Below are 144,179 nucleotides of genomic sequence, written 5' to 3'. Positions count from 1 at the left end.
CAGGGCCGGGACAGGTTGGGCTGCGGTACCCCTCCCTGGGAAACTTGATCCACAAAACACACAGGAAAGGTTGATGGATTTATTGGCAGGACGCTATACCTTTAAATTAGCAGGGATAGATACAGTCTGCCAGCCAGGGGCAACTTCACTCACATAACATAGCTGGTACTTTCTGAACTGCTGAGGGGAATCCCCCACTTATGTGGCAAGTGCTTTAGAGTCTTGAGAAGAACTCCCTTTGGCTTTCCGTGCCCTGAGAAGAGCACGCTTTGCTCTTCAGAGCCCTGACAGGGACCCCCTTTCCTCCCGCACCCTAAAAGAGCGCTTTCTGACACTGGGGGGTTCCCAATTACTTTATTATACAGAACACTGTGTGAGCTCCCAGCACCTTGCTTGTCTCTCTGCTTCTTTGTTCCCAGCAGCACCTCCTTCTCACTTCCTTCCTGTCAGCTCACACAGAGGGTGGGGGCTCCTCCTCCTTGCACAAAAGCAACACAGAGGAGACACAAGTGTACACAGCTCCCCTATACTACCATTTAGTGGAGAGTTGGAGAATTTTTTTGGGGGGGAAGAGAGGGAAGTTTCAGGCAGAGATACGTATTTGCATGTAAAGACCTGTATCTATATGATTCAGTCTCAAAAGATAAGTAAACATTAATGTCCCCCAATGTACAGCAGTAAATATTAGACCATTAGGTATAACATACAGTAGCTAACGACCTGGTTTGGCATTTCACGTTGTTTAAGTTTGAGCGGTGTGATCAGTCCTGTTCATGTTGAATTATTGATGAATGCAAACCAAGGGTGCCAAATAGCCCAGTGTTTTCTCCTTGTCGTAGGATTCTGCATGCAAGTCCTCAAATTTTTGGATATCCTAGTAGGAGCTTCTTTTAGTAACAGTTGTGAGATTAGTAGATCCCTTCCCCTATTCCCCAATCTCAGCAGCGCAGAGCATGTGCCGTGAATCAGTTGAAAAGAAGATGAGGAGCTACTGGGGCATCTTTGGGGGCAAAAGTGGTTGCCTTGGGCTGGTACATAATGTACAACATTTCTACCCTACTTCTTTAGTTAGCTAGTATTAGTCAAGCTTTCATTTCTGATTTCTGACAGATACTCCTTATCTAATATGGTACCAATAGATTAGAGAAGAGCCAATGCACTTTCTCTATTTGAATAGAGTTTTATAGAGTTTTTAGCCTTAACCTATACTCAGAAAACCTAAATGGCCCCAGTGCCGTATAATGAGAGTAGTGCTCTAGTGCTTATCTTGTAGCTGCCTGTAATAGTTCTCTTATCCAATGGCCACAGTTTGCAAAGGGTTGGGAACTTTTTCTTAAACAAAACACCATCTACCACTGAACTATTAAAAAAAGGAAACAAATGTATGTCTATTAGTATTAAAGATGGTTTTATACTAGTGTGGTCAGGCTGCCTTCATTTTTACTGAATACACTTCTCTCCAAGATGCTAGGTTGGGCAGCTGGTTTCTGGATGTTCTTTGGAAAGTTGAAGCTAAATGGCTTTGGGACAAAGAAGATTTTTCCTTTTTTACAAGAAGCACAATCACCCAAAGACCATGATCTACAGTATGTTTATATTGGCTATCAGGGCATTGAGATCTGTCAAGCTTAGCCACTGAGGTGTCTATAGTCTATATGGTGGATAATATAATCATAGATGGCAGATCTGAGACTGAAAGCCATGTTAATAAATATTTAATAAACAAAATGAAATCCACAGGAACAGGGCAAAGAGGGCAAGTAATACATGTACCATATGCAATTAATGTTGGAAAACAGATAACTCACCATACTACTCGCCATCCAAATTGACCAATTATTTACAAAGTCTTCCTGCTGTTATTTCCACTGTTAGCCATACGAGTGGCATAATGAACTGAGCATTTATTATACGGAAGTGAGAAGAACACATTTTAAGGCATGTACCTTTAATAGCAGTGCCTTTAAGTGCAACTGAAGTAAAGACATTGGACTCTTGTACAGGTATTTATTATATATACATGGTTGCCTTCTTCTGAGTAATATGGGCTAATGAAAATATCAACCAGTATTGACCTGGAGGTGGGCATAGACAGTACTGTTTCTATTTTTGCTGATGACACTAAATTGTGCAAAACTATAAGTTCCATGCAGGATGCTGCCGCTTTGCAGAGCGATTTGACAAAATTAGATAACTGGGCAGCAAACTGGAAAATGAGGTTCAATGTTGAGAAGTGCAAAGTTATGCACTTTGGTAGAAATAATATAAACGCAAACTATCTACTGAATGGTAGTGTGTTGGGGGTTTCCTTAATGGAGAAGGATCTGGGGGTTTTTGTTGATAACAAGTTGTCTAATTCCAGGCAGTGTCATTCTGTGGCTACTAAAGCAAATAAAGTGCTGTCTTGTATAAAAAAGGGCATTGACTCAAGGGATGAAAACATAATTTTGCCCCTTTATAGGTCCCTGGTAAGGCCTCACCTTGAGTATGCAGTGCAGTTTTGGGCTCCAGTCCTTAAGAAGGATATTAATGAGCTGGAGAGAGTGCAGAGACTGCAACTAAACTGGTAAAGGGAATGGAAGATTTAAACTATGAGGTGAGACTGTCGAGGTTGGGGTTGTTTTCTCTGGAAAAGAGGCGCTTGCGAGGGGACATGATTACTCTGTACAAGTACATTAGAGGGGATTATAGGCAGTTGGGGGATGTTCTTTTTTCCCATAAAAACAATCAACGCACCAGAGGCCCCCCTTTAGATTAGAGGAACGGAGCTTCCATTTGAAGCAGCGTAGGGGGTTCCTCACAGTGAGGGCAGTGAGGTTGGGGAATGCCCTTCCTAGTGATGGGGTAATGGCAGATTCTGTTAATGCCTATAAGAGGGGCCTGGATGAGTTCTTGATCAATCAGAATATCCAAGGCTATTGTGATACTAATATCTACAGTTAGTACTAGTGGTTGTGTATATATAGGGGCTGATTTACTAAGACACGATTTCGAATCCGAATTGGAAAAATTCCGATTGGAAACGAACATTTTGCGACTTTTTCGGTAATTTTGCGATTTTTTCGTATTTTTTGCGGTTTTTTTCGGCGTCTTTACGATTTTTGCGTAAAAACGCGAGTTTTTCGTAGCCATTACGAAAGTTGCGCAAAGTCGCGATTTTTTCGTAGCGTTAACACTTAAAAGGCGCAAGTTTTAACGCTACGAAAAAATCGCGACTTTGCGCAACTTTCGGAATGGCTACGAAAAACTCGTGTTTTTACGCAAAAATCGTAAAGACGCCGAAAAAATCGCAAAAGATACGAAAAAATCGCAAAATTAGCGATCATTACGAAAAAAACGCAATCGGACGCATTCGGCCCGTTCGTGGGTTAGTAAATGTGCCCCATAGTGTATGTATGTGAGTGTATAGATTGGTAGGTGTGGGTTAGGTGTGCTGGATTTACTTGGAAGGGTTGAACTTGATGGACACTGGTCTTTTTTCAACCCTATGTAACTATGTAACTATGAAGTGTCTCCCATATCTATTTTTTACATCAATAAGCATTTTACACCAAATGTCCCATTTAGTTTTTATGTATCCTGGTTTTTAAAGGATTGGACTTTTTTTTCATTTTGCTCTCTGGTTATTAGGATTTCGAACTCAAAGGAAGAATAAAATAAAAAGAGGGCCTGAATACAGAGGCAAAAATTCAAATGGATACAAATACTGAGAGAACAACAGAACAGAAGGCGTATTCAGCAGAAGCTTGCATGGAAATGTAAGCATGTGACATAGCAGAGGTATATATATATATTCATACATTATTGTAGCTGCTTTTACTATGTCACCAGACAAAGAATTCCATATTGCACAAATCTCTTTAGTCTGTAGGTGACATTGGCTGGCCCATACATATGAACATGTGTATGGGATCCCTTATCTAGAAACCTATTATCCAGAAAGTTCCGAATTACGGAAAGGTCATCTCCCATAGACTCCATTTTAAGGAAATAATTCTAATTTTTAAAAAAATATTTCCTTTTTCTCTGTAATAATAAAACCGTACCTTGTACTTTGATCCCAACTAAGATATAATTACCCCTTATTGGGGGCAGAACAGCCCTATTGGGTTTATTTAATGGTTAAATGATTCCCTTTTCTCTGTAATAATAAAACCGTACCTTGTACTTTGATCCCAACTAAGATATAATTACCCCTTATTGGGGGCAGAACAGTCCTATTGGGTTTATTTAATGGTTAAATGATTCCTTTTTCTCTGTAATAATAAAACAGTACCTGTACTTGATCCCAACTAAGATATAATTACCCCTTATTGGGGGCAGAACAGCCCTATTGGGTTTATTTAATGGTTAAATGATTCCCTTTTCTCTGTAATAATAAAACAGTACCTGTACTTGATCCCAACTAAGATATAATGACCCCTTATTGGGGGCAGAACAGCCCTATTGGGTTTATTTAATGGTTAAATGATTCCCTTTTCTCTGTAATAATAAAACAGTACCTGTACTTGATCCCAACTAAGATATAATTACCCCTTATTGGGGCAGAACAGCCCTATTGGGTTTATTTAATGGTTAAATGATTCCCTTTTCTCTGTAATAATAAAACAGTACCTGTACTTGATCCCAACTAAGATATAATTACCCCTTATTGGGGCAGAACAGCCCTATTGGGTTTATTTAATGGTTAAATGATTCCCTTTTCTCTGTAATAATAAAACAGTACCTGTACTTGATCTCAACTAAGATATAATTAATCCTTATTGGATGCAAAACAATCCCATTGGGTTTAATTAATGTTTAAATTATTTTTTAGCAGTGCTTAATTGTAATAGCGGGTGCCCACTAAGTAGTGTTTATTCGCCAACTTTTATCATGAATGCTTGATTATAATTTAAAGTCATGCTAGCTATTAGATTTTTTACTCAACTGTAACTAAGAAATTATAACTTTGGGATGCTTGGAATATAACACAGAAAGTGGTTTGTCAGGGCTATGGCATCTTAAAATGGATGTATCCTGCATGACAAGGACAGTTTAATAGAAGGGCATGCAGCATTAAGATGCACTGAAAAAGTTGGATATTATGAAATAAAAGTAAGTCAGACAGTGGAGCCACTGAACCTACTACATAAAGTTATTAATTTAATCAATCTGCCATACTAAAGATATTTTTTAATGTATTTAATCCTTAAGGTAGTTTCTAATATCTGATTATATTTGACTATATTACATTATGTCTAATGTTAACTGTTTGTTTAATCAAGATAAAGTAGCACTTAGGGATAAATATAAGGCCAAGGAGTCCTGCGCTGGAAACAAGGATGGCAAATATCTCCACCGCTGCTAAATATTTGCCTGTGGTGCTCACATAGGCCAGGATGAAGGAGATCCATACACTGCAGAACAGCAACATGCTGAAGGTTATGTATTGTGCTTCATTAAATATGTCTGGTAATTTACGGGCAAGATAAGCAACAAAGAAACTCACAAAAGCCAACAAGGCAATGTAACCAACCATTATGTAGAATGCACTAGGTGATCCCTCATTGCATTGTCTCAACAAACAGGTGACCTTTATGGGCCTTCCAATAAATAGTAAGGAACAAAGAAAGGATAGCATGAGGGAAAGAAGAAGAATGTAACTGAGCTCCTGGTTATTGGCTTTCACAATGGGGCTCTTCTTGTGTTTTAAGAAGATAAAGAGCACTGCAGCTGAGCAAAAAGACAGAACTAGAGCAGTGGTGGTTAGGGCCACACCAAGAGAATCCTTATAAGAAAGAAAGTCAATTGTTCTCATGATGCATTTATCTCTACATTCATTGGACCATTGGTCTTCACGGCATGTTATGCAATTTTCCATGTCTGAAAAACAGTAGAAAGTTAATATGACAGATCAACATAAAGATAACCATCATGAGGCCTTTACAGTTGTTATTGGTTTATCATGTCCAAAATATTCCTGTTAGCTATAGGTTAGTAAATTTTTTGCACATTATTTCCGATATCAAGATAAGAACAAATAATTTTATGTATGGTTTAATCCAGTGCTGTCCAACTGTGTGGCCCCCCACCTGTCTGGCTGCTTTGATGGCTTACCTTTGTGTAAGCTTTAAATGGTATCAGTACTGTGATTAACTGCCCCCCCTGCATGGTTCTCACCTCAGATTCAGGCTGTATTGTTTAAATATGTAATCCCCTGTGTTGTTCACACCTTTTAATCTCTGCATTGTTCTACCCCCTGCAGTGTTCACACCTCAGGCTCAGGCTGTAATCACTCCCATTGTTCACTTCTTCACACCTCAGGAGCAGTAGAAACCCACAAATAATCCCTGCACACTACAAAAAGAACATATACTGAGGTGGTACTGCAATTAAAAAGTTTTTTAATATATAGTTATTGTGCAGACTGTAGGAGCAGTGCCAGCATTGTGTCACTGTAGGCTGCCTGTGTGTGAGCATAGGGCAAGCAGAGTATGGCACACACAGGCAGGGTAGGGAAGGCAGAGTATGGCACACACAGGCAGAGTAGGGCAGGCAGAGTATGGCACACACAGGCAGAGTAGGGCAAGCAGAGTATGGCACACACAGGCAGGGTAGGGAAGGCAGAGTATGGCACACACAGGCAGAGTAGGGCAGGCAGAGTATGGCACACACAGGCCAAGTTTGGCACAAACCAGCCAAGAATGGCACACACAGTGAAATGGCACACGCAGGCAGGGTAGGGAAGGCAGAGTATGGCACACACAAAGGCAGGGTAGGGCAGGCAGAGTATGGCACACAGGCAGGGTAGGGCAGGCAGAGTATGGCAGGTTTTTGCTGTACTACAACCATTAATATGGGTATGGTCATGTGATAACATGGGTGTGGTTTCAAGTGGGTGCGGTTTCAAAAAGGGGAGTGGTCAAAACTGGCTTCCATTATCGGCCCTCCACCACGTAGGTCGGAAAAATTCCGGCCCTCGGTACAACAGAAGTTGGACAGCACTGGTTTAATCAATTGATTTTATCTGCATAAAAGCAACTTTTATAAATCATGAACATTTGTAACTCCAGATGAAGATTGTTGTTTAGAACTTTTTGTCGTATCAAGTGCATATACAGTAAGGGGCCCAGTTACTAAATAATTTTGAGATAGTTCTATATTTTTTATATTATAGAACATTTCGAAATGTATGAGAAAAGTTTGTTAAAATTCTACGAGTTTTTCATGGTTTTCGTTAAATTTCCACTGAAAAATCGTACTTTGCGCAAAGAATACGAACATTTTGGAATTAGTTAACACTTTAGTTACACTTTCCTTGGGACTATCTTTTCGCCAGGTTTGATCTGTCGAGTACCATTGAGTCCTATGGGAGGCTTCCAAAGCCAGAAAGGTTTTCGTGGCTTAACTAACTTTTCGGCATGAAAATATTGTGACTTTTGGAGCTCAATTGCAATATCTTCATACGAACGATAAAAGCATATTTGTGAAAATTTAGAACTTCAGAAATTATCGTGGTTACTCCAAATTTATACCAAATTGTTTTATAAGTCCCGAAAAAAAATAGATTTAGTAAATGTGCCCCTACGTGTTAGGAAACCAGGGGCCAATACAATCACATGGAAGTTAGTATTATTTACCTGGCAATGAGGATATTTCTCCTTCTGAGCATCGAACACATTGATAACAGCAAACTTGCTTTCCTTCCACAAATGTTTTCCTGTAACCGGGGGGACAGCTGGCACTGCACCTTGAGACTGGGATCTAAGCATTTAAATAAGAAAACGTGGTTAGATTTTATTTTCATTTTTTTTCCTGTCAAGGACATATATAAAGTCCACTCCCATTTGAACTATTACAAGAAAAATAGGTGTAAAGATTTGTTTGTGTATGTATTTCCATATCCTATGACATATTTCCATATAAAAAACAGAATCTGAAACAATTGAACCAATTAATCTATGTAAATTGTAGAAGATTTGACTGTGATAAATATTGCCTGTTTCATAAAATAACAAAGTAATACTGGAGCAGTGTCCAGTTTGCAAAATCTTTTTGATCAGTAACTCATATTAATTAAAAAAGGTTGGGTAGATCCTATATAAATGTATACAGTACCCCATTAAAATCAGACAGCCAAAGAATGGCCTCTTTGTCAATGGCGAGTCCTGGAGACTGAGAGGAATTGAAGGTCCCAACATGTCTTGTAGTCACTGTTCCATTATGGAAAATGTTCCAGTTTATTATAACAAAACGCACAAAAACTTCTCCTTTCACATTAAAGAATATTTCATCTTCAGAATGTGTCTTAAAACGGAATTTTTGCAGGTAGTTCTTTAACTAAAATACAAAGGGGGGCCTGTTAAAAATGACTGAAAAGTCTATTCATGGAATAAAGACACCTACTGAACAAGGGATTATTCTAGAAACTATGAGAAAAAAGTGCAATTTCATACATGTGCCAAAAGGGTTAATGCTAATCTTTGATGCCCTGTAGTTCCCTGCAGCATTCTGGGAATATGTCCAGTTCTTCCCTCCCAGTAAACTGCACCAGGGGAATTTTCAGAGCGCTCAGATCCCAGTTTCTATTGTTCTATTCTGAAATAACGCTGCTTTGCACCACTTTACACACTGGCTTTAGCGTCCTCTGAAATATTTTATTTTGTTTCATTCATGTAAACCTGTCCGTATTGAGCTTTATACATGTGCTGGCATCAAACCATGCATTGCTTTATTACAGCACAATAATGAACAATTTAACCCATTTTAGGAGCTTCTAAAATATTTTTATTTGTATTAAAACATTATTTCCAACGAATTTCAGTGAAATATCTATGAAAATATTCATAAGAGACTTTATACCTGTGTTGGCATCAGTGGATTTATTGTTTTATCAAAATGCAAGATGGTTCCACCACTGGTTTTATCAGTATACATGGCATGGAGTGCATGGGCCACAGCATATACAGCAATGTAAGTACTGTATGTTAATCTAAAGTTACTTGTATCATATCCATTCATCTCATATTGCCTTAGTGTATCATTGGCATTACATATATAGTAGGATCTGAATGGAGACTTAGGAAAGGCTTGTTCAGAGTGGCAACAAAACACTTCTAACCAAACTGCAGCAGTAAATGGGTCTTTAGGAAACCTTGAAGGATCAGCCTTGTAAAGAAAGTCTTTTAGACCTGGAATGTTTCCTTGACGAAAGAGTATAGCAAGGGATCCATTAAACTGAAGATATGGTCTCTCTGTTGCTGATGCCAAAGGAGATAGCATTAGCCACACCAAATTAGTAGATAAATGTGTAGATTGAAGAATAAAACTAAACATCAAAAAGTTAATTAATTTACTATATACAATGACAACACTGGCATTTGCCTGCCTTATTGCTTGCAAAGCAAAGTAAAAACTTGTACCAGGTCTTTCACCAATCTGAACAAGGAAAGCTACACAGATTCCATTCTTTTTTATCTCATTCTTCATCCCTTCACTGGCTTTCTGGTGCGTCTCATCATCAGAGGATATCATCCCTACCCAGTTCCAATTAAAAGCCTTGATGAGCTGGATGATTACTTGGTACTGGGCAGTTTCACTTGGCACTGTTCGATAGAATAATGGGAAGCGGATTCTGTCGCTGAATGCAGGATCCACAGCTCCGTAACTAACCTGGGTAAAAATGAAATGTGCAATTTATTGATAGTTTCAACACCTTCCTTACTGCCTTCTAGATGTAAATAATATTATCAGATCCAGACATACAGATGATATAAATAGGATTATTTTACAACATCCAAAAAAGATTTATAAATTAAATTAATGGAGATGGAATAGAAGGGTAAAGAGATATTATAAAACATGATGGTTCAGTGTCCTGCAGGAACAATTGATTTGGTATATAAAGTTGCAAAGCTGTACTGCATTGCAGGAAGGAAGGGATTGTCAATGCATTTTTTCAGCCAGACCCAATATCCCAGTTTGGGTGCCAGTGTGTATGTGCTGTTTGCTGGTCACCAAGATGGCTGCTGGGAACAGGTGGGGACCAATGCTGTCAAGCAGCTCTGTAGTTCTGGGCATGCTATGGGGGCACAGATAAGTTGGGGAAAATGTCAGTGAAGTGATTAAGAGGGGGCACTGCTGCTAAAACTAAATTTGCCTGGGAGGCTTTACTTTTCCTTTTATTAAAAATGTTTTCAATATATTCACACAAAATGTTATTATTGCCTCATTCATTAAGCTAAAACTAGCGTAGCAATGCAAATGTGAGGTAAAAACTTTTTATTTATAAGATATAAATTAAACTTTTTTTAATCAGTGTTTTACTTGTTTATAAAATGTTAATGAGGCTTTTTGCACCTCATTGTTCTAGGGTTAGAAAGAAACTTTGTCCCCTAACAATAGGCTGCTAATCCCCATTAATATGTTAATGATCCCCCAATGGGGCCCCTACCTTAGGCGTGAAATGGAGACTGGGTGAAACCAAACAAAACAGCAGAGCTTAGAATTGGTCTAACAGAGTTACACTGAGCTTTACTCCATTTTGAAAATGTCGGGGGAAAATGTTGTTAAAACGTCGTATAAATGTCGTTTAAACAACAAATTCACAAAAGTGTCTGTAAACTGTCTTTCTTTCACCAAAAACGGAAAAGTGGCGGTTGAGTCGGAATTTAGGCGGATTTCTGTTTGTGACTCTGGAGAAAGTGTTTTCCACCAGTTCTTCCACCACTTTTACTCCAAAAAAGGGCTCTCTCCACTTTGTGAATTCCCCCCAAGGAGTGCAGTTTTTTTGCAGAAAATGTATTCGATTCAATGGGCATTTTTTGCAATCCCCCCCCCCCCCCCCCCCAAATCTAGCAAAGATTTTCAAATATTTTCATCACTTGTGAAAGCACAAATCTAGAAGTGAATCTGTGCCAGGCAAAACAATGCACATCCCTATTTCTATATTAGGGAAATTATAGAGTTTTCTTAGGGGCCCATTTACTTACTCACGAACGGGCCGAATGCGTCCGATTGCGTTTTTTTCGTAATGATCGGTATTTTGCGATTTTTTCGGAAAATTATCGCAACTTTTTCGTTACCAATACGATTTTTGCGGAAAAACGCGAGTTTTTCATAGCCATTCCGAAAGTTGCGATTTTTTCGTAGCGTTAAAACTTGCGCAAAACGTTGCGCCTTTTAAGTTTTACCGCTACGAAAAAAGCGCAACTTTTCGCGCAAGTTTTAACACTACGAAAAAAAGCGCAACTTTCGGAATGGCTACGAAAAACTCGCGTTTTTTTGCGCAAATCGTATTGGTAACGAAAAAGTCGCGATAATTTCCGAAAAGTTGTAAAGGCGCCGAAAAAATCGCAAAAAATACGAAAAAGTCACAAAATGTTCGTTTTCCAATCGGAATTTTTCCAATTCGGATTCGAATTCGTGGGTTAGTAAATCAGCCCCTTAGAGTTTTAGTTAATGTGCCCCTTAATGTCCTATATATATTGATAATGGGTGAGTGCTGAGGATCTCTTGTTGCTGTCTATATGAATTTTCTGGTCACAGCCTCATAGACCCCCCCCCCCAATGGTTTAACCCTTTAAGTGCCAGCAGAATTTAACATTTTAGTTACGTTCAGTGACAGACTTTTTTTGAACATTTTGTGCTCTCTCATTTCGGGGGCATTTTCTGGGGGGAAAATATTTTTTAAAATATTTTATTTTATGGATTTGAACTTCAAATCTCTTGAACATGTTAATACAAGCTATGTATAGTTTTATGGAGATTTCTGACGATAGATCAAAAACTCCCAGTAGTAAATTACCAAATTTTCATAGCACTACAGCAGAATACGGCATACTTTTGATTCCAAAGGCAAAAATCCTGGAATTTACCCCCAGGAAATCATATATAAAAAAATTGTTGCGCTCGTCAATTTTTTTTTGACGGGCATAATTTTTTGACATACTGTATCTACCCAGAAGCAGAAAGTCATACGGTTATTTAGATTATTTACATTCCATACCTGGGCAAACCCATAGATGCTAGTGATCTGATACATGACATTAGATACAGAAGACAGTAGGTGCCCTATGAATGCACTGGGAATCCTGTTCTGGGTGCACTTGTAGTTAGGCACATAATCACTGCTCCCTGTCAGCATACTAAATGTACTGCTAATGGCTTTTCTCTCACTGGCCCAGGAATCATGGATATGGAATCCCAAGGTCACATTAGGCAGAATGTTCAGGTTGCTGTTGATTTCCTCAATGGCAAAAATGGCAGCCAGAAAGTGACGATAGTGCTGGAGGGAGGAACTGGAACAAGAAAAAGCAAAAATCAATAAGTATATTTGTAGATTTTATTGTTATAAAATATTTCTATTTTTCCTTATGTGTGCAGCTACTACAGCATGTTTCATGGTTGTTATTTTTTTTGGATTGCTGAGCTGTCTATTATTTTCCCTTTCCATTCAGTTCTACCTTCCTAACTTTCTCTCTCCCTCCTTGTGTCTTATTGGTAGCCAGTGTATGGGCATCAGGTCCCCCATTCTGGCACAAAAATGGTTCCATGAATAAAATAATAGTAACCGACCAAGATAAAGAGACTTTACTGTATAAAAACAATCACTGAAAATTGAGATTAGCAGAAATTGGAATTTGGGTCCCTGATCTCACTGTGAAATAATTTGTATTGATTGCTTTGGTTTTATTTGATTACTTTGTGATTGTATTGCATTATGTCTTGTTTACTTATTTTTCAAGTACAAGATACTGTTTTATTATTACAGAGAAAAGGGAATCATTTAACCATTAAATAAACCCAATAGGGCTGTTCTGCCCCAATAAGGGGTAATTATATCTCAGTTGGGATCAAGTACAGGTACTGTTTTATTATTACAGAGAAAAGGGAATCATTTAACCATGAAATAAACCCAATAGGGCTGTTCTGCCCCCAATAAGGGGTAATTATATCTTAGTTGGGATCAAGTACAGGTACTGTTTTATTATTACAGAGAAAAGGGAATCATTTAACCATTAAATAAACCCAATAGGGCTGTTCTGCCCCCAATAAGGGGTAATTATATCTTAGTTGGGATCAAGTACAGGTACTGTTTTATTATTACAGAGAAAAGGGAATCATTTAACCATGAAATAAACCCAATAGGGCTGTTCTGCCCCCAATAAGGGGTAATTATATCTTAGTTGGGATCAAGTACAGGTACTGTTTTATTATTACAGAGAAAAGGGAATCATTTAACCATTAAATAAACCCAATAGGGCTGTTCTGCCCCCAATAAGGGGTAATTATATCTTAGTTGGGATCAAGTACAAGGTACTGTTTTATTATTACAGAGAAAAAGGAATCATTTTTAAAAATGTGAATTATTTGATTAAAATGGAGTCAATGGGAGATGGCCTTCCCGTAATTCTGGATAATGGGTGGCCCGATAAGGGGTCCAATACCTGTATTATGGATATTGGGTATCAAATTGTTTACAAGGTCAATGACATTCATATTTATTATGCCATATCTATTTCCTTTAAATACATTTCTGTGATGGGAAAATTTTGAGGTAATTTTCAGAAATAAAAAATACAAATTTTAGCAATGATTTTTCATTGGATGTTTGGGGTGGAAGGATATTTGTAACCATTTTGAATCAAGGGCCATTTTACAATAATATTGGAAGGTGTACTTTCCAAAAAAAATGTGGTTTTCTGCGGTCAATATTAGTGATGAGCGAATCTGTCCCGTTTCACTTCGCTAAAAAAATTGTAAAACGGTGAAAAATCCACAAAACACATTTGTTGTGCGACTTTCTGTTGAGCGTGTCTTTTTTTTTGGTCGTCCGTGTCCTTTTTTTGTCACATGCGATTATTTTTTTGACACGCAACAAATTTTTTGCGACACATTTTTGCTGAAGTTTCGCAAAACAATTCGCCAATGCTAAAATGCGGAAATTCATTGCGAATCCATGCATGCTTAAAAAATTCACTCATCACTAGTCAAAATTCTTTTAGGGTTATTATGCCTTGCAATCTCGAGTACTGTATGCTTAGTTTTGGGGGGAATAAGACTTTGTAAATGAACTGGATTCTCACACATAATACAGGTTTCTGATATATGCCCCTATATTATGGGAAATGTAATCCTATATATTGTTCAAGAGGAAATGAAATGTTAAATTGCATATATTCATTATTAACACAAGGGTGTTGTTTGCAAATAACTTTATTGCACTAGATTGTTTCCATTTCTATTCCCTCTGTGCCTTGGGTGCTGATCTCTATTGTATTTTAATTGAAGATCCAGACTGAGAAACAGTGAATTTTAATAGTAAGAGACGCCCTTTTAGTGTGTGTCACCCACGTATTTTTACAACTGAATCCCCCATTTCTATAAGGAGGTAAAACTACTATATGATATTGTTCCATAAAATTTACAGATTTATTGATTTTTGTGGAAATATGTGGGCCGACAACTCCAATTCTACATTATATAACAATGTACCAGAAACTGGTGATACTCACACAGACATGGCAACAAATTCTCTGTTAGGTTGTTCCGTAAAGGTTTCCCGCTGTGTGTTTCCCATAGCAAATATATCTAGGAGGATCCCAAGCATGATGTCCCCCTCCTGCAGGTAGCCTTCCGCAGATTCCACATTTAGTGAGCAGGCAGGGGAGTTGGGATTCTTCATAGAACTGCAATATAATGCTGCCAGCATCCAAGTAACAGCAGGCCAAGCTATAGCTTTCATTACTGTATTCCGTATATTCATTGTACTCGTCATTGGCCACTTAATGTTTAGTAAGTGTTCATCATTCAACCTCTATAACAAGACATTTAAAAAAAATTAGGCTATGGCTATTGGGATACATACCTGAAAAAGGTTTGACGTTTGTTAATAGTGATTTCGCATTTTGCTATGCACAAATTTTTTTTTGTGCAACTGTGGCAAAAATTTGCTGCGAAAAATTTGGCATGAGAAAAAAGTCGCCAAGACAAAAATGTCGCTGAGACATAAAATGTCCATTGACTTTAATGCATTTGGAGTGAGAAAAAACACCTATTGAATTTAATGCATTTGGAGTTTAAAAAAAAACAAAAAAAACGGTGTCTTCTCATATCTTTTATTTCAGTATTTCTGTTCCCTGTTCGGTACATTTTGCTCGCTATACTACAATATTGATCAGGCAATGAATGAGTTACTGGGGACACACAGACTGGTGATTGGGCAGTGAATCGGTTACTGTAGAAGCCTGGCTCCTCTACTGCTTTCCCTTCTTTTACTGCCTGCAGCCCCATCCCTTCTCCCCTCCATCTCCCTCTGGGTTACTGAAGCCCGGCTGCAGCTGAGTGACCCAGACTCACTCGGTCTAAGTCAAGCACAGGAAGACAGAAAGTCCCTGTCAAGTGTCACGCATGTCTCCAGCACTTGCCCACGCCAATACAACACGTGTGTACAGACTCCAGTTACTGTGTGCTGACTGAGTTTAGTAGGATCTCTTGGTGTCACAGTGCAGAACCCACAGGGTTGGTTTGTGTGCATGTTGGAAACTCCAACACCTTCTCAGAACCTTCAGTGTAACCTGTTTTACTTCATTAAACTCAACTGAATAAAGTAATGGAGTGTGCAAATATTCACCAAAGACACAGTGATGCATTTGTCATCACAGCGGGTTCCATCACTTTGCTTCAGTTTTGGTGCTTTGATATAATGAGCCCCCTCTTTCAAAACTGTATGTGTCACAGACCACAGCATTGATTGTACAATGTATAAGCTGACAGGTTAAATTTAAAAAATAGTAGAAATAGAATGGAATGGTTATTTAACTTGTGACATTAGTCGTGTACGAGATTCCAAAACAGTAGGGACAAATATACTGAATAAAGAAGCAGCAGTCTGTACAACATTCAGGATGTAGGTTGAAGGCTGATTCACTGTTCTGGATACTCTGGGAATACTACAGCAGGGTTGCATGTACCAAGAACCCCAGTTTTACAAATGCCATAGTACATTTTCCCATTCTAGAAATATCTGTTCAAGCAAAACTCAAAATGAAAAAAAAATGTCAAAAGTACAGCCTAGTACTTACAGCTCAGTGAGAAACACCAATAATATTAATCAATTCAAACCATGAACTTATTTTTCATTTTTGGGTCATATCTGCCCATACAGCAGCATGTACCAGTATGTTTTAATGAAGAAAATCACTTCTTGCTAATCAGTAATTAATGATCCATGGCGCGTGTGTGATTTGAAGTCAGGTAAATGTCTTCTTAATAAAATACACAGTGTTCTCATTTATATAGTCTGGGAAAGTCTCTGAAATTCCCCAGGGAATAAGACGTGTTGGTTATGGGGATTGGGAAGTAAATATCTGTTGCTAATTCTGAAGATACTGTAGTTGTAACTATCACATGTTTTCCAGTAACTTGGAACCTGGAATAATATGGCAGATTTCTGTTCTTTATTAAGGCTCACCATTATTGTCATAATTTCCTTTTAGAAATTAATGATGAGTGAATCTGTCCCGTTTTGTTTCTGCGAAAAATTTGAGAAACTATGTTAAAATGGGTGAAATGGCTGAAAATTCCTAAAATGCGGGTGCTGCACGTCTTTTATAATGCACAACCTTTTTTTTCCCGTGACCACGCCCTTTCTTTTCAAGTGAAATTTTGAAAAATGTTTCACAAAACAATTCGCCAATGGCGAAATGTAGAAATTACTTTCCTGCTGAAATAAATGGTTGTTATTTGCACTCTGTGCACGTGATATATCCTGGCTCTTTTAAAGCAAGGGAAATACTTAGCAACTATATCAGCACTTTGTATAAGCTACATTATTTATAGCCTAATTCTATTGTTTTGCTAACGATTTATTTTCTCTATTATGTGTGAACCTATTAGTAGTTTCAACATTTACCATGACCTACCTGAAAATGGGGATATTTCTCCTTCGTAGCACTCATAACTAGTGATGAGCCAATTTGTTCCATTTTGCTTTGCCGAAAAATTAGCAAAATAGCAAAAATTCGTAAAGTGCATTGAAGTCAATTTGCGGGGTTTTTTTGTGGTGACTTTTTCTATCCTGTGTGACCTTTATTTGCACCTATTGGAGTCTATGGGCCCGATTCACTAAAGTCCGAAATAAGGAGTGCTATTTATAGCATGCGTTAAAAATCTTATCACTTCTTATTTTTCGCTCGATTCACTAAAAGGACACTTGTCATAATTAAGAAGCAATGTGCTTGGCGTTATTTATCTTGCGACGACATATTTTCAAGCAATATATTACGCAGCGCACAACATATTACGCAGTGTGCGATATTTTACACAGAGCGCAATATATTACCCACGTAACCATTACTTTCTGAAGACTACCGTTCTGAAAATTTTGCGCTCTGTGTAAAATATCGCGTGCTGCGTTGATAGGGTTTAAATTGCTAAATGCTGAATTTACACAATTTTGTTTTGTATCACGAAGGTCTGAGAAAGTATTACTTCAGTTGTTATGATTATCCTCACTATCTTGTCTGTCCAAGTTGCTCCGGCCTTGATTATCTCAGCTAATTTTCAAGGCTAAGAGATCATAATAAAGCTTCAGTAGCTACTTAAATATTTTCTGTATTTCTACTAAAAATTGCAAGGCATATGTACCCACCCATGATACGTAAGCATAATGGGATGTGTTTTTCTATCTACTATATAAGTAATAACAAAACAAAATAAATTTGAACTTGTTTGCAATACACATACTGGTTGTATAGTTTGTACAAGTTCCCTGATCAGCGCACATGCGCAGACGATATCAGATGTTTCGCCGACGCACAGATTAAATCGAACCGGTTCGTGACTGCTTAGATACAGTGCAGAGAAGCACAGACAGAGTTAAAGAGATTAACCCTTACACTGCGTAATATGTTGTGCGCTGCGTAATATATTGCTTGAAAATATGTCATCGTAAGATAAATAACGCCAAGAACATCGCTTCTTAATTATCACAAGTGTCCTTTTAGTGAATCGAGCGAAAAATAAGAAGTGATAAGATTTTTAACGCATGCTATAAATAGCACTCCTTATTTCGGACTTTAGTGAATCGGGCCCTTTGGGTGTTTTATTTAGCTGTTAAACCAAGCGAAAAATGTTTGCTCATCACTACTCATAACAGCAAATGTGTTTTCCTTCCATAACAGCTTTCCTATAGCCTGGTGAGCAGATGGCAATGCAACTTGACGTAGGGATCTAATCATTGAGACAATTAAATATTTAAAGCTCTTAAAGCTCTTGGATTTTAACATCTATCGTTGGGAACTGGTGCACATATCTGTGCCATATGTAAAGAGCAGATATAAGAGGTTTAATCTTTTTATTAACCCACTTCTCAAACAAGCTACACCATACACGGTATTACACACCATAAACATACTTTAGATATACCAAATCCAGGTCTCACTGGTAGGTTGGGAGTGGAAGACATGCCAAAGTATATGCTTTCAAATGAATCATAACTTTAACCCTCTAGTATCAGTCTTTCTAGACTTTGGGGCAGATTTGTCTGATTTTAGAGGTTTTAGAGTATTTTTGAAACCCCAAATAAACTTATATTCATGACAACCACAAATGTCTAGTCATTTATTAATTTTTTTCTTAATTATGTCTAGTGTTAACTGGTTGTTTAATCAAGATAAAGTAGCACTTAGGGATAAATATAAGGCAAAGAAAAGATCCAAATTGAAAAAGCACAAATGAATTAAAATGCAGAATTACAACGAAAAGAACCTGAAAACCACATATATATTTAGAAGGGTATTATTTTAATCAATTTGCCCATACTAAAGATATTTTTTAAAATGTCTTGAAGAAAGTTTCTATTACCTCATTATATGTTTTGACTGTAGTTAATTATGTCTAGTAATAACGGGTTGTTTAATCAAGATAATATAGCACTTAGGGATAAATATAAGGCCAAGAAGTCCTGCACTGGAAACAAGGATGGCAAATATCTCCACCGCTGCTAAATATTTGCCTGTGGTGCTCACATAGGCCAGGATGAAGGAGATCCATACACTGCAGAACAGCAACATGCTGAAGGTTATGTATTGTGCTTCATTAAATATGTCTGGTAATTTACGGGCAAGATAAGCAACAAAGAAACTCACAAAAGCCAACAAGGCAATGTAACCAACCATTATGTAGAATGCACTAGGTGATCCCTCATTGCACTGCAAAATGATCTTTCCTGTTGCAGAGTGAGTGTCATAGTCAGGGAATGGGGGGGAGATTATGAGCCAAAGTGCACAGATGAAAACCTCAGGAAGTGTACATAGTAGAAGAATGTATTTAGGGACCCGGGTACCAACATAGTTCCTGAGCCGGCTTCCAGGTCTAGTGGCAGTGAAGGCAATAATAACAGTAATGGTTTTCCCCAAGATGGAAGAAATACAAATAGCAAAGTTGATCCCAAACGAAGTTTGTCTCAACAAACAGGTGGCCTTTGTAGGCCTTCCAATAAATAGTAAGGAACAAAGAAAGGATAGCATGAGGGAAAGAAGAAGAATGTAACTGAGCTCCTGGTTATTGGCTTTCACAATGGGGCTTTTCCGGTATTTTAAGAAGATACAGAAAACTGCAGCTGAGCAAAAAGACAGAACTAGAGCAGTGGTGGTTAGGGCCACACCAAGAGAATCCTTATAAGAAAGAAAGTCAATGGTTCTCATAATGCATTTATCTCTACTCTCATTGGACCATTGGTCTTCGTGGCATTTTATGCAATTTTCCATGTCTGAAAAACAGTAGAAAGTTAATATGACAGATCAACATAAAGATAACCATCATGAGGCCTTTACAGTTGTTATTGGTTTATCGTGTCCAAAATATTCCTGTTAGCTATAGGTTAGTAAACATGTTGCGCATTATTTCCAGTGTCAAGATAAGCACAAATAAAGTTATGTATGGCTTAATCAACTCATTTTATCTGAATAAAAGCAACTTTTATAAATCATGAAGAACATTTGTAACTTTAACTGAAGATTGTTGATTAGTACTTTTTGTGGCATCTAGTGCATATACTGTAAGGGGCATATTTATTATGCTGTGTAAAAGACGGCGAGAAAATTCGCCACACATTGCCAGGCTTCGCCGTGTAAAAACGGCGTAAAACCTGCGTAAAATCAGCGTAATTTTTTTACGCGTTTACCGGAACTTATGGAAAATAACGGCGTAATATCCGGCGTAATATACAGCGTTCAGATGGCGATCTTTTCCATTTATTTTGCACAGCTTTTTACTCCGTTTTATCGGCTAATTAGTTTTACACCATAATAAATACGCCCCTAAGTGTTAGGAAACCAGGGGCCAATACGATCACACGGCAGTTAGCATTATTTACCTGGCAATGGGGATATTTCACTTTCTGAGCATCGAACGCAATGATAACAGCAAACTTGTTTTCCTTCCACAAATGTTTTCCTGAAACCAGGGAGACAGCTGGCACTGCACCTTGAGACTGGGATCTAAGCATTTAAATTAGAAATCGTGTTTAGATTTTATATTCATATATATATAGTCATATATAAAGTCCTTTCCCATTTAAACTATTACAAGAAAAATAGGTACAGGTATGGGATCCCTTATCCGGAAACCCGATATCCAGAAAGCTCCGAATTACGGAAAGCCTGTCTCCCATAGACTCCATTATAAGCAAATAATTCAAATTTTAAAAATTGATTTCCTTTTTCTTTGTAAAAATAAAACAGTGCTTTGTATTTGATCCAAACTAAGATATAATTAATCCTTACTGGATGCAAAATAATCTTATTGAGTTTAATTAATGTTTTATTGATTTTTTAATAGACTTAAGGTATGAAGATCCAAATTACGGAAAGACCCCTTATCCGGAATACCCTTGGTCCCGGGCATTCTGGATAACGGGTCCTATACCTGTATAAACATTTGTTTGTGTATGTATTTCCTATGACATATTTCCATTTAAAAAAAAACAGAATCTGAAAGAATAGAACCAATTAATCTATGTAAATTGTAGAAGATTTGACTGTGATAAATATTGCCTGTTTCATAAAATAACAAAATAAAGCTGAAGTAGTGTCCAGTTTGCAAAATCTCTATTTTTGATCAGTAACTCATATTAATTAAAAAGGTTGGGTAGCTCCCATATAAATGCATACAGTACCCCATTAAAATCAGACGGCCAAAGAATGGCCTCTTTGTCAATGGCGAGTCCTGGAGACTGAGATGAATTGAAGGTCCCAACATGTCTTGTAGTCACTGTTCCATTATGGAAAATGTTCCAGTTTATTATAACAAAATGCCCCAGAACTACTCCTTTCTCATTAAAGAAAATGTCTTCTTCAAAATGCATATCAAAATGGATTTTCTTGAGGAAGTTGTTTAACTAAAATAGAAACAATGACCAGTTAAAAATGATTCAAAAGTTGATTTATGGAACAAGGACCCCTGTCCAACAAAGGATTGTTTTAGAAGATACAGGAGAAAAGTACATTTTTGATACATGTGCCAAAAAGGTTAATGCAAATCTTTGATGCCCTGTAGTTCCCTGCAGCATTCTGGGAATATGTCCAGTTCTTCCCTCCCAGTAATCTGCACCAGGGGAATTTTCAGATCCCAGTTTCTATTGTTCTATTCTGAAATAACGCTGCTTTGCACCACTTTATACACTGGCTTTAGCGTCCTCTGAAATATTTTATTTTGATGAATTAATGTTATCCTGTCCGTATTGAGCTTTATACATGTGCTGGCATCAAACACTCCATTGCTTTATTACAGCACTTACTACAATAATAAACAATTTAACCTATTTTTAGGAGCTTCTAAAAGATTATTATTTTTATTAAAACATTATGTCCAACACATTTCAGTGAAATATATCTGAAAATGTTCATAATAGACTTTATACCTGTGTTGGCTTCAGTGGATTTATTGTTGTATCAAAATGCAAGATGGTTCCACCACTGGTTTTATCAGTATACATGGCATGGAGTGCATGGGCCACAGCATATACAGCAATGTACATAAAGTATGTTAATCTAAAGTTACTTGTATCATATCCATAATTCTCATATTGCTTTAATGTATCATTGGCATTGCATATACGGTAGGATCTGAATGGAGACTTAGGAAAGGCTTGTTCAGAGTGACAACCAAACACCTCTAACCAAACTGCAGCAGTAAATGGGTCTTTAGGAAACCTTGAAGAATCAGCCTTGTAAAGAAAGTCTTTTAGACCTGGAATGTTTCCTTGACGAAAGAGTATAGCAAGGGATCCATTAAACTCACGATATTGCCTCTCTGTTGCTGATGCCAAAGGAGATAGTATTAGCCACACCACATTAGTAGAGAAATGTGTAGATGGAAGAATCATACTTAACATCAAAAAGTTAATTAATTTACTATACACTATGACAACACTGGTATTTGACTGCTTTATGTTTTGCAAAGCAAAGTAAAAACTTCTGCCATCAGTGTCACCAATCTGTACAAGGAAAGCTACACAGATTCCATTATTAATGATCTCAGTCTTCATCCCTTCACTGGCTTTCTGGTGCGTCTCATCATCAGAGGATATCATCCCTACCCAGTTCCAATTAAAAGCCTTGATGAGCTGGATGATTACTTGGTACTGGGCAGTTTCACTTGGCACTGTTCGATAGAATAATGGGAAGCGGATTCTGTCACTGAATGCAGGATCCACAGCTCCGTAACTAACCTGGGTAACAATAAAATGTGCAATTTATTGGTAGTTTCAACACCTTCCTTACTGCCCTTCCACTTTATCAATTCTACTAAATGTAAATAATATTATCATATCCAGACATACAGATGATATAAATAGGAATGTTTTACAACATCCAAAAAAGATCTATAAATTACATTAATGGAGATGGAGTAGAAGAGACCCAGTATAACCTAATCCTTGCAGCACCTTCAAATCAATGTAGGGTAAAGTGTCAGTATTTGATAAATATTATAAAGGTAAAACTATATAAATATTATAAAGAAAATGATGGTTCTGTGTCCTCCAGGAACAACTGATTTGGTATATAAAATTGAAAAACTGTACTGCATTGCAGGACACTACTGTCTGTGCCTCACTGGATATATTATGAGCTACTGTATATCTAGGGGCTGATTTACTTACCCACGAACGGGTCGAATGGAGTCCGATTGCGTTTTTTTCGTAATGATCGGTACTTTGCGATTTTTTCGTATGTTTTGCGATTTTTTCGGATTCTTTACGAATTTTTCGGATCCAATACGATTTTTGCGTAAAAACGCGAGTTTTCCTATCCATTACGAAAGTTGCGTAAAAAGTTGCGCATTTTGCGTAGCGTTAAAACTTACGCGAAAAGTTGCGCATTTTTCGTAGCGTTAAGTTTTAACGCTATGAAAAATGCGCAACTTTTCGCGTAAGTTTTAACGCTACGAAAAATGCGCAACTTTTTACGCAACTTTCGTAATGGATACGAAAAACTCGCGTTTTTACACAAAAATCGTATTGGTAACGAAAAATTCGTACAGAATCCGAAAAAATCGCAAAACATACGAAAAAGTCGCAAAATGTTCGTTTTCAAGTCGGAACTTTTCCAATTCGGGTCGGATTCGTGGGTTAGTAAATCAGCCCCCTAGTGTGCAGTGAAGATATCACATCAAAGATAAGTGTATATCTACATATTGCTCATCTACCTGTAGCTCATGTTGAAGTTATGCAGCCCACTATTTCAGCCTTAATATCTGAATGATTTATGAAACAACCCTAATTTGCTTTCTCAAAAATTTGTCAAAATAATTTCTCACGCCAAATACATTGGAGTCAATGGTAGTTTTTTTTGCAGAAAACATATTAGATTCAATGGCATTTTTTCCCCAAATCTAGAAAAGATGATAAAAAAATGTTCAGCACTTGTGAAAGCACAAATCTAGAAGTGAATCTGTGGCAGGCAAAAAAAAAAATGCTCATCCCTATGTCTATATTAGGGAAATCAACAGCAAAAAAATCCAGTAGCACACTGAAGATGCAAATCGTGAAAAAATGTGTTTTATTTGCCCAAGTACATATAAACAAGCAAAGAGCAACGTTTCGGGACCCTTTCTCAAGCTTGAGAGCTTGCTCTTTGCTTGTTTATATGTACTTGGGCAAATAGAAGACATTTTTTTCACGATTTGCATCTTCAGTATGCTACTGGATTTTTTTGCTGTTGGATATTGACCCCCATGCAAGGTGAGGTTCTTCCAGTATTTGCACCTGATACCCGTTTGGGTAAGTTAACAGAGGGTTGAGCTCCCCAATACTGCTATTGCTATATTAGGGAAATCAGTCCTGATATATTATGAGGGTAGTTGTAGCTATTAAAAAAAGTAGCCTGAGTAGGGCATTGTTGCTTTTGAGATTGATAAAAATGGATGTTCTATATTTTATATGAATGTGACCTAAAACATTATCTGATTCATAAAAGTAAATGAAGAAATCCAATTGAAACAAATGAAACAAACATTATTATATTTGGTCATGTATTTATTTAAAAAAAAATGATCCAATAACATATCTGCGTATGGCAAAAGTAAGTGAATCCTTAGGATTATCATATAATTTGAAGATGAAATCAGAGTCTTGTATTTTCAGTCAATGGGATGACAATCAGGTGTGAAAGGCCCTGTTTTGTTTAAAAAAAATAGGGATCCAACAAAGACTGATCAACCATACAGCACATTTGTGGATATGTATCATGGCTCTAACAAAGGAGGTGTCTGAGGACCTCAGAAAAATAGTTGTTGATGCCCTTAAAGCTGGAAAAGGTACAAGACTATCTCTAAAGAGTTTGAACTCCACCAATCAACAGTCAGACAGACTGTGTACAAATGGAGGAAACTCAAGATCGTTGTTACCCTACCCAGAATTGGTTGACCATCAAGATAAATCCAACTGCAAGGCGTCTAAAAGTTCAAGAGGTTGCAAAGGAACTCAGGGTAACTTCTAAGCAACTGAAGGCCTGTCGCGACTTTTTGTGACTTTTCTTGCAGATTTTTTTGTAAATGTAAAACATTTGTGGACTTGAGTTTACTTGAATGTTAAAATTAAAAAAATGAGAAATGTTAGAGTTTTAGTAAATGTGCACCTTAATGTCCTACATATATTGATAATGGATGCATGTATTATTATCATTGTTAACATTTATTTATACAGCGCCAACGTATTCCGCAGCGCTGATGTAGAGGACCTCTTGTTGTTGTCTATCTGGATATTCTGGTCACAGCCTCATTGCCCCCTCCACCTAATAGTTTAATCCCTTAAGTGCCAGACTTTTTGTACATTTTGTGCTTTCTCATTTTGGGGGCATTTACTGTTGGGGAGTTAGTTTAGGTGGGAAAACTTTATATAGTTATTTTCAGGAGATACTAAACTTTATAAACCTGCCTGCGTTTTTTGTATTTCCACTTCTGGAACAAGATTTAGAGCTCAAATAACAAAAAAAAGAAAAATGAAAAATTGCTATTTTTGATGATATAAGGATTTCTAAAACAAAAATATTTTATTTTGTGGACAAAAATTCAACTTTTTTGGAAAGCCTTGTGTCTCTTGAATATGCCAATAGCAGATATGTATGGTTTTATGGAGATATCTGTAGACCAAAAACTCCCAGCAGTAATTTACTGAATTTTTAAAGCAAGCACTACAGCAGAATACGGCATACTTTAGATTCCAAAGGCAAAAATCGTGGAACATTAGGTTTACCCCAGGAAACCATTTTTTTTTTTTTTTGAAAGTACACATTCTGCCAAATCCAAAATGGGTAACTATGTTTTTCTACCTGAACTTTTCAAGAATACTATCTCCCACATAGCATTAGGTACCAAGACAAAACAGCCTTAATATGAAAATATGAAAAACAATGCTCTAGTTTGATGCCAATTGTGCATAGGATTTCCAAAGTATTTGGCATTTAGAGACCCAAAAATTGTATAGAAATTGTTCCAGAGATCACTTCAGCTACTGAAATTCAACACATTTGCTGCATTTTTGTGGGATAAAAGCACAAAAAAACACGTTGACCCCCCCCCCAAACTCATACATTTTTTAAAAGTACACATTCAATAAATTCAAAATGGGCACCCATGAGTCACAATGCTTTCCCAAAATTGGTGATTTTGGTTAAATGCCTATAAATCAACAAAAGATTCCAATTTCAAGCATTTTATCTCATAGCATTAGGTACCATAATATGAAAGCTAAGGGTGCTCTGAACAGTTTGATGCCAATCATGCATAGGATCACCAAAGTATCTGGCATTTAGAGACCCCAAAATAGGGGTAGCGCATTCATATTTTATGGCATATATTTCTACTACCAAAAAAAATACATTGCCTGATTTATGTGTGGGAAAAGTGGGAAATAAGTAAGTTGACCCCATATAACCTCATATTTTCAGGAAATACACATTCTGCCGAATGTAAAATGCCTAAATATGTATTTGTATGGCAAAGCACCAAACAGCAAAGCTAAGCTAAATGTAGTAAATTTTATGTAATTTCTGCAAATTTTCTCAAAGCTTGCCATTTACCCCATTCTATACCCACACATTTCATAATGTATCAACATAAAACATTCTTAATATGAACGCCAAGAGCCTACTAAATTAAATGATGTGGTGTACAGAGGCATGTATGGATTTTCACATCTGACGCATTGGCTGCTCCAACCCAGAATGGGTATTATGTGCCATAAGACCCCCTAACAGTATGGAGACCCTAGAAAACCATACATTTTCTAAAAGTACACATTCTATACATCTATCCACTCACATACAGACCCATACTGACCTATCTATCCACTCACATACAGACCCATACTGACCTATCTATCCACTCACATACAGACCCATACTGACCTATCTATCCACTCACATACAGACCCATACTGACCTATCTATCCACTCACATACCGACCCACACTGACCTATCTATCCCCTCACATACAGACCCATACTGACCTATCCACTCACATACAGACCCACACTGACCTATCTATCCACTCACATACAGACCCATACTGACCTATCCACTCACATACAGACCCATACTGACCTATCCACTCACATACAGACCCACACTGACCTATCTATCCACTCACATACAGACCCACACTGACCTATCTATCCACTCACATACAGACCCATACTGACCTATCTATCCACTCACATACAGACCCACACTGACCTATCTATCCACTCACATACAGACCCACACTGACCTATCTATCCACTCACATACAGACCCATACTGACCAATCTATACACTCACATACAGACCCACACTGACCTATCTATCCACTCACATACAGACCCATACTGACCTATCTACCCACTCACATACAGACCCATACTGACCTATCCACTCACATACAGACCCACACTGACCTATCTATCCACTCACATACAGACCCACACTGACCTATCTATCCACTCACATACAGACCCACACTGACCTATCTATCCACTCACATACAGACCCATACTGACCAATATATACACTCACATACAGACCCATACTGACCTATCTATACACTCACATACAGACCCATGTTGACCTATACTAAAACCATATATATTACTAGCTATTAAAAGTTCCTGTACACAAATGACACTTTTGATTTTCATCACAGACTCCTGCACAGACTTTTTAATCCCCTTGCTTCCTGTCCTGACATCTGCTTCCTATTCAGTAAACCATGAAGGCACCCCTTCCAGACCTGCATCTAGATCATTTTCCTTTACTTGTAACCTCCATAATATTTGGTTTCTATGGGTTGTCTCCACAACTTACTTCACAAATACTGTACATTACTTACTTCACACCCAAGTTCCCAAATGCTCTATGTTCTCCAGAAATAAAATGCCTTTCACTGCCCCACATTTATATAGTCTCCTTGTAAGTGCATCTTCAGAATCCAGTTTTAAGCAACTCTGAAACCACTACCACGATGCCTCCTTCCTGAGTTCTCTCAAAATTAATATATTGACTTTGCACAATGGTTGTTGATTATGACTAGCGTTAGTCTATTAATACCGGGGGTCCCCAACCTTTCTTACTCATGAGCCACAATCAAATGTAAAAAGACTTGGAGAGCAACACAAGCACCATAAACGTTCATGGAGGAGCCAAATAAGGGCTAAGATTGGCTATTAGGTAGCCTCTATGCACACTATCAACTTACAGGAGGCTTTATTTGGTAGTAAGTCTTGTTTTTATTCAACCAAAACTTGCCCCCAAGTCAGGAATTCAAAAATAACTCCCTGGTTTGGGGGCACTGAGAGCAACATCCAAGGGATTGGGGAGCAACATGTTGCCCCTGAGCCACTGGTTGGGGATCACTGATTAATACCATATGTTTAATGTATTCCTAACTATTTATTAACTGTAACATCAGTTGAGAAGGCCTAATATTATGTTGCATTCTTATCCTTTGCAACTTGATACATTAGTGGTTAATGACTAACGATTTTGTTGATGGTAAGACTGCTAATCTATTGTTTTAGCAATGTGCAGAACTTTATCAAGCACTCCAAACTGTAGCAGCTATGTTCATGTTAGGCGGCATAATTAACACAAACTTAATTTTAGTGTAAATTATATCTTTCCAACCTCAAACACCTATGTATACAATAGCACAATATTCTTAGGAATTCTGGGTGATAATGCTGTAGGATTTAATTTGATAAACCTAGAAATATGGGTGTTTTCAATTACTTTTTCTTTTATACTTTTACAGATTGGTATGAATTAACATACTGTATCTACCCAGAAGCAGAAAGCCATATGATTATTTACAGTCTATACCTGTGGAAAGCCATAGATGCTAGTGATCTGATACATGACATTAGATACAGAAGACAGTAGGTGCCCTATGAATGCACTGGGAATCCTGTTCTGGGTGCACTTGTAGTTAGGCACATAATCACTGCTCCCTGTCAGCATACTAAATGTACTGCTAATGGCTTTTCTCTCATTGGCCCAGGAATCATGGATATGGAATCCCAAGGTCACATTAGGCAGAATGTTCTGGTCCTGGTTGATTTCCTCAATGGCAAAAATGGCAGCCAGAAAGTGACGATAATACTGGAGGGAGGAACTGGAACAAGAAAAAGCAAATCAAGTATATTTGTAGATTTTATTATTATAAAATATTTCTATTTTTCCTTCCTTTAATATATAGAGGCAGGTTTATTAACACTTATGGGTTGGGTTTCAGTTATATCGATTTAATTTATTTTTTTTTTTTAAAGTGCATTTTTATCTCACGTTTTCTTAGGTCTGTTTGGTTTTTTTCTTCTTTTTCTTCTTGTTAAAAAATTAAAAGCTTGCCCCAATTATTGACACCAATACACCTGAACTAGACCCACAATGAATCTGGCCCTAGTATGTGATGTTTGTTATGTGTGCAGCTACAACAGCATGTTTCATGGTTGTTACTTGTTGGATTACTGAGCTGTAGTGATGGGTGAAAAAATTCGGCAGGCATGGATTCGCGGTGAATTTTCACGTTTCGCCATTGGCAGAAAAATTCGCCGCACATCAAAGATAATTATCTCTTTTTTATTTTGCATAAAAAAGAATTGTCTCTCCCGTCAAAAGAATGGTCGAGCACAACAATTTTTTTCGACGCACAACATTTTCGCTGTTTCGCAAATCTTTTGAAAGATTTGCAAATTTTTCAGCTGAAACAGGACAAATTTGCTCATCACTACTGAGCAGTCTATTATTTTCCCTTTCCATTCAGTACTTTGTAGATGTCACTTTCTCTCTCCCTCCTTGCTGTCTTATTGTGTAGCCAGTGCATGGGCATTAGGTCCCCCTGATAAAATAATAGTAACCCACCAAGATAAAAAAGACTTATATGTATGGAAACAATCACTGAAAATTGAGATTAGCGGAACTGGAATTTGGGTCACCAATCTCACTGTGAAATAATTTGTATTTATTGCTTTGGTTTTATCCGATTCATTTGTGTGTTTACTTGTTTTTCCCATTTAATATTTGAGTGAGCATTATGTTCATTTTGGGGTCTCTACATCCCATATGATTTACTAATACTATGGATATTGGGTATGAAATTGTTTACAAGATCAATGGCTTCATATTTATTATGCCGTATCTATTACCTTTAAATACATTGCTGTGAACAGCAAATTTTGAGGTCATTTTCAGAAATAAAAAATACAAATTTTAGCAATGATTTTTTATTGGATGTTTGGGGGTGGAAAGATATTTGTAACCATTTTGAATCAAGGGCCATTTACAATATATTGGAAGGTGTACTTTCCCCCAAAATATAGAGTTTTCTGTGGTCAGTATTCTTTTAGGGGCATTTTTGCCATGCAATCTAAAATATGCTTAGTTTTGGTGTAAAATGGGGCTTTCTAAATGAATTGAATTCTCACACATAATACAGGTTTCTGATATATGCCCCTATATTATGGAAAATGTAATCCTATATATTGTTCAAGAAGAAAGAAAATGTTAAATTGTCTAACACAGGAAGTTGCAAGCAATCATACAAACTGCATCAGAGTTTTGAATAACTCCATGTGGCATGTAGAGGGGAACTTGTTTAGACACTAAAGGACTCGGGTGACATTTTATACCTTACTAAATCCGCTGACCAAAGTATCATTTTTTTTTTTTTTTAAACCTTTTAATTAGTGATGGGCGAAATGTTTCGCCAGGCATGGATTAGCGGCGAATTTTCACATTTCGCCATTGGCGGATTGTTTCGCGAAATGGATGAAAAAATTTGCAGCTCGTCCAAAAATTGTCGCCAGCGTCCAAGAAGAATAGTCGTGGGCGTCAAAAGAATAGCTGGGCGATGAAATAATAGCTGTGCGGCGAAATAATAGCTGCGGGCGACAAAATAATAGCCGCAGGCGACAAAATAATAGCCACGTGACAAAATAATAGCCGCGGGCGACAACATAATAGCCGTGCGACAAAATAATAGCCGCGGGCGACAATTTTTTTTTCCACACGACATTTTCGCTGTTTTGCGAATTTTTCACCATTTCGCGGATCTTTTGAAAGATTCGCAAATTTTCCGGCGAAGCGAAACGGAACAGATTCGCTCATCACAACTTTTAATAAATAAAATGAGTTACACTATGGGTGCTTTCCCTGCTTCTTCATATGTTTACAGAGACAACGGTAAGTCTGATGAGAAACTGATATGTGGTTTTAAAAGTCTGTTTCTAGTTAGTTGCCTCACACTGGGGAAAGGGGAGTTGGCGCAGGTTATTAAAGGGAGTGACGGCACAACTACACAGATTGATAAGGCACACGTTGGGCTCTCTGGCACATACACATTCATTATTAACACAAGGGTGTTGCTTCTCACATAACTTTATTGCACTAGATTGTTTCCATTTCTATTGCCTCTGTGCCTTGGGTGCTGATCTGCATTTAATTGAAGATCCAGACTGAGAAACGGTCAAGTTTAATAGCATGGGAAGGCCTGACTTAATCCCCCATTTCTATAAAGAGGTAAAACTACTATATGATATTGTACCATCAAATTTACAGATTTACTGATTTTTATGGAAATATGTGGGCCGGCAACTCCAATTCTATTTTATATGTACCAGAAACTGGTTATACTCACATAAACAAGGTAACAAAGTCTTTCTTAGGTTGTTCCTTAAAGGTTTCCCGCTCTGTGTTTCTCATAGTAAATATATCTAGGAGGATCCCAAGCATGATGTCCCCCTCCTGCAGGTAGCCTTCCGCAGATTCCACATTTAGTGAGCAGGCAGGGAGATTGGGATTCTTCATAGAACTGCAATATAATGCTGCCAGCATCCAAGTAACAGCAGGCCAAGCTATAGCTTTCATTACTGTATTCCGTATATTCATTGTACTCATCGTTGGCCACTGAATGTTCAGTAAATGTATATCATACCTCTATAGAAAGGCATTAAAATAAATTATTAACCAAAAATTTGGCGCAACAAAAAAGTCACCGAGACAAAAATGTCACTGAGACATAAAATGTCCATTGAATTTAAAGCATTTGGAGTTGGAAAAAAAAAGATGTATGTAAAGAATTTGGCGTGCGTATAGTTTTTCACCTATTGACTTCAATGCGTTTCACAAATTTTTCAGCAGGACAGATTCGCACATCACTATTTGTTACATTTTAGGTAGTGACACAGCGTCAAATTTGATGTACAGGAGAAAATGTTATTTTCTGATTTATACCGACACTTTCGGTCAGTACCCGAGAGCCTGAGGCAGAGAAACTCTGAGCTGTACTCTGGGGAATAAAGTTTGTATTTGTGCTTAAAAATATGTCATGGTTACTGATATGAAAAGCATTATTGCTCCTTTAGTGACTGTATGATAAAGTGTAATTAAATAAATCTTATGTGTCCTTAATTTAATAAAGCAGCAGTTCTGCCTGTTACAGACTAAATTCTAGCCATCATTGTAGCATTTGCGAAATAGATGAGAAAAATTGATGAAAATAGCACTTCTGTTCCCTGTTCTGTACATTTTCCACCCTATACAGGTATGGGATCCCTTATCCGGAAACTCATTATCCAGAAAGCTCTGAATTACGGAAAGCCTGTCTCCCATAGACTCCATTTTAATCAAATAATTCAGAATTTTAAAACTGATTTCCTTTTTCTCTGTAGTAATGAAACAGTACCTTGTAATTGATCCCAACTAAGATATAATTAATCCTTATTCAATGCAAAACAATCCTATTGTGTTTAAATAATGGTTTATTAATTTTTTAGTAGACTTAAGGTATGGAGATCCAAATTACGGAAAGACCCCTTATCCGGAATACCCTTGGTCCCGAGCATTCTGGATAACGGGTCCTATACCTGTACTACAATATGGATCAGGCAACGAATGGGTCGCTGAGACTGGTGATTGGGCAGTGAATCGGTTACTGTAGAAGCCTGGCTCCACTACTGCTTTCCCTTCTTTTACTGCCTGCAGCCCCATCCCTTCTCCCCTCCATCTCCCTCTGGGTTACTGAAGCCCGGCTGCAGCTGAATGACCCAGACACCACTCGGTCAGTTATTGTGTACTGACTCCAGTTATTGTATACTGACTCCAGTTATTGTGTACTGACTCCAGTTATTGTGTACTGACTCCAGTTATTGTGTACTGACTCCAGTTATTGTGTACTGACTCCAGTTATTGTGTACTGACTCCAGTTATTGTGTACTGACTCCAGTTATTGTGTACTGACTCCAGTTATTGTGTACTGACTCCAGTTATTGTGTACAGACTCCAGTTATTGTGTACTGACTCCAGTTACTGTGTACTGACTCCAGTTATTGTGTACAGACTCCAGTTATTGTGTACTGACTCCAGTTACTGTGTACTGACTCCAGTTATTGTGTACAGACTCCAGTTATTGTGTACTGACTCCAGTTATTGTGTACTGACTCCAGTTATTGTGTACTGACTCCAGTTATTGTGTACTGACTCCAGTTATTGTGTACTGACTCCAGTTACTGTGTACTGACTCCAGTTACTGTGTACTGACTCCAGTTATTGTGTACTGACTCCAGTTATTGTGTACTGACTCCAGTTATTGTGTACTGACTCCAGTTATTGTGTACTGACTCCAGTTATTGTGTACTGACTCCAGTTATTGTGTACTGACTCCAGTTACTGTGTACTGACTCCAGTTACTGTGTACTGACTCCAGTTATTGTGTACTGACTCCAGTTATTGTGTACTGACTCCAGTTACTGTGTACTGACTCCAGTTATTGTATACTGACTCCAGTTATTGTGTACTGACTCCAGTTATTGTGTACTGACTCCAGTTATTGTATACTGACTCCAGTTATTGTATACTGACTCCAGTTACTGTGTACTGACTCCAGTTATTGTGTACTGACTCCAGTTATTGTGTACTGACTCCAGTTACTGTGTACTGACTCCAGTTATTGTGTCCTGACTCCAGTTATTGTGTACAGACTCCAGTTATTGTGTACTGACTGAGTTTAGTAGGATCTCTTGGCGTCACAGTGCAGAACCCACAGGGTTGGTTTGTGTGCATGTTGGAAACTCCAACAGCTTCTTAGAACCGTCAGTGTAACCTGTTTTACTTTATAAGTGTGGAGTGTGCAAATATTCACCAAAGACACAGTAAAGCATTTGTCATCACAGCATGTTCCATCACTTTGCTACATACCTGGTGGGTTGCCATTATTTAATTTTGATGTTTGATATAATGAGCCCCTTCTTTCATAACAGTATGTGTCACAGACCACACAGTTGATTGTACAATGTATAAGCTGACAGTTTAATTACAGATAAGAAAAATAAACTGGCACTGTTATAAAAGACTCAAACCTCTGTGTATGATTCTAGGCCCGAGATTCCAAAACAGTAGGGACAAATATACTGAATAAAGAAGCAGCAGTTTATACACCATTCAGGTTGTAGGTTGAAGGCTGAACAGTAGGGACAAATAAACTGAAAAAAAACATTTTATACAACATTCTGGATGTAGGTTGAAGGTTAGGTTGAAGGCTGATTCACTGTTCTGGATACTCTGGGAATACTACAGCAGGGTTGCATGTACCTGTAACCTTGATATGAGCATAGAGGGCTACACAAATGCGGGGGCACAAATGCAGACAGGAACCCCAGTTTTACAAATGTCACAGTACATTTTCCCATTCTGGAAATATCTGTTCAAGCAAAACTCAAAATGAAAAAAAAATGTCAAACGTACAGCCTTGTACTTACAGCTCAGTGAGAAACACCAATAATATTAATCAATTCAAAACATGAACTTATTTTTTGTTTAGTTCCATATCTGCCCATACAGCAGCATGTACCAGTATGTTTTTAATTAATAAAATCACTTCTTGCTAATCAGTAATTAATGCTCCTTCGCGCAGTGTGTGATTTCAAGTCAGAAATTAATTTTAGTTTTCTTAATAAAATACACGGTGTGCTCATTTATATAGTCTGGGAAAGTCTCTGAAATTCCCCAGGGATTAAGACGTGTTGGTTATGGGGATTGGGAAGTAAATATCTGTTGCTAATTCTGAAGATAGTTGTAACTATCACATGTTTTCCAGTAACTTGGAACCTGGAATAATATGGCAGATTTCAGTTCTTTATTGAGATAAAATAAATAATGGCCCACCATTATTATTGTCATAATTTCCTTTTAAAAATGAATGATGAGTGGATCTGTCCCATTTTGTTTCTGTGAAAATTGAGAAATTGTGAAAATTCACAAAACGCGGGTGCTGCACATATTTTATGATGCACAATCTTTTTTCCTGTGACCACGCCCTTTATTTTAAAGTGAAATTTAGCAAAACTTTCACGAAACAATTTGCCAATGGCAAAATGTAGAAATTACTTTCCTGCTGAAATAAATGGTTGCTGTTTGCACTCTGTGCACTTGATATATACTGGCTCTTTTAAAGCAAGGAAAATACTTGCCAACTATATCAGCACTTTGTATTAGCTACATTATTTAACCTAATTCTATTGTTTTGCTGCCAACTTATTTTCTCCTATGTAGAAAAAATGTACTCAATTTGTTCCTTTTTGCTTTGCCGAAAAATGTGCAAAATGGCAAACATTTGCAAAGTGCATTGAAGTCAATAGGCTTTTTTTGTGGTGACTTTTTCCATATTGTGTGACCTTTATTTGCACCTATGGGTGTTTTTTAGCTGTGAAACCCAGCAAAATTTTTTTGTTTATTACTACTCATAACAGCAAATGTGTTTTCCTTCCATAAAAGCTTTCCTATAGCCTGGTGAGCAGACGGCAATGCAACTTGAGGTAGGGATCTAATCATTGGGACAATGAAATATTTAAAGCTCTAAATTGATTTTAACCTCTATCATTGGGACTGGTGCACATATCTGTGCCATATGTAAAGAGCAGATATAAGAGGTTTCATCTTTTTAAATAACCCACTTCTCAAACAAGCTACACCATACACGGTATTACACCACATAAACATATTGTCTTCCATTGTTATCATTGTCATCTGTGTAATTACTCCCCCATTATAGATGCAAAACGTCAGTGTGTGCCAAGTGTGCCACTTTCTACTTTAGATATACCAAATCCAGGTCTCAATGCCAGGTGTCACTGGTAGGTTGGGAGTGGAAGGCATGCCAATGTCTATCCTTTCAAATGAATCATAACTTTAACCCTCAAGTACAGTGGTTCTCAACCTTCCTAATGCCGTGACCCTTTAATACAGTTCCTTATGTTGTTGTGACCCTCAACCAGAAAATTATTCCTAAGACCATTGGAAATATGTGTTTTCTGATGGTCTTAGGTGACCCCTAGTGAAAGGGTCGTTCCACCCCCAAAGGGGTCCTGACCCACAGGTTGAGAACCACTGCTCTAGTATCAGTCTTTCTAGACTTTGGGGCACATTTGTGATTTTAGAGGTTTTAGATTTTTTTTTTTTGAAACCCCAAATAAACTCATTGTTACAACAACCACAAATGTCTAGTCATTTATGAATTTATTTGTTAATTATGTCTAGTGTTAACTGGTTGTTTAATCAAGATAAAGTAGCACTTAGGGATAAATATAAGGCCAAGAAGTCCTGCACTGGAAACAAGGATGGCAAATATCTCCACCGCTGCTAAATATTTGCCTGTGGTGCTCACATAGGCCAGGATGAAGGAGATCCATACACTGCAGAACAGCAACATGCTGAAGGTTATGTATTGTGCTTCATTAAATATGTCTGGTAATTTACGGGCAAGATAAGCAACAAAGAAACTCACAAAAGCCAACAAGGCAATGTAACCAACCATTATGTAGAATGCACTAGGTGATCCCTTATTGCACTGCAAAATGATCTTTCCTGTTGCAGAGTGAGTGTCATAGTCAGGGAATGGGGGGGAGATTATGAGCCAAAGTGCACAGATGAAAACCTCAGGAAGTGTACATAGTAGAAGAATGTATTTAGGGACCCGGGTACCAACATAGTTCCTGAGCCGGCTTCCAGGTCTAGTGGCAGTGAAGGCAATAATAACAGTAATGGTTTTCCCCAAAATGGAAGAAATACAAATAGCAAAGATGATCCCAAACACAGCTTGTCTCAACAAACAGGTGGCCTTTGTAGGCCTTCCAATAAATAGTAAGGAACAAAGAAAGGATAGCATGAGGGAAAGAAGAAGAATGTAACTGAGCTCCTGGTTATTGGCTTTCACAATGGGGCTCTTCTTGTGTTTTAAAAAGAGGCGAAAAACTGCAGTTGTGCAAAAAGACAGAACTAGAGCAGTGGTGGTTAGGGCCACACCAAGAGGCTCCTTGTAAGAAAGGAACTCAACGAGTCTCATGATGCATTTATCTCTACTCTCATTGGACCATTGGTCTTCATGGCATTTTATGCAATTTTCCATGTCTGAAAAACAGTAGAAAGTTAATATGACAGATCAACATAAAGATAACCATCATGAGGCCTTTACAGCTGTTATTGGTTTATCATAAATATTTCTGTTAGCTCTAGGTTAGTCAACATGTTGCACATTATTTCCAATATCAATTAATTTTATTTGCATAAATGCAACTTTTATGAGGGACATTTGTAACTCCAACTAAAGATTGATGATTACAACTTTTTGTGGTATCTAGTGCCTATAAGTGTTAGGATACCAGGGGCCAATACTGTCACACAGAACCCTGGAACTTTTAAGAGTTTAGTGAAGACCAAGGAGGATATTGTGCTGGCACGGAAGTTCTTGACAAACTAGAATACACTTTACTGAGGCTTAGATAGGCACATACCATAGAACAAGCTATCCATTCAAGTGTGCAGGGCATGCAGGAGATGAGAATTATTTATTCATCCACATACAGATGCAGCCAGCAAGTTTTCACATTTTTTATACATTTTGACTCACCATGTTTAGACTTTTTGAGTGTTAAATCCTGATTCTAGATGTAATAGAGTGCAAAGACTTGCCATCAAAACACAATAAAAAAAGTAACATTTTGGTATTTCTTTCCCTTTGTTAACTGGATGAGACAACGCAACAACATGGTAAAGGAACTTGGCTGCATCTGTATGTAGTGAATTTTGCTTATAGACCAAACAATTTGATTATATAAGAAACAGCCAGTGTGGGAAAGCATAATTTTCTGTTTTCTTGATGAGTTCTTTTTTTTGTTTCAAGCTAAACAAAATTTGAATGTCCTTGGGATGACAAAGGGTAAAGGGTATGGAAAGTCTCAGTTATGAAGAAAGACTGGCCAAGTTGGGTCTGTTTACACTGGAGAAGAGGCGCTTAAGAGGTGACATGATAACTGTGTATAAATATATAAAGGGATCATATAATAACCTTTCTAATGTTTTATTTACCAGTAGGTCCTTCCAACGGACACGAGGGCACCCACTTCGTTTAGAAGAAGGGAGGTTCCATTTAAATATTCGGAAAGGCTTTTTTAGATATGTCTGTGTTGTGTGATAATGTTAAAGTTTTACAGTTCTACATTATACTATAACTAACAGGATAAAAGTGTGATGAAGTCCCACAACTTATGATACAGTCTCTAGGGTTGTAGGCATTTGGATTGTTGAGTTTAACCATGGTTTATATGTTTGTTTTTTTTCCAGAAGATCAGTGGGTCTTGGCAAAGTAGAGTTTGTAGTGGGTATTGGCATTCATTTCCAATATCAGTTGAGAAATAGAAGGGAATTGTGTGCCCTTGTTTATTTTAACCTCATTTCTGTGCAGCAGTCAATGTTATCTACCTGGCAATGTGGATATTTCACTTTCTGAGCATCGAACACATTGATAACAGCAAACTTGCTTTCCTTCCACAAATGTTTTCCTGTAACCAGGGAGACAGCTGGCACTGCACCTTGAGACTGGGATCTAAGCATTTAAATAAAAAAATATGTTTAGATTTTATTTTTATTTTTTTCCTGTCAAGGACATATATAAAGTCCACTCCCATTTCAAGAACTACAACAAAAATAGGTGTACAGTATATGTTTGTGTTCGTATTTCCATATCCCCATAACAAAGGGATGGTATATCTTTTAAAAAAGCAGAATCTGAAAGAATAAAACCGATTATGATCTATGAAACTTGCAGATTTGACTGTGTTAAATATTGCCTGTTTCATAAAATAACAAAGTAATACTGAAGCAGTGTCCAGTTTGCAATAATTTTGATCAGTAACTCATATTTTTAAAAAAAGGTTGGGTAGACCCTATATAAATGTATGCAGTACCCCATTAAAATGAGATGGCCAAAGAATGGCCTCTTTGTCCATGGCGAGTCCTGGAGACTGAGAGGAATTGAAGGTCCCAACATGTCTTGTAGTCACTGTTTCATTTTGGAAAATGTTCCAGTTTATTATATCAAAATGCCCCAGAACTTCTCCTTTCTCATTAAAGAAAAATTCATCATCAAAACGTGTCTTAAAATGGATTTTCTTGAGGAAGTTGTTCAACTAAAATAAAAACAGTGACCAGTTAAAAATTACTCAAAAGTCTATTCATGGAGCAAGGACACCTGTCCAACAAGGGATTATTCTAGAAAATACAGGAGAAATTAGCAATATGATGCATGTGCCAAAAGGGTTGATGCTAATTGTTGATGCCCTGTAGTTCCCTGCAGGATTCTGGGAATATGTCCAGTTCTTCCCCCCAGCAAACTGCACCAGGGGAATTTTCAGAGCGCTCAGATCCCAGTTCCTATTGTTCTATTCTGAAATAACGCTGCTTTGCACCACTTTACACACTGGCTTTATGGTTCTCTGAAATATTTTATTTTGATTCATTCATGTAAACCAGTTCATATGGAATTTAATACATGTGCTGGCATCAAACATGCATTGCTTTATTACAGCAATAAATACAACAATGAACAATTCAACTCATTTATAGGAGCTTCTAAAAGATTTTTATTTTTATTAAAACATTATTTCCCACACATTTCAGTGAACTGTCTATGAAAATGTTCATACGAGACTTGAATACCTGTGTTGGCTTCCGTGGATTTATTGTTTTATCAAAATGCAAGATGGTTCCACCACTGGCTTTATCAGTATACATGGCATGGAGAGCATGGGCCACAGCATATACAGCAATGTACATACTGTATGTTAATCTAAAGTTACTTGTATCATATCCATGTTTCTCATATTGCTTTAATGTATCATTGGCATTACATATATGGTAGGACTTGAATGGCAACTTAGGAAAGGCTTGTACAGAGTGACAACCAAACACCTGTAACCAAACTGCAGCAGTAAATGGGTCTTTAGGAAACCTTGAAGGATCAGCCTTGTAAAGGAAATCTCTTAGTCCTGGAATGTTTCCTTGATGAAAAAGTATAGCAAGGGATCAATTAAACTCAAGATAATGTCTCCCTGTAGCTGATGCCAAAGGAGATAATATTAGCCACACCACATTAGTAGATACATGGGTAGATAGAAAATAAAAATGAAAATTCAAAAGGTTAATTAATTTACTATACACTATGACAACACTGGCATTTGACTGCTTAATGTTTTGCAAAGCAAAGTAAAAACTTCTGCCATCAGTTTCACCAATCTGAACAAGGAAAGCTACACAGATTCCATTCTTAATGATCTCATCCTTCATCTCTTCACTGGCTTTCTGGTGCGTCTCATCATCAGAGGATATCATCCCTACCCAGTTCCAATTAAAAGCCTTGATGAGCTGGATGATTACTTGGTACTGGGCAGTTTCACTTGGCACTGTTCGATAGAATAACGGAAAGCGGATTCTGTCGCTGAATGCAGGATCCACAGCTCCGTAACTAACCTGGGTAGAAATGAAATATGTAAGGTAGTTTGAACATGTTCCTTACTGCGCTTCCACTTTATCAAACCTACTAAATGTAAAAATATATGTCAAAATATCATATCTTAAAATATAGAAATAGCAATGTTTTACAACATCCAAAAAAGATCTATAAATTACAATATTGGAGATGGAATAGAAGAGATCCAGCATAACCTAATCCTTGTCATTACAGCAAATACATGCATTACTGATGGAACCATTGGCTGAGTCAATTAGAAACAATCCACTCATTAAGGGTTACCCAACTGAGACCCATTTTTATAGAATTTCACTATTTTCCGTTAATGTTATTCTCTTTTTTCTTACTGATCCTGTTAGTTCTCTACCAGCCCTCTTTAATACATTATCTCAGTTCTCATTAGTTTCTTATTACAAGATGAATACTTCTTAAACTGAGGCACTTCCCATATGGATCGATAACCAGACACTGATGAAAATGAAGGCTTCCTACTTACCCAATTGGCAGCAATCTTCTATGGGTATCATCTGGGTATCAAGTTGTGTACGTCTGTTAAAAACTTATTTAAGGAGAACTTCAGCACTTGAATAATTAAATTTCATAAGCTAACGCAAGACTGGATGTATAAAAATATTTAGTGGTTGGGAAGGATTGCTGCAATCAAATGCAATTTACTTCCAAAAATGTTATATTTCTTTCAGATTATACCTATACAGATATCTAATGATTATTTCCAAAATGTGATTTCCAAATTTATATGGAAACACAGTAGACCACAGTTATCTCTAAAGACCATGACTAAGCACAAAAGCAGTGGTGGCCTTGGGATACCTCACTTAAAGCAATACTACTAGGCTACCCATTTAAAGTTCTTGCAAAGAATAAATGACATGGAAAATCAACCTCAATGAGTACAGCAAGAAAAGGACATGGCTTCTTCATTTACAGGTCCACTTTCTCATTTGTTATGGATACACCCTAGAACCCGGACGCAACAAGGTAAACTTTTTTCCATTACACAGGTTTCCCTCAAAATCCGGGATATTTACCAGTTCTCAGATCACTTAACTAAAGGTCTACACCCATTCCACCCACTGGTGCTTTTCAACAGATGATAGCTAACCTTAATCTAGCATCTTGGCTATAGACTGGCCTCATGAAATTTGCAGACTTTTTTCATGGCTCCTTGTTACTAACATTCCCCCAGCTACATTTAAAATACAGCCTCTCCAAGAACCTACAACTTTGCAGCTATCTGAAAGCCCATCAGTTAGACAAACCTAAAACCTTGCCAAAGGACCAACAAAAGCTAACTAATTTAATGAAGCAACCCTCAAGGATACCCCAATTTTACTCTGCTCTAGTGGAAACTGACTCTCGGGCCCATGTGTCCTATCTAAATCGGAGATCAGCTATTAACCTGATAGACTGGAACAATGCCTTCCTTCTTATTATATCAACAATGAAATTGGTTCGATTGCTAGAAACCAGCATTAAACTTATGTACAGGTGGTACATGGTACCTTCAAAACTTTCCAAATTTTTTCCCTCCTCAGCCTATAGTAATTGTTGGAGAAACTGAGGTCAAGTTGGGTCCTCTATGCATATTTGGTGGGACTGTACAAAGCTCTCAATATATCAAAAAAACATTTTTGACGCTCTTAAAGATTTTGAACACTTCTCTACCCTTATCACTGAGAATAGCTTTGTTAAATCTAGATCTGGACCACATCTCTTGGAATAAGAAATCTCTGATAACCCATGTTTTCGCATCCACTAGATTAATAATCGCAAGGTTCTAGAAATCAATAAACCCTCCAGATTTTAGGGAATTGCTAAATTAATAAACAATACCAATCAACTGGAATATTAATGTGCTAGAAACAATCATTTATTGCACAAATACCTGGGGAAATCCATAGATGCTACTAATCTGATACATGACATTAGATACAGAAGACAGTAGGTGCCCTATGAATACACTGGGAATCCTGTTCTGGGTGCACTTGTAGTTAGGCACATAATCACTGCTCCCTGTCAGCATACTAAATGTACTGCTAATGGCTTTTCTCTCATTGGCCCAGGAATCATGGATATGGAATCCCAAGGTCACATTAGGCAGAATGTTCTGGTCCTGGTTGATTTCCTCAATGGCAAAAATGGCAGCAAGAAAGTGACGATAATACTGGAGGGAGGAACTGGAACAAGAAAAATATTTTGGGGCAGATTTATTAATAATTATGGGTTTCAGTTTCAGTTAATTTATTTATTTAATCATGTTTGTTAAAAAATTAAAAGCTTGCCACAATTGGTAACACCAATACAAAAGGAGACAAGAAATCCTGTGTTTCTTTTGATAGAGAACTCAAGGCAGTGTTTCTGTGAGTGCTTATGGGGCTGTATAGATGAGGAGGATGAGGCCCAGCTATTGTTGCAAATGGAGGAGGCTTAAAAATTGGGTCAAGTTGTTATTATGGGGGACTTTAATTATCCGGACATTGACTGGAGTAATGGGGTGGCTAAGTCAGAAAAAGCTAGTAGGTTTGTAAATATGCTAAATTACAACTTTTTATTTCAGGCGGTTCAAGAACCTACTAGGAATGATTCTATTTTGGACCTGGTGCTATCTAATAATAATAAACTCATCTCTAACATTTGTGTGGGTGAGCATCTGGGGAACAGTGATCACAACATGGTCTCCTTTGAGATAATGCTGCAGAGACAGCTCTATAAGGGAGTAACTAAAACGCTCAATTTTAGACGTGCAGACTTTGCCAGTATAAGGGCATCTCTGCAATGTGTCAACTGGGAAAGGCTTTTCATGGGGTTAGACACAGAAGGAAAATGGAACATCTTTAAAACATTGCTTTGTAGGTATACACAACAGTATATTCCCCTTGTAAGCAAGGAGAGGCATCGCAAAGCAAAACCTTTATGGCTGAATAAAAGAGTTAGGGTCGAGGTTGGTAAGAAAAGACGTGCTTTTAGGGCATTCAAGTTAGCTGGGACAGCAGAAACTTTCATCAGGTACAAGGAAGCAAATAAAGCAGCAAAAAAGCTATCAGGCAAGCTAAAATAGAGATGGAAAGGGATATTGCAGCCAGGAGTAAAAAGAATCCAAAATTATTTTTTAATTATGTGAATAGTAAAAAAATGAAGCAAGAAGGGGTGGGAACTTTATTATCACGGGGGGTAAGTTGGTTGATGAGAACGGGGAAAAAACAGAAATTTTTAACTCTTATTTTTCATCTGTCTATACATCTGAGGAGCCAGATAATGAAGGCTTCCCTTTTAATATGCCCAGTTCTAGTAATTTAGCTACTGATGCGTGGGTCACTCGGGAGGAAATTCAAAAGAGACTTGAACATGTAAAGGTAAACAAAGGTCCAGGGCCGGATGGGATTCATCCCAGGGTATTAAATGAGCTGAGCGCTGTGATTGCCAAACCTCTTCACTTAATTTTTCAGGATTCGTTGAGGTCTGGCATGGTGCCGAGAGACTGGCGGATTGCTAATGTGGTGCCGTTATTTAAAAAGGGATCCCGTTCTCAGCCTGAAAACTATAGGCCTGTTAGTCTGACATCAGTAGTAGGAAAGCTTTTGGAAGGGGTAATAAGGGATAGGGTACTTGAATACATTGCTGTTCACAATACTATTAGTTTGTGCCAGCATGGTTTTATGCGTAACAGATCTTGCCAGACTAATTTAGTCGCCTTTTATGAGGAGGTGAGTAGGAACCTCGATGCTGGAATGGCAGTTGATGTCATCTACTTGGACTTTGCTAAAGCGTTTGATACAGTACCTCACAGAAGGTTAATGATCAAATTGAGGAATATTGGCCTGGAACATAATATTTGTAATTGGATAGAGAACTGGCTGAAGGATAGAGTACAAAGAGTGGTGGTAAATGGAACATTTTCTAATTGGACCAGTGTGGTTAGTGGAGTACCGCAGGGGTCAGTCCTTGGTCCTTTGCTTTTTAACTTGTTTATTAATGACCTGGAGGTGGGCATAGAGAGTAATGTTTCTATTTTTGCTGATGACACAAAATTGTGCAAAACTATAAGTTCCATGCAGGATGCTGCCGCTTTGCAGAGCGATTTGACAAAATTGGAAAACTGGGCAGCAAACTGGAAAATGAGGTTCAATATTGATAAGTGCAAAGTTATGCATTTTGGTAGAAATAATATAGAACTACTGAATGGTAGTGTGTTGGGGGTTTCCTTAATGGAGAAGGATCTGGGGGTTTTTGTTGATAACAAGTTGTCTAATTCCAGGCAGTGTCATTCTGTGGCTACTAAAGCAAATAAAGTGCTGTCTTGTATAAAAAAGGGCATTGACTCAAGGGATGAAAACATATTTTTGCCTCTTTATAGGTCCCTGGTAAGGTCTCACCGTGAGTATGCAGTGCAGTTTTGGGCTCCAGTCCTTAAGAAGGATATTAATGAGCTGGAGAGAGTGCAGAGACGTGCAACTAAACTGGTAAAGGGGATGGAAGATTTAAACTATGAGGTGAGACTGTCGAGGTTGGGGTTGTTTTCTCTGGAAAAGAGGCGCTTGTGAGGGGACATGATTACTCTGTACAAGTACATTAGAGGGGATTATAGGCAGATGGGGGATGTTCTTTTTTCCCATAAAAACAATCAACGCACCAGAGGGCCCCCCTTTAGATTAGAGGAACGGAGCTTCCATTTGAAGCAGCGTAGGGGGGTTTTCACGGTGAGGGCAGTGAGGTTGGGGAATGCCCTTCCTAGTGATGTGGTAATGGCAGATTCTGTTAATGCCTTTAAAAGGGGGCCTGGATGAGTTCTTGAACAAGCAGAATATCCAAGGCTATTGTGATACTAATATCTACAGTTAGTATTAGTGGTTGTATTTATAGTTTATGTATGTGAGTGTATAGATTGGTAGGTGTGGGTTAGGTGTGCTGGGTTTACTTGGATGGGTTGAACTTGATGGACACTGGTCTTTTTTGAACCCTATGTAACTATGATTCACTAAAGGCCGAAAAAACGAGTGATATTTATAGCATGCGTTAAAAATATTATCACTTCTTATATTTTGCAAATTAACGATCGATTCACTAAATGGACACTTGTCTGAATTAAGAAGCGATGTTATTGTTATTTATCTGGCAATGACATGTTTTTAAGCGATATCTTAAAGCATGCGATAGATTTATGTGTTATTTCGTAGCCCGCGATATTAGCGCACGCTATTACGCACGTAACCATTACTTTCTGAAAATGACCATTTCCCTGAAAACTGGAGGCGGCATCACTCTGGGACGATCACATACTTGAAAAAATCCGACTGCAAACTCCATCTTGTCACCACAGACAATCACCAGCTGCAATTCTGTTTAGTAACGCCTACTTCTGGGAGGCGTTAAGTTTCACAGTAATTATCGCCACATTTTATGCTTTTAACGCTTCAAATATGTCTGTGAATTATGCGTTAGTATTATTTCTATTCGATAATTACCTCAATGCAATGGAAATAATGCTTTGCGATAATTAGGATTTTTGCGCATGTGATATGAGTAATATCACATGCAAAATTACTTTGATGAATAGGTACTTAATTATCGAACACTTTTTAATGCATAAAACTATGCGATAAGCGTTAACGACCTTTAGTGAATCAGCCCCCTATGGCTGTATTTACATAGACCTTTCTGATAAAGCTTACTTAGTTTTTACCTTTCCTTCTCCTTTGAAGGGGACCTGTCACCCAGACATAAAAAGCTTTATAATAAAAGTCCTGTTCAAATTAAACATGAAATCCTAATTCCTTTTTTTATTAGCACATCCAAACCCATTATAAAGGCATTTAAAAATCCCAGCTGTCAATCATATATTGCCTGCAGGGCTCCTTGACTTAGGCATAGAGATGGGGCAGACAATTACTTTCATTTTCCATTAAGCACTTTGTAGATGTCACTGCCCTTCTTACCTTCTCCTTCCCTCCTCACTTTCTCATTGTGTAACCAGGGCATGGGCATCAGGTCCCCCATTCTGGCACATAAACAAGATTTTGGCATGGTGCAAAGCTTTCCTTACTAACAATATGGCGCCTGCCTGCTTGCTGTACTTGTGTAATTCCAAGACTGAAGGAAACAAATTTCAATAATTTATGGTGTAAGTTAAGTTTATTATGCTTGACTAACCTGATGTTATTTTTGGGCTGAAATGGGGCTTTCTAAATTAATTGAATTCTCATACATAATACAGGTTTAAATTTATCTAACACAGAAAGTTGCAACCAATCATACAAACTGCATCAGAGCTTTGAATAACTCCATGTGGCGTGTAGAAGTCGGCACTGATGGGGATTCTTGGCCTAAATACTGCATGGGGATGTGTATGGTATACCTAAACCTAACTATATGTTATGAATCCTAACCATTTCTGTTATTGGTGCTTTGGCACTGTTATTGTTAAATAGATTAATAGCCATATGATGTGGGCAGTGGATTGACACAGACGGACTGGAACACTGTGTAGGTATAGAACTGGCTGGCAGAGGCCCATGGGCTGTATTGCAGAGGCATTGCATGTTAGCAGATTGATACAAATCAAACAATAGTGGAAGCTAATGATTATATAATAACTGAATAAAGATTACCAGCAGCCTCAAAGGAAGCTGGTACAAGCGAAACACATCAGGCGGATTTCACATCCGGTCACAGAGCACAGTGAAATGCATAGGTGGAAAGCAAATGCTGGCAAAACTCCATATTCTCACATACGTGCCTAGACCCTAAAGCACTTGGGTGACATTTTAAAACTTACTATACGGGAAACGGGGAGTTGGCACAGGTTATTAAAGGGAGTGACGGCACAACTACACAAACTGATAAGGCACATGTGTGGTTCTCTGGCACATACACATTCATTATCAACACAAAGGTGTTGTTTGCAAATAACTTTATTGCACTAGATTATTTCTATTCCCTCTGTGCCTTGGGTGCTGATCTGTATTGCATTTTAATTAAAGATCCAGACTGAGAAATTGTGAATTTTAATAGTAAGAGAATATGTGTCACCCACATATTTTTTACAACTTAATCTCCCATTTCTATAATGAGGTAATACTACTATATGAAATGTACAGATTTACTGATTTTTGTGGAAATATGTGGGCCGGCAACTCCAATTCTACATTATATAAAAATGTACCAGAAACTGGTGATACTCACGCAGACATGGCAACACATTCTTTCTTAGGATGTTCTGTAAAGGATTTCCACTCATTGCCCATCAAAGAAAATATATCTAGGAGGATCCCAAGCATGATGTCCCCCTCCTGCAGGTAGCCTTCCGCAGATTCCACATTTAGTGAGCAGGCAGGGGAGTTGGGATTCTTCATAGAACTGCAATATAATGCTGCCAGCATCCAAGTAACAGCAGGCCAAGCTATAGCTTTCATTACTGTATTCCGTATATTCATTGTACTCATCATTGTCATTTGTCAATTTTCAATAGTCATTGTCATTGAATGTTCAGTAAATGTTCATCATTCTACCTCTATAGAAAGGCATTAAAATACTGTAGATTAGAATATGGCTATTAGCATATATACAGGTATGGGATCCCTTATCCGGAAACCCCTTATCCAGAAAGTTCTGAATTACGGAAAGGCCATCTCCCATGGGCTCCATTATAAGAAAATACAGTGTATACTTGAGTATAAGCCTATCCAAATATAAGCCGAGGTACCTAATTTTACCTAAGAAAACTGGAAAAACTTATTGACTCGAGTATAAGCCTAGGGTGGGAAATGTAGCAGCTACTGCTAAGTTTCAACAATCAAAATAAAAACCAGTAAATTACATAAATTGAGGCATCAGTGGGGTATATGTTTTTAAAATATTTATTTAAATGAAAAACGGTAAACTAGCTCTGTAAGCGGAGAAGAGGGTCAACAAAAACAATATGAGTACTACCCCACGCTCATTGCACATTGGCAAACTGGCAGCAGACCCGGTCCCAGAGGACATAGAGGGGGAAATAAGTATTGCTAGTGGGAGCCTAGGCCAGGGCACTGGAGGGTCTGGTTGCGGGGGGCCTAATTTGCACACAAAGGACAGAGGGTGCTAGTCTAGAGGGACCCATGGCACCCAATTTGAGTATAAGCCGAGGGTGACTTTTTCAGCACATTTTGGGGGCTGAAAAACTAGGCTTATACTTGAGTATATACAGTAGTTCTAATTTTTAAAAATTATTTCCTTTATCTCTGTAATAACAAAACAGAACCTTGTACTTGATCCCAACTAAGATATAATTACCCCTTATTGGGGGCAGAACAGCCCTATTGGGTTTATTTCATGGTTAAATGATTCCCTTTTCTCTGTAATAATAAAACAGTACCTGTACTTGATCCCAACTAAGATATAATTACCCCTTATTGGGGGCAGAACAGTCCTATTGGGTTTATTTCATGGTTAAATGATTCCCTTTTCTCTGTAATAATAAAACAGTACCTGTACTTGATCCCAACTAAGATATAATTACCCCTTATTGGGGGCAGAACAGCCCTATTGGGTTTATTTCATGGTTAAATGATTCCCTTTTCTCTGTAATAACAAAACAGAACCTTGTACTCGATCCTAACTAAGATATAATGACTCCTTATTGGAGGCAAAACAATCTTATTGGGTTTAAATGATGTTTAAATGATTTTTTAATAGACAAGGCATGGAGATCCAAATTATGGAAAGATCCCTAATCCAGAAACCCCCAGGTCCCAAGCATTCTGGATAACAGGTTCTATACATGTACTTGAAAAAGGTTTAAAACTTGTTACTAGTGATGAGCAAATTTTTTCGCCAGGCATGGATTTGCAGCAAAATTCTGCATTTCGCCATCTGCAATTTTTGTGAAACCGTAGGAAAAATTTGGCGTGAAAAATATTTGCTTCAAAATTTGTCACACATAAATTATTTTGCATGCAAAATTTCCAGCAGTTTTGCAGATTTTTCGTTGAAGCGAACCAGGACAGATTCACACATCACTATTTGTTACGTTGTAGACAGTGACACACCGTCAAATTTGATGCAACCTAGAGGTTTTACTACAGGAGCAAACGCTATTTCCTGACTTATACCGACACTTTCCTTTGTAAGAGTAGAAAATGGTCAGTACCCGCAGCACTCAGTACCCGGCGCCCAGACTTGCACTGCCCCATACCCACAGAGCAGCCATAAACACTTTGAAGAGAGCCAGAGGCAGAGAAACTCTGAGCTGTACTCTGGGGAATAAAGTTTGTATTTGTGCTTAAAAATATGTCATGGTTACTGATATGAAAAGCATTATTGCTCCTTTAGTGACTGTATGATAAAGTGTAATTAAATAATTTTTTCCTTTTATAAAGCAGCAGTTCTGCCAGTCCTGTTACAGACTAAAATCTAGCCATCATTGTAGCATTTGTTTTTTTAAAATTTGTTAGTATTTGTCACAGCTCACATATTATATGTACACTTGTCTTGATCATTCACACATACTTAGTTACATAGTTACATAGGGTTGAAAAAAGACCCATAAAAAGAGTCCATCAAATTCAAACCTTCCAAGTAAACCCAGCACACAACCTATACTTACCAATCTATACACTCACATACATAAACTATATATACAACTACAGATACTAACTGTAGATATTAGTATCACAATAGCCTTGGATATTCTGCTTGTTCAAGAACTCATCAAGGCCCCTCTTAAAGGCATTAACAGAATCTGCCATTACCACATCACTAGGAAGGGCATTCCCCAACCTCACTGCCCTCACCGTGAAAAACCCCCTACGCTGCTTCAAATGGAAGCTCCTTTCCTCTAATCTAAAGGGGTGACCTCTGGTGCGCTGATGGGAAAAAAGAACATCCCCCATCTGCCATATAGTTTTGGTGCTTTGATATAATGAGCCCCCTCTTTCAAAACTGTATGTGTCACAGACCACAGCATTGATTGTACAATGTATAAGCTGACAGTTTCTTAGGGAAGAGAAACTTGGCAGCCCAGGACTGAATTTCAACATATAAAATGTCTACTTTGAAAAATAGTAGAAATAGAATTAAATGGTTATTTAACTTGTGACATTAGTCGTGTACGCATAATAAAAATACACTGGCACTGTTATAAAAGACTTAAACCTCTGTATATGATTCTAGGCCCGAGATTCCAAAACAGTAGGGACAAATATACTGAATACAAAAGCAGCAGTCCTGCACTCCATGTACCTGTAACCTTGATATGAGCATAGAGGGCTACACAAATGCTGGGGCACAAATGCCGACAGGAACCCCAGTTTTACAAATGTCACAGTACATTTTCCCATTCTAGAAATATCTGTTCAAGCAAAACTCAAAATGAAAAAAATATGTCAAACGTACAGCCTTGTACTTACAGCTCAGTGAGAAACACCAATAATATTAATCAATTCAAAACATGAACTTATTTTTCATCTTTGTTCCATATTTGCCCATACAGCAGCATGTACCAGTATGTTTTAATGAAGAAAATCACTTCTTGCTAATCAGTAATTAATGCTCCATGGCGCAGTGTGTGATTTCAGGTCAGGTAAATGTCTTCTTAATAAAATACACAGTGTTCTCATTTATATAGTCTGGGAAAGTCTCTGAAAATAACCTCTTCTTTGAATTGTTAATTTAATATATTTTATTCTGAAATTCCCCAGGGATTAAGACATGTTGGTTATGGGGAAGCAAATATGTGTTGCTAATTCTGAAGATACTATAATTGTAACTTTGAAAAGTTTGGAGGCTTTAAAATGTAAGAGTAACTTGGAACCTGGAATAATATGGCAGATTTCGGTTCTTTATTGAGATACAAATAGGCCCACCGTTATTGTTGTAATCTCTGTTTAAAAATTAGTAATGAGTGAATCTGCTCCGTTTTGTTTCTATGAATCATTTGTGAAAATATGTAAAAATGGGTGAAACAGCGGAAAATTCACAAAACGCTGCACGTCTTTTTTTCCCACGACCGCGCCCTTTTTTTATGTGAAATTTTTCAAAAGTTTCACGAAAACAATTAGCCAGTGGCAAAATGTAGAAATTCGCTGCAAATCCATGCCTGATGAAAAGATTCACTCATCACTATTTATAACACTTTCAGACTGATTCATTAGTTTTTCCACATATTCCACAGTGCTTTCATTTCATTCATATCAGTCTCTTCCCACGTGGAGCTTTAGTCCTTATTTAAGTCCTATTTACACTGACACACACTAGGGGGCTGAGTTACTAATCCACGAATCCGAATGGGAAAAATTCGGATTGTAAAACGAACATTTTGCGACTTTTTCGTAGCCTGTACGACTTTCGTGAATTTTTCATAGCCATTATGACTTTTGTGAATTGTCGCAACTTTTTCATTGCCAGTACAAATTTCGATAATTGTCGCGACTTTTTCATAGACAGTACGACTTTCGCGAATTGTTGCAACTTTCGTATTGAGTGCTCGAAAAAGTCACAAAATACCGATCATTATGAAAAAAACGCATTTGGACGCTTTTCGGAGATTCGTGGATTAGTAAATGTGCCCCTAGGAGTGCAAAGAAATGGATGCAACTGGCCATCAGTCAATACAGCGCTGACTGCATTCATCTGGCTGTATTGGTAAGGATGTGTTTCATTATAACAAATGTTTTTTAGAATTTTTTCTTTTATCAAAATTAAAAATCAAAATGCCCCCAAATTTCCCCTTTTAATTAAAGAAAATATTATCCCCAGAGTCTGTTCTGAAATGGAGATGCTAGTTTAACTACCATATAGTCACCTTTTATGTACACACAAAACATGAACAAAGCGTAACTTCTAACATATGTTTATACAGGTATGGGATCCCTTATCCGAAAATCCATTATCCAGAAAGCTCCAAATTACGAAAAGCTTGTCTCCCATAGACTCCATTTTAATCAAATAATTCAGAATTTTAAAAATGATTTCCCTTTTCTCTGTAATAATAAAACAGTGCCTGTACTTGATCCCAACTAAGATATAATTACCCCTTATTGGGGGCAGAACAGCCCTATTGGGTTTATTTAATGGTTAAATGATTCCCTTTTCTCTGTAATAATAAAACAGTACCTGTACTTGATCCCAACTAAGATATAATTACCCCTTATTGGGGGCAGAACAGCCCTATTGGGTTTATTTAATGGTTAAATGATTCCCTTTTCTCTGTAATAATAAAACAGTACCTGTACTTGATCCCAACTAAGATATAATTACCCCTTATTGGGGGTAGAACAGCCCTATTGGGTTTATTTAATGGTTAAATGATTCCCTTTTCTCTGTAATAATAAAACAGTACCTGTACTTGATCCCAACTAAGATATAATTACCCCTTATTGGGGCAGAACAGCCCTATTGGGTTTATTTTGTGGTTAAATGATTCCCTTTTCTCTGTAATAATAAAACAGTACCTTGTAATTGATCCCAACTAAGATGTTATATTGATTTTTTAGCAGACTTAAAGTATGGAGATCCAAATTACCGAAAGACCCCTTATCCAGAATACCCTTGGTCCCGAGCATTCTGGATAACGGGTCCTATACCTGTATCGTAATATAACAGATAACAATAAACCCGTAAGTTATTCTGTATGACTGGAGTGACTTAGGTGACCGATTTGGGTACAGGAGTAAAGTATGCAATCAAATATTTGCAAAATGGCAAAAATTTGCAAAGTGCCTTGAAGTCAATAGGTGTTTTTTTCTGGTGACTTTTTCCATGTTGTGTGACCTTTGCACCTATTGGAGTCTATGGGTGTTTTTTAGCTGTGAAACCCAGCAACAATGTTTTGTTCATAACTATTTATAACAGCAAATGTATTTTACTTCCATAAAAGCTTTCCTATAGCCTGGTGAGCAGATGACAATGCAACTTAAGGTAGGGATCTAATCATTGAGATAATAAAATATTTATCCTCTATCATTGGGACTGGTGCACATATCTCTGCCATTTGTAAAGAGCATATAAGTATACAGTATGTAAAGAGGTTTCATCTTTTTAAATAACCCACTTCTCAAACAAGCGACACCATACACGGTATTACACCACATAGACATATTGCCACTGCCATTGGGAAAACAGGCTCAATTTTTATAAATGACCCCCCATAGTCTTCCATTGTTATCATTGTCATCTGTGTAATTACTCCCCCATTATAGATGCAAAACTTCAGTGTGTGCCAAGTGTGCAACTTTATACTTTGGATATACCGGGTCTCACTGGTAGGTTGGGAGTGGAAGACATGCCAAGGTCTATCCTTTAAAATGAATCATATATTAACCCTCTAGTATCAGTCTTTCTAGACTTTGGGGAAGATTCATCAGATTTTAGACATTTTTTGAAACCACAAATAAACTCATTTTCACGACAACCACAAATGTCTAGTCATTTATTAAAATATCCAAATTGAAAAGGCATGAATGAATTAATATACAGAATGAAAACGAAAAGAACCTGAAAACCACATATATACAGTATTTAGAAGGGTATTGTTTTAATCAATTTGCCCATACTAAAGATATTTTTTATAATGTCTTGAAGGAAGTTTCTATTACCTGATTATATGTTTTGACTGTAGTTAATTATGTCTAGTAATAACGGGTTGTTTAATCAAGATAAAGTAGCACTTAGGGATAAATATAAGGCCAAGAAGTCCTGCACTGGAAACAAGGATGGCAAATATCTCCACCGCTGCTAAATATTTGCCTGTGGTGCTCACATAGGCCAGGATGAAGGAGATCCATACACTGCAGAACAGCAACATGCTGAAGGTTATGTATTGTGCTTCATTAAATATGTCTGGTAATTTACGGGCAAGATAAGCAACAAAGAAACTCACAAAAGCCAACAAGGCAATGTAACCAACCATTATGTAGAATGCACTAGGTGATCCCTCATTGCACTGCAAAATGATCTTTCCTGTTGCAGAGTGAGTGTCATAGTCAGGGAATGGGGGAGAGATTATGAGCCAAAGTGCACAGATGAAAACCTCAGGAAGTGTACATAGTAGAAGAATGTATTTAGGGACCCGGGTACCAACATAGTTCCTGAGCCGGCTTCCAGGTCTAGTGGCATTGAAGGCAATAATAACAGTAATGGTTTTCCCCAAGATGGAAGAAATACAAATAGCAAAGATGATACCAAACACAACTTGTCTCAAGAAACAGGTGGCCTTTGTAGGCCTTCCAATAAATAGTAAGGAACAAAGAAAGGATAGCATGAGGGAAAGAAGAAGAATGTAACTGAGCTCCTGGTTATTGGCTTTCACAATGGGGCTCTTCTTGTGTTTTAAAAAGAGGAAAAAAACTGCAGCTGAGCAAATAGACAGAACTAGAGCAGTGGTGGTTAGAGCCACACCAAGAGGCTCCTTGTAAGAAAGGAAGTCAATGGTTCTCATGATGCATTTATCTCTCCTCTCATTGGACCATTGGTCTTCAGGACATTTTATACAATTTCCCATGTCTGAAAAACAGTAAAAAGTTAATATGACAGATCAACATAAAGATAACCATCATGAGGCCTTTACAGTTGTTATTGGTTTATCATGCCCAAAATATTCCTGTTAGCTATAGATTAGTCAACATGTTGCACATTATTTCCAATATCAAGATAAGCACAAATAATATTATGTATGGCTTAATCAACTGATTTTATCTGAATAAAAGCAACTTTTATAAATCATAAGGAACATTGGTAACACCAACTAAAGATTGATGATTAGAACGTTTTGTGGTATCTAGTGCCTATAAGTGTTAGGATACCAGGGGCCAATAAGTCACACAGAACCCTGGAACTTTTAAGGGTTTAGGGAAGACCAAGGAGGATATTGTGCTGGCAAACTAGAATACACTTTACTGAGGCTTAGATAGGCACATACCATAGAACAAGCTATCCATTCAAGTGTGCAGGGCATGCAGGAGATGAGAATTATTTATTCATCCACATACAGATGCAGCCAGCAAGTTTTCACATTTTTACATTTTGACTCACCATGTTCAGACACCCTTTTTGAGTGTTAAATCCTGATTCTAGATGGTGCTAGAGTGCAAAGACTTGCCATCAAAACACAATAAAAAATGCTATAGGCCCCACGTCACCTGGTGGTGAACTTCGGTATTTCTTCCCCTGTGTTAACTGGACTTAGCAACATGATAAAGCAACTTGGCTGCATCTGTATGTGATGACATTTGCTTATAGACCAAATGGATTAATACAACAAACAACAAATGTAGATCAGCATCATTTTCAGTTTTCTTGATTAGTTCCTTTTTTTTGTTTCAAGTTAAACAACATTTGAATTGTGAATGAAGCTACACATGACAAAATGTTCCCTAGTCGTCCATTGCAACTGCCATTGGTAATGCATTGTTCCTTGAGCCATACTTTTTAGTGTTCCAAAATGAGTCCTCTAGCTTTTATTTTACAGGCAACTGCTGGACTCCTTTAGAAACTTACCCCCACACACCCATAATCATCCATGGTGCTCCCTATAACATTTCTGGTGACAGCTTCCTATCCTATCAAATGTAAGGGTAAGAATATTTCTGCTAAAAGGTTCTAACATCTTTGGGCCAGTACAGGAAATCTATACATTTAAACAGGAGATTTGCAGTTATTTGATGTTTAATTAAGTGTTAAAACTTGAGAAAAATAATTAGGGAAAGAAGCAAAACTCACCCACTGGGATAAACCCATGTATATGTGATTTTTTTTAGGAACCTTAAGGAATTTGTTCCCAGAATCCTTTTGGTCTATTTGCATACGTATGAGGTGGTCTTCTTAACCCTTTTGGCTTGTTCGTGAATCCCCACTCCTGGAAATGCCTAAGCTGATCAGAAAACCCTGCACTACACTGATGAGCCCCAAGAAGGGCGAAACAGGTCTGTAGTTGGGAATCTGATCAGCTATTATTCTGGCTTTTGCTTCAAAAACCCAGTGGGTGAGCTTTAGCCTATAGGATAAACCCATGTAAATGGGATTTTTTTAGGAGCCTTAAGGAATTAGTTCCCAGAATCTCTTTGGAAAGAAGCAAAGAGTTGAGGAAACAAGGAGGAGATGCAAGAAGAACAGATATGTCTGTGTTGTGTGATAATGTCAAAGTTGTACAGTTCTACATTATACTATGACTAACAGGATAACCGTGTGATGAAGTCCCACAACTTATGATACAGTCTCTAGGGTTGTAGGCATTTGGTTTGTTGAGTTTCACCATGGGTTCTATGTTTGTTTTTTCCATGGGTCTTGCAAAGTAGAGTTTGTAGGGGGAATTGGTATTAATTTCCAATATTAGTTGAGAAATAGAAGGGAATTGTGTGCCCTTGTTTATTTTAACCTCATTCCTAGTCACCATTACCTACCTGGCAATGGGGATATTTCGCTTTCTGAGCATCGAACACATTGATAACAGCAAACTTGCTTTCCTTCCACAAATATTTTCCTGTAACCGGGGAGACAGCTGGCACTGCACCTTGAGACTGGGATCTAAGCATTTAAATAAGAAAACATGTTTAGATTTTATTTTCATTTTTTTCATCAAGGACGTATATAAAGTCGATTCTCTTTTAAAATACTACAACAAAATAGGACTACAGTATATGCTTGTGTATGTATTTCCATATCTTGTGACATTTCCATATCTTCATAACAAAGGGATGGTATATCTATTTATAAAAAAAAAACAATTAATATTTGTAAATTATAGAAGATTTGACTGTGATAAATATTGACTGTTTAACAAAGTACAGCTGAAGCAGTGTCCACTTTGCAAAACCTCTTATTTTAATCATTAATTCATATTTTTTTAAAAAGTAAGCTAGATCCTATATAAATGTATACAGTACCCCATTAAAATAAGTTGGCCAAAGAATGGCCTCTTTGTCAATGGTGAGTCCTGGAGACTGAGATGAATTGAAGGTCCCAACATGTCTTGTAGTCACTGTTTCATTTTGGAAAATGTTCCAGTTTATTATATCAAAATGCCCCAGAACCTCTCCTTTCTCATTAAAGAAAATGTCATCTCCATCATATGTCTTAAAATGGAGTTTTTGCAGGTAGTTCTTTAACTAAAATACAAAGGGGGGCCCATTAAAAATGACTCATAAGCCTATTCATGGAATAAAGACACCTATTGAACAAGGGATTATTCTAGAAACTATGAGAGAAGTGCAATTTCATACATGTGCCAAAAGGATTAATGCTAATCTTTGATGCCCTGTAGTTCCCTGCAGGATTCTGGGAATATGTCCAGTTCTTCCCTCCCAGTAAACTGCACCAGGGGAATTTTCAGAGCACTCAGATCCCATTTTTTATTGTTCTATTCTGAAATAACGCTGCTTTGCACCACTTTACACACTGGCTTTAGCGTCCTCTGAAATATTTTATTTTGATGAATTCAAGTAAACCTGTCCGTATTGAGCTTTATACATGTGCTGGCATCAAACCATGCATTGATTTATTACAGCACTAAACAATGAACAATGTAAACCATTTTAGGAGCCTCTAAATATTTTTATTTTAAATAAAATAACACATTTCAGTGTGTTATATATATGAAAATGTTCATAATAGACTTTATACCTGTGTTGGCTTCAGTGGATTTATTGTTTTATGAAAATGCAAGATGGTTCCACCACTGGTTTTATCAGTATACATGGCATGGAGTGCATGGGCCACAGCATATACAGCAATGTAAGTACTGTATGTTAGTCTAAAGTTACTTGTATCATATCCATTCATCTCATATTGCTTTAATGTATGATTGGCATTACATATACGGTAGGATCTGGATGATGGCTTAGGAAAGGCTTGTTCAGAGTGACAATCAAACACGTCTAACCAAACTGCAGCAGTAAATGGGTCTTTAGGAAACCTTGAAGGATCAGCCTTGTAAAGAAAGTCTTTTAGACCTGGAATGTTTCCTTTATGAAAGAGTACAGCAAGGGCTCCATTAAACTTATGACTCCCTACACCTGTAGCTGATGCCAAAGAAGATAGCATTAGCCACACCACCTTAGTATATGGAAAAACAGCACCACACATCAAGAGGGTAATTAATTTACTAATCAATATGACAACATAGACTTTTGACTTCTTTATGTTTTGCAAAGCAAAGTCAAAACTTCTGTAATTTTTTTCATCAATCTGTACAAGGAAAGCTACACAGATCCCATTCTTAATGATCTCATCCTTCATCTCTTCACTGGCTTTCTGGTGCGTCTCATCATCAGAGGATATCATCCCTACCCAGTTCCAATTAAAAGCCCTGATGAGCTGGATGATTACTTGGTACTGGGCAGTTTCACTTGGCACTGTTCGATAGAATAATGGAAAGCGGATTCTGTCACTGAATGCAGGATCCACAGCTCCGTAACTAACCTGGGTAACAATAATATATGCAATTTATTGGTAGTTTCAACACCTTCCTTACTGCCTACTAAATGTAAAAAATATTATCATATCCAGACATACAGATGATATAAATAGGAATGTTTTACAACATTCAAAAAAGATCTATAAATTACAATATTGGAGATGGAATAGAAGAGATCCAGCATAACCTAATCCTTGTCATTACAGCAAATACATGTAGGGTAAAGTGTCAGTACTTGATAAACATTATAAAACATGATGGTCCTCCAGGAACAATTGATTTGGTATAAAAAATTGCAAAGCTGTACTGCATTGCAGGAGGGAGGGGGGTTGTCAAAGCATTTTGTCAGCCAGACCCAAATTTAGTTTTACCCAAAGTTTATAAATGGTTTTGTACATATTGCTATTATTATTATTATTAACATTATAAGTGGGTTTCATACATTGGACATACAGAGTGACATATAAAGCAATCAATAAGAGGTGAAGAGAGCCCTGCCCAAAAGAGCTTACAATCTACAAATGGGTTGTAGCTTATGCAGCCCAAAATTTCAGTCTTAACATCTGAATGATGTGTGAAACTACCCCATTTTGCTTTGTTCAAAAATTTCCCAAAATATTTTATCATGCCAAATGCATTGGAGTCAATGGGAGTTTTTTCTCATATTTTTCCTTGTGCCAAATACATTGGAATCAAGCGGTGTCAAGGGGGGAGGGCCCTGCTCACAAGAGATTACATTCTAAAAGGGAGGGCTGAGACATAGGGGGAGATTTACCAAGACCCGAACGCTCAGAGCATTCACGCGAACGCTGCGAGCCGTGCGGCCATGCGAAAAATTTGGAAAGGCTCTGCCGCTGTTTACAATGGTTCGGTACGAAAATTCCATGACTTTCGGATCGCCAATACGATATTTTCGTAACTAATACAATTTTTTCCTAAGCATTTTCGTGATATTTGCGATCTTCAGAACTTTTTTTTTCCCATTCGGGATTCGAACTCGTGTTTTGATAAATCTGCCCCATAAGGTCAGGGTACTAACTGAGACTCAATTCTGTAAGGGGTTCCGACCATTAGTGTTTGGGATCAGTTAGCTTAAATGTGTTTTATTTAGTTTTATAGTGAGAACAGCAGTGGGTACTGACACCCCAGGCTCATTATATACTGTCAGATGCAGTCTGTATTTACAAAAAAGAAATATAAAAGAACAATTTGCTTTTTGAGGGGGAAAGAGTAAATAGAGGTCAAAAGGATATTACAGAAGCCAGGTTACAAAGAATTATTTCATTTCAGCTAGTGATTCAGCCTTTAGAACCTATACAGTATAGTACCTGTGGGAGTGGGGTGAAATCTGCAACAAATGTACAGAGTTAGTGAGGTTCTTAGGTAAAGTCTACAACCTGCACTCTGATCGGAGAAGCCACAAGAAGAAAGATCCAATCAGAGTGCAGCTGCTTGCAGGAATGCACAAACTTAATCAGATGTTAAAGTAGCAGCGCAGAGGAAGTCAAGTACAGACTAAGGTGGGTTTTTTTAATGTACTAAGCAGGTTCAGGATAACACTGAATGAAATGGTTTGTATGGCTGGGTAGCAAGGAGAAAGCCACTTCTCTCCCACAAAAATATTGCTGACCATCTACAGTTTGCTGAAGATCATGAAGACAAACAGGAGGGTACTGGAAGAATGTTTTGTTGATGGATGAAGCCAAAATAGAACTTTTTGGCTGAAATGAGTAAAGAAAAACACCACATTCCAGCATTAGAACCTCATCTGTGAAACATGGTGGTGGGAGTGTTCAGGTTTGGGCCTGCTTTACTGCATATGGGTCTGGACAGCCTACCCTCATTGATGGAACAATAAATTCTGAACTACAGCAGAGAATTCTAAAGGAAAATGCCAAGACATGGGTCTGTGACCTGAATCTCAAAAGACAGTGGGTCATGAATCAAGACAACGATCCTACACAAGTTGTTCTACCAAAGAATGGTTAAATAAGAATAAAGTGAATGTTCTGGAATGTCCAAGTCAAAGTCCTGACCTTATTCCAATTGAAATGTTGTCAAAAGACCTAAAGTGAGCAGTTCATGTGAGGAAACCCACCAACATCCAAGCGCTGAAGCTGTTCTGTATGGAGGAATGGGCTGAAATTCATCCGAGTTCACAACTTTCATGCACCACTCTATTTAAACAACTCAGAAGCTGGGGCATTGTAATGTTCTTGAAAATAAACAAAAGGCTTTAGAACTGAAGGCATAAGAAGAAGGTCCAGAATGTAAAACAACAATTTAATGACAATTTGTTATAGCAAGTGACAATTTTTTGTCCTGTGTGTCAAAAAATGAAGCATGCGTCAAAAAAACAACCTTTTTTCCCGAATTATTTCACCCATCTCTTATCAATGCCACAACCAATGGAAACATCCATAACCTTGTTTATTCAACATCAAATTATTAACAGTAAATATTTTTCATACATTAGAAAGTTTGTGTAAATTTTACAAATATCCCAATATGTCAGTGGTACTGAAACAATATCTTGAATGGAGAGTAAAATATGAATAATTTCTTAAGTCCTTCGCACCCATAAGAAATGGTAGAATTTTGGCTCCCCTTATTCAACAAAGAAATAAACACTGTGGATATTACCATCTACTAGTGATGAGCAAATGTTTTCGCCAGGCATGGATTCGCAGCGAATTTCCACATTTCCCCATTGGCGAATTGTTTTGCGAAACTTCTGTGAAAATTCGCTGTGGAAAAATTTGTTGTGTGGATTTTTTTTGTTGCGTGTCAAATTGGGCATGGCTGCGTTAAAATGGGCGTGGGTGCGTCAAAATGAAAAATAGCTGTGGCAACAAAAAAATAGATGCGGGCGACAAAAAAAAAATAGCCGCAGGCGACAAAAAAAAAAAATAGCCGCAGGCGACAAAAAAATACACGGGCAACCAAAAAATTGCGCGACAAATGCATTTGCAGATTCACATCATTACGGCTAGGTATCAAGCAGGTTAGGGGTAGCAAATTACCAGGAGACAGGACCAAGGAATCTTGAGCACAGAACTTTACTAGAAACACAAGGTACAGGAACACGGATTACCAAGAAGTCAGGAAAAAGGATTCAGAAACAACCCAGAAATGAAAAACATTAACAAAATGATCAAGCAGGGACCAAACAGGGGTGGGGACATTTAAAGGGAACAAAATGAACACCTGGCAAAAGGCAGGAGAATATGGCTACAAGAAACTCCCAGAAATAATAATGTTACAACAGGAACTCTCCTGTGCCTGAGAGGTACCTGCACTAGTGATGAGCGAATCTGTCCTGTTTCGCAAGAAAATTTGTGAAAAACATTTGTTTTTGTTTTTTAAAACATTTTTTTTTTTGGTCGCCTGCGTCTATTTTGTCGCCGGTGTCTTTTTCGGTCACTCACGTCCTTTTCTTTTGTCGGTCGTGTTTTTTTTCTTTATGCAATCTGTTTAGCCCTTTCCCTGCCAAGCATGTAGCTCCTACATGCTGGCATAAAAAGATGTTAAGTGCCAAGCACGAAGGAGCTACGTTTTCTTTATCTTGTGCTCATGCTCTGTGCTGCTTAATTTGAGTGCAGAGAACGAGCGTAAGGTAAAGAACCCCCTAGAGAACGAGCAGAGCGGGGTTACTAGTGGCCCCTGGGGCACGATCACCCAGGGGCCCCATGGGAAAAGCCTGACACATGGATTCTACATGTCAGGCTTTTGCTGCTCCCCCCCCTTCCTGAGCTCTCCCCTCACTTCCTGTGCCGCCAACACATTGGACCCGACTGCAGCTGCTGTGCCTGCTTCTCTCCTGTCTCCCTTCTGCGATCTTCAGCTTCTAGACCCCAGGTTAGTGCCAGATACACACACAAACAGACAATCACACACTTATTACACTAATACACACTTATTCTTACACTTATACAAACACACTTGTGGGGGGGGTTCACACATTCACAGCACTTACAGCACTTACAGCACTCACTCTTACTTGCACACACACACATGCACACAAAACAGATTTTGCCATGTATACACACACACTTACACACTTATGCAATTTTGTAATTTTTTTTTCATCACATCTTTTTTTCTTGCCTGAAAAAATGTTTTCTTGCCATTGCGGATAGCATATTCGCTAACCGCACTGTGCAATACCTTTTGTGTATTATTTTGGTGTTTTTCTTATAATTTCTGTGATTTTGGTGCATTTTAAGTCATTTTATTGCATTTTCAGTTATGCATAGTTGTTGTTCACTTGACTTTGTTTGAAAAACTAATTTGCCCAAGCCAAAATACTCAAACTGTGATTCTGACTGCAGATATCACTAGGAAAAAAAAACCCATTGATTTTAGGATTTTTTTTTACTTTAGCAGTTTTATTGCATTTCAGATTGTTCTTTGTTACTTGTCTTTGCACATGGACATTTTTTCTGCCGTATTTCAATTTGAGTGCCTCTATACACCACATAGTTTGGTAAATCTATGCATATAGGGCATCAAACTGTTCAGTAGACCCCTGGCGTTCATATTTAGAGTGTTTTATGTTGGTACGTTATGAAATGTGGGGTACATAATGGGGCAAAATGCAAGCTTTGTGATTATTTTCAGAAATGTTTTAAAACTGTTCTGTTTAGCATAGCTTTGTAGTTTGGTAGTTTGCAGTAGAAAGATGTATTTACCTATTTTTGTTTTGTCAGAATGTGTATTTTTGGAAAATATATGGTTTTCTAGGTAGAGTCTTCATACTGTTAGGGGGTCTTATGGCACATAACACACATACCGGGTACAAAAACTGCACGAGCCAGAGTGCCATTTGTGAAAATTCATATGCCCTATTTTTATTTGGGTGCCCCTGTACTCCACATAGTTTGGTAAATCTATGCATATAGGGCATCAAACTGTTTAGTAGACCCCTGGAGTTCATATTTAGAGTGTTTTATGTTGATAAGTTACAAATTGTGGGGGTACATAATGAGGTAAAATGCAAGCTTTGTGACGACTTTCAGAAATGTCATAAAAAATATTCTGTTTAGCATAGCTTTGTAGTTTGGTAGTTTGCAGTAGAAAGATGTATTTACCCATTTTTGTTTTGTCAGAATGTGTACTTTTGGAAAATGTATGGTTTTCTAGGGTCTCCATACTGTTAGGAGGTCTTATGGCACATAATACACATACCGGGTGCAAAAATTGCACAAGCCAGAGCGTCATATGTGAAAATTCATATGCACTATTTTTATTTGAGTGCCCCTGTACACCACATAGTTTGTTGAATCTATGCAGATTGGGCATCAAACTGTTCAGTAGACCTCTGGTGTTCCTATTTGGGGTGATTTGCCTATGTATGCAAGAAACTGTATGAGATAAATGCGGTAAATTGCAACATTTTTAGGTGATTTACTGAAATGTCATTGAAACCACTAACTTTAGGAAAGCTTTGCGGTTACCCTACATTTCTGCAGTTTCTATCCCACATAAAACTGCCATGTGGTTATGAATTAGGTAAAGGTAAGCCATGAAATTAGCGTACACAAGGTATATTTTGGGGTCTCTAAGTGCCATGTGCTTTGATACAGTGGGCATCAAACTGTTCAGTAGACCTCTGGGGTTCATATTTAGGGTGTTTTATCTTGATACCTAATGACCTATAGAAAATAAGATGCTGCATATTGGAAGTTTTGAGGTGATTTTTGGAGATGTCATAAAAATCGGCAAACTTGGGAAACCTTTGCGGCTTGGTACTTTGGAGTAGAAAGACATGGGTACCCATTTTAGATTTCGGGAAATGTGTTCTTTCCAAAAATATATGACTTTCTTTGGTGAGTGTACTTTTTACTAGCTTTATCCTGCATAAAATGATGTAAATGTGTTGATTTTGCAGAGGCTGAAATGACAGATCATATGGGGATATGTTCATATTGGGGCCCCTACATGCCACATACTTAGGTAAACCTATACATATTGGGCATCAAACTGTTCACTGGACCCCTGGCGTTAAAATTCAGGGTGTTTTACCTTGGTACCTAATGATAAATGGGAGATAAGATGCTGCAAACTGGAAACTTTTAGAGGATTTTTAGAAATATTATCAAAATTGCCAACTTTAGGAAAGCTTTGCGGCTTGCTAGTTTGGAGTAGAAAGACATGGTTACCTATTTTAGATTTAGGGGAATGTGTACTTTCCAAAAATATATGGCTTTCTGGGGTGAGCATACTTTTTTCTAGCTTTATCCCACACAAAATGATGTAAATGTGTTGATTTTGCAGAAGCTGAAATGACAGCTCATATGGGGGTATGTTCACATTGGGGCCCCTACATGCCACATACTTAGGTAAACCTATACATATTGGGCATCAAACTGTTCAGTGGAGCCTTGGCGTTCATATTTAGAGTGTTTTCTCTTGGTACCTAATGATATGTGGGAGATAAGATACTATAGACTGGAAGCTTTGAAGTGACTTTTAAGAAATTTCACAAAATCTGATAAAAACCAATAACTTTAGGAAAGCATTGCAACTTGATAGTTTGGAATAGACAGGCAGTTCTACCTATTCTGTTCTTTCTAAAAATGTAACATGGATAGACCTTCTGCTGGGAATTTTTGGCCTTGAAATCTAAAGTATGCAGATTTCTGAAGCAGTGCTTTGGGAATTTGGTAGTGTACTGTTGGGAGTTTTTGACCTATACAAGTGAGAAATCTCCATAAAACTATATACATTTGGTATTGGCACGTTCAGGAGACATGGGACTTTCCAAATCAGTTGTATATCATGCATAAAATAATTTTTGTTTGTGGTGTATGTGTTTATATTATGGAAAATATTATTTTTTTTCATTTTTTAAACATTTAGAAACCTATATCTTGTTACAAAATTGGAATTACACAAAAACTCCACTATATTTTGAAAGCTTAGGTTGTCCTGAAAAAAATGATATATAGTTTCCTGGGACTAAAGTCCCCCTGAGGAAAGGCCCCTAAAGTGAAAGCAAAATGTTCAAAAACTGTCTGGCAGTAGAAGTTCCACCTTGTCCAAAATGTCTGGCAGTGAAAGGGTTAATGTGTTCCTTACTGTGTATTAACTGTAATTTCATTTGAGAAGGCCCAATATTATGTTGCATTTTTATACTAAATTGATACATTAGTGTTTAATAACATTAGTGTTTAATTAGTGTTTAATAATGATTCTGTTGATGGTAAAGACGGCTAATCTATTGTTTTAGCAATGTGCAGGACTATGAAGCACTCCAAACCTTAGCAGCTATGTTCATGTTTCGCGGTAACACCAATTTAATTTTAGTGTAAATTATATCTTTCCAACCTCAAACACCTATGTATACAATAGCACAATATTCTTAGGAATTCTGGGAGATAATGTTGTAGGATTTAATGTGATAAACCTGGAAATACGGGTGTTTTCAGGTACTTTTTCTTTTATCCTTTTACAGATAGGTATGAATTAATATATCTACCCAGAAGCAGAAAGCCATACGGTTATTTAGATTATTTACATTCCATACCTGGGCAAACCCATAGATGCTAGTGATCTGATACATGACATTAGATACAGAAGACAGTAGGTGCCCTATGAATGCACTGGGAATCCTGTTCTGGGTGCACTTGTAGTTAGGCACATAATCACTGCTCCCTGTCAGCATACTAAATGTACTGCTAGTGGCTTTTCTCTCATTGGCCCAGGAATCATGGATATGGAATCCCAAGGTCACATTAGGCAGAATGTTCTGGTTGCTGTTGATTTCCTCAATGGCAAAAATGGCAGCCAGAAAGTGACGATATTGCTGGAGGGAGGAACTGGAACAAGAAAAAGCAAAAATCAAATGAAAAAAATTTCATTATTATAAAATATTTCAATTTTTCCTACCTTTAATATTTAGAAGAAGATGTATTTTTTTTTCTTTATGTTTTTGTTAAAAATGTAAAAGCTTGCCCCAATTATTTGCACCAATACACCTGAACTAGACCCATAATGAATCTGGCCTTAGTATGTGATGTTTGTTATGTGTGCAGCTGCTACAGCAAGTTTCATGGTAGTTACACTGAGCTGTGTAAATATGAATGTGGGAATAAAGTGAGAAAGTGGTGCTTTCTCCCAGTTGGAGGACTTTGAGGCTTCCAAGGGAATTCAGCTAATAGCAACATCTGTAGTGACTATAAAAATTTCCATTAACTTTAAAGTCTGTATACGTTTATATTATTACTTGTAAATCAAATTACACTATAACACATCAATTACTTTACCCCTTTTTTGACTTATTAAGTACAACACAAATAAGTGGTGGTAAATGGAACATTTTCTAATTGGGCCAGTGTGGTTAGTGGGTACCGCAGGGGTCAGTCCTTGGTCCTTTGCTTTTTAACTTGTTTATTAATGACCTGGAGGGGGGCATAGACAGTACTGTTTCTATTTTTGCTGATGATACTAAATTGTGCAAAACTATAAGTTCCATGCAGGATGCTGCCACTTTGCAGAGCGATTTGACAAAATTAGATAACTGGGCAGCAAACTGGAAAATGAGGTTCAATGTTGATAAGAGCAAAGTTATGCATTTTGGTAGAAATAATATAAATGCAAACTATCTACTGAATGGTAGTGTGTTGGGGGTTTCCTTAATGGAGAAGGATCTAGGGGTTTATGTAGATAACAAGTTGTCTAATTCCAGGCAGTGTCATTCTGTGGCTACTAAAGCAAATAAAGTGCTGTCTTGTATAAAAAAGGGCATTGACTCAAGGGATGAGAACATAATTTTGCCCCTTTATAGGTCCCTGGTAAGGCCTCACCTTGAGTATGCAGTGCAGTTTTGGGCTCCAGTCCTTAAGAAGGATATTAATGAGCTGGAGAGAGTGCAGAGACTGCAACTAAACTGGTTAAGGGGATAAGGATAATTAATCCTTATTGGAGGCAAAACAATCCTATTGGGTTTAATTACTGTTTAAATAATGTTTTTAGCAGACTTAAGTTATGGAGATCCAAATTACGGAAAGACCCCTTATCCGGAAAACCCCAGGTCCTGAGAACTCTGGATAATGGGTCCCATACCTGTACTATAGATACTGGGTATCACATTTATGTAACCCATTTATTATGCCATATCTATTACCTTTAAATACATTTCGGAGAAGGGCAAATTTTGAGTTAATTTTCAGAAATAAAAAATACACATTTTAGTAATGATTTCTCATTGGATGTTTGGGGTGGAAAGATATTTGTACCCATTTTGAATCTGTTGCGACGTTGATGATTTTCAGGGGCCACTTTTAATATATCGGAAGGTGTACTTTCCCCCAAAAGATATGGTTTTCTGCTGCCAGTATTCTTTTAGGGGCATTTTTGCCTTGCGATCTAAAGTATGAAATGAAATGGGGCTTTCTAAATGAACTGAATTCTCACACATAATACAGGTTTCTGTTATATGTCCCTATATTATGGAAAATGTAATCCTATATATTGTTCAAGAAGAAATAAAATGTTAAGTTTGTCTAACACAGAAAGTTGCAACCAATCATACAAACTGCATCAGAGCTTTGAATAACTCCATGTGGCATGTAGAAGTCGGCACTGATGGGGATTCTTGGCCTAAATACTGCATGGGGATATGTATGGTATACCTAAACCTAACTATGTGTTATGAATCCTAACCATTTCTGTTATTGGTGCTTTGGCACTGTTATTGTTAAATAGATTAATAGCCATATGATGTGGGCAGTGGATTGACACAGACGGACTGGAACCAGGGAGCACTGTGCAGGTATAGAACTGGCTGGTAGAGGCCCATGGGCTGTATTGCTGAGGACCCGTTATCCAGAATGCTTGGGACCAAGGGTATTTCGGATAAGGGGTCTGTAATTTGCATCTCCATAACCTTACTAAATGCACTGATGAAACTGTCATTTTATGTAAGTGCAATACAGGTATTGGACCCATTATCCAGAATGCTTGGGACCAAGGGTATTCCGGATAAGGGGTCTTTCCGTAATTTGGATCTCCATAACTTAAGTTTACAAAAAAAATCAATACAACATTAATTAAACCCAATAGGATTGTTTTGCATCCAATAAGGATTATTTATATCAAAGTTGGGATCAAGTACAGGTACTGTTTTATTATTACAGAGAAAAGGGAATCATTTAACCATTAAATAAACCCAATAGGGCTGTTCTGCCCCCAATAAGGGGTAATTATATCTTAGTTGGGATCAAGTACAGGTACTGTTTTATTATTACAGAGAAAAGGGAATCATTTAACCATTAAATAAACCCAATAGGGCTGTTCTGCCCCCAATAAGGGGTAATTATATCTTAGTTGGGATCAATTACAAGGTACTGTTTTATTATTACAGAGAAAAAGGAAATCAGTTTTAAAATTCTGAATTGTTTGATTAAAATGTCTAGTCTATGGGAGACGGGCTTTCTGTAATTCAGAGCTTTCTGGATAATGGGTTTCTGGATAAGGGATCCTATACCTGTACTTTTTAAAGCTTTTAATTAAAAAAATGAGTTACAATATGGGTGCTTTCCCTGCTTCTTAATATGTTTACAGAGACAACGGTAAGTCTGATGAGAAATTGATATGTGGTTTTAAAAGTCTGTTTCTAGTTAGTTGCCTCACACTGGGGAAAGGGGAGTTGGCACAGGTTATTAAAGGGAGTGACGGCACAACTACACAGACTGATAAGGCACACGTGGGGTTCTCTGGCACATACACATTCATTATTAACACAAGGGTGTTGTTTCTCACATAACTTTATTGCACTAGATTGTTTCCATTTCTATTCTGTGCCTTGGGTGCTGATCTGTATTGTATTGTAATTAAAGATCCAGACTGAGAAACAGTGAATTTTCAATTTTCACCCACATACTCTTACAACTGAATCCCCATTTCTATAAGGAGGTAATACTACTATATGATATTTACAGATTTACTGATTGTTGTGGAAATATGTGGGCCGGAAACTCCAATTCTACATTATATAACAATGTACCAGAAACTGGTGGTACTCACCCCAACAAGGAAAGAAATTCTTTGTTAGGCTGTTTTGTAAAGGTTTCCCGCTTTGTGTTTCCCATAGAAAATATATCTAGGAGGATCCCAAGCATGATGTCCCCCTCCTGCAGGTAGCCTTCCGCAGATTCCACATTTAGTGAGCAGGCAGGGGAGTTGGGATTCTTCATAGAACTGCAATATAATGCTGCCAGCATCCAAGTAACAGCAGGCCAAGCTATAGCTTTCATTACTGTATTCCGTATATCCATTGTACTCATCATTGGCCACTGAATGTTCAGTAAGTGTTCATCATTCTACCTATAGAAAGACATTAAGGATATGGCATACTTGAAAAAGGTTTAAGATTTGTTACTAGTGATGAGCAAATGCTTTCGCAAGGCAGCAAAATTCTGCAATTTTTTCGTCAAAACTGTAGTAAAAATGTGGCGTAAAATTGTTGCACATAAATTCTGTTTTGCAGATTTTTTTATCGAAGCTAAACAGGACAGATCTGCTCATCACTGTTTGTTATATTTTAGAAAGTAATGCAGCGTCAAATTTGATCCAAACTTTATTACAGGAGCAAATGCTATTTCCTGACTTGTACTGACACTTTCCTTTGTAAGAGTAGAAAATGGTCAGTACCCGCAGCACTCAGTACCCGGCGCTCAGACTTGCACTGCCCCATACCCACAGAGCAGCCATAAACACTTTGAAGAGAGCCAGAGGCAGAGAAACTCTGAGCTGTACTCTGGGGAATAAAGTTTATATTTGTGCTTAAAAATATGTCATGGTTACTGATATGGAAAGCATTATTGCTCCTTTAGTGACTGCATAATAAAGTGCATTAATAATCTTATTTTTCCTTAATTTAATAAAGCAGCAGTTCTGCCAGTCCTGTTACAGCCTAAATTCTAGCTATAATTGTAGCATTTGTTTTTTTAAATGTTTTTAGTATTTGTCACAGCTCACATATTATATGTACACTTGTCTTGATCATTCACACATACTTGCAAGTCATTTTGGAACAAGTGCCGAAGTTGTTACCTTGTATGCATATATTAGGGTTTTTATGTGGTTTTATTAAAAACTTCACAAAAGAGAATTAACAGAACTCAGACCGACATGCCGGCCAATAATTACAAGTTACAACTAAAATTCACCCCCCCAGTCCACTGGCCAAACGTCCCGATGAAGATCCTGACATATGGACAAAAGCAGTCTCAGTCCTGGGAAGAGTCTATGCTTTTGCCGTGGATTTCCGGAAGAGGACGATGGAAAATCCAAACTATTTACATCCTGTTGCTCCCGGGGGTCTGAAGGAGCAAGATCCAACATAGTGAGCTTGGCAGGTCCAGAAAGCTCCAAGTCCCATGTAAGAACCCAGTCTAATAACAATGTGACAACTCCCAGAAAACCTGGGAGAAGCATATTGTTACCTGAACTATGGCCCCATGGGGATCCCAGTTGAGAGCACAAATAACCAGTAAGCCAGGCAGCAGCTAACAGGGTAAGGGCGGCTAATGTGTGCCCTGGTATCATGGCACTGGGACACGCAGCTTGGCCGACTCACTAACCATTGCCCTCACCATGAGTGGGGACATAGGGCACTAAAGGCACAAACATATATACTGGAAAGCTTAGGGAGAGTTGTGTTTCCTATCACATCTGGATCCCCTTCAACGGGGGTCACTCTCTCCTCTAGGGCTCCAATCTTCCTTGGGGCGACATATCCCCATCCCCACAAAACTTACAAATTTCTAGACATCATAGATACACACACTATACATTTTTATACAGATAAAGCAATTTAATTTTTTAAAATAAAACACCAATGTTGCATTCAGTATGGCTAGCTTTCTTTGAATATTGTAAGATTTGACTATATATAATAATAATATATTATTAATAATACTAATCACCCCTCTTACTAGGGTTCCGGTTCTTTTGAGAAGCAGACAAATAACCCACACCAATAAGTGTATATTAAAATGAATATATTGAGTAGCAAATCAATGGACGGTTACAATGAAAAGATTAGTTAACAAAACACAATATTTATACATTATTTACATTTACAGATTATTGACAAAATCTACATTATAGCTACCGATAAACAAAGAACATGGTGGTCTCGTTTCTTTTCTCTAGCCATGGCCTCTTCTCTCTGGTCTGTCTCACATCCTGCCCGGTCACTTCTGATCCAGTTCCCAGGTGCTCCTTCCAGGTTCTTCCCCCAGGATGCTCCCCCGGTTCTCCCTTGACCACCGTCCAGCCCACATTTATGCACCTTTCAGCCACTGCCCCCCACATACCAACTGATCAGATGGGGGTTGATAAAAACCACACCCTGCCCCTTGTTCAGTAACTGTTGAGTTTTATGGCTTCTCGGAGACGTACTGTCCCACCATCCACAGAAAAACCCTTTGATATGGAGATTTACTTGAACAACTGGTTTATAGTAATCAGTTTAGTAATCAGTAGAGCTCCCCCCATACTCAGTGTATAACACAATAGAGCCACAAACACACATATATATATATTTATATATATCACAAATAATGGCACCCAAATACACGATTTCTTACAATATGATCTGATTAGATGTGTGAAATAGATGGTAAAAACTAATAAAATAACCCCCTGTCACATATAGCTAATTGTCTTTTTATTTAAAAGTTATGTTTAATAAATATAACCATTTCTCATATTTTTTATTTCAGTATTTCTACAATGCTATAGTACAATAGTGATCAGGCAAGGAATGGGTTACTGGGGACACACAGACTGGTGACTGGGCAGTGAATCGGTTACTGTAGAAGCCTGGCTCCTCTACTGCTTTCCCTTCTTTTACTGCCTGCAGCCCCATCCCTTCTCCCCTCCATCTCCCTCTGGGTTACTGAAGCCCGGCTGCAGCTGAGTGACCCAGACAGCACTCGGTCTAAGTCAAGCACAGGGAGAAATAAAGTCCCTGTCAAGTGTCACACATGTCCCCAGCACTTGCCCACGCCAACACAACATGTGTGTACTGACTCCAGTTATTGTGTACAGACTCCAGTTATTGTGTACTGACTCCAGTTATTGTGTACTGACTCCAGTTATTGTGTACTGACTCCAGTTATTGTGTACAGACTCCAGTTATTGTGTACTGACTCCAGTTATTGTGTACAGACTCCAGTTATTGTGTACTGACTCCAGTTATTGTGTACTGACTCCAGTTATTGTGTACTGACTCCAGTTACTGTGTACTGACTCCAGTTATTGTGTACAGACTCCAGTTATTGTGTACTGACTCCAGTTACTGTATACTGACTCCAGTTATTGTGTACTGACTCCAGTTATTGTGTACTGACTCCAGTTATTGTGTACTGACTCCAGTTATTGTGTACTGACTCCAGTTATTGTGTACTGACTCCAGTTATTGTGTACAGACTCCAGTTATTGTGTACTGACTCCAGTTATTGTGTACAGACTCCAGTTATTGTGTACTGACTCCAGTTATTGTGTACTGACTCCAGTTATTGTGTACAGACTCCAGTTATTGTGTACTGACTCCAGTTATTGTGTACTGACTCCAGTTATTGTGTACAGACTCCAGTTATTGTGTACTGACTCCAGTTATTGTGTACAGACTCCAGTTATTGTGTACAGACTCCAGTTATTGTGTACTGACTCCAGTTATTGTGTACTGACTCCAGTTATTGTGTACTGACTCCAGTTATTGTGTACTGACTCCAGTTATTGTGTACAGACTCCAGTTATTGTGTACTGACTCCAGTTATTGTGTACTGACTCCAGTTATTGTGTACTGACTCCAGTTATTGTGTACAGACTCCAGTTATTGTGTACTGACTCCAGTTACTGTGTACTGACTCCAGTTACTGTGTACTGACTCCAGTTATTGTGTACTGACTCCAGTTATTGTGTACTGACTCCAGTTACTGTGTACTGACTCCAGTTATTGTGTACTGACTCCAGTTATTGTGTACTGACTCCAGTTATTGTGTACTGACTCCAGTTACTGTGTACTGACTCCAGTTATTGTGTACTGACTCCAGTTATTGTGTACTGACTCCAGTTATTGTGTACAGACTCCAGTTATTGTGTACTGACTCCAGTTATTGTGTACAGACTCCAGTTATTGTGTACAGACTCCAGTTATTGTGTACTGACTCCAGTTATTGTGTACTGACTCCAGTTATTGTGTACTGACTCCAGTTATTGTGTACTGACTCCAGTTATTGTGTACTGACTCCAGTTATTGTGTACTGACTCCAGTTATTGTGTACTGACTCCAGTTATTGTGTACAGACTCCAGTTATTGTGTACAGACTCCAGTTATTGTGTACTGACTCCAGTTATTGTGTACAGACTCCAGTTATTGTGTACTGACTCCAGTTATTGTGTACTGACTCCAGTTATTGTGTACTGACTCCAGTTATTGTGTACAGACTTCAGTTATTGTGTACTGACTCCAGTTATTGTGTACTGACTCCAGTTATTGTGTACTGACTCCAGTTACTGTGTACTGACTCCAGTTATTGTGTACAGACTCCAGTTATTGTGTACTGACTCCAGTTACTGTGTACAGACTCCAGTTATTGTGTACTGACTCCAGTTACTGTGTACAGACTCCAGTTATTGTGTACTGACTCCAGTTATTGTGTACAGACTCCAGTTATTGTGTACTGACTCCAGTTACTGTGTACTGACTGAGTTTAGTAGGATCTCTTGGTGTCACAGTGCAGAACCCACAGAGTTGGTTTGTGTGCATGTTGGAAACTCCAAAAGCTTCTCCGAACCTTCAGTGTAACCTGTTTTTACTTCATTAAACTCAATGGAGTGTGCAAATATTCACCAAAGACACAATAAAGCATTTGTCATCACAGCATGTTGCATCACTTTGCTTCCGTTTTGGTGTTTTGATATAATGAGCCCCCTCTTTCAAAACTGTATGTGTCACAGACCACAGCATTGATTGTACAATGTATAAGCTGACAGTTTCTTAGGGAAGAGAAACTTGGCAGCCCAGGACTGAATTTCAACACAAAAAATTTTCTATTAGAAAAGGAAACACACAGCCTGGGATTATCAGCGAATAGGTCTACTTTAAACATAGTAGAAATAAAATGGAATTGTTATTTAACTTGTGACATTAGTCATGTACACATATTTAATTACCAATGAGAAAAATAAACTGGCACTGTTATAAAAGACTCAAACCTCTGTATATGATTCTAGGCCCGAGATTCCAAAACAGTAGGGACAAAAATACTGAAAAAAAACCAGTTTATATAACATTCAGGATGTAGGTTGAAGGTTAGGCTGAAGGCTGATTCACTGTTCTGGATACTCTTGGAATACTACAGCAGGGTTGCATGTACCAGGAACCCCAGTTTTACAAATGTCACAGTACATTTTCCCATTCTAGAAATATCTGTTCAAGCAAAACTCAAAATGAAAAAAAATATGTCAAACGTACAGCCTTGTACTTACAGCTCAGTGAGAAACACCAATAATATTAATCAATTCAAACCATGAACTTATTTTTCATTTTTGTTGCATTTTTTTCCCATACAGCAGCATGTACCAGTATGTTTAAATGAAGAAATTCACTTCTTGCTAATCAGTAATTAAAGCTCCATGGCACAGTGTGTGATTTCAAGTCAGGTAAATGTCTTCTTAATAAAATACACAGTGTACTCATTTATATAGTCTGGGAAAGTCTCTGAAAATAACCTCTTATTTGAATTGTTAATTTAATATATTTTATTCTGAAATTCCCCAGGAATAAGACGTGTTGGTTATGGGGATTGGGAAGTAAATATCTGTTGCTAATTCTGAAGATACTGTAGTTGTAACTTTGAAAAGTTTGGAGGCTTTAAAATGTAAGAGTAACTTTTAACCTGGAATAATATGGCAGATTTCGGTTCTTTATTGAGAAAAAAATAGGCTCACCATTATTGTTGTCATAATTTCCTTTTTCCTGTCATTCTGCATGGCAGGGGGCACTAATCTTCCCTACCCCCTTGTCTCATCTCTTTACTTCCTGTCGTCTCATCGGACCGTTTCTGTTGTTCCGGTGGGGATCTCTCACTCTTTGCCCCACTGAAGCTGTCAGTTCAAGTCAATAGCTGGTAGGGCCCTGGGATAAGTTGTGTGTGCGGTAAGACATCATTAAGGGCAGTTCACGCGCATAGTTCAAAAACCGAAGCTGACTGTGTGGCTGGTGCTTAGAGCTATGCAGAACTTGTCCTGCACTTTGATGAGCCATGGTGTGTTTGGAGAGCCTGGCTGTGTATATTATCTGATTCACTTTATATTGTTGCAGTGGCTATGAGTTCCAGAAGCCACAGATCCCGCTCTTCTTCTGAGGGGTAAGTTACAGAGAGAGATTACTGCTGTTACTCTGGTGAGTATGTGGTGGTGACTGGATGCATTACTTTAGCAGATCATCAGGGAGACACAGAGAGAGTCATCACTCCAGGAAGGCCGTGGAATTAGAATGTTCCATCTGTGATAATCCAGCAATGCACAACAATAAAGTATGCCAAATATGCTGGGAGGCCATGTCCGGCAAAAAAATGGATGATCAATGTCCTCTATGAAGGATTGAGTCAGTGAAGGACTTAGTGGGCACTGTGACTAAAAGTGTTCTCCAGAAAGTCTCTTCGTCTGCAACAGGAGGATCATACATAAAGTCACGAGGTGAAGAGGCGTTGCAACCCCAGCAGGCAGCATCTATACATAATCAGTCTTATAGTTCTGACCAAGAGGAAGAGCTTATCATTCTGAAAGAAGAGAATACTTTTAATACTGACATGGTGGAACCATTCATTAAGGGTATGCGTAAAGTATTGGATCTGGAGGATCCTGAACAAGACGCGAAACAAGATAAAATGTTTAAGTTGTCCTCTAAAAAAGCTTTAGTTTTTCCAGTGCATGAGGTGCTGAGAAATTTGATTAAGGATGGATGGAATGTTCCGGATCAGAAATTCTTTGTCTCTAAGCAAGAATGTATCCATACGCGGAAAGTGATGTTAGGCAATCACTTTCTTCGCACGTAAGACCACGCTGCCAGTGGATGAGGGCGTTTCTCTTAAAGATCCTGCGAAAAGGAGACAGGATACAGTACTTAAAAAGCTTATTCAGTTTCTGGTCTACTGTGTAAACATTCGATTGGAGTAAAATATGTGGCTAAAGCAGCTAAAGCAGATATGGTTACTCCTTTTGGAGGAGTCATTTGTAGAATCAAGGCAAGAAGGACTCCAAGCAGGATAAACCCAAATCCTTCTGATGGTGTCAGAGCCCAGCAGCCACCAGTAAGGGCAAGATTTCTCCAGTTTCAAGTTGTTTGGGCAATTTCCACATTGGACAAGTGGGTGTTGGATGTAATCACTCAAGGCTATCACTTGGAATTCTTGAAGAAAACATGCAAGGATGTTTTTCAAGTATCAAGTTGGCCAAGAACTTTAGAGCCACAGTTCACAATAGCAAATCTCATATCAGACCTCTTACTAAAGTCATTTCAGCAGTGCCGACAAGTCAAAGAAGACAAGGAATTTACTGTCCTTTATTCCTCCGAAGGAAGATGTCAGGGGAATTTCTAGCTATCCTGGATCTCAGGTATTTAAACACCTTAATAAAGGGGAAGTCCTCCAAGATGGAGACTTTGAAGGTCATTGCCCAAAACTTTCATCGGGACAATTGGTCGATAAAGATTGACCTTCAAGATGTGTATCTTCATGTTCCGATTGGTGTGGCTCACCAAAAATTCCTCAGATTTGCAGTGCAAGAGAATCATTATCAATACCAGCCACTTTTGTTTGGATTGGCAACTTCTCCGAGAACATTTTCAAAGGTATGGCCCCTGTGATAGCCCTGCTACACCTTCAGGGGGTGCAAATCTTCAGTTATCTGGATGATCTGTTATTGAAAGCTGCAAGTATACAGGAGATGAACCATCATCTCCAACTCACCTTAGCAGTGTTGGCGGAGAACGGGTGGTTAATAAATTACCAGAAGTCTCAGTTAGTGCCTTCTCAGCAAATGGTCTTTCTGGTAATCCAGACAGACTTTTGTCGAATGAAATCTTTTCTTCCACAAAACAGTGGAGGATATTGTCCGCCTGTTTGCTAACAAAAACTATGGACGTTGGTGGTAAAAAAGGATGCGGTCAGGTGGTTGATGGTTCTCCTTTGCCCATTGCATTTCAAGTTTCTTCAGCAATGGAGAAGGGAAAAACAGGATCAGATTATTATCCTGTCAAACCAAGTGTTGAACAGTCTGGCCTGATGATTGAACCTGAGAACCTGAGAAATCTGGTACAAGGCAGACCAATCAAGAGTCCTTTGTGGGAGCTGGTAACCTATTCAGGGACTGTGGCCTCCAGAGGTGGTAACATGGTCATCCAATTTCAGGCAGTTCTGAAGGTAGTTCAGAAGAATCTCCATCCAGAGGAGTGGGAGCTGTCTCAACAAATGTTCCAGTTTCTGGTGAACCTTTGGGGGTGTCCCAAATAGATCTAATGGCTACAGCCAGGAACAGGAAAGTCAAGGTCTTCTGTTCACGATTCCAGAAAAACAGGCACTGTTTTGGGATGCATTCAGTCAGGAGTGGAGCTTCTACCCCGCTTATCCCCAGAGTGCTAGAGAAAATTCGGACAGACTGGGATACAATCATAACAGTGTTACCATGGTGGCTGAGCAGGCCACCTTTGGGGGTGTCCCCAAATAGATCTAATGGCTACAGCCAGGTACAGGAAAGCCAAGGTCTTCTGTTCACAATTCCTAGTTTTGGGATGTGTTCAGTCAGGAGTGGAGCTTTGACCTGGCTTACATTTTCCCTCCTTTCCCGCTTATCCCCAAAGTGATGGAGAAAATCCAGACAGACTGGGCTACACTCATAGTAGTGTTACCATGGTGGCCAAGGGGGCCTTGGTTTAATCAGCTGTTTTTGATGGTGGAAGCCCAGTCAGACTACCATATTGTCAAAAAATGCTGATGCAAGGCTTTGCTGATGCAGATGGGCTTTGACAGGGTGGCTTTTAAGTAGCAAGAACTGAAAAAACTAGTCCTTGTTGATTCTTCTGTCTGTACGCTGCTGGCATCTAGGAAGCCGTCGACTGAACGTACTTATCATAAAGTTTGGGAGAAGTTAAGAGAATGGTGCTCACAGTCTGGAGTGTCCTTCTCTTCACTCTCAGAGTCAGCAGTGGTTAATTTCCTTCAGTCAGGCTTATAGAAGGACCTGAATGTACAACTGTCAACTCTGTCAGCACTGACTAAAGTTAAATGGGCCGACCATCCATTTCCTTGGAATTACTTTCAGATAAGACAGCTTCTCTCATTATGGTGACATCAACAAGAAGAGGGGTTGATATTCAAGCACTATTGAGGAGTGATCCATATTTGAAGATATTGCAGGACAAGGTGGTACTGAGACTATGAGAAATACCTTCTGAAAGTGGTATCTCCTTTTCATGCTAATAGAGAAGTGTTTTTTCCCAATCCTTCTAATGAAAAGGAAAAGAAATGGCACAACCTAGACCTGATGAGGTGTATCTCAATATACTTGAACAGGACTGAGAAATTCAAGAAGTGTGATAATCTTCTGTTAATCTTCAAAGGATCAGCTATTGGCAATCATGCCTCGAAGCGCACTATTGCAGGGTGGATTACTAGCTGCATCAAGAGAGTGTAACAAAATGTGCCTTACCGGCACGGCGGGGACGCCCGCTGCGCCGCCATCAGCGGGGACGCCAGCCGCGCCGTCCTCTTCATAGTGGGCGCGCGCAAGCTCCCGCATTTAAAGGCGCATGCGCGCTGGCGTGATGACGCCAGCGCGCAATGGCGCGATGACGCCAGCGCGCAATGGCGCGAATTTCAAAATATTTAAAGGGACTTTGCTTACATTTTGTTGCCCGTGATAGGATTTGTTTCCTGGTGCCTTCCTGAGCCTTGCTCCTGTATTTCCTGTATTTCCTGTATTTCCTGCTTGTGTTTTCCTGTTTTTGACCCGGCCTGCTCCTGACTATTCTGATATCCGTAATCTGACCCCGGCTTGTACTTTGACTCTGATTTTGCCTCATCCTGCTGTTTGATTATCCGGTTTTGACCCTTGCCTGTCTGACGATCCCTGATTACTGCCTGCCTCGACCCAGCCTGCCTGACTACGAACTTGCCTAATTCTTTTGTACCGTGATCTTCGGCCTAACTGACTCTTACTACAGTCGTGCCCCTTTGCTTGCCAGAACTCCTCGCCTTGTTCCTCTCGTTAAGTCCAGGTGGCATCTGAGTAGCTGAGGGCTCCTCCCGAAGCCAAAGGCGGTAACAATACTGGTGAAGCCGAGCCAAGACCAAGGAACTTGGCATCAGTTCTGGTTTAGGGTGCCAACCGTGACAGAGAGCTTATCCACTCAGGACTTTGCAGGCTCCTCCCATTAAGTCTCATTCTACCAGAGCAGCATCCTGGGCATTGGAAGCTCAGACTACTCCAAAGGAGATTTGTAATGCTGCATTGTGACATTTTGTAGATTCTATAAGTTGGACATTTTTGCAGCCAAGAAGGCTTCTTTTGGACATAAAGTCCTCTCTTCTGCTGTGTTGACTTAATAAATTCACCAAACGCCCCCCCTGACTGTGTGGTTACTGCTGGGCCATGTCCCATTAGTGCCCAATACCATGCGGAAGGGCAGGAAATGGAGAACATTCAATCCAGTTTACGATAATTTTCTTTTTCTGGGCTGAAGCATGGCAGTGGGCATATTTTCCCTCCCCCGTTTGCTACTAGTCCGAAGCTTGGACACATGAGGTAAGAGGGTAGGGAAGATTTTTTTGATCTTTATAAATAACCCACTTCTAAATCAAGCAGAATTACTCACAGAGTGAACATATTTGCCCTGGTTGTGGGTATATTTATAAAGCTGGACAATGAGGAAACATAATTGCAAAATTTTTATTCACAGTGCGAATGTCCGTAAAGCTTTATTAAAAATGACATAATCACAAATCTGAATATTTATGTGCACACTCTACGTCACAACTTTAGTGGTTGAAAAAATATTCGCTAAACTGAAAATATAGCAAATTTCGAATTTATATTCACAAAAATGAAATAGGCGCAATATTTGCGCATGATAAATGCACGCGGAGGGCATGCTCATGGTAATCGAAATCTCATCTGTGAATTTTTGTATGTAATTCACATTTCACTGTGATTCACAACAAAAGGAAAGATGGGCACAGCAGTGCAAAATTTAAGTGTTTAGGGGAAAACATGCTCAATTTTTATAAATGAACCCCTTAGTCTTCCATTGTTATCATTGTCATCTGTGTAATTACTCCCCCATTAGAGATGCAAAACTTCGGTGTGTGCCACTTTATACTTTAGATATACCAAATCCAGGTGTCACTGATAGGTTGGGAGTGGAAGACATGCCAATGTCTATGCTTTCAAATGAATCATTACTATAATCCTCTAGTACTAGTCTTTCTAGACCAGTAAACCCCAACCAGTAACTAGTGAGCAACATGTTGCTCACCAACCCGTCTGATGTTGCTCCCAATGGCCTCAAAGCAGGTAAAAAAAAAATAACCAATCACAGCCTTTATTGGTCATCCCCTAGGAATTTTTTTCCATGCTTGCGTTGCTCCCCGACATTTTTTACATTTAAATGATGCTCATAGGTAAAAAAGATTGGGGACCCCTGCTCTAGACTTTGGGGCAGATTTGTCTGATTTTAGTGGTTTTAGAAACCACAAATAAACTAATTTCCACAACAAGCACAAATGTCTAGTCATTTATTAAAAGATCCAAATTGAAAAAGCACGAACAAATTAAAATACAGAATGAAAATGAAAACCACAAATATTTTGTGGTTTACTTACTTTATAAGGTTATTGTTATAATTATGTTTTAAAATGCCTTGAAGTCATCTTGAAATGTCTTAATCATGTCTAGTGTTAACTGGTTGCTTAATCAAGATAAAGTAGCACTTAGGGATAAATATAAGGCCAAGAAGTCCTGCACTGGAAACAAGGATGGCAAATATCTCCACCGCTGCTAAATATTTGCCTGTGGTGATGAAAACCTCAGGAAGTGTACATAGTAGAAGAATGTATTTAGGGACCCGGGTACCAACATAGTTCCTGAGCCGGCTTCCAGGTCTAGTGGCAGTGAAGGCAATAATAACAGTAATGGTTTTCCCCAAGATGGAAGAAATACAAATAGCAAAGATAATCCCAAACGAAGTTTGTCTTAACAAACAGGTGACCTTTTTGGGCCTCCCAATAAATAGTAAGGAACAAAGAAAGGATAGCATGAGGGAAAGAAGAAGAATGTAACTGAGCTCCTGGTTATTGGCTTTCACAATAGGGCTCTTCTTGTGTTTTAAGAAGATGCAAAAAACTGCAGCTGAGCAAAAAGACAGAACTAGAGCAGTGGTGGTTAGGGCCACACCAAGAGGCTCCTTGTAAGAAAGGAAGTCAATGTCTTTCATGATGCATTTATCTCTACTCTCATTAGGCCATTGGTCTTTAGGACATGTTAGGCAATTTTCCATGTCTGAAAAATCGAAGAAGTTGAAGTTGAAGAAGTTGATATGATAGATTAAACATTTAGATAAATTTTATGTTTTTACAGTATCAGCTTTCTATCATGTACCTGTACAACATATTCCTGATAACTATAGGTTGGTAAACCTGTTGCACATTTTTTATAATATGAAGACAATGACATTTTTATGTTTGCTTTTTTTTGTGGTATATTGTGTACATACAGTAAGTCTCAGAAACCAGGGGCCAATGAGACCACAAGGAACCCTGGAATTTTTAAGAGTTTAGTGAGAACCAAGGAGGAGACTGTGCTGGGACACTTAGACTGTAAGCTCTACGGGGCAGGGACCTCCTTCCTACTGTGTCTCATACCACATAGCACTTATTCCCTGTGCATTTATATATATATATATTTATATATATATATAAACTTCCAAGTAAATGCCGGCACTCACGTATAGATAAGTTGCTGTTGCCTGGGTGCAGGTCCAAATAATGTTGAAGGTGCTTGAGAGAGGGTCAGCACTCACAGGACTTATACAAACAAATTATTTTATTAAAGAGGAGACTAACGTTTCGGCTAGCACTCTAGCCTTTTTCAAAGTGGTGAATACAACAAACACAGTGTCTAAAAAGCACAAAGTCGCCAGAGACAGAATACCAGAGATAAATCAATAGAAAACTGAAAACATGCAATAAAACAAAAAACAAAAAACAAAAGAAATAATCAGTATATATATATTTATTGTATTTATTTATTATAAATACATTTTGTGTGTAATTTTGTATTTTGTAGATTGTACAGCGCTGCGTACCCTTGTGGTGCTTTATAAATAAAGTTATACATACATACATACATAGGCATTGAGGTACTTGGTAAACTAGAACACACTTGGGCACAGACAGGCACATACCTTACAATAAGCTATCTATACGTCTATGGTACAGCAGATGAGGATAATTATGCATCAGGCAACGTCTATATATAAATATATATAGAGGAAAATTTACTAAAAACTAAAAAAGGGGGCTTTGCTGTCCTTTTTACACATTTATAAATTAGTAAATAAATAGTGTCAATACTTAACATCTAGGGGCCCATTTACTTACTCACGAACGGGCCGAATGCGTCCGATTGCGTTTTTTTCGTAATGATCGGTATTTTGCGATTTTTTCGGGAAATTATCGCAACTTTTTCGTTACCAATACGATTTTTGCGGAAAAACGCAAGTTTTTCGTAGCCATTCCGAAAGTTGCGATTTTTTCGTAGCGTTAAAACTTGCGCAAAAAGTTGCGATTTTTTCGTAGTGTTAAAACTTGCGCAAAACGTCGCACCTTTTAAGTTTTAATGCTACGAAAAAAGCGCAACTTTTCACGCAAGTTTTAACGCTACGAAAAAATCGCAACTTTCGGAATGGCTACGAAAAACTCGCGTTTTTTCGCGCAAATCGTATTGGTAACGAAAAAGTTGCGATAATTTCCGAAAAGTAGTAAAGGCGCTGAAAAAATCGCAAAAAATACGAAAAAGTCGCAAAATGTTCGTTTTTCCAATTTTTCCAATTCGGTCGGAATTCGTGTCTTAGTAAATCAGCCCCCAAGAGTCTGTTTGCATTCAAAAATACTTACTGTAAGTAAAAAAGGAGATAAAAAGGGAAAGAAAAAGGATTAGGGAAAGAAATAGAGACATGAGGAAACTTTGGAGTAGGCAAAAAAAATGTTTTGTGATATTATGTTAAGAAAATAAAAGGTTTGTACAGTTCTAGATTATAGTATGACTAATAAGATAAAAGTGTGATGAGAGTTCCACAAGTTATTATACAGTCTCTAGGTTGAAGGCATTTGGTTTATTGAGTTTAACCATAGTTTACATAGTTGGTAAAATTGAGTTTGTATTGTGCATTGGGCAATATCAGTTGAGAAATAAAAGTGAATATTGTTCCTTTGTCCATTTTAACCTCATTTCTATGCAACAGTTAGCGTTACCTACCTGGCAATGGGGATATTTCTCCTTCTGAGCACGGAACACACTCATAACAGCAAACGTGTTTTCCTTCCACAAAAGCTTTCCTGTAACCAGGGAGACAGCTGGCACTGCAATTTGAGAAAGGGATCTAAGCATTTAAGTTAGAAAATGTGTTTAGATTTTTCCTTTCACAGACATATTTAAAGGTCTTTCCCATTTCAACTACTACAACAAAAATAGGTGTACAGTATATGTTTCTGTGTGCGCATATATTCTATGACAGCGGCAGATTTTTCGTCACAAAGGGAGGGTACCTCTTTTAATCTGAAAGAATAGAACCAAATAATCTATGTGAATTGTAGAAGATTTAACTGTGAGAAATATTGGCTGTTACATCAAGTAACAAGGTAATACAGCAGCCGTGTACAATGTACAACATCTCTCATCTTGATCAGTAACTCATATTTTTAGATTAGGTTACTTAAATTCATGGCATCGCCTGTCATATCCCATATAAATGTATACAGTACCCCATTAAAATGAGATGCCCAAAGAATGGCCTCTTTGTCAATGGCGAGTCCTGGAGACTGAGATGAATTGAAGGTCCCAACATGTCTTGTAGTCACTGTTTCATTATGGAAAATGTTCCAGTTTATTATATCAAAATGCCCCAGAACTTCTCCTTTCTCATTAAAGAAAATTTCATCCCCAGTGTTTGTTCTGAAATGGATTTTCTTGAGGTGCTGGTTTAACTAAAATAGAAATAGTGACCTGTTAAAAGTCACTGAAAAGTTTATTCTTAGAACAAGGACACCTGTCCAACGAAGCATTAGTCTAGAAATTATGGGAGGAAAGTGCATTTTTATACATGTGCTGAAAGGGTCAATGCTGAAATGTGATGCCCTGTAGTTCCCTGCAGCATTCTGCACTGAATACAAAAGTACAAAAGTACCCTTCTTTGAACAGTTTAACCAATTGTTTAGATACTTCTAAACAATTTATTTTTATTTGAATTACTTATTATAATACTGGTATGGGATACCTTATCCGGAAGCCCATTATCCAGAAAGTTCCGACTTATGGAAAGGCCATCTCCCATAGACTTCATTATAAGCAAATAATTCTAATTTTTAAAAATGATTCCCTTTTCTCTGTAATAATAAAACAGTACCTGTACTTGATCCCAACTAAGATATAATTACCCCTTATTGGGGGCAGAACAGCCCTATTGGGTTTATTTCATGGTTAAATGATTCCCTTTTCTCTGTAATAATAAAACAGTACCTGTACTTGATCCCAACTAAGATATAATTACCCCTTATTGGGGGCAGAACAGCCCTATTGGGTTTATTTCATGGTTAAATGATTCCCTTTTCTCTGTAATAATAAAACAGTACCTGTACTTGATCCCAACTAAGATATAATTACCCCTTATTGGGGGCAGAACAGCCCTATTGGGTTTATTTCATGGTTAAATGATTCCCTTTTCTCTGTAATAATAAAACAGTACCTGTACTTGATCCCAACTAAGATATAATTACCCCTTATTGGGGGCAGAACAGCCCTATTGGGTTTATTTAATGGTTAAATGATTCCCTTTTCTCTGTAATAATAAAACAGTACCTGTACTTGATCCAAACTTAGATATAATTAATCCATATTGGAGGCAAAACAAGCCAATTGGGTGTATTCAATAATTACATGATTTTGAGCAGACTTAAGTTATGGAGACCCAAATTACAGAAAGATCCCTTATCTGAAAAACCCCAGGTCCCGAGCATTCTGCATAATAGGTCCCATACCTGTACTTATAATTACTTATTATAATACCTTCCAACAAATTTTTGTGAAATAGCTATAAAATGTTCATAAGACTTTATACCTGTGTTGGCTTCGGTAGATTTGTTGTATACATGGCATGAAGTGCATGGGCCGCAGCATATACAGCAATGTACATACTGTATGTTAATCTGAAGCTACTGATATCATGGCCATGAGTGTTATATTGCGTTAGTGTATCATTGGCATTACATATATGCAATGAGGATTTAGCAAAATATTGTCCAGAGCGGCATTTAAACACCTGTAACCAAACTTCAGCAGTAAATGGGTCTTTAGGAAACCTTGAAGGATCAGCCTTGTAAAGAAAGTCTTTTAGACCTGGAATGTTTCCTTGATGAAAGAGTATAAGAAGGGATCCATTAAACTCATTACTATATTCTGTCTCTAAAGCTGATGGCAAAGGAGATAGTATTAGCCACACCACATTAGTTGATGAATATACAGATAAAAGATTGATATGAAATGCCATTAAGCTAATTAATTTACTATAAATTATGACAACTCTGGCATTTGACTGCATTATGGTTTGCAAAGCAAAGTAAAATCTTGTAGAATCAGTTGTAGCATCAATGTCACTTATCTGTACAAGGAAAGCTACACAGATCCCATTATTAATGATCTCAGTCTTCATCTCTTCACTGGCTTTCTGGTGCGTCTCATCATCAGAGGATATCATCCCTACCCAGTTCCAATTAAAAGCCTTGATGAGCTGGATGATTACTTGGTACTGGGCAGTTTCACTTGGCACTGTTCGATAGAATAATGGGAAGCGGATTCTGTCACTGAATGCAGGATCCACAGCTCCGTAACTAACCTGGGTAAAAATGAAATTAGTTATTGGCAGTTTAAACCCCTTAATAAGCGTTATCGCACTTTAGTGAATCAACCCTAAAGTTTCTTTTCCTCCAGGAACAATTTATTTGGTATATAAAATTGAAAAGTTGTACTGCAACACCCCTGCGGGCAGACTGGCAGGAATCTCACTTCCCCTCTGCCACACCCCGTAGTGGATCCCCTCAGGGAATTCTCTATCCTGATTTCCTATTCACTGGGATCCCTACACTACAGGCAATGTGGCCTGGGAGAGATATCTCCAAAAACTGCAAATCCTATGTAGGAGCTCAAAACTGCTCTTTCTAGCTCAACCCTAACTGCCTTACACCCCTAGGGTGGTACTATAAAGGGGGATACACCTGCCACTATCTAATGCCTCATTCACGGGGCCCTGTTCCCTGACTATAACTAGGCCCGTGCCCCGGGCTCACAGCAACAGGTGGAAGCAAAGAGGAAGTGCCACTCCTTTCCCAACACTATACCAAAGTGATGCAGGAAGTGGTCACCATACCTGCTAACCAATGGCACACACATGTTAATGAACTCACTTAGATACATTCCCTTCTGCCCAGCAACTAAGGGAACTGAACCTGTAGGGATTTAAAGCCATAGGGGCCATTTAACCATATGGGTCCCTACACTACCTTTACAAAGAAGCTTCCATGTTCTCTTCAGCATTAATACATTGACACAATAGTGTTTAATAACTAATGATCCCATAGATGGTAAGACTGCTAATCTATTGTTTTATCAATGTACAGAACTTTATCAAGCACTCCAAACCTTAGCAGATATGTTCATGTTTGGAGGTATTCTTTAGACCAACCTTATTTTAGTGTACATTTTATCTATCCAATATAAGCAATAATATTTGTAGGATGTCTGGGAGATAATACTGTAGGATTTAATTTGATAAACGTAGAATTATAAGTATTACCTTTCTTAGAAATCATCCTTTTCAGATGGGTGTGAGTCAACATATCTCTCAAGAAGCAGAAAGCTATAAGATTATTTGGGAACATTCCATACCTGTGGAAAGCCATAGATGCTAGTGATCTGATACATGACATTAGATACAGAAGACAGTAGGTGCCCTATGAATGCACTGGGAATCCTGTTCTGGGTGCACTTGTAGTTAGGCACATAATCACTGCTCCCTGTCAGCATACTAAATGTACTGCTAGTGGCTTTTCTCTCATTGGCCCAGGAATCATGGATATGGAATCCCAAGGTCACATTAGGCAGAAGGTTCAGGTTGCTGTTGATTTCCTCAATGGCAAAAATGGCAGCAAGAAAGTGACGATAATATTGCAAGGGGGAACTAGAACTAGAAAAAGCAAAAATGAAAAAAGTATATTTGTAGATTTCATTAAATCTTTCAATTCTTCCTTTGTTCAACATTTATATCTCATGTTTTCTTAGGTGGCTTGCGTTTTTTTCTTAACAATCACAACCGTGAAAAAGGAAACAACAATTTTTTTTTTCAACCAAAATACCTGAACCAGACCCACAATCAATAGCAGATCTAAAGTAGATTAAAAAGTGAGAAAGCGGTCCAAAGGAGGCTTCCAAAGGAATTTGGCCACCTGTAGTGAGTATAATTAATTCTATTAACTTGGGATATCCTTTCAAAGTTTGTTTACATTAATAGTATAGCTGGTGTAGCAGCTTTACTGACAGTGAGAGAGTGTGGGCTGAGTGCAAGGCATGTAGAGCACTCAAGACTGGCAAACTGGGGAACAACTCCCTGCAACTCCCAGTCTCTGAACCACAAAGGTTACCTTTAGCTCTGCTCAGCTAGTCGGGTTAGTTTCTGCCAGACTGTTGTGAGAATAAACAACCAACAACTTTGGTAAATATCCAGAATCACAGTTGTCTCTAGCAAACAAATGAATTGGACCCTGGGCAATATACTATAGCTTCTGGTGAAGCAATACTTTGGCAAAAACACACTCACAAAGCGACAATGGAAAACACCGTTCTGAGCACAATTCCATATTCAGGATTACACTTCCCCTACTTTCCTTCCTGCAGGTAACTTACTTCAATTTCGGTTTTGGTATCCCAAGTACAGTGGATCCCACAGTGGTGTCTTGCTCCCTGGCATACTACCTGCCCCTGAGTTCACCCACTCATGTCTCTGAACTGGGGGCCTGTATGCCACGGGGTACTAACCCCTCTAACTCCCTTGGTGGAGCAAAGGGCTGCTCAGCTTTCTTTCCCTGTCTGCCTTGCATTCCTACAGTGACTATCACATCAACTAACACAAGGCTAACATTTCCTGATTCCCGATCCTGTAAACACCTCCAAGTGAGGCAAGATCCTAGGAAAGACACACTGCCATCTACTAGGCAGTTCCGAAACTACCAGAAAATTCTCTCTTAAACCAGAATTTATTAGGATCACATTTAGGTGTCCAAATTATAGGAAACTGCCTGAGTGATAAGCACTGATTTGGGATTGCTACAATGGTAAAACAAATTTAAACTATATCACAACAAAGCTACTTTACCTCTCTTTGGAATAATTAAGTGCAAGCAATATAAGTTTGCATTTCATGGATATATGATGAGAAATCAAATAGAAGTACTATATTATATCATATAGCAGGTGTATAGTTAAATAGCTATTAAACAATGTCACAGTAAACTTTGGAGATGCAGGAAAAGGTGATGTACCGTGTTAGCCAGTCAAAATTTTACAGGGTAGCCCTTTTGAAATAAAAAATAACAAAAGTGGTATAAAGGTAATACCTTTATTGGCTAACTAAGATAACCATAGCAAGGTAATCAGCTTGAAAAAGGAACTAAAATGTTCTGAAAGCTTGCTATGATTATCTTAGTTAGCCAATAAAGGTATCGCCTTTATACCACTTGTGTTATTCTTTATTTCAAAAGGGTTATCCAGTAAACTTTGGCATATATATAATTCAAAGAATATGTTCCCGCACTCATCTCCAAATGTTCTATCTGTCAAAAAATGAATATGTTTGGTAAGGACCAGCACTCTCAAGTATTAAAACAGCAAAATGTCTTTATTTAATATTTCACTTGTGTCCGACGTTTTGGTCCACATTAGCACTTGTGCTGTTTCTATGGAGGGTCCTGGGCTGCTGTGTAATATCTTGTGGAAATGGATGTGCATGTAGCAGTGACATGGCTGCAGAACCAGGAGTCAGAGCCCTACCAGCTAGCTTGGACCTGGCACAAACACATATAATTTCATTCTCTGCTTGTGTTGATTAAAGCCACACTACTCAGAGTGCATGGAGGGTTCTGAGCTGAAATAGAATCAGTGTGTATATGCGTAACACAGTAACACAGTCTCTGATAGTTCTATGCTGTGGGGTTATAAGACGGGTATTGCACTGCTCTCTTCAGATCTCTTCACTTTCTCTGCCTGAACAAAGTTGGGGCATAGAGGGTCATTGAATTAAAATTAGCCAAACTCACTGTGAAATAATTTGTATTTATTGCTTTGATTGGTTTTATTAGATTCATTTACAATTGTATTGTGTTATGTCTTGTTTGTTTTCCTATTAAAAATTTGAGTGAACATTATGTTCATTTTGGGGTCTCTACATCCTGTATGATTTAGTAATACTGTTTCATTTGGGTGTCAAATTGTTTCCAAGACAAACAGCATTCATATTTATATATCTATTACATTTTGTGAAGTGAAAGCTTTGAGGTAATTTTCAAAAAAAACAACCCACTATAATTTGAGCAATGATTTTTTATTTGAATTTTTGGGGTAGAAAGATATCTGTACCCATTTTGAATTTATCAACATTTTGATTATTTTCAGGGCTCAGATTACTGTTAGGGCCATTAGTAATACACGTATTATTTCTGGGTTGAAATGGGGCTTTCTTAATTAATGGAATTCTCACATATAATACATGATTCTGATATACTGTATGCCCCTAGATTATGCAAGCCCATATAACTGACCAACATATATCTGACCAGGTGTCAGAACAAGAAATCTGTAGAAGGGCAAGGCAGGTGTAGCCCACCTTTGCGGATTCAGTGCTGCTACTGCTATTAGTTGGCGCCACAGGAGCCCTGAGCCCCGCTTGCTATTGGGGGACAGGTGTTTTCCCAGCAATGGCGTGCCTCCACCAAGGGATAATTCTGTGGGACTACAACTCTCACCCTGGGAACTTAATGCTGTAGTTCAACCCCTCAGGGAATCCACTCTACTCCCAGCAATTTTGCCCCTCCCTGAGGTAACTTCTTACCGACTTGGTTAGTGGTCCTGGATATGAATAACCTGAATACCAAGGTATATGATGAAACACATTACTACCCTGGGGCCTGTCTGTCCTAGGGGTATCCATCCTGTGGGGCCTATTTTATTTAACCCCTACACAGGAATTCAGGGGCCAAATCACAGAAGGAAGTTCAATAATCCAGCATTTGTGGCAAGTTTAATATTATCTTAATTTGGAAGCTACTTGCAGCTGAGGCTAATACGTTTGCTAATAAGTGGAAGAGCAGAAAGAAGTTTCTACAATAAATTACAACACTGAGCTCAAACAGCCTTCTTTTGCTCAATCAGTAAGATCCTAGAACCCAGAGTCCCCTGGTTCAAGATCAGGCAGGGCCCCAATGTGTCCTTGAGCTTAGTTACCCTCATATTTGTACAACTTACTCCACCATTTCATTAAGGAGATAAAACTACATATATGAAATTGTTCCATAAAATTCATAGATTTGCTGATATTTAAGGAAGTATGTTGGCTGACAACTCAACATGTACAAGAAATTGGGGATACTCACACAGACAAAACATAATATTCTTTTTCAGGATGGGCTGTAAAGGTTTCCAAATCATCATCAATTAAAGAAAATATATCTATGAGGATACCAAGCATGATGTCCCCTTCCTGCAGGTAGCTTTCCTCATATTCCCGACTCAGTGAGCAGGCAGAAGAGTTGGGGTTCTTCATTGCACTGCAGGTTATTGCTAATAAAATCCAAGTAACAGCAAGGCCGACTGTAGCTTTCATTAATATGTTCGGTAAATTAATTGTACAGATCATTATCCACTTGTCATGAAAGTTCATTGAATGTTCATCATTCTACCTCTTTAGAAAAACCAAAAAAAATTAGGATATGTCATACTTGAAACATTTGTTATATTTAGGTTAGTGACACTGCATCAAATTTGACACAAACTAGAGGTTTTAATACAAGGGCAACTACTATTTTCTGATGTATACTGACAATTTTCTTAGTCCCCGTAAAATTTGGTTAGTACCCTAAGTGCAGTGTTTATGTTCTGTGTCTTCCACTATACTAACAAATTGCTCAGGCCCTGAATGGGTTATAAGAGCATTTGGTACATTAGCAGTTAGTGGGCAGCTTCTGTACCAGGGCAGGATCAAGTAGTGAATGGGTTTCTGTGGATACACAGACAGTGGGTTTATTAGCAGTTAGTGACCGGCTTCTGTACCAGGGCAGGATCAAGTAGTGAGTGGGTTTCTGTGGATACACAGACAGTGGGTATATTAGTGGGTATATTAGCAGTTAGTGACCGGCTTCTGTACCAGGGTAGGATCAAGTAGTGAATGGGTTTCTTTGGATACACAGACAGTGGGTATATTAGTAGTTAATGGCAGATTTGTGCCTTTCAGTTACTGTAGAAGTCTGGCCAGTGCTCCCCTAGTAGTCTTATTAGGACAAAGCTACTTAGATTGGAAAGGGACAGACACCATGTTTGCTGCTTTCACCACTCAACCCTCCTCCCTTCTCCCTTCCCATCTGCTTAACAATCTCTTATCTCAAGTGTAAAACTGAGCCAGTTTTATGCCCTCTGATCCCCACACTACCCAATGTGTTACTGAAGCCCAGTTGCAGCTGAAAGATCAAGCAACACTCGGTCTTCACTAAGAAGAGTAAGTGAACCTAAAGAAAGCATTGCAATACCGTGTCAAGTGTCACAGCATGTCTCCAGCACTTGCCCATGCCAACACACCCTATCACTTATTCACTGGAGTCTGTGTACTGACTCAGTTTAGCACAATATGTTGACGTTGGTTGTTCCAATTCAGCAGCTTCTCAGAACTGTCCATGTACACTGTTTTACTTCAATAATCTCAATTTAATAAAGTAATAGAGTGTAAAATAGCAAATACACAATAATACATTTGTCATTGCAGCGTGTTCCACCACTTTGCTACGTACCTTGTGGGTTATCTCTATTTAGTTTTGGTGCTTTGATACAATAAACCCCCTCCTTCAGAACCGTACGTGTCATAGTCCAGAGAGTTGATTGTACATTGGACAAGCTAGGGAATGAAAACTTGGCAGCCCGGGACTGAATTTCAACACATAAAATGCCCATAAGAAAGGGAAACACACAGTCTGGGATTATCTGCAAAATATGGTAGAATTCTAAAGATGCTCACCCCAGGTCAATTAGAAACCAAATAGAATGGAATGGTTATTTATCTTGTGACATTAGCCAAGTACACATATTTAATTACTAATGTGAAAAATAAACTGCCACTGTTATAAAAGACTCAAACCTGTTCTGGATACTCTGGGAATACTACAGCATGTACCTGTAACCTTGATATGAGCATAGAGGGCTACACAAATGCTGGGGCACAAATGCAGACAGGAACCCCAGTTTAACAAATGTCATAGTACATTTTCCCATTCTAGAAATATGAAAAAAGAAAACATTTGAAGCTTAAAGCCTCGTACTTACAGCTCACAGCAATATTAGCAGTCATTTTAAGACATCACCTTATTTTCTGAATTATCTGTTTTTGTTCCATATTAGTCTATTCAGCAGCATGTACCAGTACCATGATATAATGAAGAAAATCATTTGTTGCTAATCAGTAATTAATGCTCCATGGCACAGTATGTGATATCAGGTATGCTAGTAGTTTTAACGAAATATACAGTGAACTCATTTATATAGTCTGGAAGAGATTGGGACTGCTCTGAAAATATATTCTCTCCTTTGAATTAGTTAATTTAATGTATTTTATTCTGAAATTCCCCAGGAATAAAACGTGTGGTTATTGGACCTGGGAAGTAAATATCTGTTGCTAATTGTGAAGATAATGTAGTTTTTATTTTCATATGTTTTGAGGCTTTAAAATGTAAAGGTTCCTTGGAACCTAGAATAATATGGCAAATTCGGGTTCACTGTTATTATTGTTATTTCAATTTCCTTTTTATAACACTTACAGGCTGATTCATTAGTATTGTTTTATCACATGCTGATCCACAAGTGTTAGAATTCCAACAACCCCATATGCCCTATCATATAGGAGACCTAAAAATATGCAGGATATGTTAGTGAAAGCTAACACTGGATCTAATAAGAAGGACAGAAAGATGACATTGGCACAAAGGAAGGATAGAATGTACCCATGTTTGGGATGTGCACAATGTGGCCTCCCATAGGGCTCAATGGAACCCTGCAGCTCCAACCTGGCCAAAGGAAAGTCTCCCATAGGGCTCAATGGCACTCTGCAGCTCCAACCCGGCCCAAGGAAAGTCTCCCATAGGGCTCAATGGCACTCTGCAGCTCCAACCCGGCCCAAGGAAAGTCTCCCATAGGGCTCAATGGCACTCTGCAGCTCCAACCTGGCCAAAGGAAAGTCTCCCATAGGGCTCAATGGCACTCTGCAGCTCCAACCTGGCCCAAGGAAAGTCTCCCATAGGGCTCAATGGCACTCTGCAGCTCCAGCCTGGCCCAAGGAAAGTCACCCATAGGGCTCAATGGCACTCTTCAGCTCCAACCCGGCCCAAGAAAAGTCTCCCATAGGGCTCAATGGCACTCTGCAGCTCCAACCCGGCCCAAGGAAAGTCTCCCATAGGGCTCAATGGCACTCTGCAGCTCCAACCCGGCCCAAGGAAAGTCTCCCATAGGGCTCAATGGCACTCTGCAGCTCCAACCCGGCCCAAGGAAAGTCTCCCATAGGGCTCAATGGCACTCTGCAACTCCAACCCGGCCCAAGGAAAGTCTCCCATAGGGCTCAATGGCACTCTGCAGCTCCAACCCGGCCCAAGGAAAGTCTCCCATAGGGCTCAATGGCACTCTGCAGCTCCAACCCGGCCCAAGGAAAGTCTCCCATAGGGCTCAATGGCACTCTGCAGCTCCAACCCGGCCCAAGGAAAGTCTCCCATAGGGCTCAATGGCACTCTGCAGCTCCAACCTGGCCCAAGGAAAGTCTCCCATAGGGCTCAATGGCACTCTGCAGCTCCAACCTGGCCCAAGGAAGAGTCTCCCATAGAGCTCAATGGCACTCTGCAGCTCCAACCCGGCCCAAGAAAAGCCTCCCATAGGGCTCAATGGCACTCTGCAGCTCCAACCCGGCCCAAGGAAAGTCTCCCATAGGGCTCAATGGCACTCTGCAGCTCCAACCCGGCCCAAGGAAAGTCTCCCATAGGGCTCAATGGCACTCTGCAGCTCCAACCCGGCCCAAGGAAAGTCTCCCATAGGGCTCAATGGCACTCTGCAGCTCCAACCCGGCCCAAGGAAAGTCTCCCATAGGACTCAATGGCACTCTGCAGCTCCAACCCGGCCCAAGGAAGAGTCTCCCATAGAACTCAATGGCACTCTGCAGCTCCAACCCGGCCCAAGGAAAGTCTCCCATAGGGCTCAATGGCACTCTGCAGCTCCAACCCGGCCCAAGGAAAGTCTCCCATAGGGCTCAATGGCACTCTGCAGATCCAACCCGGCCCAAGGAAAGTCTCCCATAGGGCTCAATGGCACTCTGCAGCTCCAACCCGGCCCAAGGAAAGTCTCCCATAGGGCTCAATGGCACTCTGCAGCTCCAACCCGGTCCAAGGAAAGTCTCCCATAGGGCTCAATGGCACTCTGCAGCTCCAACCCGGCCCAAGGAAAGTCTCCCATAGGGCTCAATGGCACTCTACAGATCCAACCCGGCCCAAGGAAAGTCTCCCATAGGGCTCAATGGCACTCTGCAGCTCCAACCCGGCCCAAGGAAAGTCTCCCATAGGACTCAATGGCACTCTGCAGCTCCAACCCGGCCCAAGGAAAGTCTCCCATAGGGCTCAATGGCACTCTGCAGCTCCAACCTGGCCCAAGGAAAGTCTCCCATAGGGCTCAATGGCACTCTGCAGCTCCAACCTGGCCAAAAGATAGTAACAATACCCAAGCTTGAATGAATCCAAAACTTTTGTTACCGTTGCCCACAGTACAAAAAGTATGAATTTTTCGTACAATAATGAACGTATCACGAAAAATTTGTATTTTTTACGATATTATTGATAACAATATGAACGGTTCTAAACGTTAGAAAAAATACAAATTTTTGGGATTCATGGCCATTGTACTTTAATGAATGGGCCCCTAAATGTCCATGTAGACTAATGTATGTAGGAAAGAAAATACAACCAATTAGGGATCTCAATCAGGAATGAAGTAGTTAAATTGCCTGTTCCACATCAGTTTAAACAAGGAGGACATAGCGCCTCGCAATTGTGATACACTGTGATAGAATCTATTCCGGATCTTAGGCGTGGAGGTAACTGATTTCAAACGTAGTGGACACCAAGCGCTCCGGACTCCGGGGTCTCTCATAAAATCAAATCTTTATTGTTGCATTAAAAGAAGGAACGCCTAACGCGTTTCGTATGCCAAGCACACTTATTCATAGGCTTAACTGAGAATTATATTTGAGGCATTTTGGATTCATACTCTGGGAAATTAGAGCCCGGGGGGATGAATCGTGATTATGACCCAATGGCTTTGTGTAATACTTGTAAATTACAATTGTGTTACTTTGTTTTATTATGCTAGTTTACTTCATTGTGAGTTGTAGTTGAACATTGATACACAATTAGACCATGTACCTTAAGATAAAGCTGCAAGCAGGAACAAAGGGACTTATGGGTATAAGAAGTGTGATTCAATTTGGGAGTATATATCATGTTTGAGAAAGGGACGTGAGTCCCGGAAGTTCACATGTATTTTTTGTATGTTGCTTTTAATTAGCGATGAATGAATTTTTTTTGCCAGACAGGGATTTGCAGCAATTTTCACAGGTCAAAAAAGTCATGGTCGAGTCAAAATAGGTGCGGTTGTGTCAAAAATAGGTGCAGTCATGGCAAAAAAAAACTCTTGTGCAACAAAAAATTGCGCGATGAACGTGTTTCGTGGATTTTTTGTAAAAGAAAAAAATTACTGAGAACCCAAACAGGACAGATTCGCTCATAACTACTTTTAATCATTTCAATATAGGTGGATTTTTTCATATTTAAGGAGTGCCGGTAACTTTTGTTTTACATATATATTTTATTTAGTTGTAATTGGTGTGTAGGCGCCATCTCAGTGCATTGAGTCTGAGCTTTCAGAAGGAGCCAGCGCTACACATTAGAACTGCTTTCAGGTATTGTTTCTCCTACTCCCATGTAACTGGAGGAGTCCCAAGCTGGACTTGTATTTCTTACTATTGAGTGCTATTCTGATACCTACTGGGAGCGGCTATCTTGCTCCCTTCCCATTGTTCTGCTGATCGGCTGCTGGGAGGGGGGTGGGGGGTGATATCAATCCAACTTGCAGCTCAGCAGTAAAGTATGAAGTTTATCAGAGCATAAGTCACATGGCTGTGGCACCCTGGGAAATGAAGAATATGGCTAGCCTCACGTCGCATTAAATATAAAAAAATCTGTTTTGGAAGCACAGAAACACAGTTTTACCCCAAGCAGAGCCTTCTGCAGCTAGCAATCCACATGGGGCTACCAAATAGCCAATCACAGCCCTTATTTGGCATCCCCCCAAAGAACTTTTTTCATACTTGTGTGGCTCATCAACACGTTTTATATCTGAGTGAGGCTCACAAGTAAAAAAAGGTTGGGGATCCCTGCTTTAGAGGATCAGTCAGTGTATGTTCACCTTAATTCATGACACAAGCATCCTATTTTGTCTAACCCAATATTTTATTTATGTAAATAAACCCAATCTATTTGCTGCACACAAAAATTTGGATTTTCTGATTTTGATTTATGTACTATGATCTCGTTTTAGTTTTATCTCTGAACATATCAACAACTATGGTTTGCAGAGCAAAGCCATAACTATTTCATTTCATTCTTTGTTTCTTCACTGGTTTTCTAAAAATCTTAAATATTGGATGATTGAGCAGTTTAAGTTGTTGACGATGATAAATTGGTGCTTTACCAATGATTCTGTTGATAATAATTATACTACTCTATTATCTTAGCAAGTTGCAGGGCTGTGGTCATTAAAAGATATTTAAAAATACAGCAATATTCTCAGCAGATCTGGAGATTGGGAGGTTGATATGTCTGCAAAATCCATCCTTTACGCATAAATATGAATTAAATTTCTCCAAGAAGCAGAGATCTTTAAGATTATTTAGGAACATTCCATAATGTTTCATAATATGTCCTTGCCATGTCCTTAATTATTATTGGATTATCAATAGTGATAAGAGAATCTGTTGCCAAAAAATTCAAAATGGCAAAAAATTTGCGAAACGACGAAAATGTTGCCCTTCAAAAAAAATTGTCGCCTGCAGCTATTCTTTTGTCGCCCACGGCTGTTCTTTTTTGATGTGACTATTCTTTTGTCGCCCGCGGCTATTCTTTTTTGACGCAACTATTCTTTTATGACACGCGACTATTCTTTTATGACGCGCGACTATTCTTTTGTCGCCCGCGGCTATTCTTTTTTGAAGCGCGACTATTCTTTTATTGCCCGCGGTTATTCTTTTGTCGCCTGCAGATATTATTTTTTGACGCGCGACTATTCTTTTATTGCCCGCAGTTATTCTTTTGTTGCCTGCAGATATTCTTTTTTGACGCGTGACTATTCTTTTGTTGCCCGCGGCTATTCTTTTTTGACGCGACTCTTCTTTTATGACTCGCGACTATTCTTTTATGATGCGCAACTATTCTTTTGTCGCCCGCGGCTATTCTTTTTTGACGCGCGACTATTCTTTTATTGCCCGCGGTTATTCTTTTGTCGCCTGCAGATATTCTTTTTTGACGCGTGACTATTCTTTAGTTGCCCGCAGCTATTCTTTTTTGACGCGACTATTCTTTTGTTGCGGGCGACAATTTTTGGACACGCAGCAAATTTTTCCGCAGCAATTTTTTTCATCTGTTTCGCAAAACAATCCACCAGTGGCGAAATGCAGTCACCTCAGAATGGGCGCGGTTGTTGCAAAAAAGGTTTTGCCTCACACCAAAAAAGTTGTGTGGACCACCCGCGTTTCTCGAATTTTTCCAGAAAAAGGGACAGATTGGCTCATCACTTCAGATAATAAAAATTTCAATAATTTGGAAACTGAGAAAATATAAATGATGTAAACTAAGCAATTTTGCATTAAGTGTTTTTAGGTTTACTTATCCTTTTAGAATAACAACTTGAACTGCTAGAAAATCTTCTGAGAAATTTTTAATCATCGTAACCCAAAAGATTGATTTTTTTTTCACCATGAAGAGCAGGTACTCAATGAGCATACTGTACCTCCAGGTACTCAATGAGCATACTGTACCTCCAGGTACTCAATGAGCATACTGTACCTCCAGGTACTCAATGAGCATACTGTACCTCCAGGTACTCAATGAGCATACTGTACCTCCAGGTACTCAATGAGCATACTGTACCTCCAGGTACTCAATGAGCATACTGTACCTCCAGGTACTCAATGAGCATACTGTACCTCCAGGTACTCAATGAGCATACTGTTCCTCCAGGTACTCAATGAGCATACTGTTCCTCCAGGCAGAATTTAAATCTGACTATGGCACTTCAATAAACTGGTCTACTATGTGTATTCTGCCTGGAGGTATGCTCATTGAGTGCCTGCTCCTCATTGTGATATCCGCTCTCCTGGCTGAAGGCTTAGGGCGGTGTACCTGAGACTCTTCTTATCTGTGGTGAGTCCTCAACATATTTTGTCTGTCCTTCAAATTGATTTATTTTACTTTGGTTATTTTAGATAATTTTATGAACAAAATAATGTATTTCTACAAAGATTTCTTGATTCGTTTATTTAAACTGTAAAAGCAAAACACATTGGTATGCTTAGAATATTCAACGGAAAGTGATGTGTCTTGGCCAAGGAAATATTTACATAACTAGGAATCTGCACAATATAGCATACTGATGCAATGCATAAGCAGAAAATCGTCTAGCGCAAATCATCTAGCTTAAAGGTGGTAGCTCCAGGCTTCAAAGTGTGAGCTGGGAATTGGCTGTATGCATCATTTTGATGGCGAGCTCCAGAAGAAAGACCAGCCAAACAAATAAATTGCAGCTGCTTCTGATTTTCTTTGAACTGCAAGCAGCAATTGTGGCACAACGGTCACAAGTCTAACTATGTTTTTAGTTCAAGAATTGCTCTTCACACAATGATTTTAATTTACCATAGCTGTTAAGAGAGATTTTGATATTGGATAACATCTTCATTATAATAAATGACCTCTAGGGCTCACTGATGGTTTGAAAATGATAAAGTAGCACTTTGGGATAAATATAAGGCCAAGAAGTCCTGCGCTGGAAACAAGGATGGCAAATATCTCCACCGCTCCTAAATATTTGCCTGTGGTGCTCACATAGGCCAGGATGAAGGAGATCCATACACTGCAGAACAGCAACATGCTGAAGGTTATGTATTGTGCTTCATTAAATATGTCTGGTAATTTACGGGCAAGATAAGCAACAAAGAAACTCACAAAAGCCAACAAGGCAATGTAACCAACCATTATGTAGAATGCACTAGGTGATCCCTCATTGCACTGCAAAATGATCTTTCCTGTTGCAGAGTGAATGTCATAGTCAGGGAATGGGGGAGAGATTATGAGCCAAAGTGCACAGATGAAAACCTCAGGAAGTGTACATAGTAGAAGAATGTATTTAGGGACCCGGGTACCAACATAGTTCCTGAGCCGGCTTCCAGGTCTAGTGGCATTGAAGGCAATAATAACAGTAATGGTTTTCCCCAAGATGGAAGAAATACAAATAGCAAAGATAATCCCAAACGAAGTATGTCTTAACAGACAGGTGACCTTTTTGGGCCTCCCAATAAATAGTAAGGAACAAAGAAAGGATAGCATGAGGGAAAGAAGAAGAATGTAACTGAGCTCCTGGTTATTGGCTTTCACAATGGGGCTCTTCTTGTGTTTTAAAAAGAGGCAAAAAACTGCAGATGTGCAAAAAGACAGAACTAGAGCAGTGGTGGTTAGGGCCACTCCAAATATATCTTTATAAGAAAGGAAGTCAATGGCTCTCATGATGCATTTATCTCTACTCTCATTGGACCATTGGTCTTCAGGACATCTCAAGCAATTCTCCATGTCTGAAATAAAACAAGAGGGATCATCTGACACATGATATAGTTTATCCATTGCCAGGCCCTCCTGCTGTTATTTATCTATCTTATCATAAAGATGACTTCTAAAGGGGAAATAAAGAAAAAAATGACAATGCTTGTCAGTGTTATCTTGGCCAAATAAAAAAAAAGCAATATATAATTGAAAATTCTTTTTAATTAGAAGCCTGTTCTATAAGCTCAGCTCATGTAACCAATGACCATGTCTCTTAAAAAAAAACGCAAAAAAAAAAGGACCTTTTTTTACTGGAGAGTCATTGGTCAGTTGCTGATAAAAGGATGTCAGTCACAGGTAAGGAAGTATGCAGAGGGATACAAAGCTCCGATTAGCTGTGTTCTATCTCTATTTTAACTACTTTGCCCTCTGATTTTTTCCGAACACAAAGGGGTTATATAAACACTAAAGGGGCTATTTACTGTCGGAATTTTCAGCACTAAAAGATGCTGAAAAATGGTTGTAACTTTTTCAAGATTTTCTATGCATCAAAACTAATGATGGATGAATCTTTACTGTTTTGCGTTGCCAAAAAACACGATAGAAAAATACGTGAAATGGTGAAAAATTCATGAACCGCGTTTGTCCTGACGCATCCGCGCCTATTTTGCCACGACTGTGCCCATTTTGATGTAATAGCACCCAATTTGATGTGACCGTGCCTATTTTGACGCGACCCGTGACCCGTTTTCTTGACCCGTGACAAATTTCTTTGTGGTTTTTTGTGGCAAATTTTTGCGAAGTTTCGCCAAGCATTTCATCAATGGCGAAATGTGGAAATTTGCTGCAAATCCATGACTGGCGAAGATTTATCACTAGTCAAAACGGCTAAAAATCAGACCAAATCACCAACTAAAACTTGCAGAGATCATGTAGAAGTCAATAAGATGTCCCTTCCCTTCCCCGGAGGATCCTTCTTTTGCTTCGCAACTTTACATGAATTTGGAATTTTCACAACTTTTCCCACTTATGCTTCTTTATTATAGATTTTTTAGTAAATTCATGGAAACAAGTTTGTTCGAATTTTATAATTAAATAAATGAGAAAGTTTTACTAAATTGTCTAAAGTTTCCTTACAGACCAAACATGAGGATCATAAGGAAGTATCATTATTAAATGTGTGTTTTTACTGTATTTTTGTAAAATGAACATTGAATGCTGTTAGGCTAGGGCGACCCATAAACTATCCCTGGTCATCCCTAGTACCTGCCATTGGCAACATTCTTAGCCATACTTGCCTGAGATTTCCACAGGCAGGAAACATTTTGGAAACATTGCTATTTCCCCCTCATGCACAATGACTCAGGGAAAGTCACCCATTGGGGCTGATTCATCAAAGTACAAGTTTGATTCCCGAAATAGGTAAAATTTGGATTAGAATTAGATTAGATTAGAATCATTTCTGATGATCGCAAATATTACAAAAATGCTTACGAAAAATTTGTATTATTCACTATAATATCGTATTGGCAATCCGAAAGTCACCTTTCTGAATTTGATCATTCTGTGCATGTTTTTGGAAGCCTCCCATAGGGCTCAATGGCACTCTGCAGCTCCAACCTGGCCCAAGGAAAGTCTCCCATAGGGCTCAATGGCACTCTGCAGCTCCAACCTGGCCCAAGGAAAGTCTCCCATAGGGCTCAATGGCACTCTGCAGCTCCAACCTGGCCCAAGGAAAGCCTCCCATAGGGCTCAATGGCACTCTGCAACTCCAACCTGGCCCAAGGAAAGTCTCCCATAGGGCTCAATGGCACTCTGCAGCTCCAACCTGGCCCAAGGAAAGTCTCCCATAGGGCTCAATGTCACTCTGCAGCTCCAACCCGGCCCAAGGAAAGTCTCCCATAGGGCTCAATGGCACTCTGCAGCTCCAACCTGGCCCAAGGAAAGTCTCCCATAGGGCTCAATGTCACTCTGCAGCTCCAACCCGGCCCAAGGAAAGTCTCCCATAGGGCTCAATGGCACTCTGCAGCTCCAACCCGGCCCAAGGAAAGTCTCCCATAGGGCTCAATGGCACTCTGCAGCTCCAACCCGGCCCAAGGAAAGTCTCCCATAGGGCTCAATGGCACTCTGCAGCTCCAACCCGGCCCAAGGAAAGTCTCCCATAGGCCTCAATGGCACTCTGCAGCTCCAACCCGGCCCAAGGAAAGTCTCCCATAGGGCTCAATGGCACTCTGCAGCTCCAACCCGACCCAAGGAAAGTCTCCCATAGGGCTCAATGGCACTCTGCAGCTCCAACCCGGCCCAAGGAAAGTCTCCCATAGGGCTCAATGGCACTCTGCAGCTCCAACCCGGCCCAAGGAAAGCCTCCCATAGGGCTCAATGGCACTCTGCAGCTCCAACCTGGCCCAAGGAAAGTCACGTTACTGAAGCTTGAATGAATCTGAAACTTTCGTACTCAGCGCGACAAATACAATTTTGTTGCACAAATTGACGCGCTTTTTGTCGCAAATTAACAAAAAAGTCGCAAAAAATATGCACAGTATGAAAACTTAGAAAAAATACGATTTTTTTTGTATTTGGAAGCGATCGTACTTTGATAAATGGGCCCCATTATGTTCCTCATTAATCATGCATTACAATCAGAGATCAGGCATAAGGGACCTTGCACTATTTGTTTGTTCGGGGGCTCACAGTCCTTCCCACTACAGATAAGAAACTGATTTATATTTCAATTAGCGCTCACACTCACCCAATTGAATAGTAGGTTCATGTCCTTTTCCCCAGAACCTTTCGCTTATCACTTTTTTCCTCTCTTTGTTCTGGGGAGTATATGCTCATACGTAAATTCAAAATGCAGGATGTCCACTCACCGCTTCCTTTTGGTGGCCCGGGTGCCATGGGGAGATTCAACTTCAATAGCCAGCACAAAACAGCATGCACTTGTCGGACTCCAGGACAGCGGATAATATTTCAAAAAAGCTTTATTATAGGTATGAGTGCATACTGTTTTGTGCTGGCTATATAAGGGACCTTGCAGTCCTCTCCTGGTCATGAAACTATACCTCGATAGAACAATATTGGTGGCATAAATATTTCCTGTTAAAAGTTTCTTTTAGCCAATTTGCCATGCCTTAGTCAGCATTACCTACCTGGCAATGGGGAAATTTCTCCTTCTGAGCACTGAACACACTCATAACAACAAACTTGTTTTCCTTCCACAAAAGTTTTTCTGTGACCAGGGAGACAGCTGGCACTGTTCCTTGAGATCTAAATAGGAAGATATGTTGATATTTGTAATGTTTTTATACTATTAAACTGCATAGCTATCTTTAATTTCCATCCCCAGTTCTACCTCTAAAACACATATTGCATATTGTAAACTGGTAACAGGAAAAGAGTTTGAAGGGAGATATAGTTCCCCAAAGGTTCATCTCTTTTTCCCTCATGTATAGCAGCTCTGAGTGGGTTAATTCCCCAAGGAAGTCTCACCTGGGGAATAATTAGCAGGCTAGATCTGCTAGCAGCGAGAGAGAGAGTGAATGGCTCAGACTGAGAACTTTAATCTAATCTATGGGGCTGATTCATCAAGGTACGAGTTCAAAGCCTGAAATGGGTAAAATTTGGATTAGATACGATAATTTCTGATGACTGGAAATGTCATGAAAATGCACAGAATTTTAGTATCTGAATGATCGTAAACGTTGGAAAAACCTGGTTTTTATCCTTCTGTGCATGATTTTGAATGCCTCCCATAGGGCTCAATGGCACTCTGCAGCTCCAACCCGGCCCAAGGAAAGTCTCCCATAGGGCTCAATGGCACTCTGCAGCTCCAACCCGGCCCAAGGAAAGTCTCCCATAGGGCTCAATGGCACTCTGCAGCTCCAACTCGGCCCAAGGAAAGTCTCCCATAGGGCTCAATGGCACTCTGCAGCTCCAACTCGGCCCAAGGAAAGTCTCCCATAGGGCTCAATGGCACTCTGCAGCTCCAACCCGGCCCAAGGAAAGTCTCCCATAGGGCTCAATGGCACTCTGCAGCTTCAACCTGGCCCAAGGAAAGTCTCCCATAGGACTCAATGGCACTCTGCAGCTCCAACTCGGCCCAAGGAAAGTCTCCCATAGGGCTCAATGGCACTCTGTAGCTCCAACCCGGCCCAAGGAAAGTCTCCCATAGGGCTCAATGGCACTCTGCAGCTCCAACCCGGCCCAAGGAAAGTCTCCCATAGGGCTCAATGGCACTCTGCAGCTCCAACCTGGCCCAAGGAAAGCCTCCCATAGGGCTCAATGGCACTCTGCAGCTCCAACCCGGCCCAAGGAAAGCCTCCCATAGGGCTCAATGGCACTCTGCAGCTCCAACCCGGCCCAAGGAAAGTCTCCCATAGGACTCAATGGCATAAGCTTTAATGAATCCGAAACTTTCGTACTCGGTGCAACAAATATGGTTTTGTCGCACAAATTAACGAAAAAATGTTGCAAAAAATTTGCACAGTACGAAAACTTAAAATATTCTAATTTTAATAAAACACGCATTTTTAGAAAAAGTTCCCATATAAATGCATACAGTACCCCATTAAAATGAGATGCCCAAAGAATGGCCTCTTTTTCAATGGCGAGTCCTGGAGACTGAGATGAAATAAAGGTCCCAACATGTCTTGTAGTCACTGTTCCGTTATGGAAAATGTTCCAGTTTATTATATCAAAATGCCCCAGAACCTCTCCTTTCTCATTAAAGAAAATTTCATCTCCAGAGTCAGTTCTGAAATGGATTTTCTTGAGGTGCTGGTTTAACTACAATAAAAATATGGACTTATGAACAATGGCTCTAAATTCTATGCAAAGACAAAGACCAGCAAAGTATTATTCTAGACATTATAGGAGGATGGTGCATATTTTGTGAATGCTGACTCTTCGTGGCCTGTGGTAGCATTTTGCTAATATGGCTAGTTGTGCCACCAGTTGAACTATCAGGGCACTCTGAGCCCAATGTATCATACAAGTGATGTCTTTCAAAAGATCTGTTGGGATACAGTATCTAACTATTTGATTTCTTTGAATCGGAGGATGTGCAGTTCTACAGCAACAGCTAGAAAAAACTGATGGACCTCCGAAACTCTGGGGAATATTGGATATTCCCATATTGCCATGAAAGTAGACACTTATTTGTGAAGGCATCACAATTTAAAACAAAGTACAAAGGGACTCTGCTTTGGACAATAAGACTCATTTTAGGTGCTTTTAAAAGCTTTTTGTTTTATTAGAATTAGCTTGAACACATTTAATACCTGTGTTGGCTTCAGTCCATTTGTTGTTTTATCAGGATGCAAGATAGTTCCACCACTGGCTTTATCCATATACACAGCATGGAGAGCATGGGCCATAGCATATACAGCAATGTACATAAAGTATGTTAATCTGAAATAATTCACATCATATCCGTGTTTCTCATATTGCCTTAGTGTATCATTGTCATTACATATATGGTAGGACTTGAATGAAGACTTAGGAAAGGCTTGTTCAGAGCGGCAATCAAACACTTCTAACCAAACTGCAGCAGTAAATCGGTCTTTAGGAAACCTTGAAGGATCAGCCTTGTAAAGGAAATCTCTTAGTCCTGGAATGTTTCCTTGACGAAAAAATATAACAAGGGATCCATTAAACTCATGAGTATATAGTCCTTCTGAAGCTGATGCCAAAGGGGACAGCATTAGCCACACCACATTAGTTGATAAGTCATTTAGATATAAAAGAAATGACAGAAAGACAACCACTCTGCTATACACTATGACAACACTGGCATTTGCCTGCCTTATTGCTTGCAAAGCAAAGTAAAAACTTGTACCATCTATTTCACTTATCTGTACAAGGAAAGCTACACAGATCCCATTATTAATGATCTCTTTCTTCATCTCTTCACTGGCTTTCTGGTGCGTCTCATCATCAGAGGATATCATCCCTACCCAGTTCCAATTAAAAGCCTTGATGAGCTGGATGATTACTTGGTACTGGGCAGTTTCACTTGGCACTGTTCGATAGAATAATGGGAAGCGGATTCTGTCACTGAATGCAGGATCCACAGCTCCGTAATTAACCTGGGTAGAAATGAAATATGTTATTTAAAAAAAAGAAAAATACAGAAAATGTAAATTCATTACATTAACATGGTTTTGACTATTCGCCTGCCTCCTGACTTATGAATCTTCGCTGCCTGCCACTGACCATTTGCCTTGCCTTTGCGTGATCCCTTTGGTACCGTGTTTTTGGATTAACCTTGGCCGTGTGTAGGATCCTTGTCAACTCTGCCGCAGAAAATTCAGGGCCCCAAAAGGGCGTTGGTGAATACCGGGGTTGGCAGAGCCCTCCTGCTACACCCAAGGTTGTTAGTTCTGGCCGTTTACGGGCTCCTCTATGTTACAGAAGAGTAACTATAGTCATTTCATCACCTTCAAGGCAGAGTCATGTTCTAGTATTTAATAAACATTACAAAACAAGAAGGCTCTCTTTCCTTCAGAAGTATGATATATAGAATTGCAAAGTTGTACTGTATGGTTGGAAGTTGCCTATGTGTTTTATCAACCAGTATCTGATTTCTTCAGAGGGCAGCAATATGGAAAAAGTTTGGAAATCCCCCAAACTCCGGACCTGTCTATGCAGTACTGGATATATTATCAACTGCATTGACATTTCAATGGTACGGTAAGTATTAAAAAATCAATTAACTGTGTAATTGTTTTAATAGAATTTTTTTTCTATTAAGTGCCTACCATTTCAGTATCGTTACATTAATGTCAAATTACTGTTTACTTGCAATTTTCTCCTTTGAGATGTATAAAGACATACAATATGCATGGAAAATCAGAGATCCATGTAACTGTTTATTCAGTGGTCTCATCTACCAAGCAGGTATCATTTCATTTGTTTTAAAGGAGAAGGAAAGGCAAGTAAAGAGTTAATCTCAAGCTGCAGGCATACCTTCAGTTCTCTCAATAGTGCCCTTAAGTCTCCCCATATTTCTCCCGTTCAGATGATCAGAAGCCAAACAGGAAGAAAAAACGCTAAACTGTGTAAAGAAAGTTCCCATAATGCCTCACTCCTGCACAGACATGAAGACCAAGTGAACATGCTCAGTTAGTTAGACTATGGGGCACATTTACTAATCCACGAATCCGAATCCCGAATGGGAAAAAATCGGATTGGAAACGAAAATTTTTCATTTTTTTTTCGTATTTTGCGCAATTTTTTCGTATTGAGCAATTGTAAACGGCGGAAAAACGAATCTGATTTTTTTGCGACGGTGACGAAAAAGTCGCGACGGCAACAAAAAAATCATGACAATTCGCGAACAAGTCTCTACAGCGACGAAAAAAATCGCCAGAAATTCCGATCATTACGGAAAAAACGCATTTGGCCGCTTTTTGGACGTTCGTGGATTAATTAATGTGCCCCTATGAGTCAGCTTCCTGCTGATTGGCTCAGATCCACATTCCTAAGGGGGGGGAGTGAGTTCTTAGCATTCTTGAGGGAGGGGGGAGCAGGAGAGAGGAGAGAGCAGAGAGCTGCGTGTCTCTGGCAGAGGAAAACAGACACAACTAATCTTTTGACAGAGAACTCTTATGGCTGTATTTACATAGACCTTTCTGATAAAGCTTACTTAGTTTTTACCTTTCCTTCTCCTTTAACTCTAAACCATGGCAGAATTGACTGCAGACAGAATGGCAAAATTGTGAGATTCTAGCATATATTCCAAAAAAAATTTTCACGGTTGAACTGTTTAGTATTAGCACTGCCTGATCTAAAAGTCCATGTGCTGAATTTGGTCTATTAAATTATATTTATGGCTCCTGCCCAAAACAGCAGAAACTTTATCAACATCATTAGTTTAATCTAAATCAGAAAACTAGCATGGAAACTGTTGGATAATTCTTCTCTAGATTGCTCTAGATCAGTGACCCCAACCAGTTGTGGTTCCATTACATAGCACCCCAACAACCTCCTCACTCCCTAAGAAACAATAAAGGTTACTTCTGCACCTATTAATACTCCTTTTATAGTGTTACCATTGGTAAACTAAAATCATAAATATTACTGATTTCAGTATTTTCTGTACACATCTGTCATATTCAGCAAGTTGTCCTTATTGTTGCATATACAGTAACCAGCAGGGTTGCACATTCTTTATAGATAAATATCAATTTAAATTTCTACCCAGAAGCAGAAAGCCATAAGATGAATTAGGAACATTCCATACCTGGGGAAAGCCATAGATGCTAGTGATCTGATACATGACATTAGATACAGAAGACAGTAGGTGCCCTATGAATGCACTGGGAATCCTGTTCTGGATGCACTTGTAGTTAGGCACATAATCACTGCTCCCTGTCAGCATACTAAATGTACTGCTAATGGCTTTTCTCTCATTGGCCCAGGAATCATGGATATGGAATCCCAAGGTCACATTAGGCAGAATGTTCTGGTCCTGGTTGATTTCCTCAATGGCAAAAATGGCAGCCAGAAAGTGACGATAATATTGAAAAATGGAACTAGAATAAGAATGCATGTATGTGTATATATATTTATACATACAGTATATATTTATATATATATACAAATTAAAATCCAGCCAACAGTAATATCTAGGGCAATTATGGTTATTTGTATCCCACAATCAAGATTTTTTTTTCCATATTTATTCTGCAGAAAGCTTGGCCATACCTGAGTAAACAGCCTTAGAAGCTCCCTCCATTTGCTCAAGATAGCAGCTGCCATATTAGCTTGGTCTCACAGTGTCCATGCTGCAGCTCTAGGGGCTGGTAGCTCAGATCACACATTCTGATGGGAGGGGGAGTGAATTCTTATGAATTCTTCAGGGAGGGGGGAGCAGTAGAAGGGAGAGAGGAGAGAGCTGTGTAGACTCAAGGCCCGGGAATGAAGGATTTTTCTGAGAGAGGAAGTCTAATACCGAAATACATGTGTACATCCTGTGTTTCTTTTGATAGAGAAGTCAGTGCAGCGTTTCTGTGAGTGCTTATGGCTGTATTTACATAGACCTTTCTGATAAAGCTTACTTAGTTTATACCTTTTCTTTTCCTTTAAGGCAACAAGCAACTATTTTCATTCTGCTGGGGGAGCAGGGTGCATAGTACAAAACAAAATTACACATGTAATTGGAAAATACATGAAAGGCCTTATGATGCGGGCATTGGATTTACATTGAAGACTATTCTATTCTTTATACAGACAGATTCGTTCATCATTAGAAACTACCTATAAAAAATAAGACATAAGTAAGAAAATAACAGGAAGACAAAAATAACTACATTTAAAAAAACTAAATAAAAGTTACATAGATTAATCCCATCTGCAACAAATTAAATGCTAAGATAAAAGCAAATTCTCCTTAATACTGGAGATTAACCACAATGCCAGTATAGGTATGGGACCTGTTATCCAGAATGTTCGGGACCCGGGGTTTTGTGGATAAGGGATCTTTCTGCAATATGGATCTACATAACTTAAGTCTGCTAAAAATAATTTAAATATTAAATAAACCCAATAGGGCTGTTCTGCCCCCAATAAGGGGTAATTATATCTTAGTTGGGATCAAGTACAGGTACTGTTTTATTATTACAGAGAAAAGGGAATCATTTAACCATTAAATAAACCCAATAGGACTGTTCTGCCCCCAATAAGGGGTAATTATATCTTAGTTGGGATCAAGTACAGGTACTGTTTTATTATTACAGAGAAAAGGGAATCATTTAACCATGAAATAAAACCAATAGGGCTGTTCTGCCCCAATAAGGGGTAATTATATCTTAGTTGGGATCAAGTACAGGTACTGTTTTATTATTACAGAGAAAAGGGAATCATTTTTAAAAATTAGAATTATTTGCTTATAGAGGAGTCTATGGGAGATGGCCTTTCTGTAATGCAGAACTTTCTGGATAACAGGTTTCTGTATAAGGGATCCCATACCTGTACCAATGTTTGTGGCAGAGTATGGGCTTAAATTCTGTATAATATAAAAATATAGCAGGAAATAGTGACTCACTATTGGGATTGGGGTTCCGCATTGCACTGCAGGTTATTGCTACTAACATCCAATGAAGAGCAAGCCAGGCTGTAGCTTTCAATGATATAGTCAGTTTATTAGTTTTACTCATTATTATCTGTCATAATTAGTTAGTGCGTGTTCCATCTACCCCCCTATAAAGAAACATTTAAAAGAAATAAAGTTGCATTATGGCATACTTGAAAAAGAAGTACCATTTGTTTCATATTGCCCAGTAACACAGCATCAATTTTGCTGCAAATAAAAAAATATTTACTACAAGATCGAACACATTCTCACATAGCAGGGAATGTAATTAAAGTCATTAATGAAAAAAGATGAGTAACGTGGGACATGTTTCCTTTTTTTCAAAATGTTGAATAGCTTTTGCAGACCTGGAGAGCATTCAGTGACCCGTCCGCTAGCGTTAGGAAAATGGCGAGCAAAAGTGTATGTTCTTCTTACTAAAACAGTATTTTTTATGCCACAAAAACATGGCACCTTAGGCCTGGGCTCTCAATATGTGGATTGTGGCCAATGCCAGAGGGGCTGCTGTAAGATGCCATAGGCACTCACTATTTAGTAAGAGTCTTTTTGGGCCTCTGTCGGACTGGCCCACCAGGATATATAACCTTGTTGAGATTGTAAAGAGCTAAATCAATCCTGGATGACAAATAGTGACTGGAACCCGAACTGGAACCCAAAAAATACTCTCTGCACTTGGTTCTCTTAAAATTGTAAATGTCCCTAATTGCATGGATACAAAAGTAAATCCTTGTGCACAAGCTGATCTTAGTAAACACAAACTGTAACGAGTGAAGTCTAATACTTACAGCTCAGGGAGAGACCAGTAAGAATATTATTTGAAGATATTAACTGCTTTTCTCAGTTGTTCTCAGTTGTTTTAATGAAGAAATCAGTTGTGACTTATCAATAAATTCTGCACCTACAGTATCGTCTGTGACCTGAAGTCTATGCCAGTCTGTGTGCAGGGAACTTATTTATATAGTCTACGAAAGAAAGGACTGTGGCTGCTCTGAATATATCCTCTCCTTTTAATTGCAATTATATGTTAATCTAAAATTCCCCAAAAATAAGACATTATTGTTATGGGGACTGTGCACCAAATATATTTTGCTAATTCTGAACATGGTTGTTAAAGCCTTGCAACGCAAATAATGATGTAAGTAATGTAACCCTTTTCTGGCAAATGCTTCTATGAACATGGTAACACTCCGGCATACAAAGGGCAACTGTATCCTGGTGATCAGGCAAAGATGGGAACCCACAAGTGTCATATTAAAAAGGCATATCAGGCAAACAGCCTTTTTCTCAGTATGCAGGTTACAAGCCATTGGGTCAGGTTACATTGCTTGTGGCGTTAATTAGCAGACTTATCAGCATTCAGCTTCAATCCTGCCAGTATAGCTGATCTAATGGGCCTTTCTTTAGGCCTGAACTGGGATTCAAAACCTAGTGGAGTCAGATGATGAGGCAGTGAGCTGGGTAAAAGTTAGAAAATCTAGTATGGGATAAAGAGAGGCTGCTCTGAGATTTGTGCACCCCAACAGATTGTGTGAAGAAGGTGGGAGGGTGAACTCTGTATTTGCAGTTATAGATGAGGCTGATCTCTCTAACAGCTGGGAGAACAGTATCTCTAGTAGTGAGGGGAGGTGAGCAGAGCTAGGCCTAAACAGATTGTGATTATAGAGAATTTATTGTGATAGGGTAATCTGTTATCTGGATCGCTACAACTGAACAGTTTGGTGTATTCATGGTGCCAGGGTTTGGCATGTGGTTGATTGGGTAGACAAAATATATTGGGTGGGGCTGGGCATGACCCGGCTGTCTTGGTACATATTGGTACTAATGACAAAATTAATGGTAGGTAGAGGACCTTAAAGAGTGAGTTCAGGGATCTAGGCTCTAAGATTAAGGAAAGGTCTTTTATTCTAATTTTCTAAAGTTTTGTCTGTACCATGTGCAAGTTTAGGAAGACAGAAGCAGGTGCTTGGGGAGATAAATACGTGACTAAAGTCTTGGTGAAGGAAGGTTTGGGTTCCTAGAGCACTGGGATGATTTTTCCTTGGGTTACAATTCATATAGCCATGATGGATTGTGCCTCAATGGAATGGAGGTTCACTGTGCTAGAGGAAAGTATGACTATGAGGCTGGGGGAGTGTTTAAACTAGGCAACGGGCATGAGCTAGAGTATTAGGGGAAGCAAGTGTAGAATGGGCTTTGGGATTATTAAGGGGTCATGGGGGAGTAGTTTACCAGCTAAATCCTACTGTTACAATGTTAATAGTAACCTTAGATCTTAATAGTAAGGATTGTAGTGAATAGCTAATGTGGTGCTGCTATACAAAAGGGTATCCCATTCTCAGCCTAAAAACTGTAGGCCTGTTAGTCTGAAATCAGTGGTAGGAAAGGTGTAATAAGGGATAAGATACATGAGTACATTTTAAATAACAGTACCATGAGTTTGTGCCAGCATGGTTTTGTGCCTAATAGATCTTGCCAAACGAATTTAATTGCCTCTTATGAGGCGAGGAGCAGGAACCTCTACTCTGAGACTCTGATGTGACTTGGACTTTGCTAAAGCGTTTGATACAGTACCACACAGAAGGTTAATGATAAAATTAAGAAATATTGGTCTGAAACATAATATCTGTAATTGGATAGAGAACTGGCTGAAGGATAGAGTACAAAGAGTGGTGGTAAATGGAACATTTTCTAATTGGGCCAGTGTGGTTAGTGGAGTACCGCAGGGGTCAGTCCTTGGTCCTTTGCTTTTTAACTTGTTTATTAATGACCTGGAGGAGGGCATAGAGAGTAATGTTTCTATTTTTGCTGATGACACGAAATTGTGCAAAACTATAAGTTCCATGCAGGATGCTGCCGCTTTGCAGAGCGATTTGACAAAACTGGAAAACTGGGCAGCAAACTGGAAAATGAGGTTCAATGTTGATAGTTATGCACTTTATTATAAATAATATAAATGCAAGTTATACACTAAATAGTAGTGTGTTGTGGGGATCTTTTATTGAGAAGGATCTGGGGATTTTTGTAGATAACAAGTTGTCTAATTCCAGGCAGTGTCATTCTGTGGCTACTAAAGCAAATAAAGTGCTGTCTTGTATAAAAAGGGGCATTGACTCAAGGGATGAAAACATAATTTTTTAATAGTAACTTTTTATTAATTTACAACATGTAAGAAGAAGAAGGAAGAATAAGGGGAAAATGACAAAGGTGGAGGTTGGAGAGTACATAGGAGCAATTAGTCGAGCCAAGGATTCCATATCATCTCAAATGTTTGTGGACATCCTCTAGCTAAGTAAGTTAGAGCTCCAGCTTTCCCCCTTTATAGATGCAAAACTTGTAGCAGGACTGGCTACGTCCTGGACCAGGACTGGATACTATTTTCTTTTCTTCAAATAAATGCAAATACAAAGTATATTTATATGGAATTTTATACCCGTGTTAGAATTCCAGCAGTTTATTACAATTTGATCAGATTAGTGTCACTTCACAAAATGGACCTGAAACTGGAGAAAGTCAAAATGTTTCCTCAGGGTGGGTTTTCAAGGTTTCCTGTTGAATAACCATTATAGTGACCATAACTAGGATACCTAGCACAATGTCCACTTCCTGCAGGTAGCCTTTCATGCTCATTTATACATAGTGCCAGACAATGATTATTCAACTATGGTCTTAAGTGTATTGGCTTAACGTTTGAGTATTTTCAGTGTATTTTTGTGAAAAACATTCACTTTTACAGAATTTTGTGACCATTTATTTGCAAATAAGTCATCACTTGATCACTAATCACAAAGTGTTTTTCCAAAAATATATGGATTTGTACAGAAAATTTACTATTATGGTCGTTACACATTACACATGAACCCAGGGAATGTATTCTATTTGAAGGGGCTAAAGTGTCAGCCATAAAGATGTTTATTCACAATTTATATTTTGGGGTCTCAACATGTCACATAATTTTGCAAACCTATGAATATTGGGTTTCAAACAATAGAGAAGATCCATGACATTCATATATATGATGTTTTGACTTTGGACCCAAGAACATGTGGTAGATAATGTCCTGTAAAAATTGGCAGTTTGGTCGCTTGGCATTTCCTTTAAAAAAACAACTTTATCGGATTTTTGCATTTAATGGCACAAAAATACATATTTACTAGGGATAAAATCATTTCTTTACTGTACAGAGATTCACAGCAATTTTTTTTTTTTTTGCAAGTGGCCATGTACTTTGTTTCACCAAGAAAAGGTTTTTTTTGCCACGTTGCAAAACAAAAATTAGATATTTTTCATGCATTTTGTTTTGTGCAAGAAAATATTATTATTATAATTTTCATCCAGTGTTGAAATCCTTTTTAAAAGCGCAACCAGATTTTTTTATATTTAATTTTGAAATTTCACATGGGGCTAGCCATATTCTTCATTTCCCAGGGTGCCATAGCCATGTGACCTGTGCCCTGATAAACTTCAGTCACACTTTACTGCTGCACTGCAAGTTGGAGTGATATCCCCCCTCCCCCCCAGCAGCCGATCAGCAGAACAATGGGAAGGGAGCAAGATAGCAGCTCCCAGTAGGTATCAGAATAGCACTCAATAGTAAGAAATCCAAGTCCGGCTTGGGACTCCTCAAGTTACATGGGAGTAGGAGAAACAATAGGTTAGCTGAAAGCAGTTCTAATGTGTATACCATAAAAATCATGACAGTATCCCTTCATATAGCTTGGAAATTAAACATAAATTCAAAAGTGCTTACAAAATCACCCTGAGTAATTCTACCATCCTTTTTAAAAGTTTACTCTTCTTTAAAAAGGAAAACAGCTTGAATTTTTAGGAAGTCTTCTCAGCAATTTTTAATCATTCTAATCCAAAAGATTTGGGTTATTTATTTGTCCTTGGCTATGTAAAATGTTTTTAGAAACCAAATAATGTATTGAGATCTTCCACAAAGATTTCTTGATCATTTATTTAAACTGTACAAAGCAAAGCACATTGGTGTGCTTGGAATATACATGAAAAAGGGGTTTGTCATGGCCACGAAAAGATTGACATTACTAGGGAACTGCATAAAATAGCCTGCTGCAGTGAGATTCAATGCACAAGTAGAAAATAATCTAGCTCAAATCATCTTGCTCTATACCCGTGGTAGCTCCATAGTTCCCAGTGTGAGCTGGGAATTGGCTATACGTTTCATTCTGATGGAGAGCACTAGGGGAGACACCAATCAGACTTTCGCAATGCAACTTTGCATTGAACCACAAACAGCAATGTTTGCAACTAGAGATGTAGTGAACTGTTCGCCAGCGAACATCGGGTGTTCGCGAACGCGCAAGTTCGCGAACTTTTCGCGTACGTTCACAATTTGGGTTCGCATTGCGTTTTTCCGCTGCGTTTTTTCTCGGCATAAAAACGCTGCGCAAGCCATACATGGCGTTTTTCAGCAAATCCAGTTTCCATGGTGGTAATAGCGCGAAATAGCAAAAAACGCCGCGATAAATAGCGTGCATGCGGAAAATACAACGCACACTATTTTATCGCGACAAATAGGTCTGCCAGCTGCCTTTGCGATTTTACGCAACGCTGTGTCAACAACGTATTTTTCAGATAAATTTTTGCCCTTGATCCCCCTCCTGCATGCCACTGTCCAGGTCGTGGCACCCTTTAAACAACTTTAAAATTATTTTTCTGGCCAGAAATGACTTTTCTAGGTTTTAAAGTTCGCCTTCCCATTGAAGTCTATGGGGTTCGCAAAGTTCGCGAATATTCACGCTTTTTGGCGTTTTTTGAGGTTCGCTACATCCCTATTTGCAACTACACCTGCTGAACACAATGCTGAACATGCTGATTTCATCCAAACTTGCACATTGTTGTGAAGGACCTCTTTTCTATTTTATTTGCAGAGTAGTCTGTGCTATGGATGCATTGTGGAAACAAATCAGAACTTGCCACAGCTGAGCCTTGCTAAATTGTTTGCTAAAGTTTTAAATTCAATAATTAGCTATTTACACAATACTTTTTATTTATTTACCTTTAATGTTGAGAGAGTTTATGATTTATATTTAATATTTTTATTATATTAAATGACCTCTAGTGCTCACTGGGGGCTTAAAAAAGATAAAGTAGCACTTAGGGATAAATATAAGGCCAAGAAGTCCTGCACTGGAAACAAGGATGGCAAATATCTCCACCGCTGCTAAATATTTGCCTGTGGTGCTCACATAGGCCAGGATGAAGGAGATCCATACACTGCAGAACAGCAACATGCTGAAGGTTATGTATTGTGCTTCATTAAATATGTCTGGTAATTTACGGGCAAGATAAGCAACAAAGAAACTCACAAAAGCCAACAAGGCAATGTAACCAACCATTATGTAGAATGCACTAGGTGATCCCTCATTGCACTGCAAAATGATCTTTCCTGTTGCAGAGTGAGTGTCATAGTCAGGGAATGGGGGAGAGATTATGAGCCAAAGTGCACAGATGAAAACCTCAGGAAGTGTACATAGTAGAAGAATGTATTTAGGGACCCGGGTACCAACATAGTTCCTGAGCCGGCTTCCAGGTCTAGTGGCAGTGAAGGCAATAATAACAGTAATGGTTTTCCCCAAAATGGAAGAAATACAAATAGCAAAGATGATACCAAATGAAGTTTGTCTCAACAAACAGGTGACCTTTGTAGGCCTTCCAATAAATAGTAAGGAACAAAGAAAGGATAGCATGAGGGAAAGAAGAAGAAGGTAACTGAGCTCCTGATTATTGGCTTTCACAATGGGGCTCTTCTTGTATTTTAAGAAAATGCAAAAAACTGCAGATGTGAAACATGACAGAACCAAAGCAGTAGTGGTTAGAGCCACACCAAAAAGATCTTTATAAGAAAGGAAGTCAATGGCTCTCATGATACATTTATCTCTGCTCTCATTGGACCATTGGTCTTCAGGACATCTCATGCAATTGTCCATGTCTGAAACAAGACAAGAGGGATCATCTGACACATGATATAGTATTCATTGTGAGGCCCTCCAGATGTTATTTATCTATCATATCATAAAGATAACTTTTAAAGGGGATATAAAGTCAAAAATCCTAATCCTTGTGAGTGGTATTTAAAACAAACAATAAGTCTATAAATTCTTTATCTTTTAGAAGCCTTTGCATTTTTCTAATTTCTCCTTTTTTCCTGACATCAGCTTTGTTTACAGCTCCTGTAAACCTACATGGCCAGTGGCCGTGCCCTCTGTACCAGACTTGAAAAAAACACAAGCTCAGGACTGCCCTATACCAGACTTGGAAAAAAAGCACAGGACTTTTTTTTACTGGAGCATCATTGGTCAGTTGTTGATAAGAGGATGTTTGTCACTGTTTCAGCAGACAGTGAAACACACCCACTCTCTGCTACAGACTGAGAAATACTGCTTTGCCCTCTGATTTTGTTAGAACATCATCTGTTATAGTTTCTTTCTAGGGCTGTACATAAACACTAAGGGGGTCAAGAAGAATCCGATTCTTTTTCCAATTCTGATTTTTTTTAGCGCTAAAAATCACGGAAAAAAAAGTCACAACTTTTTTTAAATTTACTTTGTGACACTAGCTTTTGTAAAAGATACTGAAAAGTTACGGTTATCGTGCGGCAAGTTAAAAAAAGTTGCTGTTTCCACTACTTGTCTGTCTTGTCTACTTTTTCCCAGGCGTTTTTTCAGTTCAGATTTATTTTTTTTAAATCTGCCTGCAAATTTTGACTTTACATCACATTTAAGAGTCACTACAACCAGGGATGTATCCAGCTGAAGACTTTTTACTGTAACTACTTTTCTGGTCTGTTCTACAGAAAAGCTGTCTGGCCAACTTTGTGGTTTGATAAAACAGATGTGGGCAATTTATTCACATTAATCAATTACTCAATGCACACCTAACTCCAATGTTTCGGAACACAGGTCATTACGAAGGACCTGCATAAAATAGGATGATAGAATCCCCATGACAAAGGACTGTGTTCCGAAACGTTGGGGTTTTCTCAATCCACACGTGTCTGCTTTTTCTGTTTTATTACATTTTGTCCTACTGGTGGTATGTATATTATGCATTGTAATTGTATTTACTGTTTTGTGAATATTTTCCGTATAAAGAGCATTATATGTTAAACATACCATTTGCTGCCTTTTTGTGGCTAGTAGGTGTGCATTGAGTAATTGATTGATTTGTATTAATATTCTGTTTGCCCCTATGTGGGCTTGGGGAACAGATTCTCATTTGCACCCTTTTTCTTCTTTTTGCTGTCTTTGTTTTAAAGCCAGCTATTTCTGCTTTAGCTGACAAAACTATTTGTTTCAATGTATTCACATTGCCAAATAAGTGGTCAAATTGTCCAAAGTTCCTTACAAACCAAACTTTTGGATCACAGGAAAGTATCATTTTCAAATTTGTGCTGCATTCCTCAATTTTTGTAAAATGAACATTGAATGCCCTTAGGATAGGGCGACACAAAGGGGTCATTTACTGACGTTCAGATTTAATTAGTTGTGACTTTTTAGAGATTTGCTATGTGGTAAACAGGTAAAAATCTGAGTCCCCCAGTTTGCCAGCTAACACTTGCCAAGTTCATGTAGAAGTCAATGACAGATGCCCCTACCCTGGAGGATGCTTCTTTCCTTCTAAACCTTTTTGATGCTGGTCTTTGGTGCGACAATATGAAAATGTAAAAGTTTTTGTGCATTTTCACGACTTGTCTGTGACTTTTTCCTGCGCATACCTTTTCAGTATATATCAGACATTCGTGGAAATGAGTTAGTTTCGTTTTGAGTTTATTCAAAAATTTGAACAATCTAAACTAAACGTTCCCTGGTCATCCCTATTAACTGCCATTGGTAACACTCTTAGCCACACTTGCCTGGCATTCAGGGATTCAGGAAACATTTTAGTTGCCCCATCGTGCACAATGATTTAGGGATTGTCACCCATTGTGTTCCTCACTAGGTGCCATATATAATACATTACAGTCAGAGAGCAGGCATAAGGGACCTTGCAACCCTCTTATAACTTATTTTTTAGCATTTAGGCCCTAGCTGGTATTGGGAACATGAAACTTTACCTTAATAGAGCAAGATTGGTGGCATGAATATTTCCTATTACAAGGTTCTGCCAACTTTTAACCAATTTGTCATGTATTAGTTAGCATTACCTACCTGGCAATGGGGATATTTCTCCTTCTGAGCACTGAACACACTCATAACAGCAAACGTGTTTTCCCTTCACAAAAGTTTTTCTGTAACCAGGGAGACAGCTGGCACTGCACCTTGAGACTGGGATCTAAACATTTAAATAAGAAAATGTGTTGAAATTATTCTTTCCTTCTTTTTATATTATGAAACTGCATAGCTATATATAATTTCCATACCCATTTATACCTCTAAAACACAGGTATGCATATGTATATGTGTGTACTGATGTATTATATTTTCTTATGTGGAACCAATAAATCTATGTAGAACAGATTTGATCATGATAGCTGTTGTCTGTGCCATAAAGCCAAACATGTATTTATAATCTAATCTTAATAATCTAACACACATTTTTAGAAAAAAGTTATATAGGTATCTTGCATTCCCTTTCATATCCCATATAAATGTATACAGTACCCCATTAAAATGAGATGCCCATAGGATGGCCTCTTTGTCAATGGCGAGTCCTGGAGACTGAGATGAAATAAAGGTCCCAACATGTCTTGTAGTCACTGTTTTATTATAGAAAATGTTCCAGTTTATTATATCAAAATGCCCCAGAACTACTCCTTTCTCATTAAAGAAAATTTCATCCCCAGAGTCAGTTCTGAAATGGATTTCCTTAAGGTGCTGGTTTAACTACAATAAAAATAGTGACCTATTAAGAACAGCTCTACAATCTATTCAAAAGACAAGTTCAGCTGTTCAACAAAGACCTGCAAAGCATAAATCTAGACATTATAGGAGGATGGTGTATTTTTTTTTGTCCATGTGCTCATGGGTCAATACTGACTCTTCGTGCCCTCTGGTTCTCTGCAGCATTTTGCTAATATGGCCAGTTTTGCCAACTATTGGGGTACTTATAGCCCAGTGTATCATTAAAGTGGACCTGTCACCCAGACATGAAAATCTGTATAATAAAAGTCCTGTTCAAATTAAACATGAAACCCAAATTAATTTCTATATTAACACATCCAAACCCATTATAAAGGCATTTAAAAATCCCAGCTGTCAATCATATAGTGCTTGCCCCGCCTCTATGCCTTAGGCATAGAGGTGGGGCAGACAGTAACTTTAGCTTTCCATTCAGCACTTCCTAGATGTCACTGCACATCTCACTTTTCCCCTCCCTCCTCCTCATCTAACTGTGTAGCCAGTGCATGGGCCTGGGCATCAGGTCCCCCATTCTGGCACATAAACAAGATTTTGGCATGATACAAAGCTTGCCTTAATAACAGTGCCCACAAAATGGTGCCTGCCTGCTTGCTTTGATTGAGTAATTCCAAGACAGAAGGAAACAAGATTTATATTATTTATATAGAGTAAGTGAAGTTTATTTTGCTCAACTAACAATATAGAAAATAATTTGGACTTATTTCTTAGGGTGACAGGTCCGCTTTAAAGGGATGTCCTTCAAAAGATCTACTGAGATGCAGTATCTAACCTCTTGTAAAGCAGTGATGATTTCTCTGCATGGGGGGGATGTGCAATTCTGCAGCAACAGCAAGAAAATTATGATACCTCTGAAAATCGGGAGGTAAATTGGATATTCCCTACACAATATATCTTGGGGACAGGGGTATGGCATTATGCCATATGTATGGGACTCTTATGATAGTAGACACTTATTTCCCACTGTAGCTTCATATTTTCTCATCCTTGTCAGCAATATCCTTGGCAAAGGAAGCTCTGGAAAAGCTTAGAATCCTATGGGTAGCCGTGTGGTTTTACTGAGCATATTCTGTTGTATTATCAGCAGGAAGTTACAATAAAAAATTTAATGAAGGTATATATATATCTGTCCTGTCTGGTCTCTAGTAAGGTGCATTATTTCTAACCTTATGCCATGTTTGATTTATGTAATAAAGCAATTTTTAATATGTTATAGCATAGGTCATTCCTAGCAACTTTGCAATTGGTTTTTATTATTTATTTTGTGTCTAAATTATTATTATTTTTGTGTCTTGTCAGCTTTTAGATGGAGGTCACTGACCCCTGCAGCCAAAACTTTTTTTCCCTATTTTTACTTTTTTTAACTGATCTTTCTATTCAATCCATCTCCTATTCATATTCCTGTGTTTTGTTCAAACCCCTACCTGGTTGAATAAGACCCTAGCAACCAGATAGCTGCTGAAATACCAAACTGAAGAGCTGCTGAACAAACTTAATCACTGAAAAAAACATTAAAAATTGTGTTAGAATATCAAAGTCTGCAACATATTAAAAATTAATTCAAAGAGAAACAACCCCCTTTAAAGTCATTTATGGGAGGTATACAAATAGTATTTAATTACATTTTAAAATGCCTGAATGACATGCATATAATACAGAATACAGAGGCTCCCGTATTTCTTGCCGAGTTTTTTATTCAAGTTAATAATTCCTAATGTATTTATTATCCCATAACGATTCTCTAATTCAATTTTTTATTGGTTTTCTACAACCAATAATGTGGTTAATATAATAAACCTTTCTAAACAATTAGTCATGTGAGAATGTTGCGCTATTGCCAAAAGCAAAGGTAACACTTTCTCTTCTTTCCATTCCCAAATAACCCTGCTTTATACAACATTACTCATTGGCTTTAGAACCTTCTAAAGGGATATCATTTTAATGAAATTAATGCAAAGCTGTTTGTATGAAACTTTATATTTTAAAACAAAGTACAAAGGGACTCTGCTTTGGACAATAAGGGGCCCATTTACTTACTCACGAACGGGCCGAATGCGTCCGATTGCGTTTTTTTCGTAATGATCGGTATTTTGCGATTTTTTCGGAAAATTATCGCGACTTTTTCGTTACCAATGCGATTTTTGCGGAAAAACGCGAGTTTTTCGTAGCCATTCCGAAAGTTGCGATTTTTTCGTAGCGTTAAAACTTGCGCAAAAAGTTGCGATTTTTTCGTAGTGTTAAAACTTGCGCAAAACATCGCGCCTTTTAAGTTTTAACGTTACGAGAAAAGTGCAACTTTTCACGCAAGTTTTAATGCTACGAAAAAATCGCAACTTTCGGAATGGCTACGAAAAACTCGCGTTTTTTCGCGCAAATCGTATTGGTAACGAAAAAGTCGCGATAATTTCCGAAAAGTCGTAAAGGCGCCGAAAAAATTGCAAAAAATACGAAAAAGTCGCAAAATGTTCGTTTTCCAATCGGAATTTTTCCAATTCGGTCGGAATTCGTGTCTTAGTAAATCAGCCCCTAAGACTCATTTTAGGTGCTTTTAAAAGCTTTTTGTTTTAATTGCAGAATTAGCTTGAACACATTTAATACCTGTGTTGGCATCAGTCCATTTGTTGTTTTATCAGGATGCAAGATGGTTCCACCACTGGTTTTATCAGTATACATAGCATGGAGTGCATGGGCCCCAGCATATACAGCAATGTACATACTGTATGTTAATCTGAAATAATTCACATCATATCCATAATGCTCAAGTCGCTTTAATGTATCATTGGCATTACATAAACGGTAGGATCTGGATGGAGACTTAGGAAAGGCTTGTGCAGAGTGACAACCAAACACTTCTAACCAAACTGCAGCAGTAAATGGGTCTTTAGGAAACCTTGAAGGATCAGCCTTGTAAAGAAAGTCTTTTAGCCCTGGAATGTTTCCTTGACAAAAAAATATAACAAGGGATCCATTAAACTCATTATTATATAGTTCCCCTGAAGCTGATGCCAAAGGGGACAGCATTAGCCACACCACATTAGTTGATAAGTTATATAGATAAATAAGACAAAACAGAAAGATTACTGTTCTACTATATACTATGACAACACTGGCATTTGCCTGCCTTATTGCTTGCAAAGCAAAGCGTAAACTTGAACCATCTCTTTCACCAATCTGTACAAGGAAAGCTACACAGATTCCATTCTTAATGATCTCAGTCTTCATCTCTTCACTGGCTTTCTGGTGCGTCTCATCATCAGAGGATATCATCCCTACCCAGTTCCAATTAAAAGCCTTGATGAGCTGGATGATTACTTGGTACTGGGCAGTTTCACTTGGCACTGTTCGATAGAATAATGGGAAGCGGATTCTGTCACTGAATGCAGGATCCACAGCTCCGTAACTAACCTGGGTAACAATGAAATATGTAGTTAAAAAGAAAAAAAAGAAAATATAGACCATTTAAACCTCTTCATAACTGCTCTACCACTCAATCAAGTCTATAAAATATATTTTTTTTATTAATGTGTATAGATCCAACTAAATTAACTAAGTGAATGGAGATAGAAACACTGTCATTGCAGTACCTTCACATCAAGGCACTCTGCTCTAGTATTTAATAAACGTTACAAAACAAGAAGGCCCTGTATCCTTCAGAAGTATGGTATATAGAATTGCAAAGTTGTACTGTATGGTTGGAAGTTGCCTATGTGTCTGTCAGCCAGTATCTGAATTCTTCATAGTGCAGCAATATGGAGAAACTGTGTGAATCTCCAAACTCAGGAATTAAATCCTTTACTGTATTTCTACAACAAAAAGACCTGTCTATGCAGCAATAGATACATTTTGCTAGATATATTAACTAGATACATTATGCTAGATATATTAACTAGATACATTTTGCTAGATATATTATCTAGATACATTATGCTAGATATATTAACTAGATACATTATGCTAGATATATTAACTAGATACATTATGCTAGATATATTAACTAGATATATTATGAACTGCATCAATTGTGCAGTGATCACACAGCATTTCAATGGTACTGCTTCTACGTTGTGATGAGCCAACATCACTACTAAAAAAATTAATTAACTGTGTATTTGTTTTAATAGTGTTTTTTCCTATTAAGTGTTAGGGCTCTGGTACACGGGGAGATTAGTCGCCCGCGGCAAAACTCCCTGCTCGCGGGCGACTAATCTCCCCGAGTTGCCTTCCCTCTGCCATCCCACCGGCGAACATGTAAGTCGCCGGCGGGATGGCAGACGCGGCAGCGCGATTTCGCGCAAATCGCCGAAAAAGACTCGCGAGGCTTTTTCGGCGATTTCCCGAAATCGCCCCGCCGCGTCTGCCATCCCGCCGGCGACTTACATGTTCGCCGGTGGGATGGCAGAGGGAAGGCAACTCGGGGAGATTAGTCGCCCGCGAGCAGGGAGTTTTGCCGCGGGCGACTAATCTCCCCGTGTACCAGAGCCCTTACTGTTTTCGTTTTCTCCATGGAGACATTTTTTGAAGACATGAAAAATCAGTGATTCATTTAATTTTTTTTAGTGGTCTCATCTACTAATTAGCTACCATTTAATTACTGCTCCATCCATCATGTCAAATTACTCTGAGTTTTTCTTTGGTGAGCTCTAATCTCACATTTTAATTAATCAGAGCCTATTAGTTTATTATAATTCAGAAAACTTGGAAACTGTTGGATAGCTCATCTTTAGGTTGCTCTAGTTGATAAAAAAAAAAAAGGAAAACACAGAATTAATGTTATATTCTTCGTTTAAGTAAATCACCAACAAAACATGGAGGCAGTGGTAAAGTATTCATAATGGAAGGATGTTTGTCTGCAGCTTATTTTATCAGGAACGTTTGTAAAGAATTTTAGTGGGAAAAACAAATCTTAATTTTATTCAGAAGTAAGGGTCAAGAGAAAAACAAAATTGACACTGTCACTACATAGGGGCTGATTTACTTACCCACGAACGGGTCGAAATGAGTCCGATTGCGTTTTTTTCGTAATGATCGGTATTTTGCGATTTTTTCGTATTTTTTGCGATTTTTTCGGCTTCTTTACGAATTTTTCGTTACCAATCCGATTTTTGCGTAAAAACGCGAGTTTTTCGTAGCCATTACGAAAGTTGCGTAAAATCTGGCGATTTTTCGTAGCGTTAAAACTTACGCAAAACTTTGCTCCTTTTAAGTTTTAACGCTACGAAAAAGGCGCAACTTTTCGCGTAAGTTTTAACGCTACGAAAAAAGCGCAACTTTTTACGCAACTTTCGTAATGGCTACGAAAAACTCGCGTTTTTACGCAAAAATCGTATTGGTAACGAAAAATTCGTAAAGAAGCCGGAAAAATCGCAACAAATACGAAAAAGTCGCAAAATGTTCGTTTTCAAGTCGGAACTTTTCCAATTCGGGTTGGATTCGTGGGTTAGTAAATCAGCCCCATAGAGTTTCAAAACCCCTACAATTGTAACGGTTGACAATCACAAGTGGCCACAATTTTATCTATTTAAAAGGGAGATTCTCCAACTGATCTTCAAACTATTAATCACTCATGACGTCACTGATTGATCATCCATTTACAGTCTCCTTCCATTACATGGCACCCCAACAACCTCCTCACACCATACGAGACCATAAATGTGACTTCTCAACCAATTAATACACTTTTTATAGTGTTATAGTTTCAGTATCTCCTGTACACATATTGTACATTAACTAAAATCAGTATTTCCAGTACACATCCATCATATTCCTGCATATAGAGTTCCACCAGGGTTACACATTCTTTATAAATAAATATCCATTCACATTTCTACCCAGAAGCAGAAAATGATAAGATGAATTAGGAACATTTCATACTTGTGGAAAGCCATAGATGCTAGTGATCTGATACATGACATTAGATACAGAAGACAGTAGGTGCCCTATGAATGCACTGGGAATCCTGTTCTGGGTGCACTTGTAGTTAGGCACATAATCACTGCTCCCTGTCAGCATACTAAATGTACTGCTAATGGCTTTTCTCTCATTGGCCCAGGAATCATGGATATGGAATCCCAAGGTCACATTAGGCAGAATGTTCTGGTTGCTGTTGATTTCCTCAATGGCAAAAATGGCAGCAAGAAAGTGACGATAATACTGGAGGGAGGTACTGGAACAAGAAAAAGCAAAACGACAGTACATTTGTAGATGGATAGATAGATAGATAGATAGATGATAGATAGATAGATAGATATACACAGTATATATATGAGTGTGGTATTACAGCATGATAAAGTGGTTCGTTCTCCCAGTTGAGGTACCCAAAAGAATCCAGCCAACAGTAATATCTGGAGCAATTAGAGTTATTTCTGTCCGACAATCATGACTTTTCCCCATGATTTCAGGCATATTTATGAAAAATCTAGAATTGAGCTGGCTAAGAAAATGTTCCAGTTATTATGATTTTTTCAACAAATACAGATTGTTGGCTTATGAGAGAAATAACAAAGTTCTGCAGTGTGAAATCTTGACAAATATATGCAGAACTGTAGTGCAGCAGTGCCAGTGGCTGGGAAATTGGGAAATACATGAAAAGGTTTATAATGGGGTCATTGGATTCATATGGATGGACTTTAAAGAATAAGTAAACCTTTTATTTTAAAATAAACCCCTTATTTTTTTCACAAGCAGCTTGACTGTCTTTTACTGACCTCCTTCTCTAGCACTAACCCTGCCCCCTTTTGCTTTCTGAGCCCTCCTTCTTTCTCTGACTACGATACCCACAAAGATGTGCCTACTGTGCATGCCTGATTGATTCTTAAATTCCAAATAATATAAAAATGTAGCAGGAAATAGTGACTCACACAGGAAGGACAGGTAATTCTTTCTCAGGATGGGCCGTAAAGGTTTCTCTCTCTGTGTTTATTAAAGCAAATATATCAGTCAGGACTCCCAAGCATGATGTCCCCTTCCTGCAGGTAGCCTTCCGCAGATTGGCCAATCAGTGAGCAGGCAGGGGGATTGGGGTTCCTCATTGCACTGCAAGGTAATGTCCCTAACATCCAAGTAACAGTAAACCAGGCTGTAGCTTTCATTGTTATATTCAGTATATTCACTTTCCTCATTATTAGCCAACTTTCATAACAAGTAAGTGCATCTTCCTTCTACCCCCTATAAAGAAATATTTACAAAATTAAAGTTGGATTATGGCATACCTAAAAAAGTTACCTGCTAAGAAGTGTTTGTTAGATGAGCACTATGGAGCCCGCTCTTGTTGCCCTTAGTGCTCTATTACTTGCATCCCAGAGAGTAGTAAAATAGCCCTACAGTCTTTACGCCAAAGTCATTGCCTTGCCACAGTGCAGCCATAAAAGACTTTCTTTCTAATCTCTAATGGACAGAAGAGTTCTGAATGTTCCATGCTGATGGAGCAGACATTTAATGGATCAAGTGCACAGGCTAAGCCTTTAGTCAATAATTGTGTGTTAGGATAAATTTATTTGTCTTTTTTTTTTTCATTTGAAAATTTTGGTTTATTTTTCCTTTACAAGTGATACAGAATAGAAACATTAGGGATAAAGAGAGAAGAGAGGAGGTAAGTAGGAGGGGGGGGGGGGAAAGGGGGGGGGAGTCCATGCATAGCAATGCCATTTTTTGGTTGCAGAGGTGTTTCTTTCTTCTTTTTTTTTCCTTTTCCTTTTTGGTTAGTAGGAGGGTGGCCTTGGTTTATTTGTTGGGAGTAGTTTCTTGCTTCTTGTTTGTTTTTTATTGCAATTTTAGGTGGTTGTTGCGGATTCCATTATCCAGGTTCTCCATATGTGTTGGGTAACTTTATCCTTGGTTGTTGTTGTTGTGGAGTATTGTGCAGCATGTTTTCGTGGGTAAGGTTAGAGTCTGTGAGATGGATTAAGTGCTCTTTAGATAGGATAGTGCTTGTTTTCCACAGTCTGGGAATTAGTAGTCTGGCTAAGGTGATGATGTGGAATGTGAGTGTTTGTAGTTCAGGAGGTAAGTCCTGTAGTCCATGGTTGAGGAGCGCTAATGGTGCGGTTAGTGGAATGTGTATTTTCATTGTATCATAAAGTAGTTGCGAGACTTCTATCCAAAAAGGGGCGAGTACTGGGCATTCCCACCAAATGTGTATTAGTGTCCCTTTTTCGTTATTGCATCTCCAGCAGTTTGGGGGAGACGTTGGATACATTTGGTGGAGGGTTGAAGGTGTCTTGTACCATCTATATAGGATTTTCCTTTGGTTTTCTATGTGATTAGTGCACTTGGAGTATTTATAGGCTGCGTTAGCTGCTTGGAGCCACTGAGTTTGTGTATGAATTTATTTTTCATAGCAAATAATGTGCTGTAGTACCTGCCCAGCACTGAAACATCTATATGGTTTGTCCCAGGCCAAACACTGGTGCATCACAATATTCTAAAAAGTATGGTACAGAGGAAAATCAGAAAGGAATACAAACAGTGAAGGATTATCTGCAAGTCAGTAAAATACCGAAGTATACATGTTTTTTATTATAAAACATTTCCACACAAAGCCAATCAGCAACTCTTGCCTAGTGTTGTGGCATTAGTTATTTACTCAGATTAATGACTTTTAAGAAAAATGTATTGCTACTATTTTAAACAACAGGATCAGACTTTGCGGACTGTCTTGAGTGTATTAATAAACAAATGCTGGCAATAAAGGACCCCAAGACTAGTCCACAGTCTCTTCGGGAAAAGAAAAGCAGTGCTTATACCACCTGAGGATATCTTGCACTGCCCAGAAGGGTTTTACATTTGCTTCTTAGCCTTTGGGAGAACTTCAGTTCAAGTTGTGATTTTGTGATTCTGTTTGTTTCTTTTGTGTGACTTATTCTTTTTGAGTTTTATTCCTTGTTGCTGTTGCTAGTTCTACCTCTCATGCCTTCCCATTGGCTGGAATGTACAGCTATGACAAGTGTTCTCCCCTGGTACATCTTATTATAATGTGTATCTTTATAATATGCTTTGCTAAGTTGTTACACCTTTTCATTTTTCTTAAGAACCGGTACCTTTTTCTCTCTCTATGTTACTTCAGGGCAAAACTGCATCATTTTAACAATGATACTGGTTAATATGCAATTACACTTGGTATCATTCAATGCTAAAGATCTGTTTTTTGAACTGGCCTAAAGAGGAAAAAATTGATATCCTGTGCTTGCAGGAAACCAGTCCCACCCCTCACTACAAAACTCCTTCTTTACGAAAGTTTATTATAATCACTCATTTTGGGTCTGCTGCTAAAGCATATATCCTGGTAAATGTATATGCACCCAACTCTCACCAGACCAACAAATTTATAAACAAGATACTCCAACAATAGTACTGGGATTAGATCTTAAATCGATTAACACCATCTTATTGTAATGGGAGATTTCTATATGGTCCTGGACCCATATCAACAACAAATTTCCTATATTGAAAGGTCCATCAATGCAAACAGCTATAAACCTATCTATAAGTTTACAACATTCATAAAAGTATTTGATCTCCAGCTCAACTCTCATATTCTGATATAGGCCTAATTCTTTTGAACAAATACCTTTTACAAAATATAAAACAGGTTTATATTGGTTTATATCGGACCATGCTCCGGTCAGCATTCTTTAGACAGACCATGCCATGGTCGGGATGTGTCTAATTTGAATTCAGTTCCACCTCCATTTTCAGCCTGGTAGTTAAACAATTCTATTCTATCTAAAAAAAAGAGAACATTGACTATTTACCTACTCTTACATCAGAGTTTATAAGCATAACTTACTGATTTTAAGCCAGACAAGTTAAGGTGTGCATACAAAGCAAAGTGCCCGTATTATAGCTTTAACATCTGATATTAAGAAAATCAAAAATAAACTTTGACTGAATCTACAATCAACCAAATCTTAAGCCAAACCCAACCACTGCAAACTTCTCAAACAAAAGTATAGACACAACAATTAATGTGGGCGACTGCTGTTTGTCAAACTTAAAGAAGCTAAGGCCAAAACCAGAATCTTGCAAATCAAACCAATGACAGTAGAACCTATACTAATACTCTTCAAATCACAGAGGAATTTGCAAATTTCTACTCAAATACAACCTTAATAAAGATCATAACACCCCCCAGCCTACAACCACGTCAATTGACCAGTTTCTTTTGACAACTTACCTGTTGTTTCAGGAGAAAACCTAAACTTACTAACTCAACCCAAAGTGTTACTGATGATAAAAACCCTTAAACTTAATACATTTATACAATTTAAGGGATCATACTTCTCCCAGAGATGAACTATTCCTAGCCATTATCACAACTATTCCAAAACCTGAAAAGGACCCTAGCTATGTGGCAAACTACTGCCCAGTTTCCCTTTTAAATTCTGATACAAAGCTCTATCAAGTTGGGTTCATTCCTGCAAGATAAGCCCCTAATAATACAAGAAAATGAATGAATATACAGTAACACTACATGTTAACACCAACAGAAACTCATGCCTAGTGGTCTCATTAGATACCAAAAAGGCCTTAGACAGGATAGCCTGGCCCTTTTTAAAAGCAGTCTTTATTAAATAAGGATTCTCTGGCCCTATCTTAAACATTATTCTGGCACTATACAATAACCCCTCGGCTAGGATTGTGCCAGTGGCTATAACTCTCACTTTTTTATTTGTTCAGTGGGACTAAACAAGGCTGACCCCTTCTCCCTTCTGCCATTTGCATTGCTAATGTAAACTTTGGCAAAATCAATAAAAAAAACCCCAAAGGATATTTAACAGGGTCTCAATGTTACAAGATTTCATTATTTGCAAATGATGTAATGTTGTCCCTGACTGACTGTATAAACTCCCTTCCGGCTCTTTTTGATATCCTGTCCCAATTTTCTCTGGTTTCTCGATATAGTAAATCCCACTAAAACCGAAGTGCTCCTCATCTGGATTAAGCATGTCTGTAAAAAATTTGTTTAAGGAGAACTTCAGTCTGCTTATGTCTCAGCTTACTCAAGATTGGATGTATAAACATATCTTCTGGTTGGGTAGAATTTTGGTTATTAAAAATAACTTGCTTCCGAACATCCTATATCTTTTACAAATACCTAACAATTTATTTTAATCCATTTGACATTTGCTCTCTAAATTCATTACAAAAAATCCAATTCATTCTACTTTCCATACTGTCCATACTTGGACTTACTGGGCTTCTTTTCCCATAGAGTAAAAGTAAAAGTGTTTCATAATGTCATGCCAACTATGCGGCTATGTTTTTCTTACTTTCTTCCTTTGTGTTGTTGTAATACTGTTTTAAACTGGAACCTCAAGTTCAATAAAAATTATAAGTTAAAGAATATATAGAAAACACAAACTGTAAAAAATGCAGGTTAGTACTTACAGCTTAGTGAGAGAACATTAAGTCTATCATTTGAAACTATCAATGGCTTTTCTGATTTTGTTCCATATCAGTCCATTCAGCTGCATGTACCAGTATGCTTTAATGAAGAAATCATTTGTGGCTTATCAAGATATTCTGCATCCATAGTATAGTATGTGAAATCAAGTCTATGTGCAGGGAACTCATTTATATAGTCTGGCAAGGAAAGGACTGTGACTGCTCTGCAAATAACCTGTTGTATTGTATTCTGAAATTCCCCAGGAATGAGACTTTATGGTTATGGGGACTGTGCACCAAATATATGTTGCTAATTCTGAACATAGTTGTTAAGGCCTTGCAATGCAAATTTAATGTAAACCGAGGCCCAAAAAGACCCTACCAGCCCACTAAATAGTGACTTTATGTGGTATCTTACAGCAGCCCCTCTGGCATTTGCCAGTACAGGTATGGGATCCCTTATCCGGAAACCCATTATCCAGAAAGCTCCAAATTACGGAAAGCCTGCCTCCCATAGACTCCGTTTTAATTAAATAATTCAGAATTTTAAAACTGATTTCCTTTTTCTCTGTAATAATAAAACAATACCTGTACTTGATCCCAACTAAGATATAATTACCCCTTATTGGGGCAGAACAGCCCTATTGGGTTTATTTCATGGTTAAATGATTCCCTTTTCTCTGTAATAATAAAACAGTAGCTGTACTTGATCCCAACTAAGATATAATTACCCCTTATTGGGGGCAGAACAGCCCTATTGGGTTTATTTAATGGTTAAATGATTCCCTTTTCTCTATAATAATAAAACAGTACCTTGTAATTGATCCCAACTAAGATATAATTAATCCTTATTGGATACAAAACAATCCTGTTGGGTTTAATTAACGTTTTATTGATTTTTTAGTAGACTTAAGGTATGGAGATCCAAATTACGGAAAGACCACTTATCCGGAATACCCTTGGTCCCGAGCATTCTGGATAATGGGTCCTATACCTGTACTACAATAAGGCTCACATCTATAACTATAAGGCTTACAGTAAGCCTGACAGAAGTTGCATTATTTTGCTGTTACATTTCCCTCACTTTGTGGTGGGTGGGGTTTGATTAGCTGCACCTGAAGACAGTATAAATAGAACATCTGGGACTCCAGTGGAACTTGCTCTAGTGCAGTGATCCCCAACCAGTGGCTCAGGAGAACATGTTGCTCCCCAACCCTTTGGATGTTGCTCCCAGTGGCTTTAAAGAATTTGCTTATTTTTGAATTTCTGGCTTGGAGGCAAGCTTTGACTGCATAAAAACCCAGTGTAAAGTCAAACAGAGCCTTCTGTAGGCTACCACCAATATAGGGGCTATCAAATAACCAATTATTGCTCTTAATGGGGCTCCCTGTTTAGTGGATAGATGTTTTTTAAGTGCTCATTAAGTGGGTCTCCATAAGTGGAGTGGAAAACATAGGACTTAAACAAAAGAAGTTTACAGCAAGGTAAAACGTGTTATAACTTGTTCTGAAAGGAACAGTAACACCAAAAAATGAAAGTGTTTTAAAGGAGGGGTGGCCAAGACATCGATCGCGGTCCACCAGTCGATCCCCCGTGGATTTCTAGTGGACCGCAACGATGCTGGGGGATGCGGAAGTATGGCGTGGGTATGGAAGCGCGGTGCGTTTATTGGGAATGTGTTTTTTTTTTTGCGTCGCATACGTATGCTGCGTTTTGGGGGAGGAGTAAATGGTAGATAGCCAGTGGACATAGTCTGGCCACCCCTGTTTTAAAGTAATTAAAATATAATGTACTGTTTTCCTGCACTGGTAAAACTGGTGTGTTTGCTTCAGAAACACTACTATAGATATAAATGAGCTGCTGTGTAGCCACGGGGTCAGCCATTCAAGCTGGAAAGAAGGAGAAAAGGCACAGGTTACATAGCAGATAACAGATAAGCTCTGTAGAATACAATAGTGTTTTATCTGTTATCTGCTACGTAACCTGTACCTTTTCTCCCTTTTTCCAGTTTCAGTGGAATAATAAAAATGTGTTTATACTCTCAATAGTAGTGTGTTAGGGGTATTGTTAACTGAGAAGGATCTGACAATTTTGTTACTTGTCTAATTCCAGGCAGTGTCATTCTCTGGCTACTAAAGCAAATAAAGTGCCGTCTTGCATAAAAAAGGGCATTGACTCAAGGGATGAGAACATAATTTTGCCCCTTTATAGGTCCCTGGTAAGGCCTCACCTTGAGTATGCAGTGCAGTTTTGGGCTCCAGTCCTTAAGAAGGATATTAATGAGCTGGAGAGAGTGCAGAGACTGCAACTAAACTGGTAAAGGGGATGGAAGGGTTAAACTATGAGGTTAGACTGTCAGGGTTGGGTGGTGATATTGAGACAAAATAAAAGTGGAGATAGATTTGTTGGATTTCCCACCTTATTCACAAACCTCTATCTCCACTTTTGTGAATTTATCTTTTAAACAGACGGTTTGCAGATCTAGTCTTTTGGATGAGATTTTACCAATATTTTGTTATATATTTAGCTCTTAGTAAATCTGTAGGTGCCATCAAACCCAGTCCCACAGCTACAGGAGCCTTGGAATAAGGATTTTACCAGCAGAATTTTGCATTTCATTTGCCATTTGTCATTTCATTTTGGGGGCATTTCCTGATGGGTAATTTGAGTTTGCCCAGGGAAACTATACATAATTTCTTTCAGGAAAAGCTGGGCTTTCTAATGTTTTCTATATTTCTGTGTAATTTCACTTCTGTAACAAGATTTAAGGGTCTATATACCTTGTTATCTAGCCCCTACTCATTACTGGGCAGCAGCAATCCAACTCACCCACCAACATGCCCGGTGAAAAGAGGTCCAACAGGACTAGGACCCACCGGGTCTTTATCCAGTGCCCTGTTGGGCCAGTCCAACCCTGTACCCCAGTATCCCAGTGTGGGTGCCATTGTGCACTGCAGGTGGCACTGCAGCTAAAACTAAAAATTTGCCTGGGAGGCTTTATTTTTCCTTATAATAAAAATGTATACAATATATTCCCCAATGGGGCCCTTACCAGAGGTGTGAATTGGAGACTGGGTGAAACCAAACAAAACAGAAGAGCTTAGAATTGGTCTGACAGAGTTACACTGAGCTTTACTCCATTTTGAAAATGTCAGGAAAAAATGTCCTTGAAACGTATAAATGTTGTCTAAACAACAAATTCACAAAAGTGTCTATAAACTGTCTTTCTTTCACCAAAAACTGAAAAGTAGCGGTTAAGTCAGAATTTAGGTGGATTTCTGTTTGTGAATCTGGAGAAAGTATTTTCCACCAGATTCTCCACCACTTTTACTCCAAAAAAGGGCTCTCTCCACTTTGTGAATTCCCCCCATTGAGTTTATTACTCTTACATTGTTGCAATACTTGCAATGTGATGTGAGTGATGTACCCTCCCCATCTTTACCTCTGACATAGCCTCTCTGGCCTGCTTTATTTTTCTTTAGCAATATACAACTTTTACAATCTTTTATGGCCCCTGTCCCAAATTTTTTTAAAATTTTGATGGGTCCAAACTCAAACTTTATAGAAAACAATACAATATATCAGTTTCAATATTTAATATGTTGTTGTGTGATTTACAATTCAGTATCATTCATGATTTGAAAATAATTTTATTTTTAGTCATATTCCCATTTTATTTTTATTTATTCCAACTTTTTTGGAAATGGGTTTGTACTTTATTAAATAAAAACGGACTTTGATTTGAAGGTTTAAACCATACTACTAAATTATCTAAACATTCTAACAACTGTTATTTATTTACTTTACCATAATTTCAGCCCATACCATAAGCAGTTGAACAAAGCAGACAAAATACAAATATGATTTGCCTTGACCAAAGAAATATTGGGATTGGGGTCTTGTGCATGACTAGGAAGTTCCATAGATTAACATGTCACAGTGAGATGCAATGCACAGGGAAAAAATGACTACATTAAATGGCCTCTGGTGCTCACTGATGGTTTAAAAAAGATAATATAGCACTTAGGGACAAATATAAGGCCAAGAAGTCCTGCACTGGAAACAAGGATGGCAAATATCTCCACCGCTGCTAAATATTTGCCTGTGGTGCTCACATAGGCCAGGATGAAGGAGATCCATACACTGCAGAACAGCAACATGCTGAAGGTTATGTATTGTGCTTCATTAAATATGTCTGGTAATTTACGGGCAAGATAAGCAACAAAGAAACTCACAAAAGCCAACAAGGCAATGTAACCAACCATTATGTAGAATGCACTAGGTGATCCCTCATTGCACTGCAAAATGATCTTTCCTGTTGCAGAGTGAGTGTCATAGTCAGGGAATGGGGGGGAGATTATGAGCCAAAGTGCACAGATGAAAACCTCAGGAAGTGTACATAGTAGAAGAATGTATTTAGGGACCCGGGTACCAACATAGTTCCTGAGCCGGCTTCCAGGTCTAGTGGCATTGAAGGCAATAATAACAGTAATGGTTTTCCCCAAGATGGAAGAAATACAAATAGCAAAGATGATACCAAACACAGCTTGTCTCAACAAACAGGTGACCTTTGTAGGCCTTCCAATAAATAGTAAGGAACAAAGAAAGGATAGCATGAGGGAAAGAAGAAGAATGTAACTGAGCTCCTGGTTATTGGCTTTCACAATGGGGCTCTTCTTGTATTTTAAAAAGAGGCAAAAAACTGCAGCTGAGCAAAAAGACAGAACTAGAGCAGTGGTGGTTAGGGCCACACCAAGAAGATCCTTGTAAGAAAGGAAGTCAATGGTTCTCATGGTGCATTTATCTCTACTCTCATTGGACCATTGGTCTTCAGGACATTTCATGCAATTCTCCATGTCTGAAACAAGACAAGAGGGATCATCTGACACATGATATAGATTGTCCATTGTGAGCCCCTCAGCTGTTATTTATCTATGATATCAAGATGGTTTTAAAAGTCACTAAAAACTGTTGTGCAGACTGTTAACTAGGATAGCTTTTTTGGCCTGTGCTGCAGATAAGCTGTCCGGCCAAGCATGTGGTGTGATGCAGCAGTTAACAGCAAATTATTCACTTAAATTGTCTTAAGTTTCCTGGCAGACTAAACATTTGGATCATACAAGAAAGTCAGTGTGGGGGTAGTATCACTTTCAGGTTTGTTGCTGAGTCCTGTATCTTTGTTAAACAAACAATAAATGCACTTGGGATAGGGCTACACATGACTTAACTAGTCCTGGTCATCCCTAGCAACTGCCATTGGCAACACTCTGAGCCACACTTGCCCCCTCACACACAATGACTATGGGAATGTAACCCATTGTGTCAGACAGCAGGTATAAGGAACCTTGCAGCCCTCTTCTGGAAAGTTTTTCAGTATTTAAGCCCTAGCTGGTATTCCAGAACAAGTTTGGTGGCATGAATATTTTGTATTAAAGGCCTTTTTCTTTTGTGTAGTTTTTTAGTTATGGAACTTTTTGTTCAGATCTCCAGTTTGGCATTACAGCAGCTGGTCCTAGGGTCTTATTTACCCTAGCAACCAGGCTGTGCTTTGAATAAAAAAATGGGGTATGATAGTAACGAGTCTAAATAAAATAAGTCATAAAAAGTAACAATAACAATATTATTGTAGCCATAGAAAGAACTTCTGGGGTCATTGACCCTCATTTGAAAGCTGGCAAAAGGCACAAGAAAAAGGCAAATAATTTAATTTAAAAACTATAATAAATAGTAAAGACCAACTGCAACATTGCTTGGAGAGGGCATTCTATAACAGAAGTTAACTTAATAATGATTTGCCAGGCATCAGTCAGCGTTACCTACCTGGCAATGGGGATATTTCTCCTTCTGAGCACTGAACACACTCATAACAGCAAACTTGCTTTCCTTCCGCAAAAGCTTTCCTGTAACCAGGGAGACAGCTGGCACTGCACCTCGAGACTGGGATCTAAGCATTTAAGTTAGAAAATGTATTGACATTTTTCTTACCCTTTTTTGTATTATAATAGCCATTTTTAATTTCCATTCCCATTTGTACCTCTAGAAGAAAGTTGTCGTGCGTCAAAATAAGTCACGGTCATTTAAAATTGGGTACAGTCACGTCAAAATAAGGGCTGTTGTGTCAAAATGGGTGCGGGTGCGACAAATGTGTTCCACGACTTTTTTGCCGTTTCGTGAATTTTTCGGCAAAGCGAAACAAGACAGATTCGCTCATCCCTACATATTTGCCCTGCCTGTGTTGACATTTATAAAGCTAGACAAAACTGGTGCATTTAATGTGCAAACACAATTGCAAAATCTTTTGCGCAGTGCGAATGTCCTTTAAAGCTCTTTAAAGGTAGCATATTTGCAAATTGCGAATATTTATGCACACACTCTGCTTCCAAGTTACGCCGCGACATTTGCAAAAAAAATATGTGCTGCGCAAACTTTATAAATGACCCCCATTGTGACCTGGAATACCGTATTTTCCGGTGTATAAGACGACTGGGTGTATAAGACGACCCCCAACTTTTCCAGTTAAAATATAGTGTTTGGAATATACTCGCTGTATAAGACTACCCCTCTTCCACATAGGATTATATAAATTTACAAATTACATAGGAAAATTGATTGATACAGGGGGTGGCTTTTAGAGACCACTATGTGTAAAATGCCTTGCATTTAGATTATCTGAATCCCAAGTGAATGTAATTGCAGTATAAGTAATGCTTTTTTGCTGGGAAAATCATAGTGCTTTCAAGGTGCTTGTTTAAAAGTTTAGGAAATACCCCAGTTATTTGTGGTTAGTATTTTTTCTAGCTCTGTACTAAATCTAAAAGAGTGAAACATGTTTAATTTGAAAAAAAAAAGTATTTGAAAGCTTCAGTATTTGCAATTCTGCAATTCAGTATTTGCAATTCTGAGAAAGGAATGGACCTGCTGCATTTCAGTATTTTATCTACTTGTACTACCACTCCCTCAGCTTCCCCCATCCAAGCTACATCCAAGCTACCGTACCTCCTGCGGCTCCCCTGTGGCTTCCCTGCGGCTCCCCCACCGTCTGCGTCTTCCTTGTTGCAGCTTGCTTCCTCATATGTCCGGCCAGGGCCAGGGCCGTCATTGGTGGCCAGCGGAGAATTTGATTGGTTGCACCCCGTGCGTGCGTGCGTGCATGCGTGCGTGCATACGTACGGGGCACAACCAATCAAATTCTCCGCTGGCCACCAATGACGGCGGCCCTGGCCGGACATATGAGGAAGCAAGCTGCAGTACCCGGCATATAAGACGACCCCCGACTTTGGCACAGATATTTTGGGGTAAAAAAGTCGTCTTATACGCCGGAAAATACGGTACATTTTGTCACGATAGCTGTTGTCTGTGCCATAAAGCTGAAATTGTTGCAATATGCAAGTTTCTAATTTTAATAATTAAACACGCATTTTAGAAAATGTTGTGTAAATTTTTTGCGTCACCTTCCGTATCCCATTTAAAGGTATACAGTACCCCATTAAAACGAGATGCCCAAAGGATGGCCTCTTTGTCAATGGCGAGTCCTGGAGACTGAGATGAAATGAAGGTCCCAACATGTCTTGTAGTCACTGTTCTGTTATGGAAAATGTTCCAGTTTATTATATCAAAATGCCCCAGAACTTCTCCTTTCTCATTAAAGAAAATTTCATCTCCAGTGTCAGTTCTGAAATGGATTTTCTTGAGGTGCTGGTTTAACTACAATAGAAATAGTGACCTGTTAAGAACAAGTCATCAGCAGAAATTTTTTTAAAAGAAACCTTCATTAAGGTATTTAGTTATCTTGTCTGGTGTCTAATTGGTTGCAACCAACAATTCACTTTTCTAAACAATTAGTCCTGTGACAAAAGGAAAGTTAACACTTCTTCCTTTCCAAAGTAACTATGCTTTATGCAACTTTACTCAATGGTTTTACAATTTTCTAAAAGGATTTCATTTCAATCAAATGAATGCAAATCTCTTTGTAAGAAACTTTATACTTTATACATTTTTAGGTGCTTTGAAATTACATAATTGAACTACACTACTAATTTGCTTGAACAAACGTAATACCTATGTTGGCTTCAGTCCATTTGTTGTTTTCTCAGGATGCAAGATGGTTCCACCACTGGTTTTATCCATATACATAGCATGGAGAGCATGGGCCCCAGCATATACAGCAATGTACATACTGTATGTTACTCTGAAACAATTCACATCATATCCGTGTTTCTCATATTGCCTTAGTGTATCGTTGGCATTACATATACGGTAGGATGATGATTTAGGAAAGGCTTGTTCAGAGCGGCAACCAAACACCTTTAACCAAACTGCAGCAGTAAATGGGTCTTTAGGAAACCTTGAAGGATCAGCCTTGTAAAGAAAGTCTTTTAGACCTGGAATGTTTCCTTGATGAAAGAGTATAGCAAGGGATCCATTAAATTCCTTCGTATATTGTCTTTCTGAAGCTGATGCCAAAGGGGACAGCATTAGCCACACCACCTTAATTGATAAGTCATTTAGATGGATAAGAAAAAGCAGAAAAACAACCACTCTGCTATTTACTATGACAACATTGGCATTTGCCTGCCTTATTGCTTGCCAAACAAAGTTAAAACTGGCAACACAATATTCATCAATCTGAACATGGAAAGCTACACAGATTCCATTCTTAATAATCTCAGTCTTCATCTCTTCACTGGCTTTCTGGTGCGTCTCATCATCAGAGGATATCATCCCTACCCAGTTCCAATTAAAAGCCTTGATGAGCTGGATGATTACTTGGTACTGGGCAGTTTCACTTGGCACTGTTCGATAGAATAATGGGAAGCGGATTCTGTCACTGAATGCAGGATCCACAGCTCCGTAACTAACCTGGGTAAAAATGAAATGCGTAATTAAAAAAAAAATGAAGACACATGATACCTCTTCATTACTGCTCTTAAACTCAATTCTATAAAATGTGACTATTGTTGTTATTTTGTGCTGGCAGAGAAACAACATCAAGAAAAGATTCAACTAAATTAACTAAGTGGTGGAAATAGAATGGAAGAGACTCAGAGGCCTATTTAGTAAAGGTTGTGGTTCTTAGTTTTCCATGATTGGTGGCTTTAAGTGCTAAAATTTGTAGATTTTACTATTTTCTCTAAAACACAAGCAAAATTGTATTTTATTAAATGAAAAAAAACTTCAAAAACCTTATTGATCTTCTTGTCCCTCTGGAAAGATTTTTCTACCTCGACATATGGATCCACAAGTTCTTGAGTGGGCTCATTTATCTAAATGTGCTGGTCACCCTGGGGTTAAACATACTTTGGAATTTATTTCTAAGTATTGTTGATGGCCTTCACTTGTCCAAGCAGGAACTCCACGTCCCCAGCCTTTGCCGGTACCTACTCAACCATTGTTGGACAGTGCCATGGATTTTATTGTGGATTTACCTAAATTTTCAGACATGACCACTGTTCTGGTAGTGGTTGATAGGTTCTCCAAGATGGCCAATTTTATTTCTCTCAAAAAACTTTGTTTGCTCAAATTTTTATCAAGTTAATTTTTTGCCTGCATGGCATTCCTAAATCTATTGTCTCGGATTGTGGGGTACAGTTTGTTTCCAGATTGTGGTGTAAACATTTAGGAATCAAACTGAACTTTTCCTCCACTTATAACCCCCAGAGTAATGGTCTGTTTTAGCAAAACAGTGGTCATGTCTGAAGATTTAGGTAAGTCCAGACTAAAATCCATGACACTGTCCAACAATGGTTGAGTAGGTAGGGACAAGTGGAGTTCCTGCTTGGACAAGTGAAGGCCACCAACAATACCTACAAATAAATTTCTGGCTTCTGTTTACAGATTCTGCCTAAGCCTGTTGTTTCTACTTGTTTTTCCTGTTGGCGACCTTTGCCTGTTCCTGACTTGGGTCCTTGCTTCCCATCTAGACCATTTTGCCTGTTTATTACTACAAATGTACCTGATCGCTATTGGTACTTCGTTTTGGACCTAATTACTCTGAAGTGTTCAGGTTCCCTGTTGGCTTCCGCAGCAGAAAGTCCGGGGCCCCAAAAGGGTGTTGGTGAAAACCGGAACCTACAGGGGTCCCCCTGTCCACAGAAGAGTCGGGTCTTCCAGCTGCCTCTCATTGTTCTTTACTACAAGACGTTACACTTCCATTCTATTGCACTCCAACAACCTTCTCACTCCGTAAGACAGCATAAAGTTTCCTACTGCACCTATTAATACTCTTTTTATATTGCAGCGTTTTTCAACCGTGTGCCGCGAGATGTTGCCTGGTGTGCCGTAGGCAGGGCCGCAATTTTTACTTTAAAAAAAAAATCCGGGCCCTGTCATTGGTTGCGCCCCGTGTGTACGGGTGACGCCAGTACGCACGGGGCGTAACGTTATAAAAGGGCCTGTGTGCGGTCGCGTGTAGGCAGAAGTGCAGAGGCGGCGCGCGTGAGGGGAAGATGCTGCTGAAGCCGCCGAAGAGTAAAATGCTGCTGGGCACCAATGTATTAGGGGGGGCCACGGGGCACACTGACTTATGGGGGCACTGCTGCTGGGCACCAATGTACTAGGGGGGCTGGCTCTTGGCACCAATGTACTGGGGGGCACTGCTGCTGGGCATCAATGTACTGGGGGGCACTGCTCTTGGCACCAATGTACTAGGGGGGCACTGCTGCTGGGCACCAATGTACTAGGGGGGCACTGCTCTTGGCACCAATGTACTAGGGGGCACTGCTGCTGGGCACCAGTGTACTAGGGGGGCACTGCTGCTGGGCACCAATGTACTAGGGGGGCACTGCTCTTGGCACCAATGTACTAGGGTGGCACTGCTCTTGGCACCAGTGTACTAGGGGGGCACTGCTCTTGGCACCAATGTACTAGGGGGGCACTGCTGCTGGGCACCAGTGTACTAGGGGGGCACTGCTCTTGGCACCAATGTACTAGGGGGGCACTGCTGCTGGGCACCAATGTACTAGGGGGGCACTGCTCTTGGCACCAATGTACTAGGGGGGCACTGCTGCTGGGCACCAGTGTACTAGGGGGGCACTGCTGCTGGGCACAGAGTTACATTTTTTAACATTTTCTAATGGTGGTGTGCCTCGTGATTTTTTTCATGAAACAAGTGTGC

At 38.7% G+C, this 144,179-nt stretch overlaps 8 protein-coding genes across 8 annotated transcripts; all 8 read right to left on the bottom strand.

Moving 5' to 3' along the window:
- Positions 1 to 18,872: 18,872 nt before the first annotated feature.
- Positions 18,873 to 31,914, bottom strand: LOC100492004 (vomeronasal type-2 receptor 26). Its single transcript, XM_012968819.3, has 6 exons — positions 31,655 to 31,914; positions 28,843 to 29,134; positions 21,908 to 22,717; positions 21,164 to 21,385; positions 20,363 to 20,486; positions 18,873 to 19,756 (listed from the first exon to the last, which is right to left on the bottom strand). The coding sequence occupies exons 1-6, from the start codon at positions 31,912 to 31,914 to the stop codon at positions 18,873 to 18,875; spliced, it is 2,592 nt and encodes an 863-aa protein (XP_012824273.2).
- A 4,621-nt stretch (positions 31,915 to 36,535) lies between these two features.
- On the bottom strand, positions 36,536 to 48,267 carry LOC101732403 (vomeronasal type-2 receptor 26). Its single transcript, XM_031891741.1, has 7 exons — positions 48,017 to 48,267; positions 42,723 to 43,014; positions 40,578 to 40,815; positions 40,006 to 40,346; positions 39,255 to 39,476; positions 38,770 to 38,893; positions 36,536 to 37,419 (listed from the first exon to the last, which is right to left on the bottom strand). The coding sequence occupies exons 1-7, from the start codon at positions 48,265 to 48,267 to the stop codon at positions 36,536 to 36,538; spliced, it is 2,352 nt and encodes a 783-aa protein (XP_031747601.1).
- A 6,095-nt stretch (positions 48,268 to 54,362) lies between these two features.
- Positions 54,363 to 59,086, bottom strand: LOC105948110 (vomeronasal type-2 receptor 26-like). Its single transcript, XM_031891740.1, has 4 exons — positions 58,427 to 59,086; positions 57,691 to 57,912; positions 57,208 to 57,331; positions 54,363 to 55,312 (listed from the first exon to the last, which is right to left on the bottom strand). Exons 1-4 carry the CDS (start codon positions 59,084 to 59,086, stop codon positions 54,429 to 54,431), a joined length of 1,890 nt encoding a protein of 629 aa, XP_031747600.1. The 3' UTR covers positions 54,363 to 54,428.
- Positions 59,087 to 66,599: 7,513 nt separating this feature from the next.
- Positions 66,600 to 72,573, bottom strand: LOC100491833 (vomeronasal type-2 receptor 26-like). The gene is made up of 3 exons (XM_031890940.1): positions 72,340 to 72,573; positions 70,248 to 70,547; positions 66,600 to 67,039 (listed from the first exon to the last, which is right to left on the bottom strand). The coding sequence occupies exons 2-3, from the start codon at positions 70,508 to 70,510 to the stop codon at positions 66,670 to 66,672; spliced, it is 633 nt and encodes a 210-aa protein (XP_031746800.1). The 5' UTR covers positions 70,511 to 70,547; positions 72,340 to 72,573; the 3' UTR covers positions 66,600 to 66,669.
- A 9,603-nt stretch (positions 72,574 to 82,176) lies between these two features.
- Positions 82,177 to 92,376, bottom strand: LOC116406819 (vomeronasal type-2 receptor 26-like). The gene is made up of 6 exons (XM_031891739.1): positions 92,207 to 92,376; positions 88,452 to 88,749; positions 86,629 to 87,402; positions 85,277 to 85,498; positions 84,771 to 84,894; positions 82,177 to 82,793 (listed from the first exon to the last, which is right to left on the bottom strand). The coding sequence occupies exons 1-6, from the start codon at positions 92,374 to 92,376 to the stop codon at positions 82,177 to 82,179; spliced, it is 2,205 nt and encodes a 734-aa protein (XP_031747599.1).
- Positions 92,377 to 100,855: 8,479 nt separating this feature from the next.
- Positions 100,856 to 110,264, bottom strand: LOC116406818 (vomeronasal type-2 receptor 26-like). Its single transcript, XM_031891738.1, has 5 exons — positions 109,956 to 110,264; positions 106,993 to 107,799; positions 106,277 to 106,498; positions 104,863 to 104,980; positions 100,856 to 101,745 (listed from the first exon to the last, which is right to left on the bottom strand). The coding sequence occupies exons 1-5, from the start codon at positions 110,262 to 110,264 to the stop codon at positions 100,856 to 100,858; spliced, it is 2,346 nt and encodes a 781-aa protein (XP_031747598.1).
- Positions 110,265 to 117,868: 7,604 nt separating this feature from the next.
- Positions 117,869 to 128,074, bottom strand: LOC100491664 (vomeronasal type-2 receptor 26). Its single transcript, XM_031891737.1, has 6 exons — positions 127,962 to 128,074; positions 127,556 to 127,847; positions 124,283 to 125,089; positions 122,534 to 122,578; positions 120,977 to 121,100; positions 117,869 to 118,758 (listed from the first exon to the last, which is right to left on the bottom strand). Exons 1-6 carry the CDS (start codon positions 128,072 to 128,074, stop codon positions 117,869 to 117,871), a joined length of 2,271 nt encoding a protein of 756 aa, XP_031747597.1.
- Positions 128,075 to 137,034: 8,960 nt separating this feature from the next.
- Positions 137,035 to 140,165, bottom strand: LOC100491497 (vomeronasal type-2 receptor 26). Its single transcript, XM_031891736.1, has 3 exons — positions 140,058 to 140,165; positions 138,887 to 139,010; positions 137,035 to 137,924 (listed from the first exon to the last, which is right to left on the bottom strand). Exons 1-3 carry the CDS (start codon positions 140,163 to 140,165, stop codon positions 137,035 to 137,037), a joined length of 1,122 nt encoding a protein of 373 aa, XP_031747596.1.
- Positions 140,166 to 144,179: the final 4,014 nt, after the last annotated feature.

Source organism: Xenopus tropicalis, chromosome 8 (genome assembly GCF_000004195.4).
Source record: "Xenopus tropicalis strain Nigerian chromosome 8, UCB_Xtro_10.0, whole genome shotgun sequence".
In the NCBI taxonomy this organism is placed as follows: domain Eukaryota; kingdom Metazoa; phylum Chordata; class Amphibia; order Anura; family Pipidae; genus Xenopus; species Xenopus tropicalis.
Note: the sequence above shows the minus strand (reverse complement) of the source record. Positions and strands in the feature narration are given on the sequence as shown.

Coding starts and splice junctions, on each gene's coding strand:
- LOC100491833 (XM_031890940.1), bottom strand. CDS start 70,510: ATGATGAGTACAATGGATATACGGAATACAGTAATGAAAGCTATAGCT. Junction 67,040..70,247: donor GAATTTCTTTCCTTGTTGGG/GTGAGTACCACC, acceptor TTCTTGTTCCAG/TTCCTCCCTCCAGCAATATC.
- LOC100491497 (XM_031891736.1), bottom strand. CDS start 140,165: ATGACGGCCCTGGCCCTGGCCGGACATATGAGGAAGCAAGCTGCAACA. Junction 139,011..140,057: donor GGGGAGCCGCAGGAGGTACG/GTAGCTTGGATG, acceptor TTAAATGCTTAG/ATCCCAGTCTCGAGGTGCAG. Junction 137,925..138,886: donor AGAAATATCCCCATTGCCAG/GTAGGTAACGCT, acceptor GTCTTGTTTCAG/ACATGGAGAATTGCATGAAA.
- LOC116406819 (XM_031891739.1), bottom strand. CDS start 92,376: ATGAAGAACCCCAACTCTTCTGCCTGCTCACTGAGTCGGGAATATGAG. Junction 85,499..86,628: donor ATCTACCGAAGCCAACACAG/GTATAAAGTCTT, acceptor TTTCTATTTTAG/TTAAACCAGCACCTCAAGAA. Junction 82,794..84,770: donor AGAAATATCCCCATTGCCAG/GTAGGTAACGCT, acceptor TCGATTTTTCAG/ACATGGAAAATTGCCTAACA.
- LOC100491664 (XM_031891737.1), bottom strand. CDS start 128,074: ATGGGGAAAAGTCATGATTGTCGGACAGAAATAACTCTAATTGCTCCA. Junction 127,848..127,961: donor ACGAACCACTTTATCATGCT/GTAATACCACAC, acceptor TTCTTGTTCCAG/TACCTCCCTCCAGTATTATC. Junction 125,090..127,555: donor GCATCTATGGCTTTCCACAA/GTATGAAATGTT, acceptor ATTGTTACCCAG/GTTAGTTACGGAGCTGTGGA.
- LOC116406818 (XM_031891738.1), bottom strand. CDS start 110,264: ATGCATTCTTATTCTAGTTCCATTTTTCAATATTATCGTCACTTTCTG. Junction 107,800..109,955: donor GCATCTATGGCTTTCCCCAG/GTATGGAATGTT, acceptor ATTTCTACCCAG/GTTAATTACGGAGCTGTGGA. Junction 101,746..104,862: donor AGAAATTTCCCCATTGCCAG/GTAGGTAATGCT, acceptor GTTTTATTTCAG/ACATGGAGAATTGCTTGAGA.
- LOC101732403 (XM_031891741.1), bottom strand. CDS start 48,267: ATGAATATACGGAATACAGTAATGAAAGCTATAGCTTGGCCTGCTGTT. Junction 39,477..40,005: donor ATCCACGGAAGCCAACACAG/GTATTCAAGTCT, acceptor TTTTTATTTTAG/TTGAACAACTTCCTCAAGAA. Junction 37,420..38,769: donor TGAAATATCCACATTGCCAG/GTAGATAACATT, acceptor ACTGTTTTTCAG/ACATGGAAAATTGCATAAAA.
- LOC100492004 (XM_012968819.3), bottom strand. CDS start 31,914: ATGAGTACAATGAATATACGGAATACAGTAATGAAAGCTATAGCTTGG. Junction 22,718..28,842: donor GCATCTATGGCTTTCCACAG/GTATAGACTGTA, acceptor ATTGTTACCCAG/GTTAGTTACGGAGCTGTGGA. Junction 19,757..20,362: donor TGAAATATCCCCATTGCCAG/GTAAATAATGCT, acceptor ACTGTTTTTCAG/ACATGGAAAATTGCATAAAA.
- LOC105948110 (XM_031891740.1), bottom strand. CDS start 59,086: ATGATATCCTCTGATGATGAGACGCACCAGAAAGCCAGTGAAGAGATG. Junction 57,913..58,426: donor ATCCACTGAAGCCAACACAG/GTATAAAGTCTA, acceptor TTTGTATTTTAG/TTAAAGAACTACCTGCAAAA. Junction 57,332..57,690: donor GGCCAACTTATTTTAATGGG/GTACTGTATACA, acceptor TTAAATGCTTAG/ATCCCAGTCTCAAGGTGCAG.